Source organism: Myxocyprinus asiaticus, chromosome 24, assembly GCF_019703515.2.
Source record: "Myxocyprinus asiaticus isolate MX2 ecotype Aquarium Trade chromosome 24, UBuf_Myxa_2, whole genome shotgun sequence".
NCBI classification, from domain to species: domain Eukaryota; kingdom Metazoa; phylum Chordata; class Actinopteri; order Cypriniformes; family Catostomidae; genus Myxocyprinus; species Myxocyprinus asiaticus.
The window spans coordinates 5,996,846-6,110,917 of NC_059367.1; the positions used below are offsets into that span (position 1 = coordinate 5,996,846).

At 37.8% G+C, this 114,072-nt stretch overlaps 5 protein-coding genes across 10 annotated transcripts; all 5 read right to left on the bottom strand.

The window, feature by feature from the left end:
* Positions 1-6,112: 6,112 nt before the first annotated feature.
* On the bottom strand, positions 6,113-17,597 carry gata1b (GATA binding protein 1b). Its single transcript, XM_051653526.1, is given in 7 exon segments — positions 6,113-6,845; positions 6,848-7,099; positions 7,653-7,778; positions 7,918-8,063; positions 11,115-11,603; positions 13,621-13,840; positions 15,250-17,597. Coding segments are annotated over 6 exon segments (1,329 nt in total). The 5' UTR covers positions 13,829-13,840; positions 15,250-17,597; the 3' UTR covers positions 6,113-6,737.
* On the bottom strand, positions 17,595-32,063 carry cdk20 (cyclin-dependent kinase 20). Of its 2 annotated transcripts, none has more exons than XM_051653532.1 (8): positions 31,778-32,063; positions 31,389-31,502; positions 24,745-24,933; positions 24,540-24,661; positions 24,370-24,432; positions 20,786-20,909; positions 20,279-20,434; positions 17,595-19,414 (listed from the first exon to the last, which is right to left on the bottom strand). In XM_051653532.1, exons 1-8 carry the CDS (start codon positions 31,850-31,852, stop codon positions 19,223-19,225), a joined length of 1,035 nt encoding a protein of 344 aa, XP_051509492.1. In that variant the 5' UTR covers positions 31,853-32,063; the 3' UTR covers positions 17,595-19,222. The 2 variants fall into 2 exon arrangements, with proteins under 2 accessions (XP_051509492.1, XP_051509491.1); XM_051653531.1 differs by having other exon boundaries at positions 20,279-20,464.
* Positions 32,064-35,550: 3,487 nt separating this feature from the next.
* Positions 35,551-64,691, bottom strand: LOC127415006 (host cell factor 1-like). Of its 5 annotated transcripts, none has more exons than XM_051653444.1 (29): positions 64,553-64,691; positions 62,399-62,589; positions 61,152-61,300; positions 60,910-61,070; positions 55,958-56,166; positions 55,757-55,841; positions 55,540-55,646; positions 55,275-55,454; positions 54,123-54,446; positions 53,733-53,884; positions 53,210-53,392; positions 50,608-50,832; positions 49,948-50,049; positions 49,626-49,839; positions 49,367-49,503; positions 49,082-49,220; positions 48,713-48,909; positions 47,037-47,474; positions 45,826-46,858; positions 43,457-43,599; positions 42,802-43,053; positions 42,017-42,266; positions 40,785-41,075; positions 39,861-39,979; positions 39,614-39,751; positions 38,800-38,985; positions 38,410-38,707; positions 37,289-37,352; positions 35,551-37,174 (listed from the first exon to the last, which is right to left on the bottom strand). In XM_051653444.1, the coding sequence occupies exons 2-29, from the start codon at positions 62,577-62,579 to the stop codon at positions 37,135-37,137; spliced, it is 5,997 nt and encodes a 1,998-aa protein (XP_051509404.1). In that variant the 5' UTR covers positions 62,580-62,589; positions 64,553-64,691; the 3' UTR covers positions 35,551-37,134. The 5 variants fall into 5 exon arrangements, with proteins under 5 accessions (XP_051509404.1, XP_051509405.1, XP_051509408.1 ...); XM_051653445.1 differs by having other exon boundaries at positions 62,399-62,618; positions 64,553-64,671; XM_051653448.1 differs by lacking the exon at positions 62,399-62,589 and having other exon boundaries at positions 64,553-64,671.
* A 2,822-nt stretch (positions 64,692-67,513) lies between these two features.
* Positions 67,514-87,687, bottom strand: LOC127415026 (interleukin-1 receptor-associated kinase 1-like). The gene is made up of 14 exons (XM_051653489.1): positions 87,020-87,687; positions 85,016-85,183; positions 81,068-81,181; positions 80,866-80,948; positions 77,961-78,146; positions 75,353-75,417; positions 74,835-74,949; positions 74,133-74,245; positions 70,967-71,174; positions 70,266-70,334; positions 69,946-70,170; positions 69,397-69,841; positions 69,156-69,272; positions 67,514-68,526 (listed from the first exon to the last, which is right to left on the bottom strand). The coding sequence occupies exons 1-14, from the start codon at positions 87,129-87,131 to the stop codon at positions 68,429-68,431; spliced, it is 2,118 nt and encodes a 705-aa protein (XP_051509449.1). The 5' UTR covers positions 87,132-87,687; the 3' UTR covers positions 67,514-68,428.
* A 294-nt stretch (positions 87,688-87,981) lies between these two features.
* Positions 87,982-108,566, bottom strand: LOC127415037 (methyl-CpG-binding protein 2-like). The gene is made up of 3 exons (XM_051653515.1): positions 108,425-108,566; positions 98,729-99,097; positions 87,982-94,724 (listed from the first exon to the last, which is right to left on the bottom strand). The coding sequence occupies exons 1-3, from the start codon at positions 108,454-108,456 to the stop codon at positions 93,512-93,514; spliced, it is 1,614 nt and encodes a 537-aa protein (XP_051509475.1). The 5' UTR covers positions 108,457-108,566; the 3' UTR covers positions 87,982-93,511.
* Positions 108,567-114,072: the final 5,506 nt, after the last annotated feature.

Consider the following 114,072-nt stretch of genomic DNA (forward strand, 5'->3'; position numbering starts at 1 on the left):
ACCTGTTGCCAGCCTCATTACAATTAGCCTATATTTCATTTTTATGCATAGTCCATCGCATTTACAGCGCAAAATAAACACTGAAATGAGATGACCGGATTTCTTCCAATTTGTCTGGCAAACTTTATCATTATTTTTCTGCTTGAAATAAGAGAGGGGGACATCTACAGGGAGAGACTGTAGCAGGTAGTTGAATTTTGGAATACAATTCATTTTAATAACATTAACCTTCCCATTCATCAGTAAATGTAATGAAGCCCACTTGTCCACATCATTCGAAAACCTTTTATTAAGGGATCAAAATTAACTCTGACTAAATCAGACACATTTTCTGGGAAAAAATTTCCAAATACTTAATTCCCTGTTTGGGCCACTGGAAGGCACCCGGCTGGAAGGCCGTTACTGGACAGTACTCTGTCAAAGCCAAAGCTTCGGATTTAGACCAATTGACTTTGTATACTGAGAAACTGGAAAAGGAGTTAATAATTCTGTGGAGGCAAGGCATAGATCTATTAGGGTCAGAGACGAATAATAAAATATAATCTGCATAAAGCAGAAGCTTATGCGCCACACCTCCCGCAGTCACCCCTGGAAAATCATCCTCCTTTCTTACTGCGGCTGCTAATGGTTCCAGGGCAAGACAGAACAATAATGGGGAAAGAGGGCAACCCTGCCGGGTGCCCCTATCCAGAGTAAAATAATCTAAAATTAATCCGTTTGTTTGTACCACTGCTACAGGGTGTCTATAAAGAAACTTAATCCAACCAATAAATGTACTCCCAAACCCATACATTTCCAAAATCTTAAAAAGGTAATCCCATTCTACCATATCAAACGCCTTTTCGGCGTCAATTGAGATGGCAGCGACCAGTGATTGATCATTCACTACTGACCACATGATATTGATGAGACGCCTAATATTATCAGAAGAGCTATGGCCCTGAATAAACCCCACCTGATCTATATGTATAAGAGATGTCATAACTTTACTTAATCGATTAGCCAGAATTTTTGACAAAATTTTGACATCTAACTGGATCAGGGAAATTGGGCGGTAACTTTTACACTCGCTTGGATCTTTGTCCTTTTTTTGGAATCAGACTGATCCGGGCTTGTGTCATGGTTGAAGGAAGCTTTCCATTCTTTAATGATTCCGTATAAACTTCTAACAAAAGTGGAGCCAGTTCTGTAGCATAAGATTTGAAAAACCGTCAGGCCCCGGAGACTTGCCTGTAGGCAAGGCCTTAATTAACTCATCAAGCTCATCCAAGGTTATCTCAGAATCAATTTTTTTGCTCAGTCGTCAGTTTAGGAAGATCTAATGGTTCCACAAAGTTCCTAATATCTTCATCAGTGGATGAAGACGTGGAACTATAGAGATCAAAGTAGAATTCTTTAAAAGCATTATTAATATCAGTGGCTGAGGTAAATATTTCACCACCAGCAGATTTCACAGAGGGAATGGTAGAAAAAGACTCTCTCTGCTTTATATATCTAGCCAAAAGTTTTCCTGCTTTGTCACCCGACTCAAAGTATGACTGTCTTGTCCTGAATAACCAAAACTCCACTTTCCACGACAAAACAGTATTATATCTGTATTTCAATCGGGTCAATTCTCTGAGTCCATCAGATGACATACGGCGCTTCAGCTCTGCCTCGGCACTTTTAATATTTCCTTCCAACTCCACAAGTTCTTGTGCTTTGGATTCTTTGGTGAATGAGGCATACTGTATGATCCGACCCATAAGAACCGCCTTAAGTGCCTCCCAAGCCACGCCCACAGAGAATACTGAGGACCAGTTGGTCTCCATGTAAACATTGATTTCAGTCTTTAACATTTGTTGGAAATCAGGATTTTGCAAAAGGGACACATTAAGGCACCAACTATATGATTTCTTTTTCTTTGTATATGGCAGCACCTCTAAACTCACCAGGGCGTGATCTGATACTAAGATATTTCCAATTGAGCAATCAACAACAGATGAAATGAGGGATTTGGATAAATAAAAAAAATCTATTCTAGAATAAATCTTATGGACTGATGAAAAAATGTATAGTCCCTACCAGATGGGTTCAAAAGTCTCCAAATATCTGTAAGACCAAGATTTTTACACATCCTGTGAAGCATCAGTGTTGCTCTAGGGGGTTTACACACTTTTGCTTCACTATGATCAAGGACTGAGTCCATCAAAAGATTAAAGTCTCCTCCCAATATTATATCATGAGGGGTGCCAGTGGCTTGCAACATCCCTTCAAGATCTATAAAAAAGCCCTGATCATCAGTATTAGGTGCGTAAATATGAGCAAAATCAACCTTTGCCCTTGAATTTCAGCTAAAACAATAATGACTCTCCCTAATTTATCATTAGTCTGTTTGAGACATTTGAATTGTAGATGTTTATTAATCAATATAATGACTCCCTTGCTCTTACTTGAGCCAGCACTAAAGAAAACATGTCCACCCCATATCTTCCCAATGTTTTCAGCTTCCTGCGGGGAAAGATGTGTTTCTTGAAGAAACACTATATCTTATTTCTTACGTTGAAGAAAAGAAAAAACCTTCCTTCTTTTTATGGGGTGCCCCAACCCATTCACATTCCATGTGGAGAGAGATAGTACACTCATATTAACATCTGATATTTTGATATAATAGAAAAATAAATTGTGTGTCAAAAACAAAATTATACAGACCACATTCCCCATTAGTGAAACAATCAAACCCCGAACATCTCCCCGAACAAAACAAACAGAAAAAAGAAAAACGTGCGCATTAACCCCACGCACGAAAGCGCCAACCGGCGTCAATCCCTCTAAACTCAAAAGGTCCATGAACACCCACGAGCCCCAACAATAACTTTGCCATCAGATTGCTCAATTTTGCCTCACAAATTTGTCCACAGCTGCTCCACAGCTGTTCCAAAGGAGTGTTATTCAATTGAACAAGCTCCAGCCGCTAGGCGGAACCAATACAAAAAGAAACAAAACTGGCATCCCGGTTCCCTGGATGGTCAAGTCAATTCACGTGGAGGCCGCATAAAAGTATATACGATGACTTACACAATCCGTCAACTTTATAAAAGACATCCTTTGTGTGAGCATGTAGATATTTTGCAGTCATCTGTAGTGTCCACTCTCAAACTGGCCGGGAACTTCAATGCAAAAGTAATCTTTCATCAATGCAAAAGTTTCTTTAAGGAAAAGTGTTATTCACAAAACAAACTTCAGCCGCTCGGCGGAGCCAACGCAAAAAGAAAAAAGAAACCAAAATGACGCCCAGCTTCCTCAAAAGCCAGAGTAAGTACAGCAAGTCGACCCACTCACATGAGAAACACCCAATGGTTTACTCACCCATTGATTCTATAAGAGACATTGCCTGATTGGGACATGTAAATACTTTGCGACCGTCCTTCGTTTCTATTCTCAGTTTGGCTGGAAACATCAGAGCAAAAGTGATCTTTCGCTGATGTAAGAGTTTCGTACATTCCTTGAACTGATCACGTTTCCCTCTTGTCGAACTCGCAAAGTCTGGGAAAAAGAAAATATTATGGTTCTTCCAAGAAAGCTTCCCTTTGCTCCTCACCTGGCGCAACACAAGATCTTTATAGGATGATCTCAGAAATTTGGCTAGGATTGATCGGGGCCTTTCTCCCTCAACAAATCTGTGAGCTGGGTCTCTGTGAGCTCACTAGATTTCCAGTTTATGGCCTGTTATGTCGAGCAGACTCTGGAAAAGCTCGTCGAGGAATTTCACCATATCTCTGCCCTCCTCATGCTCAGGAATTCCAACAATTTGAACGTTATTCCTACGGCTTCTATTCTCAAGATCTTCAAGCTTTTCAAGGAGATGTTCCAAATCAACTTTGGTCATGGGCGGATTAGCGGTTAATTCCCTCTCCGAAGACTCCAGACAATCGATTCCTCTCAGAGAATTTTATTTCCATCACCGTAATCGATCGACGTATTACAGCGAGATCCTCCAAGTCAGCAAGAACCTTCATCAACATCACCGACATGTTGGACAACTGACGATGGATCACCTCTCCCGCCACGCCATCCAAATCGAGTCCCTGGTCTGTAGGCCTGTTGGGGCTTTCATCCTGAACACGTAAGTGTCTTTTAATGTCTCCAGAGCCCGAGGATTTTGACTTCTTTGCCATGTTTTGCCTCAAAGAGCAAACTGGGTGTATCAAATTTCACCAGATTATAACATGAAAATAATAAAACATTTAGCAAAGTGCGCAGTGCTCGTCGCTCACACGTCTGCTTCTTGCATGGCGTCACTTGATCTAATCGAGAATCTGTAGTGTACTTTTAATTTAGATATATTTTTGGTTTAATTTTTTCATTATTTAATAAAGTTATTTTTCAAAATCAAAATCGACCGGTAGAAGTTAAGTGCGTTCTGATACAATCACAGTTAACACTAGCCATGATTTGTGTGTCAGCAGATGAAAATTATTGATAATACTTACATTCTCTATAGTTTAACGGAGCGTAAATCCAAATTCTGATTACATTTTCCATGAGCATAAAAGGAACGTGTCACTGTCATACAAATATGCCTGACATTCAGCAGGGACACAGTTAATGCACAAAAAAAATGTAAGTCCATATTTCTATTCTTCTAATTCATTGCATACAGTCCATTTACACAACCAACTTCTTATGAATGTGCTGTCTTTGTTAATATCCCTAGTGCTTGACAAAGAATGGACTATTTAAGAGGACAAAGATGTGACAGAGAAGAACCTCAGAATCAAATTGCACTTGACCCAGCCCATTAGCGCTTTGCTCGTGCAATTTCGCCAAACCCACTTGTGCCTAAATTTAGCGCATGCTTGGGGGGCTCCAGGAGTGACTCCAGTCATACTTCCTAAGCAACCAAGTGGCCCGGTTGCTAGGGTGGGTAGAGTCATGTTGGGTTAACCTCCTCGTCGTCGCTATAATGTGGTTCTCGCTCTTGGTGGGGGCGTGGTGAGATGTGCGTGGATGCCGCAGAGAATAGCGTGAGCCTCCACATGAGCTAGGTCTCTGCGGTAACACGGAATGTGCGGATTGACGGTCTCAGAAGTGGAGGCAACTGAGATTCGTCCTCCGCCACCCGGACTGAGGTGAGTTACTATGCCACCACGAGGACTTAGAGCGCATTGGGAATTGGGCATGCCAAAATTGGGGAGAAAAGGGGAAAAAATCCACACAAAAAAAAAGAAAAAAAGTTAGCTCATGCTTGCACAAAACACCAAAACTTCATGGCCATGCCCTCTGACTTTGAGTGTATGACTTATGGCATAGCGCTGTGCTTAGCGCTAGTACTCTTAAAATATGGCCCTACGTGTCTGTACAAGATGAATATAAAGGGGGAGATTTGTTAGTGTTTCATGTTTTATGTCGAGATTTAGAAGAATTTCTGTTATGAATGAATGAATGAATGAATGTTATATATATGTAACATTAAATATATATATGACACTACACTCAAAGTGCAATACATACTGAACTGGGGACTCTCCTCACCCACCACCAGTGTGCAGCATCCACCTGGATGATGCGACGGCAGCCATAGTGCACCAGTACGCTCACCACACACCAGCTGTTGGTGGGGAGGAAAGAGTACAATTATATAAACAATTCAGGGATGGGGATTATTAGGAGGCCATGACTGATAAAAGCCAATGGGGGGAATTTGTCCAGGACACCGGGTTACACCCCTACTCTTTGCGAGAAGTGCCCTTGTATTTTTAGTGACCACAGAGAGTCTGGACCTGGGTTTAATGTTATGTTGTAATTTTGGGGGTTACCATTATGGTGAAGAGTGGAACTTGAGCCTAGTTTGAGGGCCGATACATTTCAAGTATTCAAAATAATACTTTGTGCATTGAGCAATTACTGTTCTAACCATAGCATTGTGAACAAATTGCACTCAGCAGTGCCTTCCACCAGCATGTGTTTAGCATGCTAACATTTCCAGTTACTAGCTAGCATATCACTAAAAGAGTTAATTTAATTTAAGTTAATGGCATGTTACATTTTGTTGGGTTTATTTGATTCAGTTAGGATCCTTCTACTTAAAGTATTTAAGTTAAAATTACAGGGTATTTTTAATTTAAGAAAACTCATTTCAAATATGTGGAACCACTATACATGATTAAATCAATTTCATCCCAAACATTTTTTTTTTTTTTGAGTGTACAAACCATTTTAATATTTATTGTGTGAAAATTAAATATTTTAAAATTTATGACTGTTCCAACTTTGTTGAATCATTTCCACTGCACAAAATTTTGCCCCTAATATAGTTTTTCAAAAGTTAGTTTACTTGTTAACCAAGTCGACAAAAATGTCAGGGTAGAGCATGCTTGAAATGAAATATGAGACAAAGAAAAATCTAGGTACATATCACATGTGTGCAGTATAATGTTATTGGCCGTCATTTCCAATCAAACTGTAATTGTGTGAATTCAGAATACATAAAATGTTAGATATGAAATTAGCTAACGTAAAAATGTAAAAATGCTATTTCCATCATGGTCATTTTCACCACTGAGTTCTATTAAACACAATACAGAATTTGAGATGAGCTCAAAACAACACTGTGGTGTGAATTTCCATGAATTCTAGAAAATATGACAAAAATAAAAATAAAAAATTACATAGAGTAAAGTTTACATATATGTTTACACTGAGTGTTTTCACTGATGACTAGGTTAATGTGAGTCTATTGTTTCTGCATAACAAAATCATGCAGAAGTTTGGTCAAAGTTTTTCCAGCTTTCCATACACTCCTTACAGCCTTCTGTCCAGTTTCTCACACCATGCTGGGTAAGATAGCAGCCGGTGGATGGTATGGATAGGGCATGGAGCCATGGCCGTGGTAGGCAGTACTGAGGGGTAGTGAATGGGAAGAGTGGCTGTAGACCCCCAGATGTCCCGGGCTCAGAGAATATGACTCGAAATGTTGATCAGAGACATGGCACTTAGAAAAATCACAATACAGATTCTCCTCTGCAGCATTAAGTTTCTTTCCTTTCCTGTTTTTGCATGACACTTTACGGTTGCGCGTCTGTATACCCTCTTTCTTCATAGACAGCGGCCTGTTCACCTAATGAGGACGAGTGAAAATATTAGCCCCAGTTTTTCAAGTATATTACATGTTTTTGCTAAGAGAAAAACAGAGGTAAAGTTAAAGGGTTAGTTCATCCAGAAAGGAAAATTCTGTCAACATTTACACATCTTCATGTCGTTCTAAACCCTTCTAACTTCCCTTCTGCCATGCAGTGCAAAAGAAAAGATTTTAATAAAGGTTTATGCTGATTTTGATCTTTGAAAAGTTCACTATATGATCAATCAAGCTTTAAAAAGAAAATAAAAGTAGATAAAAGTAATAAAAGTAGCACAATAAAAGTAGACCATATGACTCATCCGCTATATTCCAAGTCTTCTGAAGTCATACGATAGCTTTGTGTGAGGAACAGACAGAAATTCATTCAATAAAAACCTTTCCCAATGTATCCTGAAGAAAGAAAGTCTTATGGGTTTGGAATGTTATGGTTCTGGGTAAATGATGACAGATTGTCTTTAACTGAATAAGTTTGACATATTAACTCTCAAAAAGTGTTACTGAATCTTTAAGCACACACACAGAAGTCACTCACATTGTGCAGTTTGAAATAGAGACCGCAGGCGTTACACACGGGCTCTCCGCTGGCGTTGCGTCTCCACAGCGTGGTGGTGCTAGTCTGGCAGTTTGCGCACTGTGTTCCTGTTCGCTTACTGACAACCTATAGAAAGAGAGATGGATGCCAGAGTGACTCTACATGTCATATACTTGAGGTGAGAGCCGACAAACTCTAAAACAGCACTTTCAGAAACATTATTTGGCTTCAAGGTGGATGTTAATTCAGTGCCTGTGAGGCGTACCAGTCTTTTCTTGGGTCTGATAAGAGGCCTGTTCTGTCCATTCATCTTGTGGTACAGTCCACAGGCATTACAGAGGTAGTGGCCTGTTCCATCGCGCCGCCACAGAGGGGTGGCAGTGGCTCCACAGTTCACACACTCTCGTGCCTCTGTCAGCAAAAAATATCAGAATATTAGTTCAAATTGCACGTCATTATCCAACCTTATCAGAAATTACTTGCTATGTCTTATATTTGATGAATAAAGCTTAAAAACAGTAGTTTAAAGCATAATGCATAAGAACCAAAAATACTTAAGCAACACCTGCAATGTATGAATGTCACAACTGCATTGGATAAAATATCAAACCAAGTGAAAATATCAAGAAAAATATTTCACAAAAAGATTTTTGTTGGATTTTAAATGATACACCAATATATGAAGTTGTGTGGAAAAGTAAAGTCTTGATAAAAAAAATGTTTTGCACCCGCGCAAGTTTATTTAATTTATCTACTAACAATGTGCAACAGTGTATCGCAGGAGATTTTTTTCTGAAAGTCATGAAAATTCCCACTACAGTCTCTTTTCCAGCACATTCTCTGTCCACATTTGGCAAAATTACAGCTTGATTGGAAATGACGCCCAATAAAAATATTCTGCTCACAAGTGATATTTATCTTGAATTTTCTTTGTTTTCTTCAAACATCACTTGTCTCATATTTCATCTCAAGCATGCTCTTCACTGACACTTTTGTCACCTTGGATAAATAGTACACTCACTTTTGAATGTTTTAATACTAAATAAATTTTCAATGGATATATTTGTAGACAAAGGTCTCAGCTAACAACCATGTAAGGGAACAGGTTTAAATAAAAATGCTTTTTTCTAACAATTGACATTTATTCACTTTATAACTCACATCTTACTGTAATATTTGTTACAGACACACTAAAAAGCACGCTGTTTTAATTTGATCCATCCAACAAGAGTGTAAAGTCTTTAATTATCTAATAATGGTGTTCAGTAAAGGAGTTAAGTGATAAAATACATTCTATACATTTGTATTTTCTGTTTTCACACTATTCTGAAAATTCTTACGGAGTTGACAAAACTGAATATTTTTCCAACTTAACCATGTGTTGTACACTTCAGACATATTGTTTTTTCCTCAGTTGAAGCTGCCTCTATAACCTAAACTAAAATGCCAAAATTATTCTACAAGTCTTAACAGAAATCATCACAATGAGATGACGAAGTTGACATGTTGAGACTTAAACATTGTTTGTATAAAATTTCAAAAAATATAAAAATTACCAGACCACGTGTCCTACTGTTGCATCCACCATAAGCAGGAGGTGGGAAAGGGGTACCCAGAGTTATAACTTACCATGACATTGTCTGATTTATTCAGGATTATATATAAAAAAATTTAAAAAACCTGACGAAGTTGACGCAAAATGAGGACATAACTTTGATAGAATGTTTTTTATGGAAAATATCATTTAACATTTTCTTTATGTTTTGTTTGATATCTTACAGATCCCTAACTTTCATTTGATATTTATATTTAGGAATTTGTTGCATTTTTAAACACTGTTTGGTAGTTTAACATTGTGACCTCTTACTTATGACAGGTTAATTTACATGTATAGAGCATGCATTTAAAAAAACTTCTTATTAAGTAATAAATGCCCTGAGGATACACATTTCCTTTAGATTTACCGTTTTCAGTACTTTTATTGTTATGAATTTCTTGATTTTTAAAATAAAGATGACTTTTGTATGTAAGACATGTTTGTACCTTATCTCAAGAATAAGTGAGTGGCAAAATTGTTTGGTGTGGTGGAAATGACGTCACAACTGTGGAAAAGTCGTCATAATTTTTTTTTTTTAAATGATAGAAATCCTTTTCACACAATAAATATTGAAATGGTTTACGTTTATTTCACTCTTTAATTTGATTATCATTGTTTTAAACGTATTTTTATAATGGATTTTCATATTTTAATATTGAAAGTCTGGGTCTGGGACAAGGCTTAAACAATTAAATCTTTAAATAAATGGCATTTGAAAAGGTTCAAAAATGAACAATGAAGGCCTGGAAAAAGTTTCAAATTCAGTTTTAATGTGACCTTCACATAACAAAAACAAAATGTTGAAATTTGCTCGTTAAAAAAAATAAAAAAACCCTGATACACGAAAGTACCTGAATTTGAAGAAACACCCTATACTGTTTAAAAATAAAGAATTATCCTGGATTCAATACAAATGATGGTAAATCAACAGCATTTGTGGCATAATGTTGATTACCACAAATAAATATTTAGACTCGTCACTCCTCGTCACTTTTTTTTTAAAAAGAGCAAAACTCTGGGTTCCAGTGAGGTACTTACAATGGAAGTGAATGGGGCCAATCTGTAAACGGTTTCTAAACTGTTGACAGTTTCAAAAGTATAGTTACAAGACATAAACAATATGTGTTTTAACATGATTTTAGTGTGATAAAATCGCTTATTAACCTTTGTGTGTAAAGTTATATCCAATTTATAACTTTGTTGCTATGATGACTTTACACCATAAAACCCTGTAATCCCAGTAAATGATGATTTAAACAACTTTACATCTCAAATAATACACAAGTTTTACCAGAAAAATTATTGTAAATGCTTTTATAAAATTATAAGCTTCACATTTCTGCCTTTAAACCCTCTAAAAATATTCCCCATTTACTTCCATTGTAAGTGACTCACTGTAACTTTAATTTTTGCTTTTTTTAATTAAAAGGCGGCTTGAGTCTGAATCATTTTTTGTGGTAATCAACATTATGCCACAAATGCGGTCAATTAAGTTTAACTTGTATTGAACCTGGAATATTCCTTTAAGACAAAAAGTATTTGGCTCATGTTAATGTGCTGAAATACACCTGTGGTAAGGTCACCTGTGTGAACTTGATGGGAATTGATTTCACACACCCACTAAAAATCACTTCTGACACCTGTTGGTTAAAAGTCAAAAATGGCTCACAACAGTGAAGTTAGTTTTGAAAAAAGCTCTAGCAGCATTTGTTTGAGATTTAATATTTTGTTATCAAATGCAATGACATTTGTATACTTTTAAGTGTGACTTAAGTGTCCAAATACTTTTTGGGGCCACTCTAGATCACCCCATTCGTGGTTTGAACCAAACCTAAACTACCTGTCTATTAACAATACTTTCTCACCTGTAGGGGAGTATCTCATCTTGCTGCGTAATGTTGGAGAGAAGGACGTGGGTGTGTAGAAAACTGCACTGTTGTAATCCTGCGTCAAGCTCCCATATGGACCGCAGTGGCTCATTGACTGTGAATGTGGCAGTGTGTGTGCTTTTGAAGAGTGTGTATGAACATACACATCGCTTACTGAAGGGTTAAGCGGATACACTCCACCGAATGCCTCCCCACCTCCGGAAGGGCTCAACCTCTCTCCTTTCATGCTCTCTTGGAGACTGAGAATCTCTTTGTGGTCCAGGATAGGAGAGGGAAGAGCAGAATGAGGCGGTTTGGTGGAGGAGAGGGGAGCGGAGGAGTGGAAAAATGAGGAGGACGTCTTTGAAAAGGCGCTACTGTGCCAGGATGATGGAGAGGATGGGAAGAGGCAGGGTAGAGAGGAACCGCTTGAACCTTCGAACCAGGACAAGTTGCCGAGGAATGGAGAGGAGTAAACGGGATATACTGAGGGAGAGAAAGAGAGTAATGCTCAAAGACTGAACTGAAGTCAGTGGATTGAGTCTAACTGATTTGAATCAGGGGTGAAATGTACTTGAAGAATCATACTTAATTCCTGTTTTCCCCCCATACTTTATTTATTATTTTTCTTCAAATGAACAGATCCTGTCATATATTTACAGATATCGTTAACTGATGTCACTGAAAATATATGGTTGGGTGTTTCTTTAACTTCTTCGACTTCTGGAAAGTAAAGTCTAGTTCACACTCTCACAGTTTTTTTATTGTTAACAATGTCCAACAATGTATGTACATGCATCACCAAATATTTCAATTATTTTTCCCGAAAGTCTGAAAATTTCCACATAATGTCATTTCCAGCACACCTCAAATTCTGTATTGTGTTTAATAGAATTTTGTGGTTAAAATGACGCTGATGGAAATGACATTTTTTATGTTTTGAAATAAACCGTCCGACTCCTTTGTCTTGCTAAGGCTAATGTTATAGCTTACATCTTATTTATCCCAAACACAAACAATTAAATAATATTTTCACACTTTTTGCATAATTTGACAAAATTACAGCTTGATTGGCAGTGGTTTTCGCCTCGCCACTCTTCCACGGATGCCATTTTTGGCCAGTGTCTTTCTGAGAGTGCAGTCATGAACAGTGACCTTTATTGATGCAAGAGAGGCTCGTGACTTCCTGGATGAGTCGTCGCTGTGCTCTTGGAGGAATTTTGGAAGTCGACCACTTCTGGGAAGGTTCACTACTGTGCCAAGTTTTCTCCATTTGGAGATAATGGCTCTCACTGTGGTTCTTTGGAGTCCCAGAGCCTTTGAAATAGCTTTGTAACCCTTCCCAGACTGATGTATTTCAATCACCTTTTTCCTCGTCATTTCTGGAATTTCTTTCGACCTTGGCATAGTGTGCCACTGGGTGAGACCTTTTAGCCAGCTTCATGCTGCTGAAAAAGTTCCATTTAGGTGTTGATTTGATTGAACATGGCTGTCAGTAATCAGGCCTGAGTGTGTCTAGTCCAGCTGAACCCCATTAGGAATGCAGTTTCATAGATTTGGGTATCTAGTAACTAAGGGGGCAAATACTTTTTCATACATGCCCAGTTGGTATTGGATATCATTTTTGCTTCTGTAAATAACATCATTTAAAAACTGTATTTTGTGTTTACTCAGATTGTCTTTGTTTTATGTTAGATTTTGTTTTAATTTTTGAAACAATTTAATATGAGATATACACAAAAACAGGATGGGGGCAAATACTTTTTCAAAGTACTGTAATTCTTATGAACAATTATTATGTCTTATTTGTTTGGAGAGGCTTTTGGACACATGGAGACACTTGGAGATGTTTTTGGATGTTAGGATAAATAATTTTTGTAATGCTATAACTTATGATTTCTCTGTCATATCAACACAAAAATGTACACAGTTACAGGTGACATGATTGAGAACTACCTTATTTACACCCTGAGATATATAATGTCAAAAACTGAGACATTGAGAACATTTCTGTACGCAGGTTGTTTAGCAAAGTTTGTGCATCAAAGTTTATTATTTAAAGAAATATTAAAGAAAAACATATTACCTATTAAATACTGAAGTACAATTAAATGATGACCTTCCTTGTTTTTAGACAGATGCTTTTAACTGAGTAATATTTTGACAAAGTATACATACTTTAACTTAAGTATATTTTCTTTGTACTTTTCACACCCCTGATTAAAGGTTAAACTTTATTATTTCAGGACAGTATTTTGAACATGTAATACCATTGTATTTTTTGAAGTATATTGGAGTACCATGTAAATACCATGGAATATTAATATAGTAATCATACCATGGTATATACATCAAAGTACATTGGTTTTACTATGTGATACTGTCACCGTACCATGATAGCACCACAGTACATTTTTGTAAGGGTAGTAAGACACTAAAACCAATAATATCTGGGCTCAAGCTGTTATGCAAATTTGCTGTGCCATGTATATGTGACACTGACCTTGGTTATGTTGAAACGCTCCAGAGCTGCAGCTGTGGACAGAGCTGTTGAACACAGATGAGAAACTGCTGTGATCAGTCTCAGGGCAGGGGAACGATGAGCCCTCCTCGGTGTGAACCAGATAACTGGAGTCAGACGGGTAGGTGGGCATCACCTCTGATGACATCGAGGATGATACCCTCTGAGACTGCTCCATGGAGGTCTCCATGTCTGAGGAACCCTTTGAGTCGAATGAAATAGAAATTAGAGTTGTTAAAATGCATAAAAGGATTGCATTGTGATGCATCAATCTTCTCCTTTCGGGTGCACCGGTTAGGGATTGGCACAGTGGACCATCCGTGATCCATATAATTGACTTGGCGCAGGTTTTATGCTGGATGCCCTTCCTGACGCAACCCCTAGTGGCTGGGGGACTCTCACTCACACCTACGGGGCAATTTAGAGTCTCCAATTCACTTAACCTGCATGTTTTTGGACTTGTGGGGGAAACCGGAGCACCCAGAGGAAACCCACACGAACACGGGGAGAACATGCAAATTCCACACAGGACACTCTTGCTGTGAGGCGACAGTGCTAACCACTGAGACACTTTTTTTTTTTTGTTTCATTGAATGGAAATTCAATGCAATTGTTAAGGGATTTAATAATTGAATATAATTACTATAATAATACCCAATGTATTTTATGTTGATTTGCAAAGACAAATACAATTCTTGACCTATTTTTAGTTATAAAATTGTCATAATAACAGAATTTAATAAAGAAATGACTGTAATACTTTACAAAACGCTTCTATTTTTTAGGATTAATGCAGCAGGTATCATGAACTAAGGATGAACCAGGTTTTTTACAGCAATTATTAATCATGGTTTATTATTATTATTTTATCAGAACTGTTGTTAGTTCATGTTAGTTCATAATGCATTTAATAATGTTAATATATACAACTTTTAATGTTAAACATGAATTAGTATATGTAGAAATTAACACAATAACCAAGATTAACAAATACTGTTGAAATATCGTTTATTGTTAGTTCATGTTAACAAATGTAGTTAACTAATGTTAACAAATACAACCTTATCGTAAAGTGTAACCATAATGACTAACTTTAAGATTTAATTGGGCATCGCATTATTTAGCAAAGAATTGTAATCTATTCGAATCTTTGTCAGAGCATGTATTTACACCCCTAAAAAAAGATGAAGCAAAAGTGAGTTAAATCCACATACAAAAGAGAAAGTAAAACAATTAGACTTTTTACAGTATATTATATTCACATTTGAAATGGATTGTTAAAATGTTTCACTCTCTGGAACATTTGCATTATACCTTAATATGTATTTTAAGCAAGTAAAATGTATTTGGGAATCAAATTACAATCACAATAAAATGTATTTTAAGCACTTCATGCAAGAACTTATACTTCCAAATACCAAACACACCTATTGGATCTTTAATTTAAAAAAAGTCTGAAATAATTGAAACTGCTTTGAAGTTCACCATAAATACAATATACAAGAGAAATGAGATTCTCACTAACACTTAGCACAATATAGGACTACATTTATAGATGCAAATTACTGATATATCTGTTCGATTGTAAGCAGAAAAATTAATGTGGCATACCTGAGATTATCTGTTGATTGTGAGCACGAAAGGTGTGTGTGATGTAGGGGAGTGTAAGGTGCAGCGCTGCTGATGGGTCAGAACTTTGAAGGTTTCTGTGCTCTTGTATTGAGGGTGATTGAGGTTACACATGTGGGGTGGTGGGTGGAGCCAGAAACAGGTCAGCTTTATGAAATATGGTGCCTCGTATGTAAAAATTACACTGGAAATAAACCACATTTGAAAATCTAACAAAAGTCTGCATTTCAGATATAATATGCAAAGCCAACAAAGAGCATTTTAAAGGTCTTACCTCTCCTAAAACACCCACACACAACATCTGGTAATCACAATGTAGGCAAAACCTGACCCACACAGTTTCTATGATTATGGAAGTGCATTTTAAAGGCATAGTTCAGCCAAAAATGCAAATCCAGTCATCATTCACTCACCCTCATGCTGTTCCAAACTCATATGACTTTCTGTTTTCGGTGGAACACAAAAGGAGATTTTAAGCAGAATGTTTAGGACTGACAGGCTCAGTCACCATTCACTTTCATTGTATGGGAAAAAGATGCAATGAAAGTGAATGGTGACTGAGACCACACATTCTGACTGTCCCCTTTTCCCATGGAAAAGAAAGTCATACGGGGTGGGAACAACATGAGTGTGAGTACATTTTTCATTTTTGGGTAAACTATGCCTTTAAAGGCATATTTCAGGTTTAATGCAAGTTAAGCTCAATCCACAGCATTTGTGGCATAATGTTGATTACCACGAAAAATAATTTAGACCGTCCTTCCTTTTCTTAACAAAGAAATAAAATAAAAAGAAAAATCAAGATTACAGTGAGGCACTTACAATGGAAGTGAATGGGGCCAAATTTTGGAGTGTTTAAAGTCAGAATTGTAAATCCTTTAATTTTATAAAAGTACTTACATTAATTCTTCTGTTAAAACTCATGTATTATTGGAGCTGTAACATTGTTTTAGGGTTTACTGACATTACATCGTCATGGCAATGAAGTTGTAAAACTGGCTATAACTTTACACAGAAAAGGTTAGTTAGCGATTTTATCACACTAAAATCATGTTACCACACATATAGTTTATGTCTTGCGGCTATACTTGAAACAGTGACTATTTTAACGTTTAAGGATTGGCCCCATTCACTTCCATTGTAAGTGCCTCACTGGAACCCAGAATACAGGGGGGCAAGTCAAAATACATTTTTGTGGTAATCAAAATTATGCCACAAATGCTGTCGATGGAGCTTAACTTTTATTTAACACAGGATATTCCTTTATATTCACTTAAATAGTCCTGCGGTGTAACAAATGTACAAATATTCCATGTAGTCTCTTAATTAATATCATGTCATAAATACTGCATGTATTAAGTAAACAATAATTAGAAATATGCTAAAACGTTTTAGATTAAAGCACAGTGCAGGACACTTTACAGTCCATGCTTGAAATGTCATGTCAGCTACCAATATACCAGATTAGTTGGTGAATATTTAAAAAAAAAATTAAATAAAGAGCGCATTTACATGCACAATTTTACACCGGTTATGCTTAATAAGTCGGCAATGTCTAAGGTCATGTAAACACCACAAATGGTTTTCCTTTTTTATCTGGGGACATTTTTTTATTATTATTTTTTTATTTTTTTGCATTGCCGGATTTTCTTATAACCGGATTTTTGGTAGTTATCAGCATATTGGTGTGCATGTAAATACACTCATTATTTCTATATTCCATAAATGGATGTTCTTTGATCAGTGAAATCTGTAAAGAGAGAACCAACGTGATTTATATGCACTAAAATAAAGTGGAAAGAAATAAACTTAACTAAACTTACTTTTGAGACATGCTGAAAAAAAAAAGAAATCTTGATAAAAGCCAAACCACAGATGGAACAAAAGGGAAAGTGCAGCCAATAAAATATGCAAAGCATTGCTTAATATGTAACACAAGAGGACAGTTGAGCTGATTGCAATAATGCAAATAAAGTCAAACGCTGCAATCATTACAAAGATGCATGGCCTGACCGCATCCAGACAGAGCAAGGGCTGTGGAGGTCATTTGTTAATCAAAGTGTACCGTTCTTTTTTCTTTTGTTCGTTCAGTTAAAGTGATGAAGAATCAAGCGGTGTGTTAGAGAGAGTCTCTGTCATTCAGATCACTAAATGTACAGTATAATAACCACAACTAAGAACAAAAATATGACCCAAAAATGAATATTCCATCATTTACTCACCCTCATGTTATGCCAAACCCACATTATTTGAATAGAATTTTAGCATCAGTCACATTTATCACTGCTCCCCCCCCCCACCCCATACAATGAAAGTGAATGGTGACTGAGGCTAACATTCTCCCTAACATCTCTTGTGTGTTCCACGGAAAAAAGTAAGTCAAATGTGCTTGGAACAACATGAGGGTGAGTAAATGATGACAAACGATTCATTTTTGGGTGAACTTTCTCTTTATAAAAAGAGCTGTTTACACTTGTCATCCAACTATAGCCTAGAGAAAGGTTGTGTGGTGCTGCAAAGGTATTAGTGGTTAAAGTAATCACAGGTAAAATCAGGAGTGATTAAAATAATGATAAGACTCCTTATAGCGCTATTAATAGAAACTGAGGCAGGTGTTTGCATGTTCACCGATAAGACTGATTTCCTTCACAGCTTTTCAACAATATAATAATCATTTTAGAGGGATTTCTCTGCATTAAAGGGATTGTTCACCTAAAAATTAAAATTAGGTCATCATTTGATCTCCCTCTTGTTGTTCCAAACACATACGACTTTCTTTCTCCAATGAAACACAAAACATTTTGGGAGAATGACTCGGTCACCTTTCACTTTCATAGTAACTTTTTTCCATACAATAAAAGTGAATGGTGACTGAGGCTATAACATTCTGACGAACATCTGTTTTTGTGTTCCACGTAAGAAAGAAAGTCATACAGATTTGGAACAACATGAGGATGAGTAAATGATGACAGATTTGTACTTTTTTTTTGGGGTGAACTATGCCTTTAAATAAACGTTGACAAAGACTGGCCGAGATGAGAACATGGTAGCAGATATTAAGTAAGGAATATTTAGTTGGGCTTTTAACACAGCTACTTACCAAATAAAGAATTAAATTAATTTATTTTATTATGTGAGAAGAAAGAGACCATAGAGTCTCTTTCTACTAGCATAGCTATGCTGGAAATCGGTTGCTTGAGACAATAGTCAACTATACAGTTTAGCAGTTATGATACAAAAATATTTGACTGCAGTATGCCTTCACTGTCCAATCAGACTGTTTTTGAGAAATGTTATCCAAAACAACGTTATCTATATTCAATGGTAACAGAATCCAGCGCTCAATGCTTGTATAACAGGAAGGAATCTTTTGTCTATTCCCATTTTGCACTTCCACTGAAGTAGTAAAAGTACAACAGCTTCAGATGTGATCAAGTCAAATAAGCAATTACTCCAAAAACTAGGGTTAAATGGAATATCCCGTGTTCAATACAAGTTAAGCTCAATCGACAGCATTTGTGGCATAATATTAGTTACCACAAAAATTCCTTTTGACTTTCTCCTCCTTTTCTTTAAAAAAGGCTCAAATCTGTGTTCCAATGAGGCACTTACAATGGAAGTGAATGGGGCCAATCTTTAAACATTAAAATACTCACTGTTACAAAAGTAAAGCAACAAGACATAATATGTGTGTTAACATGATTTAGTGTGATTTTAGTAACACTTTATGAACTAACAATATGCTTATAAATCAACATTTACCAAGATTAATTAATGCAGTTCATTGTTAATTCACGATATCTAACACATTCACTGTTGTAACATACAAAACCTTATTGTAATGGTGTCATTTAAACTTTATAATTCTTTTTTCATAGTCTGTAGAATAAAACAAACATGAACTGAGTTCTGGAGCATTTATCATCCTGAAACAAAACTTTTGCATATATCAATTTTATAGACAACCCCACGCATGCCTTTGGATCAATCCAGGGTCCACCAAGCTCTCATGTAAGGGTCGATCCACTGTGAATTCATAGGGGGGTTGCATGCGCTGTCTGGAGTGCTTTCCCCCGTGCTGTGGGATAGGCAGCTCAGAGTGATGTGCGGGGAGAGGATCCGTAAAGAAGTATGGGTGGAGTAATGCCTGACGTAAGAGATGTGGAGAACTGTGAGTGTCATTGGAGTTGAATGGCTGAATCTCTTTGCACAGAAACACACATACAGTACTAGTCAAAAGTGTGGATACTGTAGGCGTATGCATTCACTATTACTGCTATTAAAGAAATATTCCGGGTTCAATACAAGTTAAGCTCAATCAGCAGCATTTGTGACATAATGTTGATTACCCAAAAAGAATTTCGACTCGAGCCACCTTTTCTTAAAAAAAAAACAAAAAAAAAAACACTTACTATGGAAGTGAATGGGGCCAATTTTTGGAAGATTTAAAGGCAGAAATGTGATGCTGATAATTTTATAAAAGCACTTACATTCACTTTTCTGTGAAAACATTTTCTGTATTATTTGAGCTGTAAAGTTGTTTAAATTGCCATTTTTAGGGTCCTTTTAGAGTTTATGGCGTTACATCATCATGGCAAAAAAGTTGTAAAATTGGCTATAACTTTACACAGAAAAGGTTAGTCAGCTATTTTATCACACTAAAATCATATAAACATGCATATTGTTTATGTCTTGTGGCTATACTTTTGAAATAGTATGTTAACATTTACAGATTGGCCCCATTCACTTCCATTGTAAGTGCCTCACTGGTACCCAAAAGTCCAAATAAGTTTTTGTGGTTATCAATATTATTCTTGTATTGAACCCTGAATATTCCTTTAATTAAAGTCATCAAAAGTGTAAAAACCACTCATTCTCTCCTAATTAAAGTTTTAGTTTTGTAAAGAAAATCATCCATAGGCACAATTCATATTTGTCAACAAAACTCTTTTTGAGCATGTCCAAAAGTTTGACTGGTAGTGAAAGAATACTGTAATTGAAATGCATGGACCTGTCTAGCAGTGATTCTTTGTTTGGACGGGTAGACGAGAAACTTCTTCAGCAGGTCCACAGCCTGAGGTGAAGTATCAGGCACAATCTCCTCCAGAGGAATGGGTGGGTTTTCTTTAAATGTGATTTTATTGTAGTCCGGTAGCTCCGTTATTTCCTCAAATGTATAGATAAACATGGCATTAACCTAACAAGATATATCAGTGTTCAATAAAAAGGAAAACCTTTAATGGCTTGTGTGACAAAACGGATGCAATCAAGTTTTGATTCGTACTTTCAACAGCTTTAACAGGCATTGAGGATATTTTAGTGTATAGGAAATATTATCTGTGCAATTCCATTTGGTGCTGCTAGTGAAATTACAAACTTCACCTTTAAACATTTACAAGGTTATAGGTTTGAATTCAAGTCATAATAAACATAACATACATCAAAAGAACCTTTTCGTGCAAATCAATAATAATACCATGTAATGGACAGATATACTGAATGTAAAGTGAGAGCTCACTGGCCAAACTTTCTGGTTTGGAGTTCCCAGAACTCGCAGCACACAGCACAGCTGCTCAATGTCATTCTCTCCAGGGAAAAGAGGAGAGTTATTCAACAACTCCCCAAAAATGCAGCCCACTGCCCTGAAACGAGAGAGCGACAACATACGTTACATATGCACTACTGCCATCTAGTGAACAACTGAGAGTAGACAGAATGTATACAACTCAAATTTACTTCTTAGTAGGGGTCTAAATCTTTGCTCTGAACACAAATTTGATTGCGTTTCTTTACTAAGTGATGCAATGCATTGAAATATGAAATATGGTTACAATTTGGTTTTGATTTGATTAAATAATTTTGGTTCAATTTGTTATTATTTTCAAAAATATACTAAAGAAAAATGTAACTGGAGCCACAATGGAATATGGACAAAAACAATACACCATGTTTTTTATTCAGAGGCTCAGGAATATATAACTATAATTATTCATTTATCTCTGTAATTGATGCACATTTTCATTGTCGTATCAATTTATAGCAATGCAACGATGCCTTTCTACATCCCTACTTATTAATAACAATTAATTGACACAATAATTATGTTGGCTTGACAAAGCCAACATACTGTTATTCTACAGAATTTATTTAGGGTTTTTTCAAAATCCATATACCAAAAAACTAATTTATCAATTGAAACTCCTACAGCTTTCAAGCTACATTTACCAAACTCGGCACAGACCTTCAGACTGTTCTGACTTGCATTGCTATGACATTTCTAACTGATAGGAGTTACGCTTTTTCACACAGCGGATGATTAAAAATCAGAGAAACCCCATAGATGACATTTCTGACATCACACTGCAGGCAACCGGGCTTTCCGGGTTCTTTCAAGCAGCAGATTTCAGTGGTGGATATGGGCAGCACTGCAGTTTTATTAATCTTTTAAGCATTATATAATGTAATAATGTTGATGTTAATAAAAGCTATTATAAAGGGATATCTATGGTTTACAGTGAAGAAATTATGAAGGTTCATCTGATTTATCAGGAAAAACAAGTTTCACCCTCATGCCATCCCAGATGTGTATGATCTTCTTCCTTCTGCAGAACACCAATGAAGATTTTTAGAAGAATATTTCAGCTCTGTAGGTCCATACAATGTAAGTGAATGGGGTCCAAAACTTTGAAGCTCCAAAATGCACATAAAGGCACCATAAAAGTAATCTATAAGACTCCAGTGGTTTAATCAATGTCTTCAGAAGCAATCTTATCGGTTTGGGTGAGAACAGACCAAAATGTAACTGCTTTTCACCGTACATCTTGCCACTGCAGTCTCTAGACAGGATCGTGATTTCAAGCTCGATTACACTTCTTAGTTCCTGATGCATGCGAAAAGCGCTAGATGGCGCTACAGGAAGTGTAATCGAGCTTGAAATCATGATCGCCAAGGAGACCGTTGATGTCAAGATTTATAGTGTAAAATTAGTTACATTTTGGTCTGTTTTCACCAAAAACCTGTTCCAAAGCTTGCCTACATAGGCAGCTGTCTTCTATGGCAGCATCCTTACTGAAATGATGCCTCATAAGAGAGCGATTTGGAACACTCTACATAGGCGGCAGCTCCACGTGTCATTCAAATAGTGCTTGTCATGCGCAACGCACACGAGACCCGACTTGCAACTGATTTCAATAGAGGTGACGTGATAGGAACAACGCGATACTCTAATGAGCATAAATAAGCATAGTACACACAAATTTTGGTTAAACAGTCAGTTTTCTATAATAGTAAACCATTTTTTTATCTATACTTTTCAGTATTGAATGTATTAGAAATATATTTATGATCAAAATTTCTCTCGCTATGTCCACCATTTGGATTCATTTTTCCACTGAGTTTATCACGGTGCATTCTGGGATCGTCTATCCAGGAATGGATACATACGGTGCTACCTTAAAATTGGTCCAAAACGAGGTATCTTATGAGGCAGCATAATTAAGATACCTACGTTTTGGAACAGCCTTCGCGCCTGGAGCACCTATGATGTCTTAAAATGCTGCCTCCGGAGGAAGCTCACTAGGTTTTGGAACAGACCCAGGGATTAAACCTCTGGAGTTTTATGGATTAATTTTATGCTGCCTTTTTTGCTTTTTTGAGCTTCAAAGTTTTGGTCAACATTCACTTACATTGTATGGACCTACAGAGCAGAAATATTCTTCTAAAAATCTTCATTTGTGTTCTGCAGAAAAAAGAAAGTCATACAAATCTGGGATGGCATGAGGGTGAGATCATATTTGGCCTCATATCTGTCACAGCTGTTGCACTTTGGGATTAAAAACAGCGATTTAAACAATTTCTTCGTGAAAAGTTAAAATCCACCAACAGCAGCTGCGGGTCAGCTGGATTTGACGGTGACCCATGAAATATCATGAATTATAATGTCAAATCCTGAGTTTTTCCTGATCTAATGATCCAATGGGTATTTTCAGCTCAATTTGTGCGAAGCAGCAATTGAGCACAGCTCTTTTCTGGGCTGCCAAAAAAACCCTGAAATGGCGGTTCAGTGCGTTTGTTTGTAAACAGTAACTTCATCTATCCACAGTTTTCCTGAGCAACCACTGGGTGGCACTATGATGATTCTAATTGCCTGTTTTCTGTTTCTGGTCTCGAGACGCAATGTAAAACTAACTGAAACGAGCGATCCAGATGGATAACAAGAACCATTTAAGTGTTATTTGAGGAGAAAATGTATTTCACGCTCAGCTTGTGCAGATGTTGGCTGTCATATCAACTCAAAGTAGTTAATGATATCAACAAGGGTGACCATATGTCCTCTTTCCCGGACATGTCCTCTTTTTCGGACCTTAAAAAAGCGCTGTTGTGTTCAGCATCAAACAGTTGCTTGACAGTAGCAGCAAATGACAGCTGAGTGGAAACAATGCCCAAACAAAAGTGCAAATTTACAGAAGATTTGCACAGAAAATTCCCATGCTTTCGTCCAGGTCGACAGCCGTGGGAAGCAGATTGTATGACATGTAAAGCTGGCACTTATGTGTCAGTTGCTAATAAAGGTGCAAGTGATTTAGAAGCACACATTAGCTCTGTGAAGCATAAAGGGTCAGCAAAAGGTGAAAGTTCATCAGGTAAATTAACGGATTACTTTTTGCGACCAGGTAAAATTGTTAGCACATTTCATCATTTTCCATGGCCATTCAAAATAATATTAATAGTAAATGAAGGTACACTCATGGCATCAAATATTTTATTTTAGTACTTGGACATTCAAAAGAATGTTGGAAATGTTTATTTATTTATATATATTTATGTTATGCTAATCGAGTGTCTTTTTCACTGTATTAAAGTTTGCATTCATAGTAACACTGTTTTCAACCCTATTACCTGGAAGACTGGAAATTGAAAACAGGTGATCTATCTATCTATCTATCTATCTGTCTGTCTGTCTATCTATCTTTGTAAAACTTTTAGAGAAAGCCAACATTACAGTTTTTCTAGACAAAATTCTACCCATCTAGTTCTTTTTCAAATACAGAACAATTTTATCTTATGAAAAGACTGAAAAAAATTGATTCTGAAATTTCTTACCAGAGATCAACCCCTTCATCATATTTTCGGGCACCATACAAAAGTTCTGGTGCTCTGTACCATCTGAAATACAATAATAGCCAACATTTTCCATCATATCATCTTAGTTTTGGGTGAAACGTCCTGATAAATCAATGTTTGCTATCCAGATGTTTTCAATAAACTTTTACCTGGTGGCCACTTGGTGACTGTACAGTCGGTCTCCTTCATTGGAAAACAACCTGGCCAGTCCAAAATCAGCAATCTTCAGGTGACCCGTTGAGCTGATTAGAAGGTTTGCTGGCTTCAGGTCCTACATACAAACATGTAATGCACAGATATAAGTAGATTATAAAAGGTTAGATAGATCTTATGTCATCAGGAACGCAGTCTTACCCTGTGCATGATGGAATTCTCATGGCAAAAAGCCACTCCTTTCAACAGCATCATCATGTAACCTTTGACCTGAGACGCAGTTAGAGGCCGCTGAGAGTTCCGAATGACTTCTGACAGATCGGACAACATGTACTCAAACACCAGCACAAACCCTGTGCCGTGAGGGAAAACATCCTTCAGCTTTACCACCTGTTCAAATGAAATGATGAAAAGATACATACTGTAAAAGGATGTCTGTGAAAGCTGTGTTTCACAGTTAATTTAGCTTTAAGCAACAGAGAAAGGTTCAGCTGATTACATTTAATTCTACTAGGCAAAAGGCGATAAACATGTCTTATAAATACACTTTCTGTGGATGTATATGAATTTGATATACACTGTAAAAAAAAATAAAAATACGGTAAAGAAATTTACCATCAAAAATACGGTGACCATGTTACAGGCTTTACGGGATATCATTTTTATACCTGTATATTTTACGGTTCACTAGCGTTTATATTATTAAATGATATAAACTTGATATAGTAACCTTTTGGAACTATAAAAGTCTTTAAAATGTATTGTTTATCATCGAAGTAACTAAAAAAGGCCACATGATGACTTTTCTTTTGACAATTTTCTTTCCTTTTGATTTTCTCCCCAATTTGGCATGCCCAATTCCCAATGCACTCTAGCTCCTCATGGTGGCGTAGTGACTCGCCTCATGCCGAGTGGCGGTGCACAAATCTCAGTTGCCTCCGCGTCTGAGACCGTCAATCCACACATCTTATTACTTGTTGAGCACATTACCGTGGAGACATAGCGCCTGTGGAGGCTTCACGCTATTCTCCATGGCAAGCAAGAGCGAGATCCACACATTATAGCGACCACAAATCAAATCAAATAAAATCAAAATAAAATCACTTTATTGTCACACAGCCATATACACAAGTGCAATGGTGTGTGAAATTCTTGGGTGCAGTTCCGATCAACATAGCAGTCGTGACAGTGATGAGGACAGTACCAATTTACAATAACATCAAATTAACACAGCACAATTTAAACATCTGATATACACATAATTACACACAACAATATACAAATAATAACATACACTGTACAGTATACAATACGCACTATACAGATACACATTATTCAATAAAAATAAAAATAAAATATATAAAAAAGTATATATAGTAGTATATATAGAATGTACAGTATTGTACTGTATTGACATTCAGGCTGTCGGTTGATAGTCAGTTGTTAAGACAGAATATAATATAATAATAATATAATTTATGACAGCCCGGTGTGAGATATAAGAGTAAGGGTAATAAAGTGCAGTGCTGATGTATTTTGATCGTGGGAGATCAAGAGTTCAGAAGTCTGATTGCTTGGGGGAAGAAGCTATCATGGAGTCGGCTGGTGCGGGTCCTGATGCTGCGATATCGCCTGCCTGATGGTAGCAGTGAGAACAGGCCATGGCTCGGGTGGCTGGAGTCTCTGATGATCCTCCGAGCTTTTTTCACACACCGCCTTGTATATATTTCCTGGAGGGAGGGAAGCTCACCTCCGATGATGTGTCTGGAAGTTCACACCACACTTTGCAGTGCTTTGCGGTTGTGGGCTGTGCTATTGCCGTACCAGGCGGAGATGCAGCCAGTCAGGATGCTCTCTACAGTGCAGGTGTAGAACCGTGTGAGGATGTGGCGGTTCATTCCAAACTTCCTCAGCTGTCTCAGGAAGAAGAGGCGCTGATGAGCCTTCTTCACAACGGCCTCAGTGTGGATGGACCATGTGAGTTCCTCAGTGATGTGGACACCCAGGAACTTGAAGCTGCTGACTCTCTCCACTGGTGCTCCATTGATGGTGATGGGACTGTGTTCTCTGTCTTTTCTTCTGAAGTCCACCACAAGCTCCTTTGTCTTACTGATGTTGAGGGAGAGGTTGTGTTCCTGACACCAGTGTGTCAGAGTGTGCACCTCCTCTCTGTAGGATGTTTCATCATTGTCAGTGATCATACCTACCACTGTCATATCATCAGCAAACTTAATGATGGCATTGGAGCTATGTGTTGCCACACAGTCATGTGTGTACAGGGAATACAGGAGTGGGCTGAGAACACAGCCCTGTGGGGCTCCAGTGTTGAGGGTTAGTGATGAGGAGATGTTGCTGCCTATTCAAACCACCTGGCGTCTGCTTGACAGGAAGTCCAGGATCCAGCTGCACAGCGAGCTGTTTAAGCCCAGAGCCCGGAGTTTCTCATCTAGCTTGGAGGGCACTATGGTGTTGAATGCTGAGCTGTAGTCTACAAACAGCATTCTCACATAAGTGTTCCTTTTTTCCAGGTGGGAGAGAGCAGTGTGTATTGTAGATGCAATGGCATCATCAGTGGAGTGGTTGTTGCGGTAAGCAAACTGCAATGGGTCAAGATTGAGTGGCAAGACAGAGCAGATGTAATCTCTGATTAGTCTCTCAAAGCATTTGCTGATGATGGGGGTCAGAGCAACAGGACGCCAGTCATTTAAGCAATTTATTTTTGATTGCTTTGGAACAGGCACAATGGTGGATGTTTTAAAGCATGTGGGGACTACAGACAAAGAGAGGGAAAGGTTGAAAATGTCCAAACACCAGCCAGCTGGTTCGCGCACGCTCTGATGATGCGGCCCGGAATGCCGTCTGGGCCCACGGCTTTGCTGATATTCACCCGTCGGAAGGATCGGGTTACATCCGCTACAGATGGAGAGTGAACTAACCTCTGTAGCTTCGGCCGCAAGAGCTCTCTCCATGAGGGCGGTGTTATTTTCCTCAAAACGAGCATAAAAAGTATTTAGCTCATCTGGGAGAGAGGCAGCGGTGTTCATGGCGGAGTTTTTATTCCCTTTAAAGTCTGTGATGATGTTAATTCCCTGCCACATGCTTCTAGAGTTGGTGGTGTTAAACTGTCCTTCAATCTTGCTCCTGTACTGGCGTTTTGCGGTTCTGATCAGTTCTGGCATAACTGGCTTGTTTATGCTCCTCCACGTTCCCAGAATTAAAAGCGGAGGTCCACACATTAAGTGCCGTGCGAACATCATTATTTATCCATGGTTTCTGATTCGGATAGATCCGTATTGTTCTGGTTGGAACCACGTCCTCCACGCACTTTTTGATGAAACACATTACGCTATCAGCGTAAAGCTCAACGTTGTCATCACAAGGAGGTTATCCCATGTGACTCTACCCTCCCTAGCAACCGGGCCAACTTGGTTGCTTAGGAGACCTGGCTGGAGTCACTCAGCACGCCCTGGATTTGAACTTGCAACTCCAGGGGTGATAGTCAGTGTCAGTACTTGCTGAGCTACCCAGGCCCCCTATTAAAGTATAATTAAATGTGATGGGTCATGCAGGGACTTCTGGGAACGGCCGATTATTGTTTTTCAACACAATTTAAACAATAGTTTACCGAAAAATTACATGCATTCTCTTCTGAAACATAATATAAATTTTTACCATTAATTATATGATAAAAATCATACTTTTAACATCTTAAAAACAATCTTAGCTTAAAGTTATGTATGGTCTTGTTAAACATATCATTTTTACTGTATATTTTAAGGAAACTACCCATTAACTAATAAACGTTTTTTACTGTAGCATTTTTAGATTTCTTTTATCGTTAAAATTATGGAAATTTTTTACAGTGTATAAATATCTAAATATATTTTGGCAAATTAATTAAGGGAAGACAGGAGTTTTCTATGTGATAAGGCAAATGTGATGAGTTATATATACAAAAAGTAATTTATGCCTCACCAAATAGAAAACATCTGTCCTTTCCTGATTTTCTTTTATATTATACATTTTAGATATTTTAGAACATACACTGCCGGTCAAAGTTTAGGGTCACTTATTCATTCTTTATTAGAATCAGATCAGAGTCAGAATGAGCTTTATTGCCAAGTATGCTTACACATACAAGGAATTTGTCTTGGTGACAGAAGCTTCCAGTGCACAAACAATACAACAACAAGACAGAGATAAGAAAAAAACAGAATAAAAATAAAAAGCAAATAGAAAACATAAGTATATAGAAATACACAATAAGACAATATATATATTTATCACCCACAACATTAAAACCACCTGCCTAATATCGTGTAGGTCCCCCTCATGCCACCAAAACAGCTCTGACCCATCAAGGCATGGACTCCACAACTCCACGACTCCACACTGAGGGTATCCTGTGGTATCTGGCACCACGACATTAGCAGCAGATCCTTTAAATCCTGTAGGTTGCGAGGTGGGGCCTCAATGGTTCGGACTTGTTGGTCCAGCACATCCCACAGATGCTCAATCTGGGTAATTTGGAGGCCAAGTCAACACCTTGACAACTCTTTGTCATGTTTCTCAAACCATTCCTGAACAATTTTTGCTGTGTGGCAGGTCACAGTATCCTGCTGAAAGAGGCCACTGCCATCAGGGAATACCATTGCTATGAAGGGGTGTACGTGGTCTGCAACAATCTTTAGGTAGGTGGTACGTGTCAAAGTAACATCCACATGAATGCCAGGACCCAAGTTATCCCAGCAGAACATTGCCCAGAGCATCACACTGCCTCCGCTGGCCTGCCTTCTTACCACAGTGCATCCTGCTGTCATCTGCTCCCCAGGTAAACGATGCACACGCACCCGGCCGTCCACATGATCTTAAAGAAAATGTGATTCATCAGACCATTGCTTCATGGTCCAGTTCTGACGCTCACATGCCCATTGTAGGCGCTTTCGGTGGTGGACGGGTCAGCATGGGCACTCTGACCGGTCTGCGGCTACGCAGCCCCTTACGCAGCAAGCTGCGATGCACTGTGTGTACTGACTCCTTTCCATCATGGCCAGCATTAAGTTTTTCAGCAATTTGTGCTACAGTAGCTCTTCTGTGGGATTGGACCAGACGGGCTAGCCTTCGCTACCCACACGCATCAATGAGCCTTGGGCGTCCATGACCCTGTCGCCGGTTCACCGGTTGTCCTTCCTTGGACCACTTTTGGTAGGTACTAACCACTGCATACCAGGAACACCCCACAAGACCTGCTGTTTTGGAGATACTCTGACCCAGTCATCTAGCCATCACAATTTGGCCCTTGTCAAAGTCACTCAGATCCTTACGCTTGCCCATTTTTCCTGCTTCCAACACATAAAATTCAAGAACTGACTGTTCACTTACTGTCTAATATATCCCACCCCTTGACAGGTACCATTGTAACAAGACAATAAATGTTATTCACTTCACCTGTCAGTGGTTTTAATGTTGTGGCTGATCAGTATATCATATATATATATACAGTGGCGGCCAAAAGTTTGGAATGTTGTACATATTTTGCTGTTTCAGAAGGAAATTGGAACTTTAATTCAACAAAGTGGCATTCAACTGATCACAAAGTATAGTCAGGACATTACTGATGTAAAAAACAGCACCATCATTATTTGAAAAAAGTCATTTTTGATCAAATCTAGACAGGCCCCATTTCCACCAGGCATCACTCCAACACCTTATCCTTGAGTAGTCTTGCTAAATTGCTCATTTGGTACAAGAACATCACTTGCCATTATATCAAACACTGCTGAAAGCTATTTGGTTCATTAAATTAAGCTTAACATTGTCTTTGTGTTTGTTTTTAAGTTGCCACAGTATGCAATAGACTGGTATGTCTTAAGGTCAATATTAGTTTACAAATGGCAAAAAAGAAACAGCTTTCTCGAGAAACTCATCAGTCAATCATTGTTTTGAGGAATGAAGGCTATAGAATGCTTGAAATTGCCAAAAAACTGAAGATTTCATACAAAGGTGTACACTACAGTCTTCAAAGACAATGGACAACTGGCTCTAACAAGGACAGAAAGAGATGTGGAAGTCTAGATGTACAACTAAACAAGAGGATAAGTACATCAGAGTCTCTAGTTTGAGAAATAGACACCTCACATGTCCTCAGCTGACAGCTTCATTGAATTCTACCCGCTCAACACCAGTTTCATGTACAACAGTAAAGAGAAGACTCAGGGGTGCAGGCCTTATGGGAAGAATTGCACAGAAAAAGCCACTTTTGAAACAGAAAAACAAAAAGAAAAGGTTAGAGTGGGCAAAGAATCACAGACACTGGACAACAGATAATTGGAAAAGAGTGTTATGGATCTCAACCCCATTGAGATGTTGTGGGATCAGCTAGACTGTAAGATGCGTGAGAAGTGCCCGATAAGACAGTCACATCTATGGCAAGTGCTACAGGAAGTGTGGGGTGAAATGTCACCTGAGTATCTGGACAAACTGACCGCTAGAATGTCAAGGATCTGCAAAGCTGTCATTGCTGCACATGGAGGATTTTTTTGATGAGAACTCTTTGAAGTAGTTTAAGAAGTTCTGACATTTTGTTCAAATTGTAATAGTAATTTTTCACATTATTAATGTCCTGACTATACATTGTGATCAGTTGAATGACACTTTGGTGAATAAAAGTACTAATTTCTTTCCATAAGAGCAAAATCTGTACATTATTCCGAACTTTTGGCCGCCAGTGTATATAGTTATTTCCCAGTAGTAACAATAAATAGAGTAAATATGCAATTTTGACAGAAACTATGGTTACCAACCATAGTACAGTTCTGTACACAGATGGACAGAATATGTCTTACATATTGGTTGTCTTCAATCTCTTGCAGGGCTTTAATTTCTCTCAGGGCCTGATTAGGAATTCCATCCTCGAGTCTTCTCAGGGCAACTTTTTTCAAAGCCACAGTCTCTCCTGTCTGAAAGTATAAACGGGTGAAGATACACCATTAAATCAACCAAAAATGAAGCTTCTGTCTTCGTTTATACTTTGACTAGGAAGATAGTAAGTCATTGAGGATTGGAACAACATGACTGTAAGTAAATGATGACAATTTTCCTTTTTGGGGTGAACTGTGTTTGCAAGAAACACACTGTTGTTGTTGTGAGTTGTTTTAGGAAAAAGTTTAATGTTATTCATGCAGGATAAATGCAGCTTTGTAGAACACAGCCTAGTGAAATAATATGATTTTACTTCGATGTGTTTGGCTTTGAAAACAATTCCGTGAGCTCCTTCTCCAATCCTGCCCAGAATACTGTACTGATCCATTCCATCAGAGAACTAGACGGCTAGCACAGCAGAAATATCTTCGTCTTCCATTCACACACTGACAGCTATTCTATACTAACTGTGCGAAATTAAATAACGAAATAAAAGAAGAAGTGAATGAAAACAAACGCGAGCTTGATGTTTTTTTCGAAGAGAGCGTCTGAAGACAAAGATGCTGCGCTGCAGTGGTTAGCAGTTGCCACGGAGATCGTTCCTGTACGGCAACTGAGAGGTGCCAAATGTTTTCCTGCCCTAGACGAAGCAGTTGTATTTAAAGGGGCACTCTTTAAAAAAAAAAGTTTAACTCCTAAAGACATGAATTGTAATTTTCCAATATATGTAGGAAATCATGAGCACTCACATTAAAATGAAGACTCCAGTCATATCAGTAACCTTATAAAAGCTGTTTTATTCTACATGGAGAGGGTCCACACATGGGGGCTGCCATGTTAGAATCACATGACCAACCGAATACTACTAGCTTAATCTCAGTAACTGTCCTGTTATTTGACACTTTCACTCACTGATTAAAGTAATCATGGCTGACTGTGAGTACTACATTTCTACAATGGCATCTGAAACTGAAAACTATTGATTTTAAATGATGCTGTATCCAAGCCGCTAGGTGTCAGTGTAAGTCCAAGATGACACGAGGACTTTAAAGGCTTTAAAGGTGCACTCAGTAATTTTTTTAAGTATGTCGGAGTGGCTTACATTTGCTTACACTGACACCTAGTGGCCTGGGGCTGGTTGCACCAGCTATACGTAAGTTAAATCTCAGCCTAGTTGTGGCGTAAATGGGCACTAAGTCACAATTTACGCACTGTTAAATATTTGAGCATTGCACCATTAAACTTAGGTAGGACGTAACCCTACGTATAAACTAAATATTTACGGAAGCCTCCAACCAGGAGTAATGGATGGAATAAAAAAGCAGACTAATTTAATGACATCAATGAGCTCATGTTTTGTGTGACAGGCTTCAGTCCCTTTGACATATATGACGATGTTGGCAATTACACTCGTTTACATTTACGGGAGAAAACATTATGTAAAAACTTTCTTCTTCAGCATGATTAAAATGAATGCCTATTTTTCAAGCCTGTTGTATAAGTAATTGTTTATTTATTGCCCCTTATTCATTTTTAAATATAGTTATTGAATATTGTTATTTACATAGGCTAAATATACCATCTTGTTTTATTACGTATCATATTTCAATGGGGATATAATTTATTACAGCTGACAGTTACGTGAGCAAACAAGGTTTGAACAAGATCAAACTGAAATTCACGGCTGTTCAACACTTCTGTGTACAAATTTCAAGGCTGCTTATTGGATAAATACAGGTAAACGTCATATTATGCAACTACGCATTACTTTACGGACAGCTTACGACCTACTTAGTTAAGTCTTGCCTTAAGAACAGGTGGTGCAACCAATTTAAGCACTGATGTAGATACAAACTAACTAGTAGTTACTAAGCCCTTAGTGTGAACTTAACATCCCAACTTAAGTGAGACCTTACGCACAGCTGGTGCAACCCTAGACTGGATGCTGCATCATTCAGACAGTAGTTTTCATTTACCAGTACCATTGTCGAAATTCACTATGCGCAGTAAACCATGATTAATTTAATCGATGAATTAAAGTGTCCACTAACAGGGCAGTTACTGAGATTAAGTGAGAGGTATTCAGATGGTCATGTGATGCTAACATGGCGGCCCCCATGAGGCGCCCCTGCTCCATGTAGAGTAAAAGAGCTTTTATAAGGTTACTGATATGACTGAACTCTTTATCTCACAAGTGGTCATGATTTTATACATATGTTTCAAAGTTACCATTCCTTTCTTTAGAAGCAAATCTTTTTAAATGAGGAAAAAAATTACTGAGTGAACATTTAAATGAATGGCAGAAATTGGCAGATGTATTAGCCTTAGTAGGAAGTACCGCCTTACAGGTAAAAAATCCAATCACCTTTTAGATAGAGAGATCATCTGTCAGTCAACTCGAGAACATGCATGCGCATTAGCTGGACCAGCTTGAAAAAAGTTTTTCAGTTTTTATTCAGTTTTTTTACCGTGATCTGAGCTTTAAAAAAAAAAAGCACAATTTATGACACCAGTGTCGTTAGATTTTAATGCGGATTTGAAATATGCTCTTTGATCGTAATCTTGACCAATCGTTTCTGAGATCTCGGACTTTCCCAATTCATGTAGACAGGAGATGTTTTTAATGCAGTTTTTTTTTGCCGCTGAGTGGACTGACTTAACTTGAAAGATACTTTGGCCAGATTTAATTTTTTACTGGAATGAAAACAAGGCTGTGAAAGATAGACTTACAGTCTCTTCAATGGCATGCACTCACTGTATAAAGCTATTTAAAGGACCTAGATCAAATCTTATTTTCACAACTCTCTCATCATTGAGTTTGTCTACTGAATTATTCATTTAATTTTTATTTTTTTTGAAAGATGCTCTTTTCAATGTTTTGTCATAAGAACTATGAAAAACAGTTTAAACAACATTACAACCCATTGAAGAGACTTTGTCCATTCCTAAGAATCCCATTTTCATTCCAGTAAAAATTAAATATAGCACTACTCTGAATAAGGTCCACACAAAACTAACTGAACCATTCTGGAGGTAAAGAACCCTCAACATCCATAATGTTAAAGAGATAACTAATCCAAAAATGAAAATGTACTCACTATCATGTTGTACCAAACCAGTATGACTAAGTAAAACAAAAAAAGATGCTACACAGAATGTTAGCCTCAGTCACCATTCGCTTTCATTGTATGACCTAAAAAAAAAAAAAGATGCAATGAAAGTGAATGGGTCTGTCATTCTGCCTAAAATCACCTTGCATGTTCTACAGAAGAAATTAATTCCAGTTTGGAACATTATGAGGGAGAGTACAAGGGCGTAGAAGCCCCCCCCATCCCCATATTTATACCATGATCAAGGAGACATCCCCCCAAATCTACGTCATTGTGTGAGTACATGACAATTTTTTATTTTGGGGTGAATGTTCCCATCTTTACATTTAGAACTGCCAAGTTGTCTCTTTTTGTTGTAACCTCCCCTTAGGTTCCAGTTTAGAATAACTGATTGAAACTTAAAAACCAAAACGTCCTCGTCATCAGCTTCCAAAATGCATTCTGTACACACTACAAGACAAATAAACGACGACTTAAAGGTGCTATACATGATTTTTTTTATGGAATGGTATGCAGAAAATGTTCCTTTTTCCTCAAAGATGTCCTGAGATATCTCACTGATCTCATTGAAGGGCGGTGTTTTGGAAAGAGTGGGCGAGTCTAATTCAACGGCTCTGTCTCGTGGAAGTTCTAGAATGGCTACAATACAGATATAGAATACATTCGGGCTAAAATCACTTACAACACCAAACGCTTTAGAAGTGTTGTTCTGCCATTTACATTGGAAAAAATCTGCCAATTAAAAACAATTCTATTCAGTTGCAGACATTTTTTTTGAAGAGTAATATTGATAATATTGATGTCCCAAAGCCATTTCTTTCCTTTGTCCAGATACAAATAATCTTTAATCTCTTGCTGGTCATCTGTACTTCTTGTACATAACATATCTCAAAGGCAAGACCATTGGACACAATCAGCGACACAATGACAACGCAATAAAATAAACAGCAGGCATCACCACAAATGAACAAACAGACAGAATTCAATTACTTTTATAAGTCAAGACACAAGCAATCAATAGATGACAACATGTAAAAACATTTTGTTACAGATAATTATATAAAAAAAGGCAAAGAGTTTTTCATTTTACTATGAGAAAGAACTAATTTACAACAGAGTTCAAACTCTGGCTAAGCCAACAATCCATCTTAAATGCTTTCTAACCGCTGGAAACAGGAACAAACTGTTTCCAAGTTCCATTCAAAAAAAGACATACCCGTCAAACCTTATCTTAAATTCCACCATTTTAGCATTTACACAGGCCTACATCCCTAAACAAGTCCATAGCAGTCCGCAGATCATGAAAATGGTTCCAACTTTCGCTGCACATTTTAAGAATCCCATTTCATATCTACCAACTCACAAAACCAAGCATATAAAAAGAAGCTTCAGAAAGTCAATTTACAGAAACTACAGACTAGTGAAAGGATAAGAGGGGAAAAAATGAAAATAAAAGCATTTATTTTTCTGCAGCAGGCTCTAATAAATGGCAAACAAAAATGTATGCAAAAAAAAAAAAAGGGGAGGTTAACGTGGGTCATTTTCGGAAACAAATACTTAGGTTTTACACTACAATTCCCAAAATAAAATGTAAATCATTTATGAACCTAGGATGGGAAACAGTAAATCATAAGTATGGAGACTAAAGGAACGAGCGGTTAACATGTTAAGGATAGGTTAAAAAAGGAAAGACCTTTATCTTGGAGAGAAATTAAAAAAAAAAGGCAGTATTACAAAAATAAACCACACACACAATTAACTCCTGTATCACCATTTACTATTTTTGGAATTTCTCTCTTTATACAAGATCTAGTTGACGCAATGCAAAAGTAGTATGCCGTTTATCACATTGATTTAAGTCTTTTGTCTTCAGCATTACGGTCCTTGTTTCTGTCCATCAACGCAAATATATGAACACAGTGATGCAAGACAGGCTGCTGACTCGCAGTAAATGAATAATTACACATTTTTCAAATGAGCAGAGTTTTTTCCTTCAAAAGCATCACCAAGTGCTATTTGTTTTCTTTATTTTATATTTTGCTGCATCTCCCGGTGACGTTGCATTGTCCGCATTCCTTTGTGTCTCTTCCATCATCTTTTAAATATACAGACTTGCCCAAATAATGAAAACATTAAAGTTATTTTTTTCGTTATCATCTATTGCTTGTATTGAAATAAGCTTAAAAATAAATGAATATTGAAGGAGGAAAAACAATGAGTATCTGATAATACAGTTAACTAGACTGAACGCTGCTGCTGGAATCTTTTTACACAATAAGTCATCAGGAAAAGCAAACGTATGTGCTTTAAACTTCGAGGGAGGAACATGTGAATGGTTTTATAAAAAATACAGTTTGAAATAAGGCGTCCATGGCACCGAAATGGCCGCTGATGGGTGCTGTCTTTTCAAAAATGGATTCTCTGCTCCTTTTTTAAACGTTCTCCTATTTTTGGCTGCCATTTCCTGTTGTTGAAGTTGGAATGGGGTGAGAAGTGGAAGCAGGAAGGTCATTCACCAGGAAGTGAATTTCAGTCACGCTTCAGGGGTCATGATGAGCTCTCACTGGTCAGATCTAGCCTTCTTTGGACCAGTGCCTTTCCTACAAAGGGGATTCAGGAGTAGAAAACCTTTTTATCCCATGCATCATACCTTTTATTTTTAGGAAAGATGAAATAAGCATGCATTATTTATTGGTGGTGAAAAAGAAACTCACATATCAGGTGATGAGACCGGTCTCTTTGCTACTGGTTTGGCTGCAGAGCCGTCTTTACTGGTTTCTGCAAATGACACCAATAAAGAGTATTTAAAAAAAGGTCTCATTCATTGCATTCAAACATATTACAAGGTTCCCACACATTTTGAACAATGCATTTCCATGATCTTTTTCAGTCGTTTGTGATTTCTGCATAAGTGTTAATAAAATTGGATTTGATTCAGGCTAATTTGCCAACTGATTTGACCAATTAAATCACTCTCAAACTTGAGATCACTATGGTTTGCGAGCAAAGTTTTATTCTATACCAGAGCAATATTTAGCCATTTTAGAGTAGATCATCACTAGAAAAATGTGTATTCAGTATAGAAATTTCCATGACCTGTATAGGAGTCATGACATGCCTTTTTTTCTTCTTTTTTTTTTTTTTTACATGTTCCTTGAGGTTTACTTTGCTAATATTTTTGCACAAAAACAGTCATATATTTGTAGAAAATGATGATTTTCAACCCTCATTTTGACCCTCAGAGCAGAGCTGCTTCTCCTTTAAGACTTGACAGTAAACGCCCACTGGTTGGCTCTCTAATCTTAACAAACCTACAGTACTCTCTCCTTGCCATCTCACTGCTCACCACTACTGGGCGGACTACAGAAGTGATTAAAGGTAAAGTAGACGTTGATGTGTTGTTGTGAAGATGGTCAGATGCAAATGTCTACTACAATGTGACATCACAATGTGGAGCGAGTAGAGAACGAGTTGTTTTAGCAGCTCGGTTTCAACAAATGTTTTGAGTTCTGAAACATACAGTATGTTTTTATACTACAATGACCTCTTACCACCTCAAAAGATTAAGGACATTTTTATTCCTCATGTCATGACCCCTTTAAGATTTTATTTTAATAACTATATCAAATTTTTTTTTTTAAACGTTAAGCTTTTTTTAAATTTTTTTAATTCCCTATTAATTTCCAGGATTGGAAGACAATTAAAAAAATTCCCTGATATTTCCACATTTTCCATTATCATGGGATCCCTAATGATAACTATCACAGTCTATGATGCGTTGCAACATTTCTGTTTCTTAAAAACAATAGTATAAAAATTCCACCGAGTTACGCACCTTGTAGCCACCTGACTTGTGTGGCAGGGCCGTAGCCCTTCTCATTGCGAGCGGCGATGCGGAAGATGATGGCAGGTTTAGTGGTGTAGTCGATGTGGGCGTTGGAGAGACTAGATGACTGCACCAGGCAGGACGGGCTGGGCCCACAGTACACCCGCATGAAGGCGAGCTGAGCCGGAGCAGATGCTTTCGCCTCGACTGTCTGTGAGCTTTGGATGGCCAGATACACAGAGTACTCGATGATCTTCCCTGACGTCACTGAAGGAGGCTCCCAGGTCAGGTGGGCACCATCAAGACTCTGAAATCAAAGATTACAGATAAGAATTTTATTTTGGCCACCAAGAAAATCTCAAATGTAGTGTTGAATGCAAGCTGTGTGCAGTGACCAACCTTGCTTATTTTAATGGCACACGGTGCTCCAGGGAAGCCAGGTAAGCAGGTCTTAAATGCAGAGACCTCAGAGAACGTTCCACGGCCACACGCATTGATACCAGAAACACGGAATTTGTACGCAGTGCCAGGAGATAGCTCTATTTTCTTCATCTGACTGTAGTCTGGTATGGTGCCAGAATCATCCTGCAACATCACGGACAGAAGAAGAGTTCAATTCATCCTCATGAACAACGATAAAGGAAATGCCCTAAAAAAAATGTGTTTTATACTGTTTAAATGGCACCATATTGATTCTCCATGAAAAAAATTGCCTGTGTCTTCGCTTGGCCTTAAAAACCAGCCAAATAAATAAATATCGAAGACTAATAGCTGGCAATGTGAAAACTATAATAACATTAAGTCAAATTTTATCCAATTTACTTAATACACATTTCTGGTCTTACTATGCATGCTATTCCAAAAAAATAAATAAATAAATAAATAAATAAAAAAGATACGTTTTTGTAATCTTTCATAAAAATGTAATAACATGCTCCACCTCTAAAAATGACTACTTTTTAGTTGGCATCAATCCCTTTTATTTTCAACCTGTCACTTCCAATTACATGTCATAGAGATCACTTATCACAATCCAATCAATTCCCATAGGATACAATCCCAGAAAGTCCAAGATTACTTTTTTCCTGTTTCATCCCGTTTCACTTTGAAATAAGTCACACTGTAGAAGTCAAATAGATTGCGAACGCTGTTTTATGTTAACTTTAATGACTGTTTGATACATGACTGTTGGAGCAACTTACTCATTACTTACATCAGTAACGGGTGAATCATCTGCTGGCACGTAATAGTGAGTGACAACCATGTTTGTCACCTTGACGATTCCAACATCGAACCACTGATTCTCTTTCTTCACTGGAGGCTTCACAACAGCTGGAGGTGCTTCTTGCTTCTAAAACAAAGACAACTTGGTTGAACAATATTCTGAATACAACATCTGAAATAATGATACCAATCACAGATATCTGTGGATAATTATTAAGTGCCAATGGAGAACTCACCCCAGCTGCAGACTCAATCCCATTGGCCACCTCTGCGAGAGCGGTGGCCGCTTGCATCTTGGCAGGGCTGGCGACCACCATCGGTTGAGATGGAGCAAAAGTACTTGATGGGGCCAAACCTATAACAACAAAAGGCATTTTTCAACAAGCACCAAAAAAGAAGACCACTCTCACATCGTCTAATATCTTTTCAGACAACAAACATTCTTAGTAGTAGAGTAAGTGGATAATTTCAAACTAGGTTCGAGAATGAGAGTAAACCATGTTAATCTTTCCTTTATTTTAGCATAAAACAAAGATGGAAGAACTGACTGTAACGGATATGATTTCTTGATCAAACATGACATGTACATAACTGTTTGTTGTTTTGTCCATGTTTTCTTTTACAAGGGCTGTCAATCCATTAAAGTTTGAGTAATATATGCTGATTAATCTAAATAAATCGCAATTAAATCGCATACATAAATGTTTGCAGAGTAAGGATCCCAAATAACAATAATTCAATATATAATGATTAATTATAAATTATATTGAAATATAATATATATTAAATATAATTCAGCCAATTAAAATGCATTACATAATTGTGACAGATGAGTAAAGCATTGACAAGACAAAACAAGAAGTGGCTGTAGAATGCAATATTTTTAATTTCCATATTACTGAACAGAAGCCTATCAATGACCTACAGTCCACAATCCAATCTGCGATTGAATTTGTCAATCTGTCCGAGATAGATTTAACATGAGGGCTTTTCTAAGGACGCGTCTCACTTTTGTTGCGTTGTGTCAAAAACCGTGTTTTTAGGTTGCTGTGTCAAGTTAACGTAGTATGAGATCCCTGCATTCGGAACTGCACACCATCCAGCTGTGTTTGAGCACAAGAACGCATTCTCATCTAAAAGGGTCGTTTAAAAAAACTCACTCTCAGCAGAAGTGCGAGGAAGTAGACGTGCCACAGTTGCCGTAACAGCAGTTGCCATCTCATGGCCATTGCTCTCTGATGCTGGATCGTTGAGGCTGTCTGCTGGTGCCAAGCCCTCGGTGGGCAGTGCAGCTGCGGCTGCGGCTGCTTCAACGCTCAACTGCTGGGCTGCAGCTGCCTGCGCCTCCTGCAGCTGTTGCTGCTGCTGAACTAAAGCAGCGAGCTCCTGCTGGGTCAAAACTATTGGGATGGTGGTGGACTGCTGTCCAGCCTGACCTGTGTCCCCTTCACCTGGGACAGAAAAAGGAAATCAGCATCAACAGGAAATACATTAAGCTGACAAGTTACATAATTATGGCAACTATATTGTAACACCAAGAAACCATTTGTGTCTTGTCAACTGGGCAATATCAGGAGTTCTCATCAGTCTCAAGTAGGGATGTCCCGATAGCAATACTGGAATTGGGTCCAATACAGCGCTCATGTACTTTTACTCATGCTTGTAAAAATGCTCAGTGTGGCAGCGGGGGCGTGGTCAAGCGCCTCTCCAGAGAGAGAGAAAGCGGTAAGGGCGCTTGCACCTGAGCTAGATTATGTCTAACACCTGTCTCTAATTACAGTGAGCACGGGGAAAGAGGCATAAAAGAGCCACACCGCCAGCAGACGAGAGAGAGAGCCTGGGTCCCCAGAGTTATTATTGTGAAGTTGAAGAGATTATTGTTGTGACACGGAAGAATTTATTATTGTGAAGCTGAGATCAGTGTGGTCATTAAAAAGCCTTATCTGTGAGTAGAGCAACCTGCCTCCCGCCGCCTCCTTTCCACCAAACCCTTACACTGGTGCCGACACCCGGGACAATTTTTGGTTGAAGATAGACGGAAGTCGCCCTGTAGAGTCCTCCCAGTTGGTTGAGATCCTCCAAGCCCTCACTAGCTTACATCGGAACCACCAGTGTATTGGTACTCATTCTCAAAATGGTATTGGGACATCCCTAGTCTAAATGTCTGCAAAGAACATTATTAGATCTACAGATCTGTTATGGTAGGTTGCATTTTGCATCCAAGCAACTGAATGACCGAATTCAAACTTCTCTTAAAGTCTGGCAAAAAGTTTTGTTGCACTCAACAGTGTCAATAATTTTGGTGCAAAAGACTCTCTGCTACATGCGTCACCCTTGGTGAGTCTACAACCTTTACTGTGCTCTTAATACAGTATGTCAGTTATTCACTTACTGAGTACAGCCTGCTGAGCTGCTTGTAGCACAGCCTGAATGGCGAGGGCCTGAGCCTCTTCTGTAGCCGCAGCTTGTGCAGCAGCCTCAGCTGCTGCAGTCACTGCCAGCTCCTCTGGAGTCAGTCCAGTCACCATGAGAGTTGTATGCTGTCCTTCTGCAGACATGAGCTCCTGAGGCAGGGCGAGAGCCTCCGAGTCCTGAGCGGCAAGACTCATTGCCTCTGCTGCCTCAACGCCAGCCTCCATCTGCTGTACACACAGAACAAGGAAGCAATATTCTATCAAGTCAACCAATACAAAGGTGATTCACACAGAAAATCATGGTATGCCATTTAAAGGGGACATATGATGAAAAACAAGACTTTCATGTAGACAATGTTTGCATCCCAAAGCTCCTTCCTCAGTCGACCCAGACCATTTATAGAAAAACAAAGTAATTAAATTTAAAAATAACTATTCTATATTTAGTAACTTGAACCACTAATGAACGAAAGAGTGAACTACACTGATATACAGAGGTTAGTGAATCGCAACAGAGGTCATTTACATATATAGAAGAGTTAAAGGTACAGTAGTAAAAAAAAAAAAACTTTAATTTCAAGGGTCTGAAAGAGGGTGGAAAATTGTCACGAAATGTTACACAGCATTTCAATGTCTCTATATATATTAACACTCACAGCACATTTTTATAACATATCAATACACATCAAATCTAATCATACAAGTAAAGATTCAAATCAACCCGATTCAAAATCACGATTACAAAATGTTTTTTGGCCCCTACCTCGGCCTGATCTCCTTGGCTGGGTTGCGCTTCCATGGCAACATGAACCTGTAGCACGGTGCTCTCATCACCTGCTGTACCTTGATCTATGGCAACCACCCTAACAGCTCCCTCTTCACCCAGTTCTCCCTGACACTCTGTCTGCATGGGCTCTTCTGCAGCTGCTACAGCCTCAGCGCTGGACTGCTCCATGGCTTCCGCCTCTCCCGGTACTTCTCCCACCACTGCAGAGCCAGCCATGGACGAGATCTCCTACAGAAAGAGGACATAATACTTTGAGCATCTTTATACACGAGAACCAAATTCATGCATTTGTCAAATTAATGATCAAGACAATCAGCATAAGATCTGGTCCACATTACAGCTTCTCATTTGACCAATATGAGAAGTGACCAACCGAAGTTGCTTTTAATTTTATGTAATATTTATTAATGGTTAAGTGGAATATATACGTGTTCTCAAAGGATGTTTTGTTCACTTGCTATTATGTGTCCCAAACAAAACAAATATTTTATGCCATGCAATTACTTCAACTATAACTTTCCCTAGTGCTCATTGTAGCTCCTTGGAGACTTTGCATTCCATCAGACTGATATAAACCGGTGCACCCTGTAGCCCCCGAAAACAAGCAATCCCGTTAGACAGTGGATCATACCGGTACTGATGGTCCCGGAGTGGGCGTGGCCTGTGTCACCGTGGTGATGGCTCTGCTTTGTGCTGTGGGATTGGCTGGTTCTGTTGAGGATGTGGGTTCTGAGCTGGTGCCACTTTCATCCTGTCCATCAGCACCCTGCTGAGCTAAAGAACAAACACAGATTGGCTTATTAACAAGGGATGCAAAAAGAACAATTCTGTCTGAAACCAATAGCCGACAATTACTGTTACTGTTTTGTATTTTTAAGTGTTAACACTAGAATAATGTGTTATACACATCAAATATCAGAAAGATGCAGATTTAAAAAAATTTATTAAATACACCAACACACATGAACACTGCCTGATACCAATGTGGACACAATATAGAATTTTTTATAGAAGCATAAACCCTGTACAATAGAGTGCAACAGTACATTACGAAAATATTAATCTTATACAAGTTCATCAAATTTTGGGTTTTTAAAAATAATCAAATCCATGTATTCAATCAATAAACAGGATATTATATTTCATATATTATTTTTTGTTACATGTTCATTGTTTAATTGCATTAGTTGTACTATTTACAAGTATTTACATTGATTTGTTGTACAGGTGCTAAAACCGGTACGGTCTCTAAAAGAACCAGCATTTATGTAAAGAACGCACAAAAATGAGCACGTGTTAATGAGAGAGGACTCGAACGGCCTTAATCTCATTTGTGCCATACATGATTAGAATTAAAGGTTTATATTTTATTTGTTTTTGATCAACAACTGACTGTAGAGAACAGAACGGATATCAAGAGACATTATTCAATGACAAATGGGTCACGTTGATCATGGGCGCCTGCAGGAGTTCATCTCAGGGTACGCACAGAAATCTGACTAAAGTATAGCTAGCCTTATTTGTTGGGGTAGTCCAAGGAAATGCACCCCAGGATATTTTTTGTTTTGCAAAAACAACACCAAAGCGTACAATTCTGGTGACTTTGAGAGAAGAATTTCTTAATTTTCTCGAGTACGTGTAGCGCTGGCCAAAGCTTAAGACAGTAACCGTTCAGAACTAATGCATCCTCGCGCTACAAAAGCACGACGCAGCGCAACGACAAGAGCAGAACGCAGGTGTCTCGAGTTGCGTTTTTAACAGTTGAAGTGCTTTTCAACTTGATGCGGCATCTAAACATTCTGTGAAAGATGCTAAAATCATAGCAATAGTGACGTAGTGGTCAAAATCATCCATATAGCAAATTTTTATGGAAAATTATTGAAAAAAAGAACAAGCGGATGCAAAAACATGTTCGGTGTGAACAGCCCCTTATTCTCATGACACAGCACTAGCTTAAGTTTCTCAAAATTACCTCTCAAAAAGGCAGCATTTTATTTTCAGTTGATTGTAGGTAAATATCCACTTTATCCAGCGCTGTTTGTTCTGTGTTCATAAATATGCTGATGCTGAGAAACCGCTCCAAATGGTTCAGTGAGAGAGCAGGCCGAACAAATTGTACTGAATCACAAATCAATTCAGATTGCTTTAAAAGCCCATTTCACTGAAAAGAACCGGCTCAAAAGAATGATTCATTTGCGAATCGTGCATTGCTAGTTCTTTTAAACAGTCAACAAAATGTGAGACATACTTCATGACTGCTGAAATATTCTCAGATAAATGTTTGTCAGGTTAGTCGGAGTGCTCATGGTATGCACAGAGCGAATGGCCGTAGAGCTGCAGGCACCACTGGTGTGGATCTCGTCTTTGGACAAGCATTACAAGGAACAACTTTTACTCGCAAGACGCAGTGAAAGGATCTCGCTGCTGAATAATCCACGACTATACTACACAATTACTGGTGAAATGTAAACATTAACCAGCCTGTTGTCAAATATATACATTTTAGTCACATAGCATAAAATTTGGTTATAAATGTGTTATTTCCTCTCATTGTAGTGGAGGGTTCCGCATAGAGTAAAAGACCGATCTTGGCATTTAAGAATTAATACAGAGATTGTGATACAACGGAAAATCAATATTTTTACCCACCCCTACTTGATGTATTTAATAAGGGAATGAACTACAATCCCAGGAAGAATTGTGAATGATGTAAAGAAATGAACATTTTCAGATATAAGCGAATATGTACGTTATTTGAGAGTGTAGTGAGACCAACTTGATTGCGTCATTAACAGTGCTTCATGGGAGTGGGCAGTTGCTGCAGAGCTCTTTTGCCGCACTTTGTTTGCAGCGATTCTCTGATTGGTGGATCTTTCTCTTCAGAATTCATGGGGTAGTGATGTTTTTCACAAATTCTGATACTGATCGCAGTTGATGCGGAAATAATGCACTCTTTAAACGTTTATAATTTAACATCCAAAAATAGCGGGAGACACATACCTGTTCCTTCTCCAGTCTCCAGGCTGCTAGTCGCAGTTGTAGCTGTATTGGTAGTGCCCGTTTCATGAGTTTCACAGGGCGGATTGGAGCACACCCTCTGCACAGTGCCATTCTGTCCTGTACCAATAGTTGACGACGCCTGTGTTGGCGTGTTGGTAGTGCCCGTTTCGTGTGTTTCACAGGGCGGGTTTGAACACACCCTTTGTACACTATCATTCTGACCCGCTCCAATAGTAGACGATGCCTGAGTTGGCGTATTGGTAGTGCCCGTTTCGTGGGTTTCACAGGGCGGGTTTGAACACACCTTTTGTATACTGCTATTCTGTTCAGCTCCAATAGTAGATGACGCCTGTGTTGGCGTGTTGGTAGTGTCCGTTTCATGGGTTTCACAGGGCGGGTCTGAACACACCCTTTGTACACTGCTATTCTGTTCCGCTCCAACAGTAGATGACGCCTGTGTTGGCGTGTTGGTAGTGCCCATTTCGTGGGTTTCACAGGGTGGGTTTGAACTCTCCTTCTGCACAACATTGCTCTGCCCACTTGCCAAACTGGAGGTCGATTGTGTAGCAGTATTGGTCGTGTCCGTTTCATGTGTCTCACACGGTGGTTTTGAGCAGACCTGTTGGACGTCTTCTACACCAGACACAGTGGACATTTCTGTGGTACCCGTCTCGTCCGTCTCACAGGAAGAGTTGGTGCAAACCGGCGTCATTGTGGAGGAGATTGCAGCTTGGCTTTTGCTAGAGCTCTGCACGGTTCCTGTCTGATCAGAGCCCATGTTGGAGCGGGCTGTGGTGGAGGTGTTGGTGGTACCCGTACGGGGATTCTCCGGCCGCATGGAACCAGAAGCGCCACTGCTTTCTGCGCCAGGCGTGGCTGGTTCTGACCCAGAAGCCGACGATGTAGACGTAGATGACTCTGTCTTGCTGTTCACAGTCTTGCCCATCTCTTTAGAGCCCATGTTGCAGCTGGCAGTGGTGGCGGTGTTGGTGGTGCCTGTGTCATGGGTTTCTGAAGGTGGGTTGGTGCACACCTGTTAAGTCAAATTAATTTGTCATTTGAACAGTTCACACATGTACAGTGGGCATTGAAATGCTTATGACGAAGCTCAGAACTTGTGTATAGATAATAGTAATTAATGGTAGTAAGTGACTGGAAAGTAAAATGGTACTGAAGTGTCTTAGTGCAGTGTGATAGTTCAGAATTGTCACCTGTTGTACCCTGCCCATATTGGCAGAGGCGGTCGTAGAGGTGTTGGTGGTGCCTGTTACGTGTGTCTCACATGGAGGGTTGGAGCAGATCTGTCCGTTGCCCAGATGAGCAGCAGCTGTTGTAGCTGTATTGGTCGTTCCAGTCTCATGAGTTTCACATGGAGGGTTGGAACAGATCTGTTCAGTGCCCATTTTAGCAGAAGCTGTTGTAGCCGTGTTGGTCGTTCCAGTCTCATGAGTTTCACATGGAGGGTTGGAGCAGACCAACGTCACAGTACCAGCACTGTTGCCTGCACTATCTCCAGCATCAGCACCAGTTGTAGAGGGCTGCTCGGACGTGGGAGATGCCAGGATGGAAACAGGCAAGTCCTGTGCAGGCTGGGCCTCAGCACCGCTGGGAGTGGTGATCAGAGTCACTTGAGTAGGCTGTGCTGCCGACTAAAAGACAAAAATTATTAACAAAAAAAGACAAATATGGATTGCCAAACTAAAACAATACTTTTGAGATTAGTTGTCCTTCCTTCAAAAGAACTGAATGTGTTAAAACTGAAAACACTACATTTTTTAAGGTTAAAAAAAGTTAAACATTTACATATTTACTGCAATAATTTTAAACTATTGACAATAAGGATATCAAATTAAAATTCTAATTTTGATTATTAGCTGAATTTAAAATAAAAATGCACATTTGAATGCTAAAATTGTAGGGGGGGGTTTGGTGCGGGCAGTTATACCATCAACGTGCGATACCCTGACGATTTCGCTGTTGCGCACTGTCTCAGAGTTTATATCCGCATCTCCTGCTGAATGCGTTTAAATGCGCTCTACAATATGTAAACAGACTTTCTGTGGGCCCCCCCCCCCCCAAGCCTAGGACAAAAGCTCCAGTTTTCCCCCCCTTATCTGCGGCCCTGGGTGCAGTGCAACGAATAAAACAGAATGTGGGTGTCTCAAGACGCGTTTTAAAAGTCGAACTTCCTTTAAATTGACACGGTGTCTAAAAAACACATTACTACTACTCAAGCCACGACAGCGGTCAAAGATGCCCGTCTAGTGCATACTTGCATAGAAAAAGGCGGATTAGTTCGGAATGAACGGCCCCTTAGGTGGAGGTCTTTGGAGGTTGTGTCTTGACTACGTCTTGCTCTTTTAAAAGCGTTTCGCTGCATAAGCATTAGGCACATACATACAACTGTATTTAATTAAAAACACTGGTGTCGCCAGTATTTTGAAGCTTGAGTCCGTGGTAGTAATATGGCACCAGTACAGGCTACTGTGCAACACTAATTTAACAGAGCCTTCTATTGAAGAGTTTCTTGTTTTACTTTATATTTGAGCATACGAACTGGCTAAATCATTTGACTATAATTTTATGCGCATTTGTTAACAAACAGATATGTTCTTTGTAATAAACAATCACTATAACATTGGTGCTGATTGGTTTGTTAATTTGTTGCATCAATTTTGGACGTAGGAGACAACGTTGATTTAAAAGTCAGATGTCTTGTAGATTTTTCCCACTACCTGAAATAATGTGTTTAAAATTTGAATGTAATTCGAATTTCATTTCTCAGCCTTGTTGACAGCCCTAATTACCAGAGTTCTTCAACATGTAACATATCAAGACCACTGTCTTTTTAATGAATACATGTCTTGATTGATCAGAGATGCCTCACCTGTATTGTGGCGGTGGCAAGGCTGGTCTGGGCAGCAGATACAGTGATGGCTGATGGATTAATCACCTGACTGGCCAACGTCGCAATGGTGGCAAGATTGGTGACAGGTGTTGCCAGGCTGGCGTTAGCGCTTGCCACATTGCCCCCTGCCACACTGCTGGTTACAGTACCAGTTACTGTGCCCAGAGTTGTGACTCCTAAATGCAAAGGAATGTACATTTAGAACAGATTTTTTTTTTTCCCCAAGAAAATCAATTGTACAAATAAAGTACTCTAGATTTGTCAAAGGTGAACAAATTTTGCAGATACTCAAGCTTCGGAAAACCTGTGCCAAGATTACAGTGAAAGTTTCGGCCTGAATATTTATACCTGTGGTGCCCTTGACGACCAATGTGGTAACAGTTGGTTTGCCAGCTGACACAGTGCCAGGGGAAACTAGACGCACTCCACCCATAGGAACAGTACGCAGGATGGTGCCAGGCTGACCTGGTGCCCCCTTCAGGACCACCTAAGAGCAATGATTTTTTTTTTTTTAATGACTTAAGTCACGAACCACTAATACCATAATACAGACTATTTTTAAGATTCGATAAACAGAACCGTGGCTGATAAAACTAAAATAAATGTGACCTCCATTTCCATGGAGACTCTCACCTGTGTGACCCCCTGTTGTCCTGCCCCTGTAGCAAGTTTAGGCATGGCTGTTAAGATTTTGCCTGGCGTGCCAGGAGTAACCATTTTGGTGGTAATAATTGTGATGGGGGACTTGATGCCAGAAGTGCTGGTCACACCTAGTGATTAGAAAAGAAATAACAAGAAATTATGAGTATAATATAGCTACCAAATCATACCATATGCGTATAAAGTGGCTTAACTCAAGAGTAATAATAACAGAGTCTAACATGAAACTGACCAGTAGCTCCTTGTTGAATGGCAGACATGGGAATGGTTTTAATAATGGTGGTGCCTGGTTTATTGGTGGTGTTTGGAGAGACACTGCTGATGCCCAGGATAGTGGGCTTGGTGCCAGTCCCTCCTGCCTGGGAAGTTGTAATGATAGTGGTGGGCTTGCCATCTGCAGATGTGACCAGCTTCAAGATGGTACCAGCAGGCAGAGGAGTCTTTGTCTAAGAGAAAAAAGAAAATGTAAAAATCACAAGCTATGGATAATTCATTTAATATTGCAATGATACAGAATCAGGTAAAGAAATATCTTGATAGGCTAGATTGCTGACCTGTATTAAAGTGACAGGACTGCTTCCAGCCTGTCCAGTCACTGCAGACGTTTGGACTGGTTTGGTCTGAACAACAGACATCATTTTCCCAAGACTGGAGATCTGTGAATAGTAAAGGGTTATTACTTGGGGGTTGGCCACAACTGAAGTCACAGTCAAAACAAAGGGGAAAGTTGTCAATAAGTACTTATATTAAAGGATTGTTAACCCAAACAAAAATTGTCATGTGAAAACCATACATTTTTCTCCTCCATGGAATAAAGCAGAAGATACATGGCAAAATGTCCAGGCTATAACTTGAATTTCAGGCTGTTACTCAAACAAAGCTATCATATTCCTTCAGAAAACTTGGAATATAATGCATGAGTCATTTGGACCTTGTCTTTTGCCTTTTAGAGCTTGGCAGTATAAATCACCATCCATTTTATGGGAAAGAGCAGTAAGAACATTCCGCTAAATATCTATTTTTTTAGTTCACTAGCGTGAACTATCCCTTTACGTGACATCTCAGGTCAGGACTTTCCAATAACGGGTGCACAAACCCCAAGCAGTTCATGATGGAACAGCAATGGGTTTGTAAGAGTAATTTTTTTACTTTGAAACCCTGTCACTGCACACTACATTTGAGTCCAGAAAATAAACAATGGTTGTTCATCTTACCAGAGCGCTGCTGCCACCCATCGTGATGGGGCTCTTGACAAGCGTTATAGTTTTGGTGACTCCTCCAACCATGGTGGTGACGACCTGGGCCTGCTGGGCTACGGTCACCGTGCCTGATTTGTGCACAGTGATGATGGGGCGAGTCGGGGTGTTGGGAGTAGAGATGGCTGAAGTGCCGACCTGTGCTGCAGCCGTTTTTAGCATTCGGGTAGCAGGGTTAGTAACCTGGAACAGGAGGAGGAACCCAGACACATCAGTCACAGACAAGATATGGGTGGAGGAACTAGGACTGGGTATCACCAGCCACCTCACGATACACGTCACAATTCGATATATCGCGATACATCACGATATCATGATTCGATTTTGATTTTAATTTCAATTAATTTGGGTATATTTCAGTTTTAATGTCCATTTTGTTTTTTTCTCATTATACAGGGGACCTTCTAACTTTTTAAAATACGGACATACAGTATCAATTTTACAAATTTTATTTTATCCATTTTTCCATCATTGTGCTGATATTTTAGCTTTTTTTTTTTTAAATATAGTCCATGTATTACATCAATAAACATGATGTATTGTAATTGCATATATTATATTGCATATTGCAATACAATATATTGTTAGTTGTTTACATGCCTGATATGTACTATTAACAAGCCTTTACAAGTGCTAAAATGGTACTGTCTCTTTAAGACCTGTGGCAGGAACTTTGACAGTAGTGTTTGTTTGGTTGTATGGTTCTTTACAGCATCCACGCTGTGTGTGATTAGAATTAAATGTTTCTTTTGAAATAAGTAAAATAAAAAATGACCAGCCAATGGATAATCACAGACATTTTTTGTAGCATATGGGAAGTATTTACACACATATGATTGTTGGGGATTGCAGATAGAAAGAGCGATCTTGGCATTTTAAGAATCGACATGGAGTTTATACAATTGAAGCTTAAGTTGAAAATCGATATTTTTGCCCGGCCCTAGATCCAAACGTGTGAGAGAGGTCCAGCATCGTCAGCGAGAGAAACCGTGAATCCTGCAGGATCAGTTTCAGTCTCTTTTATGCCTCATAGAAGCGTCTCAGACTGCACTGAAAATATCACAATATATCAAGATACATATCTAATTATCGATACAATATCGTGAGAAAAAGTATCGCGATATATCGATTTTTGATTGTATCGACACCGCCCTAGGAGGAACTGGATATTTAGATTCCTTTATGTACAAACGGACAACAAAAAGGGAAGTTCACTGACCTACAGTTGGATGTCGAATGAGTAAATGAAAAGTACCAATTCCTAAACATTTATTCATTCAGGGCTTGAGCATTTTTTTTTGTTGTTGAGCCCTGTTCATGTTTATTCAATTCCAGGGCTCAACCTTAAGGATTTTTTCTGCTGGCATGATCAGCTTTTATGCTACATCCATATTAATCTGGATAAATTTGAAAAAGAAATTGCTGTTGAAATGCTCTCCATCCACACTGCCATTTTCAAACATTTTTCAAAAGTTGCTCATCTACACTAAATAGTCTGAAAACGCTTAAAACCTCTTCCTGCGCGTGCCAAAATTATTTTAAGAAGAGTGGCCCTGCGTCATTTCCATGTACAGACCGAAACGCAATTATCCTTGTGTTCTGCTGCCGGACAGCAATTCCAAGTAAACTTCCCGTCACCTTTGAAGGAATGCAATGTGAAGGTTGTACAAAGTAACATTTATCTGTAACAATGCTATCAAAGTGGATAGCAAGCACAACAACGCCTCTATAAAATGGGCCGCCATCTTGATTGTTTTGGGTTGAATGGATCACAAGACTGAATCACATGATCACAAATATGCCATTGTTTTGGACTATCTCCATTTTCCCTTTCCACACTACAACGCGAAGACTGCATTTTCAGATTTATCCACTTGGGAGAGCATTTTCGAAAAGCTGTTTTTGCTGGACAATAATGGCATCTCAGTGTGGATGGAAGGCTAAAACATCGCAAAATTAATGCACTTTCAAACTGAAATGTATTAGTGTGCCAACATTTTTCACCATGAATAAACAAATAAATGTTATTTTTAGCAATCGATACTTAAATGTTGCAGGAATAACATTTACATTTTTCATTTCATGTTATGTTTTCGTCACAATAAACTAGCTTTGCTGGAAAACTATGGCATATGATGTAAAACATTACTGATTGATTATTAATTTTCAACTCACTCATTCTTACAGGTGCCTCAAAGACTATGACAAATAATTCTCACAATTTCAACAAAACCCATCTGTGTTAGCCAGCATGGTAATGTTTCCTTGGTGATAAGTTTATATAAGCAGAATTCACAGCAATGTTCAAAACATCACAGAAATCCAAATGTTTAAGTTCGCAAGGCATAAAAACGAAAGTAAAACTTAGTGACAGGTCCATCAACTGGCCCAAAATGTCATCACACTGGCCCTGGGCAAGTGGGCCATCCTTATTATTGAGCCCTGAATTCGTGCATTTTAATTTTTGAATTCATTAGGCAGATGTTTTTATCCTAAGCATTGTTTGCTTGTATATGGTACGGCACCCAAATTCACTACTGATCTCATTATCTGCACTTACCATCACCGGTGAAGCTACTTTGACAGTAGAGGATCCTGGAGTCATAGTGACAGTCTTTACCAGGGTGGCTCCTGCTGGAACATTTAGCATTGTGGTCGTGGAAGAGGGAGGGATCTTCTGTGTGGCAGCTGCAGCTGCAGCTAAAGCAGCCATGCCACTCATCTGAGGGCTACTGCCGATTGGCTGGATACCAAAACAAAGACAAAGATTTTAAAGGTGCACTTGGTTTGTTCACTGAGAGCTAGTGGCATAAATGCAGCTTCATGCACAGTTAGTGGTCATTGTAAAACTGCGCTATTCGCAGACAGCCATGATACATTTATTCAGTAAGTGAAAGTGTCTAATTACAGGGGATTATTGAGATAAAGTAATACTGAGCTGGTTATGTGAACTCAACATGGCAGCGTTCATGAACCTGCAAATCTGCCAGTACTATATATAGAAAATTTTCTCTGAGTTTTAAACATCTGTAAGAAGTACTAGGAAAACAATGAGTACACCCATAATGCTGATGTATACATACCGTGCCATGGGTGCTCTGTGCAGGGACAACCATGCGGACCCCTGCCGGAAGTGATGTAACAGTGACCGGGGATTTAGCCCCTGGGGTGGCCTGACGTACAGTAACAACAGACGTCCCAGGTGTGGAATGAGGCACCGCCACTTTAAGAATAGCTAGAAATGAAGAGCATAAATGTTAACATCACATGTATGACCTTATGCTTATATTGTACAAGTATAATAACAGAAACGTAGGGTTGTTTATAGTTCACCCCAAAATTCAAATTTGTCATTTACTCACCCTCATGTTTTCATTTTTGGGTGAACTGCCCCATTAAGGTAATCGTGTAGCAGGAATATAAAAGACATGTGAAAGAAAAAAAGGCAAAACCCAGTTAAGCCGTGTCTGTACCTGGCCCACGAGGTGAGGCTGCTAGTGGGCTGCCTGGCATGGCAGTGGTGGGTGAAGAAACTTGTGGCACCAGTGTGACCCCAGAAAGGGGCATGCTCTGAGCTGCAGGAGCAGCAGCGGCAGGCGCTGGACTCTTGGGCAAGTTGACAGGTATGGACGGGGTGGGGTTGACGGTCGGTGACGTGGCAGCTGTCGCAGCAGGGATGTCATATTTCTGTAGCTGTAGCAGGTATGTGTCTGCAGTGGGCACTGCCCCCCAGCTCACCTCCAGAGAGTTGGTGTTGGCACGGACCAGTTGCACACGTGATGGAGGCAAAGGACGATCTGACAGAGAAAGATGACGATACAATTAGTGAGTTTAATAGTGGTCAACCAATATGGGTTTTTCGATGGCTGATACCGATACGATATATAGAGAGCAGGATGGCTGATAAAAAAGCTGGCATGTAATTTAACAACAAATCAGATGTACACAATTTCTTAAGTAAAAAGAACAGTAATTTTATACAATATTTACTCAAATATTGAGTACATATATATATATATATATATATATATATATATATATATATATATATATATATATATTTTTTTTTTTTTTTGAACTACTAAGAATAAAATAAAATAAGAATAAAAAGATATTAAGAATTTAAAACTGAGTCAGATAGTAAACAGAAATTTAATTTCCATTGACAAATCTGTTGGTAGATTACATCAAGTGACTGACACAAGTGAAAGTTAACGCTTCTGTTAACCGGCCAATGTCGATAATCGCAAAATGGCCAAATATCGACCGATTAATCGGCCTGGCTGACATGTCGGTCTATCACTAAATGAGATATATGACAGCAAGGAAAGTGTTAACATTTAAGGTAAGCTAAGGTTTTAGTTCCAAGTAAATGAAATGCTACATCAAGAAAACAAGGCAGAACACAATTAAAAACAGACATGAATTCATATGCAAATATCACAATGACATAAATGGCAGATAGATTCAGAATGGCAAACATTCTAACAATGAAAGATTTCCAAAGATGCAAAATACTGTAGATCATTTAAGCTTTTGACTAAAGTGGTATAGGCTGAATTAACTGCAAAATTTGAAACTAAGGGTTAGAGGTTGAGAACATATCAGGAAACTCAATAGCCCACCTGTCTCCAGGTACCACAGGTCTTTGCAGCAAACTTGGTTGTTCCAGGCTTTGCGGTAACCATCTCTGCCACTCCAGACATACAGCCTATTGTTAATAGCCACAGAGCAGTGTCCAGCTCTGGCCCTTGGGATATTATCCTCTAGAGAGTCCATCAAGATAGTTTCCCACGACATTGTGTCTAAAAGTTACAGAAAAAAAAAAGCCTGTCTTTGAATGACTATCACATGGCTACTAGGGTGCTAGAGGTTATTTGTCAAACCTACCTAGATTTAAACAGGCCAATGTGTTAGTGCACTTCCATTCCTTCTCATGTGTAGCTACTTTGACATCATCCATAACCAGAGGGACCCATCCACCAAACACAAACATCCTATGAAAAGAGACCAGAGTTAGTCAATACCACACCAACTTGACCATCAAAAATAAATTTCTAATTTATACCACGTATCATTTGAACTTGCTTAAAAGGTTGTGACTCACTTGTTGGTTATAGTGGTGGCAGAGTGTAGACTGCGAGGCAGAGGCCCCGCGCCACTTATGGCTGGTTTGTTCCAGGTCAAGGTATCTACAGACCAGAGCAAATTGCACACAAAGCTAAGCATTATTTGTGTATTAAATGATTTAACAGGATTGACAAAAACATTTTTTTTTTTTTTTTTGCAAACTAGTACTTTCTCTCACCGATATCTAAAGTCCAGAGGTCTCCAAGACGGCAGCCACTCATGCCACCGTAGATGACGAGACGAGACTTTTTGGATGTTTTCTCTGTGTAGACGACAGCAGTGTGGCTCTCTCGAGGAGGGGGCAGCACGCCGTATGTAATGGGGATGTCCCAGCCTGCTACATTACAGCCCGGGCGTAGCTCGAGTGTGTAGAGGTCATTCAGGTATCTGGTGTGTGAACAGAGAAAGAAATAAGAAATCTCAGTGTTTCCCATTAATTATCTAGACTGTGGCACACAAACACTGAAATTATCTAACGTTAACGTTATTACCAGCGGCTCTGACAACGTAAATATTTTCAGCATCTGAGCACCAAGTTCAACACAGGTAACCACTTTTAGAAAGTGTATATTCTTATTCTGCTGTTGAAAGTAATCATTTTATAATTCACTAGTGATCTAGTAACTGTTTGATTGACAGTCGGCGTATGTGTGTGTGCTGAACACGCGTTTTCCGAGAATGCTCGCACTAATGAGCACCTGAACAGTCGAATACATTTCAAAATTCCGCCAAAATGCCCGTCTTGGTGAGGTATTCATGTAAACACAGAGAGTGATGTCTAAAGTGAACGTAAACAGCGGAGAAAAAAGCAGATTTGTATTAAAATGTCAGACTTGTAAGTATAAATGTAAGCTAATAGACCTGCTGCTCTCTAGTGTGACATTATAATAATCAAACAACAACAAGAAAACCAGAAAACACTCACTGCTCTTGACTGAATACCTTTAGTAGCTTTAAAAAGTATGAATGTATTATAATCATACAGTGAAGACCAGTAGTAGTTTTATGTTGCGTTTCATTCTGAATGTTTCCTTGAATACTTGAAACTGCTGTTAAAAACAGCACAGAATTTTTCTTAATTTGTATTTTTTGTTCTATTATATTTAATCTATTTCTATTCATTGCTGTTTTTTAATGTTATTTTATTATTGACTGTTTACTAGTCTTGAATAATTACTTAAGAACCTGAAATCATTCTTCCATAATTAACATTATTTAGTGTTATTATTTGTTGTGGTTTTAAAGCTGGTATTGAGAATCATCAAATTTCACTACAGACTACTGAAATTTTGGTATTGTGTTAATGTAAAACCTTTATTGTACATGGTTGATCTTGCTGCAATAACATGATGAAAAAGCAGATCTCATTCCATAGAAGTGTGAGCACCCCTGCTGTAAATGATGGTGATGGAGGCTTTTCTTTATTTGACTATCATACATAACATAAATTAATTATCATATGACAATATCCTCCTCCCCTACCCAGTGCAGTTTACATTTCTGTCGCAGAGAATTGAGTTGATTGCATAGGTACACTACTAAGTTGGGCATCGGTCATAATTTTAGAAAAATATTCAACATAAACTTTGACATGTTACTTGAGAATTTAACATAAATGTCCTTTTTTTCCTCCGGACAAGTAACTTTTTTACTCTGACAAGTGAATGACCAATTTACTTGTCTGGAGTACAAGCACATGACAATGCTTAATGTCGAGCCCTGGCTCAAATGTACGCTCTAGTTGATTTTGTGTTTTGACCATTTGTGAACTGCGTTAAACTCAGTCTCGTTTATGCTTTGTGGGTGTGACTATTTTGCCGTGTCATCACCATTCATATCTATACAACCAATATGTTTATGATTAAATTACTACTAGAGCACAAAATTGTTTACAAGAGCACAAAGTTCTTCACTGATCTAGCCTCTTCATTTTGCTCTCAAATTGCACCAGATTGATGCATTTAACATTAAACTGTACAAAATTCTCTTATGGGGGGACCATGCCCCCATGCCCCCCTAGAGGGTCCGAGGTCCACCCAAAACAGTCTCACAAAATGCTGTGGGAAACACTGAATCTAGATCTGCTACTCTGGATTATGGCAGTCAACTGGGCTGAGAAAATGAATTCAAATTTTTACCTTAAATATTACCAACATTTTTAAGTCACCAAATTGTTATATTGACACTGTTTCCTTAGTCCACAAGAGGGCACAACAAATACATATTATCGGTACACATATGACATTATGCCAGGGCTCTTCAATTAATTTCTTGCAGGGGCCAGATTATCCAAATGAAAAGTTGATGGGGGCCAAACATTTAAGTCTGGCTGGCCATAAGTTCTTTCTTAAGATCTGGCAGAACAACAAATGTGACTTAATAACTTGACCTCATAATCTAACAAATAGATTTTGATCAACCTCGAAAATAACAACAATGATCATTTTAACATATCAGGGCTATTGTTTACGAACTATGAAAATTACAAGGAACATTTCGATCTGCAAATGCCCATATCTTTGACAATATCAACCCACATAAGAATACAATGGCCATTTAACATGGAACATTTTACAAAGGTACACATTTAAAGCTGAAAATGTTTTCTATTTTATCTCTTTCTCCATTATCCTCACATTCAATGAGGGGAAAATTACCCTTTTCTTGTCTTGTAAATATTGTGCATTTGCACACTGAAGCCAGTGCAGGAGACAGATATTTGTGTAGATAATAATTAAACGGAGAACAAACTGATCTGATGATCTTGGGTTTGAGAACGCTGACACACATCTGTATATTGAGCCAAATACAATTAGGATATATGCCTATGCAGGTTTAACGGCACTTCACGTTAGTCCTTTTTACGAGCCTTACAGACCATGAACAGATAAGACTAGGGCTGCAACTAACAAATATTTTGATAATCAATTAATCTTTGATTATTAATCGATTATCAAAATAATTGATATTTAATCTGATAAATTTAGCCGATTAATCGGATAATGCAATTTTATTTCCTGTATTTTATTCAAATGTGATTTTTTTCTTTCTTTCAAAAAAATAGAAATGATTAAAGGCGTAAGTATTTGGTTTGATTTACTATACTGAATTCATGATTCTACACTCTCACAAAACTATGAACAAAGCCTGAATCATGAATGGTTAAGTTTGAATTTCTAAGTACTATTATTACTTTCATGATGCAAAACAGCTCCTTTGCTTCACATGTAAAACTTAAGAAGTACTGTTCATTAAAGAGTAAAATGATTCATCAGGGATGGAGTGGGTCCACATTAAACAGTTTGCTTTTTCAAAGTGTTTATAAAGCGCTCTAGTGCGCTGGACATCTTGGGTCACGTTTTTTCCACTTCAAATTCTCTCCGTAATTTTTCAAACGAGTTTCATCATGCAATGCATTTTTCACTTGGCTGTAAAGTGACGTCTATGATGGAGCTTCTCTGTGCTCGGCACAAATATCCAACTAAACGATGATTCAATTCGTTGTTGATGATTTTCATTATCGATAATTATCAATTTTATCGATAAGCTGTTGCACCCTAGACAAGACACACCCATTTAACACGTGAATAAAACACCACTTGTAACAACTGCTGTGATAATATATTTTTACGTCTAAAGATTTGACCGCACGCTGCACCACGGCTAAGCAGTTTGCATGAATGCATTTGATTGAATAAGATGCAATCAAATATGCTCACCTGTGCTGGCCCATGTTTTGGAAAGCAGTGTCACTGTTTTGGAATTTCCGCATTGGCGGAAAATTCACACAGGGGAACCGTTAACGGAACCAAAGTCACGAAGATCATCCGATTCCAGTATTTTGTAAAGAACTGAACCAGTTTGGGGGCCTGGGTAGCTCAGCGGGTAAAGACGCTGACTACAACCCCTAGAGTCGCAAGTTCGAATCCAGGGCAACCAAATCGGCCCGTTGCTAGGGAGGGTAGTGTCACATGGGGTAACCTCCTCATGGTCGCTACAATGTGGTTTGCTCTTGGCAGGGCACGTGGCGAGTTGTGCGTGGATGCCGCAGAGAATAGCGTGAAGCCTCCACACGCCCTATGTCTCCGCGGTAACACACTCAACAAGCCACGTGATAAGATGCGCGGATTGACAGTCTCAGACGCGGAGACAACTGAGATTTGTCCTCCGCCACCAGGATCAAGGTGAGTCACTACGCCACCACAAGGACCTAGAGCACATTGAGAATTGGGTATTCCAAATTGGAAAAATGAACCAGTTCTGAACAAGAACCGGTTCTCGGATCCCAACCCTAACGTTCATGCATTCGCTTTTTTTAATTTGAAGATCGTATTCTTATTTCCCTTTAAATCTGCACGTAACCAGCAAAACATTTTTCGTTACTACTGCCTTTAGCGTCATCCTGTTTCAAATGATTGCCCAAAATGCATTGCAAAATTAATATAACGAAATTCACAAACTCATGCAGTTATTCTTGATATTCTTGATTCTTTGATCATCAAACATGAAAGGGCTTGCGCATGTTTTATGCGTATTTGCACTAATTTGACAAGGAACAAATTATAAAACAGCTGAAAATAATAAAGATGGCAGGTAGGGAGATGTGGTTGAAGTTTTATTTTATTTTCAAATAATTTTGTCTCCTGCTACCTAAACCTTGCTCTCCTCTTTCCACAAAAATGAAAGAACGGCTCACGCCCGTTTTTACGCATATTTGCAAAAGGAAACATTTAAGAAAACAGCTGAAAATAATAAAGATAGTGGGTAGGGAGATGTGGTTGAAGTTTTATTTTGTAATTATTTTTTGTCTTCTGCTTCCTAATACCTTGCCCTCCTCTTGCACTCTCTCTATATTTAATTGGCTGTGGCTCATTGTCATCGATCACTCGTCATGACAGTGCGCACACCTGACAACAAGACATCTAGATATCAAGCTGTTTTGAAAACTGTCGTAGTATCTAGGACTAGTCTCGGCATGTCGCAGGAGTGCGCACGCAAGACCGTTTGTCGTGAGATCCGAGACTTCTCGTTCCAGACCAGTTGCCGACTCAAAACATCAAAGGAGAGGAGCTTGAGTCGTAAAGTGTACACAAGGCTTAAGTATGAGCTGTACAAGGCTTTGTTGTTTACCTCGGAATATTGTTTTTGGGATCCTCACTGTCATTCGCCAGTCCACCAAACAAGTAGCATTTGTTTCCAACTAGAGAAAAGCTGTGGCCCAAGCGAGGACAAGGTGGTGGTCCATTCTTAGGGGCTTTGGGCTTCAACCGTTTCCATTCCCATCTGCTGGCCTGTTTAAAATTTACATGAAAATTAAGCACTCTTTTAAGCTCAACCTTTGAAAACTTAAAAGACGATGGCGATGAGCTTACCTGTAGCTCATAGAGATCGTTGCTGTACTTTCCGTATTCAACCATGCCCCCGAATACAAGCAGACGGGTGCCATCACAAACAAATCCATACGCAGCGCAGCCAGGAGGAATGTCACCCCGGACAGCAGGAATAAACCACTGATTGGTGGCTGTTGAGAAATGTGTAATTGCGTCATTGTGGTTCGTATTAATACAGTACACTCAGTAGTGAGTTGCAATGCATCATATTCTTTCATTCGGTTCAGCTGATGCAATGTAGCACAAAAAATAGAAAACAACACGACTACAGTACACAAACTTTAACTGGTTAGCTTAATGTTTATTTTGTACTTTATGGTATGGTTTCAACAAGAGAATTAATGTGAACAATATGTACAAATAAAGAAAAAACATCCCAGCCAGCAACATGTACAAATCAGACAACTCAATATCTTAGATGGTTAGGAACATTACATTTCTATCTACGAGTTCTCGGACCCTCAAACAATAACATATGCAACACAACTCCACATTCAACAAAATCATCCACACAGTCTCTATCCCACTCATTTGACACTAGGAGTATTTACATGGCAATGCGGGTAATCGAGTGGGCGGGGCCTGTGTGTTGTGATGACGTAGCAGGCGTTCTATTAACCCGCCATTTCTCTTGGTATTTTCCCTGGCGTGCCAGCCAGTTCTCCGCCGCTTGGCTAGCTGAAGACGGCTAGTGCTGTAGCGATAGCTGGCTAGCTGACACTTCAACACAAACACTTAGCACAGTTGGTTATACACAACATCGCTACACAACACAGTGCAGACAAATACAACTATTTATTCAGCAGTCGATGCAATGAAATCGCAAAGTACTGAGATAAACTCTGAAAACACGAGACTCAAATCGACCATATGCATAATTTAATTTAGTGCTTGTTAGCTAAACACTAAACACAAAGATTGTCTATACCAGGGTACCTAGCCGCTAACTGTTTGGCAAGCTAATGCAACCGAGCTAACTGAGGATCTATACGCAAATGGTCCGAAATCAATGCAAACCCCAGACTAAAAGGTGCTCTGACTATTTGCTGAAAAACAGTCAAACTGATTTAATAATAAGACCAGTTCGAAATTAATAAAACCGATCCGAGGCGGCAGAGAGAGAGACATAGAGAGATAAAGAATCTGGCGAGCTACAGGCTACACAAAGTAATTAATTCATCCAGAAATATCAAAACAATAACCTCTTTACAACGTATAAACGTCCTCACCTGTGTTATAGACATGCAGCTCATCCACAATGCCTTCATTCCCTCCGCCGAACACCACCATCAGCTCTTTAATAGCCACAGCTCGGTGTCCGTGTCTCGGGCGAGGAACCGGACCGGACCAGCCAACAACCCTCTTCCAGCGCGGCTGCAGAACAGAGCCCGCGGTGCCTGAAGAAGCCATGTCCACTTCTCTAGCGAGACACAAATCCCATGCACAGTCCTGATTTTAGTTTGGATGCAAACAGCATTCGTGTGTCAATGCTCTGTGCTATTGTGTTTAGCGCGCTAGTGCTGTGTAGCTTCGCGCGAGCTAAATAGGTCACCTGAAAATGTTTGAATACCACACGGCTTCTGCACCAACCGCTACGTTATATTATTGTAAAGTGTATTCAAATCAATTTGGACTTTATATGTGCTTGAAAAGTTCAGTGTGTAACACGAAAAGGCGAGTAAAACGATGTTAGCCGGTTAGCTTAAATATGCGCGAGCCGCCATTTCAGCGGCGAAAGACGCTTTTCATCACGAGTGAATGAGGCGAACGCCGGCGGCTCAACAAACGCCAATTCACGTAGAAAGGGACGAAAATAACTCCAAAGCCGTAGCGTTACATGCAGCTGGAGTCCCGGGCATTTTTTTCATTAACCTCCATATGCATAAAAAGTGCGGCGGGTGGGTTAAATGCCTTTCAGAGTTGAAGCGGAGCTCAGTGAAGATGTACAGGCAGCCATCTTGTAGCTCGCTTGCAGCTAAAGCGCCTCGTTAGCTGCTGAGCGGCTAGGCTAAAACACACATACATGCTAACGAATAAAAATGGGCGGTGAACCAAGCAAAATATCAGCTTTCACTGAAGTTGATAACGTGATATATCATAACATGCACCGGTCAAAATCGCACGGTTAACTGAAACTATGCATTAACCATTGTGCGACCGTGGGGACATTTTTGTCTTTTCTATCATTTTGGCTGTGTTAATGCCATCGGCATAAATTTAGCCAAAGGTGTGTATTTTGGGGGGAATTTTGATATTGCAACCTCAGTTCCTAAAATACATCTATAATACACCGTGTACACAAAATAGTTACACTCAGGACCTGCAGGACAAAAATGTCCCCACTGAAACACATTAAAACTGCAATATTTGATCCCAGTGCCATTAAAGCATAAAATCATTAATTCTATCATATTATGCTTTCATTCCGGAGCCCTGGCTTAAAAAATGTAAACATTTTCCACCAGATGTCGCCATTTTTCTCATGTTTAGCCTATGGAGCAAATACAAGCTTTTTCCCTATTTTCTGATTGCTGCATTATAGAGCACTGCAGGCCAATTGAATAAATGATGCGGCTAAAATTGTGTGGGTGTGTTTTGAGAAATGTGTGTTTAAAAAACAACAGTGGCATTATGTAAACAAACTGGCATTTAAAGGGTTAAAATTCTGAACATGAATGAATATTTGGTAGTTATTATCAGGACTGATGTTGATTAAAAAAATCTAAGTCAGTGAAAGTGGAAAATAATATTAATAAATAATAATTTAACGGCAGTTTTTTGACGCGGACATTGTTGTCCTCTAAGGACCTCTGAGTAACTTTTTTAAATTGACGCACAAGGGTTAATACAAAGCAAATATAGGTTTGTGTGTTAAGAATTGATATGTGGATTTGTCATGCCTCTTGTCTGGGTGCCGCCATTTTCATAAACAAACCAAACAATCCACCCCTTTTTTCCTTTTGAAATGAATGGACCATTTAAACAAGAGACACAGGGTCACTTACCACTTACTTGAATATTACACTTTGATCTCAAAATAAGACCGAAAGCAGGTTACATTGTCTGCTGCTATTAGCCGCATTAGCACGCTAGCTGAAATGTTCAATGAGATCTAAGAGGCATCCAGTTAGCTTCAATGCTAAATAGCTAATTTGAACGCTGCAAATCCTACATACTCATTCGGCATTACATGTTTCATTTTTACTGTTTTTATTTCCTGTAAGAATTCCATAATGGCATTTTTATTCGAGTTGCACAGTTCAGCTTGAGTATTTGTGCTATCCGCTTAGCTTCCCTCAAGAAAAATGGCGGATGTATCGTTAGCCGATACAGAAAGCTGCAAAATACTCGGATTCTCTCATTCCGAAAAACAAAATACTTACTCGTTCCGATTTGTTAATTTAATTTATAGAACCACGAATGAGGATTCAGAGAACAGATTCAACCCTGCGTGCGCCTTTCACTGTAGATAATGCTAAGTCTACATCTTTTCACGCCGCCAAGGAAGCCGCCATCTTCTTGACAAGCGGTTGCGTTCACTATCGCAACTCTACCATGATAACGTCTCTGTCATTATTACTGCACGCACTCACTACAACTATACAATTATGCTTTACCATATCTAACATAATGATGGAAACTAGTTTCCCGCCTGTATACCATAGGCACAACAGTTATTTTTACTACTGTAAAATTATAATAAAAATGGAACATTACGGGTTCAATACAAGTTCAGCTCAGTCGACAGCATTTGTGGGATAATGTTGATTACCACAAATTAATTTGGAATTGTCCCTCTTCTTTAAAAAAAATAAATAAAAAGCAAAAATCTGGGTTCCATTGAGGCACTTACAATGGAAGTGAATGGGGGCCAATCTGTAAACGGTAAAATACTCACTGTTTCTGAAGTATAGCCATAAGACATAAACAATATGCGTGTTAATATGATTTTAGTGTAATAAAATCGCTTACTAAACTTTTCTGTGTAAAGTTATAGCCAATTTTACAATTCCATTGCCATGACGAACAAACCCTAAAACCACTGTAAAAATGACGATTTTAACATTACAGCTCAAATAAAGTTTTAACAGAAGAATAAATGTAAGTGCTTTTATAAAATGATAAGCTTCATATTTCTGCCTTTAAACCCTCCAAAAATTGTCCCCATTCACTTCCATTGTAAGTGCCTCACTGTAACCTTGATTTTTGCTTTTCTTTTTAAAGAAAAGGAGGGGCGAGTTATGCCACAAATGCACTGACTGAGCTTAATTTGTACTGAACCTGGAATATTCCTTTAAAACAATGCGAGAAGCTTTTCATTTTATTTTTTGATGGTGGCTAGGGCTAATATGACTCCAATTTAAATTCCAGTTTAATTTCACTGACAACTGTATAATGTTTTCTTTTTCTCTGTCGTCCCTAAACAATGAGATCATATTGTCAAATTGAAATTCCATAGGATTAATAAAACATACATGCCTATAAAACAACTCTTGCCAATAAACATACTGTAAGTTATTTTAAATTCACAAAAATAAGTTCCTACTTTTGAACTTGATTTTTGCGCATTTCTTTATCATGCCAATGTAAAGCACTTTTAATTTCCACTGTGTGTGAAAAATGCTATGTAAATAAACTTGCCTTGCCTAAATTAAATAATTTCTTGCTTCTGAAAACCATGTTATAAGTTATTACATTTTACAGGTCCTTGTATTCACAGGTCCCTGTACAATAAACAACAGTGTAACTGGCAGAATCTAAAACCAAAAATCTTTTCTTTTCTTTAGTAAACTATGCACATTATCTTATAAAGGGTGAGCCAGAAATAATATCATCACAAACATGTTTCAAAAACTTTGACCAAAAACCAGAGGTGTAGGAACAATTTAAAAATTATTGGGACAAAAGTAGAAATGTAATTTCTAAAATTGGGAAATTTCTATGCCTCTGATGAGAACATAAACTTAAACAACAAAGCAGTTTAGTTATTGCTGTAGTTTAATACAACCAAAAATTTTGTAAACAAAATATCAATCATTTCATATTCTCAAATGACATATTTCTGAAAATGTGCATGACAAAGGTTAAATATCTATTTTAATTTATATAAATATACCAGAGGTAGACCGATATATCGGTTTTACCGATTAATCAGTGCCGATAGTTGCTTTTTGAAACTATCGGTTATCAGCAAAAATCTATGCCGATAGTTGCCGATGTTTTTTTTTTTTTTATACACTGTGGCCAGCGCTGGAGGATTTTACAGTTCTTATAACAGCAGCAATGGTGAAATAAAACAATCACTGTCAACTTGTGGAGATTTACTGTATCTAAATCTTTAATCACTGAGAATATTCATCTATATTTTTATCCTCACTTTAATGCATATTTTGTTATTTTGATAAAGTGTTCTAAATTGGTGCGAGGTCATGCAAAGTAAAATGTGAGTATTCGGTGTTCTTCGGCTTGCAAGCCTCAACCTTTTACCTCCAAACATAACAATGGTGATTATGGCCAAACAGTTCAATTTTTGTTTCATCAGACCAGAGGACATTTCTCCAAAAAGTAAGATCTTTGTCCCCATGCGCATTTGCAAACTGTAGTCTGTCTTTTTTATGGCGGTTTTGGAGCAGTGGCTTCTTCCTTGCTGAGCAGCCTTTCAGGTTATGTTGATATAGGACTCGTTTTACTGTGGATATAGATACTTGTCTACCTGTTTCCTCCAGCATCTTCACAAGGTCCTTTGCTGTTGCTCTGGGATTAACTTGCACTTTTCACACCAAACTACATTCATCTCTAGGAGACAGAATGCGTCTCCTTCCTGAGCGGTATGATGGCTGCATGTTCCCATGGTGTTTATACTCGTGTACTACTGTTTGTACAGATAAACATGGTACCTTCCGGCATTTGGAAATTGCTCCCAAGGATGAACCAGACTTGTTGAGGTCCACAATTTTTTTTCTGAGGTCTTTGTTGATTTCTTTTGATTTTCCCATGATGTCAAGCAAAGAGGCACTGAGTTTGAAGGTAGGCAGCTAATTGAAGCTAATTGGCTAATTGTCTAAAGGCTTGACATCATTTTCAGGAATTTTCCAAGCTGCATAAAGGCACAGTTAACTTAGTGTAACTTCTGACCCAATGGAATTGTGATATAGTCAATTAAAAGTGAAACAATCTCTGTAAATTGTTGGAAAAATTACTCGTGTCATGCACAAAGTATATGTCCTAAACTACTGCCAAAACTATAGTTTGCTAACATGAAATTTGTGGAGTGGTTAAAATAAATTAGTTTTAATTACATCAACCTAAGTGTTTTTAAACTTCTGACTTCAACTGTGTGTGTGTGTGTATATATATATATATATATATATATATATATATATATATATATATATATACACACACACACACACACACACACACACACACACACACACACACACACACACACACACACACACACACACACACACACAAAATCCTTCATCTGGTGAATATATGGGCTAAAAAAAAAAAAAAATGTATCATTTCAAAATAAGAGTCCCTGATGTGTTTAGGCTTGATTATAGTTAAAAGTCCCACGTCCCATGCACCAAATCGTCATTGTTTTCTGGTTATTATTGGAATTTTAGTTGAACAATAAATTTAGTTGAAATAAAAAAATGTGTAGCCTCTGTGTCTGTGCCTGTCATAGTAATGAAAGACTAAGAAGTTTTCATTAACATTCTATAAACTGATTTAAAAAAAACTATCGACTGATTAATCGGTTATCTGCCTTTTACATCAACTCAGCTATCGTTATCGGCAAAATCCTATATCGGTCAACCTCTAAAGTGTACCACCGGTTAGTTATTAATGTTAAATAGTAGTCTCATACATGTAGGTGTTTTTGCCATAATCCATAAACATGACATTTTCACCAAGTCTCTTGAGAACAAAGTCCAAAAAACCGCCAGACATCAGATCGCCAAAATAACAGGCGTATAATAATAAATGATTCACTACCTCTGTCTCTGACCTGTCAGTAAAAATTTACAGTTACACAGCTTGCACTTGCTTGCTATTACCATACCACTTTTACCAGTTTCTATTAAAAAATAAAAAGTAGCATAATTCTGCAGCATTGGCAGATCTGAGGTATTTATCAAAGTCTTTTTCTCTACCATTGCCGTAAACAAGTGTACCACAAAGAAATTCCAAGAATTTGTAAATATTTAGTAAAAATACATTTGTGTGTGCTTTCTTCCAAAGTTCTGGTCTTATACCGCAGTAGGTGACTGTACATGAGTTTCAGAGGTCTCACTTGCAAACTCATCACTCTCTTCTGGCTCCCTTGTTTGAGTGTTTATCCCTCTATCTACAAAACAATGAAAAATGACAAGTGTATTAATTAAAAAGAAAAAAAGAAATAACTTCCACAAGTAAAACAGCAATTATGTTAATACATTTTGGTATTATCATCTGCTAGATGTCGACCGATATATCGGTTTTACAGATTAATCGGTGCCGATAGTAGTTTTTAGGAACTTTACAATTTGGCAAAAAATCAACAGCGATAGTTTTTTTCATCATGTCTCCAACTTCATATTTTGTGAATGATAAAAAAAAACAAAAAAAAAACATATCTGTTGAAATTATATATATATATATATATATATATATATATATATATATATAGGGATTTTGGTTGCACCATAAACCCCATTTGGGATTTTATTAATTTTGTACTCTTGTAGCCTCTATGTCTGTGCCTGTTATAGTATGGAAAGACTAAGAAAATTTGTTAACATGCTATAAATGATTTTAAAAACTATCAGCCGATTACTCAGTTATCAGCCTTTTCCACGACCTTTGTTATCGGTATCGGCAAAATTCAAACAACCGGTCGACCTCTATCATCTGCCACCTTCTCAACTCTGCGTTTATATCAATTCAATTGCATTTGTTTTATTTAGATTCTTAACTAGAGTTGATTCGGACACTTACATGAGTCACCTGAAGATAGCAGATCAGAAGTCAGAATTCTGCCCTCTTCATAAAGCTCCATCTTCTGGACAAGTCGCTGTCTCACAGGACTAATAACAACTTCCTGATCAGAGAACTCTGTAAATAACCAGACAGAGAATGAGAGAGGGACAACAGAAGGAAGCATACAGGGTTGTAATACCCTTTATAGATTTCTGATTTTCCTAATCAATCAGAATTTGTTTGCTAGGAATCTCATTACCTTTATTCGGATTGGACTGTGAGGGGTCATCAACTAAAGAACCAGTTGATTTAGTGCCCGGATTTTCACAGGCCCTACAAGATGACGGCTGAGATCTGCTACCATGACTTGTTAAGTACTGAGAGAAGCCTTCACTCTCATCCGATTCACATGGCATTCCACAGGACTGTGAACCCCATGATTCAGCATTCCACTCTGACTCTGAAAGGTCAGTCTGGGTCACTACAGAGGTCAAAGTAGGAAAGACAGGCTTGTGAATGCAGGGGTAAGTGTTCTCTTGAGGGCGGAGTTTAGAAAATTGATTGGCAAGAGAGTCCAGGGTGCAACTGTTGGAGCGCAGTGGCTCAAGGGTGGATGGATGAAATGATACAGGAGACATTCTGACCATAGTTGATCTGCAAGAGGTCTTCAACACTGAATGCACCTCTTGAAGTTCTTTGAACACCTGTGACACGCAAAAAAATCAATGATGTAAAGCAATTTAAATGAACACTTTGGCCCATTTATAATATTATAATATAATACGCCAATAACTTTAGATTCTCCTACTTCAGTCATTCGAGGTCTCTTTTTTCTACGTCGGTCTAAACATTGACATGCATGTTGAGTGATTTTCATTGAACCGTAAAGGGCAGATGTGTCTTTAGTCATCAGTCGAGGATCCAGATGTTTCCTGCAGATGTTCTCTGCTGCTTGAGAAGAGGACATCTCCCGCGAGTGCTTCCCTCTGCTGAAACTTCTTCCATCATCCTCCACCACTGTTACCAGATCTTTCTGTGAGAAATAAGAGGTTTACAATCACCAGCCATTAGCACTTACACTTTATAATGTGAGACTATGTGATTTGACATGATTCCAGATCTCCTCACCAAGTAAATAGTTTTGGATTGGACATCGTCCTCAAGAGCCCTTCGGCCAGTAAGTATCTCTAACAAAACCTGTAGTACAGGAACAAAGAATCTGTTTACAAACATGAACAATTAAAAGAGTTTATCAAAAATATAACATAAAAGAAAATATAACCATCACACTATTTATGCATCTTGTAGCTTGAAGGTTTATAATGCATAATAATACATTGTATTTGTATAGCACCTTTCATACAATCAAATGCAGCTCAAGGTGTTGCACATACCAGAAAATAAAAACATTAAGAAAGTGATTGCAATAAAAAAAAAAACAACAACAAAAATAAAAAAAAAAATACAAGTGTTAATTAATAAAAAAGGAAATGGAAAGTAGAACAAATGCTAAATAAATACATATGAAAAAAATGTATATGCATGCAGACATGTATTCTTCAATTGCTAATTTAAACAAATATGGCTTTAGATGTTTTTAAAAATGTCAATCCTTGGAGCCTGTCTAATTTCAATCGGTAAAAAAAGCTCCAGATCTTTGGGGCATAATGGCAAAAAGAGGCTTCTACAAAGCTTTTATGGTTTACAGCACAGTATAAATTAGAAGACCTCAAACAGTGATTTGCACCATATTTTAGGCTACTCTGTTACTCCATTTTTAATTTTTAACGTTAAATCCCATTAATGTATACATTTCAGATTTCTCTTACCACTCCAAAGCTATAAACATCAATCTCCATGCCCAGCTGTCCATCCTTCAAGTACTCTTCTGGGAGGTATGCGAGTGTTCCTCGTACCGTTGAAGTGTGAGCTACACTGGACGTCTTGCCTGGAGTTCTGTTGGGGTTCTGACATAAACGTGCCAATCCAAAGTCCCCCAGTTTGGGCTCCAGGTGATCCCCTAAAAGGATGTTAGAACTGCAAAGGAAGAAACATGACTGGTGGTAGCCTAATAGTTAATAATCTGAGTTTCTAACAAAGGTTTGAAAATACAGTCCTAAGAGAGTATAATCTGTTACCTTTGAAAAGCGTGCACCATTTAAAAAAACTTTATAATAGGGCTGGGTGATGCAAGCAAAATATATATATATATATATATATATATATATATATATATATATATATATATATATATATATATATATATTATGCTTGCATCACCCAGCCCTATTATAAAGTTTTTTTATAAAAAAATATTAAAACGATATACACATTTTTATGGAAAAGTGATTAAAAAAATCACTGATCTAATAATAAAAGGTCCTTTTGACAGAGGACAATTCTTTTTTTAATTTTTTTTATAACAGACAAAAGTACAGGTAAGCATGTCACATTTGAATCTATTTTTTTATTGCACACTGCAATAAACCAAATATATCATAAATAAAGAAATTCCTAAAAAATACTATTTTATCTGTCTGGCATAGTTTTTTTAAATCCAAATAAAAAATTAAAGGTGCTATAAGCGATTTTTTTCATGGAAAGGTATGCAAAAATTGTTCCTACTCCCTGAAAGATATTGATGAAATAAGAGTCCTGAGATATCTTACCGCTCTCAGTGACAGCTGTAGACGCTGTAAACAGCAAATAAAAATGTGTCTGCGGAAAATTACGCTTTCTGCCAGTCAATACTTTTGTGCGTTTTCATAGTATTATAGTTGCAGCGTATTATTGAGGCATAATGCATTTTTATCCCATGTTGTTCATAACAGCTGTCAGTTGAGGGCACTATTTTGCAGTTGTTGTTTTTAACAACCATTTCTGCTCTCAATAAGGCTAATTCTGGTATCTTTGGTGTTCAGGGTTTTGTAAAGACGGGGCGTGTCTAATCCAACGGCTCAGTCTCGTGGAAGCAGAACGGCTGAAATCGCTTACAGCACCTTTCAGCCACACATGAATCTCCTCCACAGTACACACCGATCAGCCACAATATTAAAACCACCTGCCTAATATTGTGTAGGTCCCCCTCGTGCCGCCAAAACAGCGCCAACCCGCATCTCAGAATAACATTCTGAGATGATATTCTTCTCACCCCAATTGTACAGAGCGGTTATCTGAGTTACTGTAGACTTTGTCAGTTCGAACCATTCTGGCCATTTTCTGTTGTTAATAATTAATGAATAAATAAAAAATGTCAAAAGGGCAAATCAAAACACACCATTTTTTTTAAGATGAAATAGAAATGTGTAAATCCTAAAAAATAGGCTAACATATTTTTGTTTGAGTGTAAGAAAAAATAATTGGTTTACTTTTTATAGATGTTATAGTTAACCTTACTGTTGTTGATATGAGTAAATCTGTATCCAACTCAAAATCAATGCTGTAGTGTAGAATGAGCATTTCAGTGGGACAAAATATGCAATATTATTGGTCTTTTCACTTATTTTTGAAACATATGAACAATATCACTTTTATTATTAGTTTCTGTCTTTGCATTTTCATTTTATAAGCCCCAGATATAGCCCTCCATCTGTTCGAATTCAAGAAACGCAAGGTTTGGTCTCACATTCATGACGCGCAAGCCTACTGAATTTGTTAACAAAACGTTAAATTATGCAATGCATCGAAGTTGCATCGAGCAAATTAGGCAAATAACACAAATATTGAGTTTTGTGTTTTTTGGTACAACAAAGTCTCGGAAGTCTCAAAGCTACTAAGAGAAGCTTCCGCTCTGTGAACGCGAAGTGTGTGGTAAAGGCCTTTACTCAAGAATTAATCTAGCTTGACAAATTGTAACAGCTGCAGACTTTCAACCATGAATACTCGCTCACTCTTTCTGGTGCTGGTGTTTAAGTGATGCCAGTGGCAAATTAGTAAATTACACCGAAAGCTTAAAAAAATTGATTTTTCACTTAAAGGGATAGTTCACCCAAAAATGAAAGGTAGCAAAGAAGTAACCCACATGACTCTAGTGGTTAAATCTATGTCTTCTGAAGCGATCTGATCGGTTCTGATCGATCTAATGCGCTAGGAAGTGTAATTGAGCTTGAAATCATGATCGGCAAAATATACAGTGAAAAATAAGTTATATTTTGGTCTGTTCTCACCCAAAACTGGTTCGTTCACTTCAGAAGCCATAGATTTAACCACTAATGCGGGTTACTTCTACACAACCTTTATGTGCTTTTTAGAGCTTCAAAATTTTGGACCCCATTCATTTGCATTGTATGGACCCACAGAGCTGAGATATTCTTCTAAAAATTTTCATTTGTGTTCAGCAGTAGAACGAAAGTCATACACATCTGGGATGAAATGAGGGTGAGTAAATGATGAGAGAATTTTCATTTTTGAGTTAACTATTCCTTTGAAAGGTGCACTAAGTAATTTCTTTAATGTGTCATCTTAGACTTACACTGACACCTAGGGACGTGGATTTAAGCGCAAATGTTTTTAGTGACCGATGCTACTGTGAAGGGAACCTTCTGTATGTAGACTGAAACCACTTTTATAAGGTTGCTGATATGACTTCATCACATGTGAGTGCTCATGCTTTTACACGTTTCAAAATTAATTTTTTTATAAGTAAAACTATTCAAACGAGGAAAAAAATTACTGAGTGCAACTTTAATTAATCCCATCACAATCAAAAGGCACTTTGCAGTGACTGCTAGTTTTACAGATGTAATGGCTGTAATCAGCTGTACATGTAGGTAACATGTTTCCTACATTTCATGTAACAGCAGTGTAGATTCAAGCTTTTTGTTAGTATATAACCAAATACTTCTGCAAATAAAATGTTGTGATTAGTTTGGTTCAACTGTTCTAAGTTGTAAGTTGCTGCCACACACAGAAAACTTGTGATTCAGAGAGCATAAAGGTAAACTTAAAGAGACCAAATTTACATGAATAATGTTGGCATGTTCAACGTAAACTCACCTCTTGATATCTCCATGAATAAGTGCAGGTGAACAAGAATGCAGGTACTGGATAGCTCTGGCAGTGCCCAGTAAGATATTTACACGCTGTGGCCAAGAGAGGGCATTGCTGTCCTGAAAGACACAAGCATTGTGAATTACAGAGGCCCAGTGCATGAAATGAATAGTTCACCCAAAAATGAACATTTTGTCATAAGTAACTCACTCTCACGTCAAACCTGTTTGACTGTCCTGACTGAAAGATAAAAGAAATTGAAACTTTTTTGATAAATGACAAAAAAAAGCACCATAAAAAGTGCCATAGTTGTCTGCGTTTTCAAATGTCATGGGCTGTCACATTGACGTTAAACCAGGCGAAAAAAGTGTTTACACCACATTTCGAATGTATGGGAATGCAAATGAGATTAGAAAGCTATTGCAAATGGGGCGATTTTCAGCGTTTTGTATAGATTCAGAAAACTTGGAATATACCACATAAGTTATATTTTATGGTGCTTTTTGTAAATTTTGGAGCTCGATAGGCCCTGTGCTCAATCACTTTCACTGTATGCAAAAAGAACACCCAGGAAATTATTTTGTGTTCCACAGATGAAAGAAAATCAATTGAGTTTAAAACCATGCAAGTAAACGATGACACCATTTATTTATTTTTGTGAACTAATTCTTAAAAAGGTCATATTGTTTTCCAAGAGTGGTAACTTACCTCACAGTGAAGCCGGTCTTCTAAAGAGCCATTTGGCATGTAAACATATATGATACAATAAGTTTGTCCTTCTATACTGTAGCCAACAAGGTCCATTATGTTGGGATGTCTGTATCTATGGGGTAAAAAAGTGCAAAAGAAACCTTGGTACTTTAGATTAAACTACATTTAACGAGAATATAACAGAGAAGGTAAAGAAGTAAGGCTTGAAACCGTTGGCTGAAGTGTCAGAGAATATGACCTAATTAGGAGACAAAAGGATGACAACTAACCACAAAAAAGTTTTGTAGGGTGGGCTGGAGACTTTCAGTTTTTTTTGGGTCATGATGTATAAAGAGCAATCAAAATTTCAAGTGGGCAAGTCCCTTTTGTGCCTCTGTAGAACAAACATAAATGAATCACAGCCAGACTAAAAGAAGTCGATTAAGAAATACAGGAAATGCAGATTTAAAGCACAAGGTGCAAGAGAAAGAAGCAAAAGCCACAAAATGAGAAGCTGGATGAAGAAAGTTTCTTACTGTGAGAGTTTCTCCACTTCTGTGCTGAAACTTTCCTTCAAGACATTCCAGGCCAAATGGGAGTCCTGATCAAAAGGAAACAGAGATAGACAGCAATTGAAATCTATTTGTTTTAGAAACAGAGGAAATTCACTAAGAATTGCACCTGCAGGTAGGATTATTTACTTGCATGTGCTGTCTGCAATTCACCAGAGAAATTTTGCCAAATCAGGTAATGGTGCAAATTCGGCCAGAATTAGGGCTGATCGCAATTTGCACAGCACATTTCTGTAGCTTGCGGGTCAGTTCTGAATGCTAGGTTGTGAAAGATGCAGCGGACTAATGCGATTTGGTATGTGTTATTGGGACTTCACCATTATGATCCAGGCACCCGAATAGGCTCTTTAAAATGCTGAAATAGCACTTGACTATATTGTGCCTGGAAATGCAGCCGGTTTTAACATTCTTCTCCATCATTTGAAGATTTACTGCTGCTGTCAATCAGTTGAAAAAGTACATAAAATGAATGACAATGGCACAATGGCACAACACTATACCAGTGCATCTAACACCAGGATAAAGGAATTTATTTCAGTTCAATGAACCCTTTTCACATATCCAGGTTTGGAATGCGGAAGTAAACGATAGCAGGGTAAACTTGTATAGCGGTGAATGGGAGACCACAGTTTTTTACTTACACGATTGCTCCAACAGTAAAAGAAAAAAATCCACAACTACACTTATGTTTAAATTCAATAGACTGCATTTGTAACAATGTTGATTACCCCAAAAATGATTTCGAAAAAGCTAAAATCTTGGTTACGATAAGGCACTTAAAATGGAAGATGAATGGGTCCAGTCCATAAACATTAAAATACACACTTTTCCGACAGTTTAGCTACAAGGCGTAAACATTATTCGTGTTAACATGATTTTAGTTGGATAAAATTGCTTACAGGTATTACATGGTTATCCAGCGTCAAGTCATTTTTATTTGTAGCGCAATGTTCACAATACACGGAAAATCATGTTGTTATGTCTTAAAGTCTCCATTGAGCAATATTACTAAAAAAAGTCATTAAAAGTTATGGCTTAAAATTTGTAGTCTTAGGCCCCCAGTGAGCAAGTCAAAGGTGACTTTGTCAAGGAACGAAAAACTTCATATGATGTAAATTTGTTCGAGAGACAGACTCCATAAGATGCAAGTTTGTGGAGAAAAAAAACCTAGGGAGAAACTAGACTCAGCTGGGGAACCCAGTTCCCCCTTTTTTTTCTTATAAATAAGGCACGAGTCCAAATTATTTTCTGTGGTTATCAACATTGTGCCACATATGCAGCCAATTGAATTTTAAAACTTTTGTAAATGTCAACAAACCCTAAAATGACTGTAAAATTGACAATTTAAACAACTTTACAGCTCAAATAAATACATTAAAGTGCTTTTATAAAATTATAAGCTAACATTTCTGCCTTTAAACCCTCTAAAAATTGGCCTCATTCACTTCCCTTATATGTGTCTCACTCTAACCTTGATTTTTGCATATTTTTAAAGAAAACGAGCGACGATTCAAAACTAATTTTTGTGGTAATCAACCGTATGCCAAAAATGCTGTCGATTGAGCTTCACTTGTATTGAACCTGGAATATTCCTTTATGTCTGACTACAAGTGGTTTAAGTGGAGCGACTATTTGGTGAATTCGCCACAAAACTTTACTTGATGAGACTTTTCATTGATTAAAAATAACTAGGGCTGGGAAATATAATACGTTAATTTCTGTGATTAATAGTTGACTGTTTTAACACTTCAAAAAACAAATACGCAATTAATGCAGTATTCATTTTTATTTTTTTACTTCCTGAAACATCACAAATGTTTTTCCCCACTTCCTGTGGCTTAAATTGGCATATATATATATACATTTCCAGGAGGTACATGCTCGATTCAACTGCACATCCTAGCACAAAAACTGATTGTGTGGAGCGGTGCAAGCTTATTCATTTTGTGTGACGCGTGTCCCAGGCAAAATAAACACAGGAGCGAATTTACTGTATGGAGAATAGAGACTTCACCCATAAGTGGTGAGCCAGGTGTGGGAGAGATACGGGGAAGCTGCCGTATCTCTTTGCATCGCCCTAAAACACTCACTCACTGTCATCTGAACAGGTGTCAAAAGCGAAACCACACGAGAGAGACCCAGCATGTGCACTATAAAGACTGAAGGGCAGCCAGAGAAAACGTTGTTTTAAGATTTTAAACTTCAGCATTCAGTTTGTTTTATATCTGTGTATATAGTGTCTTATTATGCTATGGCAGTGTACACAAGTTTATCTTATCAATAAAGCTTAATATGAACTGAATCTTTCCATTTATTAATTTATTTATTATTAAAAAAGTAAACTGAAAAAACACCAGAAGATTGTCCGCATGGAAACATATACCTGTATCAAAGATTTATGCCTGTAAAAATGTTTCTAAATAACTCTTATCGTCAAAAAACTGAACATTTAACATGTACATATTTAAATTATTAAAAGAAATTATGACTAACCAATTTCTTGCAAGTTCTTTGAGAAAACAGATAAAGTAAATATCTTTATGATTATATATTAATGTTTGTTTTAAAGTACCTCTTTCAGCTTCTTCACGGCAAATTCAGTGTTTCTCATTGTAGCTCTGTACACATGTCCAAAACCTCCCTCTCCAATCTGCTTGCAGTTGGAAAAGTTGCATGTACCTCTCTGTATTTCCTCAAACGGCCAGTTCATCGCATTAAAGGAAAGAGGCAGGGGGTCCTTACGGTTCTCGCATGGGCACTATAAACGAACATGAATGTGTCAGTGGATAAAGAAACTGAAAGAAAGAGAAACATGATGACACAAGCAATAAATTGCTGACTAATGCCTCTAGCACAACAAAAACACTGTAAATGCTCATACAATTAGAAATGGCTGTGTATTAGGGGTGTAACGGTTCTCGGTAAAAAACCGAACCATACGGTTCACCAACCACAGTTCGGTAAGCATTTGCTCCGCGGTTCATCTCTAGTTTAATAACGCATCTGGATCATACAGTTTGGCGAATAAAGCGCCAAATAGACATGCGCAGTTGTAACCTCGCTAATGCACCTGTATGGCTCTGTAGATGGATACGCTCTGCCTGTGTTTCATGCGGGTCAACTTTTATTTTACAGAGAGAAGCTGTCTTATTAACTGTTAGTATGTTAAATCAGTTGATGACATCACAGTTCTGCACGCGTTAGTTGGCAAAATGGCAAGCAGAGAAAACAAGCTGCAAGAGAGAAGCCCCTGCATCATTTAAGTCTCCTGTCTGGGAAATTTTAACTTTATGCAGTCAATTGCAACAGCGATGGCGAAAAAACGTTTACAAAAAAGGCACTGTTTGCAGACATTGCTCGACATAAGTGCCGTATACTGGTAATACATCGATATTTCATTAGCTATTTACGCTGACATCACCCGAAGATATATAGCGCGCGGTGCGTACAAAGCTGCAGGTTAGTCCGAAACTGCACACTTAGCCCTTTTCCACCCACATGGTTCGGGTTCCTGGGCTGGTGCGAATTCTTGAACTGTTCCACACATTTCAACCATAGAAAAGGCCATTCCGGGGCCGAAAATCTGGTTCCGCGCCGGACCCAAAAGCTTGCCGTCAGGGGACTATGGGCGGGATAAGGTTTCGCCACCATGGCAAAGTTTTCCCAAACAACAACAGTAGCTACCGCCTGCAGCAAGGAGTACTACTTCGCACTATAACAAAAATAAAAAAATTAAAAAAACATTATCAGACATCAAAAGCGTTCAGGTAACACGACGAAACAAGTGCTCTACTTGCGATATGGTATTTACGAAAATCCGTGATAACCTAGAGACCCAGATAACCTTTGCGATCGCAAAGGAAAAAATACTCTATGAGAATGAAGATACAGCACGAAATGATGCACGCCACCTTCAGTTTGAGGTAGTCACGTGAAACTACCACATAGACAGTAACCCGTTACGTCACCATTCGGCTCTCAGGTCAGTGGAAAAGCTAGGCCGGTTTACAATAGGCTCCAGATTGCCCCGGCCATGAACCAGCGGAGCACAGGCTCGGCACGAGAACCATCACAATTTCGGTGGAAAAGGGCTAACAGACACACTCCCTTCCGTCATTAAGCAGGCACTCGGTGCTAGTTCGGACAGAAATGAAACAAGAACTAAAGCACTTGGGGTGTTCATAGCCTAAGTTATGTTGCCCTTACTCCGTTGATGAAGATGTGGGATTTCTGCGTATGATTAAAATACTCGAGTCGCATTATGACATCCATTCTCATATTCACTTTAATAGCAAGTTTATTTCTTCTATAGTGATGCACAGATTCTGAATGTTGAATATACGTTGAGTTGAGTTTGAAATGCACTTTATGTTGATGCCTGTCACGTAATAATGCATGTATTAAGTTAAAATTTTGAGTTATTAATTAGAGAGGTTTGTTTTAGATAAGGACCCCAACAAAAATTAACCATGGTTTTACTATAGTAATATTGTAGTAACCATGACTGTAATAGCAAGGACTGTTGTCACCATGGTTTTCTTAGCAGAAATCATAGTTTTGATAGAATTAACCATTGTTTTATAACAGTAATACTGTAGTTTCCATATAAACTCAGCAAAAAAAGAAATGCCTCTTTTTCAGGACACTGTATTTTAAAGATAATTTTGTAAAAATCCAAATAACTTTACAGATCTTTATTGTAAAGGGTTTAAACAATGTTTTCCATGCTTGTTCAATGAACCATAAACAATTAATGAACATGCACCTGTGGAACGGTCGTTAAGACACTAACAGCTTACAGACGGTAGGCAATTAAGGTCACAATTATAAAAACTTAGGACACTAAAGAGACCTTTCTACTGACTCTGAAAAACACCAACAGAAAGATGCCCAGGGTTCCTGCTCATCTGCGTGAACGTGCCTTAGGCATGCTGCATGGAGGCAATAAATTGCAATGTCCGTACTGTGAGACGCCTAAGACAGCGCTACAGGGAGACAGGAAGGACAGCTGATCATCCTTGCAGCGGCAGACCACGTGTAACAACACCTGCACAGGATCGGTACATCCGAATATCACACCTGCAGGACAGGTACAGGATGGCAACAACAACTGCCCGAGTTACATCAGGAATGCACAATCCCTCCATCAGTGCTCAGACTGTCCGCAACAGGCTGAGAGAGGCTGGACTGAGGGCTTGTAGGCCTGTTGTAAGGCAGGTCCTCACCAGACATCACCGGCAACAACGTCGCCTTTGGGCACAATCAGTGTTCTGCCATGGCCAGCGAAGAGCCTGGATCGGAATATTATTCTTTTTTCCCCTGAACATAACAAATACCGAACCATACCGAAACCATGACCCTAAAACTGTGATACAAACCGAACCGTGAGACATTTGAACCGTTACATCCCTACTGTGTATTGACAGATGTAAAAATGTTTATTAAAAGTTCCGTCTTTTAAAAATGAAATAAATCACCTCCTCTTCCGTATTAAGGACTCTTGAATATATGGAATCCATATCAGGGGGTGGAGGGCCAGGCTTGGGTAGTGGTCTGATTTCTTAAAAAAAAAAAAAAAATTTGTATTTTAAAAGATTTAAAGGTCTAAAAGATATGACAGTCTGACTGGAAGTGGTGAAGCCAGTTTGACAGGTACAAACACTGTTTAAAACATGTTACCAGGCACAGGGAGAAGCTTTTCGACATAGATGTCAGTACTTGGTTGAAATACAGTAGATTGTTGTACTGTTGAAGAGGACTGTTGCACCAAGCGAGTCTGCTGAATACATATCCCTGTTGAAATGCACACAAAAGTATATTAGCAGATTTATTAAGTTCTTTACCAATAGTGTCTGCACAAAACAAAATCAGATGGAACATACAATCTCTATATGTGTATTACACTTCTCTTAAACAATACTTAGTATGAAAGCGTTAGTTATCCCTAGTATTAGTTCTAAAATGTACCAACAACCCAAAAAATGGATAATACACAATTTGTTTTTCAACACATTTGAATTTCAAGTAATTTAAAATTAATTTAATTTAGTGCATATGCATACACAGGGCCTGAAATTCATTTCTGAAAATCGGTTTGGTTCATATGGGGGGGGATTTACAGTACGTACTTGGGGGGACACAATATTATACTAAAACATCAGAAATTTTCTCAATTCTTACCTCGTTTTATTCAGATGGAAAAAATTTTAAAGTATGTAGCCCTATTATGACCCTTCTCTTTAGTCACTTTCCCAGCAAGACATGATGCAGTCACGTGCTGAATTACATTTATATTTTTGTTCTTGGCAGATACCTTCAACAAATGAACTACTTTAACAGATGGGCAGTTCACCAAATACATTTCTGTTATCATTAATCACCCTCAAGCCCAGAGGTGCAAAAATCATATATGCAATGTATGCAACGCATAGGGGAGCCAAAAACGTGGAGACCATAAGGGGTGTGCCAATGTAGATAACGCATACATCCTCGAAAATGGGTAGTTCCATGGAAGAAACAAAGTCATTAAGGTTTGTAACAACATGAGGGCGAGTAATGATGACAGAATTTTCGTTTTTGGGTGAACTATTCCTTTAAGTCCGTTCTCACCAGTTACATTAAAAATGGCCGTTTGAGGCCGTCGTCTTCCACGAGACTGAGCCGTTGAATTAGCCACGCCCCCTCTTTCCAAAACCCTGCACTCCAAAGATAGCAAATTAGCTTTAATGAGACCGACATCATGCATAAACGGTTGTTAAAAACAACAGCAGCAAAATAGTGCTCTCAACAGACTTAAAAATGGCAGTAAGCCACAATAATTCACTGCAACTACAATACTATGAGAATGTGCAAAATGATTGACAGGTCGAAAGCGTCATTGTCCACGAACACATTTTTATTTGCTGTTGACAGAGTCTAGTGCCGTCACAGAGACAGGTGAGATATCTTACTATACGTATTTCAGTGATATCTTTTTGGGAAGGGGAACATTTTTTGCATACCTTTCAATGAAGTCAAAAATTCTTACTTTTCTAATTTGACATTATATATATCTCTGGGTGTAAATGAGGTGGCTCCGAAAAACTGCTTTTATTTAGTTCCCGATCACTTCAACTGTAAAATTGTGCTGATACGACAAAGCAATCAAAAGTTATAGTAGGGGTGGGCAATATGACCAAATTCCCATATCACGATAAAGATATATATCACAAAAAAGTTACATTTTTCTGAAAAATCTATAAATTGTTTTATATATTAAGCTATGTCGCAATGTGTAATTCTGAGTAATCCAGTCAGTGAATTAAATACTTTATAAATGAAAACTTCATCTTATATAAGTTTCTCTTTATTTTGAACTTGACAAACATAGTCAAAGTAAAAAAATATAAAATAAATGCCACATTTCAGTCTGATGATGTGCAGCAATTTTCTTCTTTATCTTTTATTATTATTATTATTGTTGTTGTTGTTGCTGTTGTTATTATTATTATGATGATTACTGATATCCTCAAGAAACTTAACATCTTCTCAAAGCAATGCAAAAAGTAATTGTGTTTTTAGTCAATTCTATAAAGAAAATATAAAATATGTGAAGGAAAATATGGCTGGTTTGTTTCCTGATATCAAACATCATTCGAACAGAATTTTAGAAAGGGGATTTGATGTGTATTTCAAAAACCCACATGACATTGAGAGAAACCAGAATGAGTAACGGTGCGATCTGCGCTTTTTCTGTTACAGGAGCACAAATGAAGGGACTGGGATGACTTCAATACTCGCACGCACTTGCGTGTTTCATACTGCGCGCGCAACACGTGCACAAAACACAGCTGCGCGTGTTTGGATGGGAGGCATGTTTGGAGCGTGGGATGAATGTCACTGAATTTGCTTTGATGGTGGCTCAAGTGAAATTTCATGCCGCAGAAGCGTTCTAGACAAACTTTTCATCTAATGACACGTGCAGCTGAAAACTGTTTCATTATTTCTATCAGTCTCACGTGAAGCCCTGACTACTGATATATACACCACGGAGGACGCACTTTTTCCTTCATAATCTCCTCTCATCTTCTCATTCAAATTAATTTGAGGAATGAGCAGTCCCTCTGCCTTCCTCCATTTATCCGACAGAGTGTGTAATGTGTGTATTAAGTGCTGTACACATTTCTCGTGTGGCAATTTTACGTTACCGTGATAGAGACGATAATCCAAAATATATACCGGTTGGCAAATTTCTACCAGTTTATTATGTCTACCAGTATATCGCCCTCCCTTAAGTTATAGCATTACAAAAATAATTTATCATAGTGTCCAGAAACGTCTCCAAGTGTCCAAAAACCTCTCAATACAAATATAACATGATAATTGTACATAATAACTACTTACACATGCAAACACAACAATGACTAAAGGTTTGTATAGCAAGGAGACATGATTTTAGTAATGAGATTTCACAGAATGAGTTTCATTCTGTGCCATTTGAGTCATGATTGAATCTGTGTCATTTACTTGGCCACATCTCCTGGTTGCCATATGTAACATTGTGCTTTATGTGGATTATGTAATGATCTATGCATCCGATTACCTTGTGTTTGGGCTCATTTGAAAGATAATCAGTGGCTCCAAATATTGGTATGTGATATTTTATGTTCTTTTTTTTTTTTTTTTGTGAAGTTATAAGCAAAAATGCATCATATAAGCAACACCAACATAAATGTCAAAGACATATACTTAACTATTACTCGTTATATAGTTGTCTGTGAGCAAAACAAATGAGCTGGTTGTATTCTACTCTTTGAGAGCTTTCCTTCAACATATGACACATGGATGTTTGATGTTTTTACTGATTACAATAATATGTAAAGTGCAGAATGTTTCATAAATTTCATTAAATTCATAAAACACTTCTGATTTGTATGCAAATTTCAACTTGTTTAGTTTAGGTCATAATGTCTACATGCATTGTAAAGTACAGCTTCTAAGCTTTCAAACGATACCTATTATGTGTTGGTCAAGACTGTAGTTCTCAATATTTTGACAATAGTTTTTTTCTCGTGTGCCCATCGAGCTTAAAGGGTTCAACTTTATTAGCCTATATCACACGTATGCAGTACATCAACCATCCCATTCTCTAGTTATCTGTATGAGCCATTAAAAAACACTTATCTGTTGACCATTTATTATTACCAACTTCATTCTGTTTCAGAGGCGGAGCAAGATATTGTATTAAATTGAAAGATTACAAAAACAAATATTTTAACTTGCACTTGTGAATCATACACAATAAGACCAGGAATATGTATTAAAGTGAATGGTGTCCATTTTTACTTCAAGATCTAGTAAAATTAGTTGTTTTTCTTTAAAGATATCAGTGGAGAATGTCATTTGTAGTAGCTGTGCCCTGACGACAAGAGATATGCGAGACCTGACAAGATCATGCTTGTTTTCTCAATTCAGTTTTGAAACCATGGGAGAGACTTGTCTATACAGTACCGGAGTTAAGACCTCAATTAAAGTTATCAAGTGGGTTTTGTGGCTGGCACAAAACCCACACGATAAGCTATCTGGTTAAGGTAGATGTGGTGAAGAAAATGTAGACAAGAAGTTACAATGAAAAAAAAACTGACATACATTCAAGGATGATATCACGGGGTCTAAACCACTGCAGGTCCTCAAGAATCTTCAGAAGTTCTCCAACTGTCCCATTGCGACAGCCCCATTTGTGCATAAGTTCATCTGTACGTCTGCTGCTTTGCTCCAAAAGGCGCAGCTCAGTCTGATCAGATATTATCCGTGAAGCTGGATTAGAAATAAAAGCAGTTTAAGCACCCCTTACTAAGCTTTACCACTGTATTCACATTGTCCACCAAAATAAAAATGTACTACAATAAAATCATAATAAATTACCTTTTACTTTTGCAAAATTACAATTAACATTCTAAAAGTTTCAGAAGCTTTCTGGCATTTTTAATCTCTTTTATTTATTTTTGAATTACAATGTAGTTATTTATTTATTTAACGACAGTATTGGCTAACAACGAGTTGTTACTGTAGTAACAATTTTGCATGTTGGGTGAAAATTATGGTTACCATAGTACATTTTTGTAAAAGACTTAAAATAAGTTTCTCAAACATGCCAAAACTTAAATCAACAACAAAAATCAAAGTTTTATCTGGCATTCTCCAGTGTTTTGAATAAATGGACAGCATTCACGGACATACTTCAAATAAAAAGCTAATAACTTTTCAAATAAATCTCAGTCCTCTTAACTGAGGAAAGGTACAAACCTGTGATTTAACCATAACTATGTAAAAGACCAAATCTCATCATCTAAAACGTAATTATTTACTCTCATGTCATCGGGCCAGGTCAACATTCCTAAAACATCCCTTGTGCAACCTTGGGGACATTATTATCTTTTTCATTTTTGTTTTTTCGATCAATTTGGCTGTGTTAATGCCAATGGCATAAATTTTGCCAAAGGTGTGTGTTTTCTGGGGAATGTTGATATTTCAACCTCAATTCCTACAATACATCTATAATACACTGTGTACACAACATAGTTACACTCAGGACCTTCAGGACAAAAAGTCCCCACTGAAACACATTAAAACTGCAATATTTGATCCCAGTGCCATTAAAGCATAAAATCCTGAATTCTATGATATTATGCTTTCATTCCGGAACCCTGGCTTCCAAATGTACATTTTTTATATTTTCCACCAGATGGCGCCATTTTTCTCATGTTTAGCTTATGGAGCAAATACATGCTTTTTTCCTATTTTCTGTTTGCTGTATTATAGATTACTGCATTACTGCCTGAAAATATGATGCAGCTAAAATTGTGTGGGTGTGTTGGTATGGATATCAGAGTGTGTTTTGTATATGTGTATTGAGAAATGTGTGTGTGTGTGTGTGTGTGTGTAAAAAAAAAACAACAGTGGCATTATATCCCAAGTGTGATTTTTTTTTTATTATTGTTTTTTTTTTTTTAATCTGACACGGCACAAAAAAAATAATGCATCAAAATCAATGTTGTTGCTAATCATTGACATATCACAGACTGTGATAATCCCACCCAAAAAAAAATTCCCCTTAGCATTTAGTATATGGAAAATAATTCATTTTTTGTGTTTTTTCCATAAAAAAACTACAGTGGCATTATATACACAAACTGGCATTTAAAGGGTTAAAATACTGAAACTGAATGAATATTTCGTAGTTATGATCAGAACTGATGTTGGTTAAAAAAATTAACTCATTGAAAGTGGGAAATAATATTAATATATAACATTACTATGGCAGTTTTGACGCGGACACTTTTGTCCTCGAAGGACCTCTGAGTAACTTCTTTAAATTGACGCACAAGAGTTAATCAAATCAGATCCATAACCAAACAACTACCATTACAAAGACTGAGTAACTGTATTCACTCCTAAAATAAGTAAATAAACCATCGCTGTAACAAATGAACATTTAATAAAGTATTTTCACACAAACTGAACTTTTAACCTCACATTCATTCAGACGGCTAAGCGAGTTAGCGGATGAGCTAATCAACACGTCCTCGCGCTAAGACGAATTAAATTGATATAAAACATGATAACACCTACGAATAAATATAATAATCTTACCGAATAATATCCAGTCCGAGTGTGAAAACGAGTCCACAAGCCGTGTAAAGTCACTCATGACAGATGCGGGTAAATTGTACAGAAACTCTCTGTCAAACTCCTCTCGAGACATTTTCAAAGAACTTGCGTGTTTTAAATTATTTTATTCTCCCTTTTTTCCCCTTCTTTGCAGTGTACTTTTGGTTTTTAAATCAGCCCTGTTATTGTTTTAAGTGGCTCTTGAAAGAGGGACTTTCCTGCATGTGGCTGTCACTTGTGTCAGTGATCTTTTTCGTTTCTTTAGCTTTGAGTCACCACCACCATAACAGTTTGCGAAATTACGAATCGTACTATGGCGAAGGTTTTGCTCATGAATATTAAATAGGTCGCGAGTAATCTCATTTAATATTCACGAGCCAACGCCATACACACGCCAGCTTACTGAAACGCCCACTTTCCAAACGTCTGCCTTTCAGTCAATAAGGAAGGCGTGCTGGGCAAACGTCACGTTACGTAATTAATATTCATAAGCTGAAACCTTCACCATGGTAGAGTTCGTAAATTCCTTCGCCGTTACGTCAAGCAACATACTCACATCTTCCACTTCCTTTTTCCACGATTATATAGTAACAGGGTAAATTTCACTGCTCTTATAGCCTACTCAATGTGCTGTTTTTACATGTAATGACTTTTTGTTTAAATTTCAAGTGATGCAACATCACAAGAACACCCGTTACACAAACCCTATTATAATAATGCCTATGTACACACTTTTTGTCTGAGAAAGACATTTATATTAAATACATTTGTAAAAAAAATAATAATAATAATAATAATAAATAGTCGGTTAAATGTTATCACCAAGGTTGAACGCGATGAAAAATATACTAATCAACATTTATGTTTTAAATTAGGTCAAAACTGCAAAAATTACACAGAGACAAAGCAAACCTGAAACGTGACAATAAACTTTACTGTTGATTTCCAAATGAAAAGCCATCAGTTTACTTTTCCTGGTTTTGTTTACATTTTTATTCTCACTTTCGAATCATGAACTGAATTTTCCATTTTAACAATGGACTTTTGGAGGAGTGACTCCAGAAATAGAGGCGTTACTAAATTATAGATAATAAAACAGTAATGATTATACAAATTTGTGATTTAATATTATTCATTCTGCATTCCTCTTAATATAGTACTACATCATTAAATTACATTATTATAGGCCTATATATATATATATATATAAATATAAGTCAAAATTTTTGTTTGTAATGAGAGTGAAATAAACAGGTTAGACAGAGAGCGGGTAAATGTTGTTTACTATTGTGTATCTGTTACATACGGCAAACAAATGATACAGTAACACAGTACTATAAAAGTAGACACAAACTATACTTTTCACTGTCAGGAAGGCAAGGACTTAGCTTGGCAGATGGCGAATAACCACTGACACCTAGTCTGTAGGATTGTTTGGTTAAAATAACATATTTTAAGATACATACTACCCATCCCTTTTATTTAAAACTAAATTAAAAAATAATATGAAAACAAAAAACAGCTTTGGACAAAGGTAAAAAATACATACAAAAAGTTAATGGGTGTCCTGCCGGGAAACATACTTTATAAAGTGCAGATCTTTAGACTTGGTTGTCCATCCGGTCAAGGTTGAAATATTTTTGTCACAAAATGTAATTTGATTGGAAGATTATGTTTGAGGCCAGGTTATTTTATGGTCATGTTAAAATGGAGAATATTTCCCAACAAACACATCACTCAATAATCCGAGACACATTCGACATACCAGGGATGAGAAACACATCAAGATCCTAGAGCTTTTTTACATAATCAATATTGCCCAAGTATATCTCCCAAATATAATCCAATGCATTTTTTTTTTTTTTCAATTAAGAAAATAAAGCAAGGCAAACATACTGTTGTTCTCTAGAAATCCTTAATACATCCAAAGCACTGAATACCAACAAGAGGCAAACACAGGACTCTGAATAAAAATACAACTACGGTATAAAGATAAATTCTATTATTCAAACTTCAAGGCACAAGACTATGTTAAATAGACCATGAACTCTCTACCACGGTGGAACTGGAAACTAGTTCTTATAGTTAAACTTGTTTCATTAGACTTTAAATTGTCCTCCTTGCATGGTTTGAAGTGCTGTAGTTCAGTTATACGGGTAAAACTTAAGTATTCCTTTTGCTAAATTACAGACATGCTAAAGGTGAAAACTCATTAGATCTGCTGGGTATACTATTATACTATTGCTATGAAGTTAAAACAGCCTATTCCCAATGTTAGATTTATTAATAATAATAATAATAATAAAAAGAAATACTAATAAAAATAAATCTAACACGTAAATCTATTCTAGCCACTACAATTGCTGACAAAAGTAGTGGCATTTGAAGCCAAAACTCAGCTACCGTCAGTTAAAAAATACTTCAATGAAATAAAATCTGTTCATATTAAAACAGACCAAAGTACACAGCTAGCCTTCATTGACCGGAGCACATTCAGTATTTTTATACCTCATCAAAACCTTCAGATTCAGTTGGCATGGTTGGCCTCAGCTCTTGGAGCGCTGTTTAAAAACATCTTATATATAATAGCAAAGGGCAAGCAATGTCATATCTTCTAATGGCAATCATGCATACCGATACATGTTCACATACATAGCATGTATTTTTGGGTACAGGGACACAAGGACATTCCATAGCATGTTTCACTGCCAGAGGCACAAAAAATCCAAACAAACAAACATATAAATGATAAAAAGAAATTTTCTTATTCTTTACCCATTTATGGGGCTCCATTTTTGTTAGTGGGCTTTGAGCGCTATAAAAAGCAAGAAGTTCAATAAGCAGAGGGTTTTGAAGGACACACCAATCCTAGGTGGACGAAAACGTCCAGCTGATGGCAAAAAAGATATATGAATAACAATAACTAGTTACAAAACACCAGTGCATGTCTTACCTATTCAACTTCCATTTTGCTTCATTGGGATAAAGGTTTTTCTTCTCAATTAAAGGTCACTTCTACCACCTTAGAAAATCTCCCAAAATAAAGGCACTACCCTTTCTGTTGCAGCCAAACTGTTCAATGCAGCGTTTATGGTCATTTAGAGTCAAAATTTCAAATTAAGAGTTGTCATAACTTCAATTCATGTCCGGAGTTTATTTTTCCTTCATTACATATTATTTTCTTCTTAACTGGATTTCCCCCTGTAATTCTGAGAATGTCTACAAGCATTTCATGTACCTCTTTTGCCTTGCTTGCTCAGTTAAAGTTGAAGGAATCCATTCTGCAACCTTCATTCTCCCACCTAAGTTCAGTCAGACCAGGGAGACGTTCACCGCGGACAGGTCACAACGTCAGCCGCTGGTAAAGTGAGCGCTCAGACTCTGACAAGAACACAGAATGAGCCAATGGTATTTGATGACGCTTAAAGTCTCCTGTTCAACCTCAAGCAATTAACCGAGTTTGCCTTTACAGAGCTGAATGGATTCCGCTTTCTTCAAACCAAAAACTCTGACTTCAAAACCCACTACTTTTCGACTACTAAAAATGATTACATAGCTCTTGTTCTGAGCGTAAATGCTCTATTATTCCCTATGCCTCTTCCCAGTGGTGAGGGTCGAGGGAACGGGGGGGTTGGAGGAGAATGGAAATGTACAACTAGTTTTCAACCTTTAAAAAATTATAGCGAGGAGTTGAGAACGAAAAAATTTAAGATGTAATGTCCCGTGTGATTGTCGATTCTAGTTTAATCTACACATTTAGCAACACAAAAATAATACATTTTTAAGACTACCCTAAAGCACACTTCAGAAAAATGACTGGAAAGTTCTCCCTCACATGCAATTTAACCCCTAAATGACAGAAAATATCAAAAACAACATCCTACTCTAGTAGAACTGACAGACAAAAATATTTAACGAGTACTAAGTGTTATTTTATACCTCACTCTCCTGATTTAGGTTTAGTAGTAATAATTTTTTTTACATTTATGTCAGTGAAAATGCAAATCCATCAGGTGTATGGTGTCTTTCATGTGATTGGAGCACATTAAAAGTCTCCTTTTTCCTTCTGTAATGTTTCTAGATTTACTAGAATTTTTATGGTAACAGTCAAACGTCATTAAATGACTTAAGTGCCTTTATTACCTCATTACTGGCCATAAATATGTGATATAAGATACTGTAGGTGAACTGTAGGCCTGACATGAGAATTTTAAATCACATGCAGATGCGTGTACCACATATTATTTGATATATCTGGGGTATTTTAACAGAGAAAGCAAAATGAAAACAAAAAAATGCTCTTTATAATTACTTTAAACATGCATTCTATCCAAACTTCTCAAGAAAGTTAATACCTCCCGACATGAAACCGAAGTGTGTGCAAGGCTAAACAGAAAAATATCTGCAAAAACGTGGGTGGGCCTCTCGCAATTTCACGTGATTTAATTTTCACTTGTGATTTATTTAAATGTTTTTAAAGTAAGGTGCATTTCATCTAGAAAATAGAAATAAAACAGAAAAAAAGTGCTGTAAAGTTCCTGCAAAATCCTAAACAATGTTTTACACAATCAACAAAGAAGAACTTCCTCAGTTTGGTTCACAATTTTCTTAGGATTATGTTTCATCCCAAATGTACAATCAAATATACTGTATATCTTCGAAATGTAATTACTAAGACATCCATTGTCCAATCTATAACGACTCTTCACAAATGTTCTTTTTTATTTCTGCTGAATAGTTTATCAGCCTTAAGAAAGAAAACCAGTAAGCATTCGATTAAAAAAATAAATATTTTGAAATAAACACGATGGCAAGGTGGTCTAAAACGTAAAGCGTGTAGATTAACGTTATTTTTCTTCCTTTTTGCCAAGCCAACCAAGTCATTATAAATGTTTGTTCGTTATTTTTACATTTGTAAAAACGCTTCACCCCCATTGGTTAGCCATAAGTGCTGTACCTGGCTGTATAAACTTTTATGTACAGGAAAGACAAAGTTAGAGTACTGAAGTAAACAGCTACTGTGTGTAGACCTAAAACACGCAAACATAAGCAACCCATGCATTAGACACTGCTACAGCCTGACAAGACGTTATATAAATATAGCCATCTATTAACTTTCCCGTCTGAATCATTTTTAGAACAGCAGCTCTATGGGATTAATCTATAACCACACACAACAAAAAGAAAAGCTACATTTGAAACTGTAAGCTTTTTTGTTAGGGATTTGTGTTGCTATAACACAAGGCCACTATTTAAATTGTACTTCATGGACAAAAGCAGGTAAACAATAAATTCAATCCACTTTTCTTATTCACTTAAGTGAGTTAACATCTACTCCTGACTCTACATTGGACTGTGCTTTCAATATTCCTTAAATACATTTGTGCTTTAGCATTCCCAAAAGAAAAATTTAAAAATAAATCTTCACTCTCTGGTTGCATTTTCTCGGGCACTACTAAAACAGGCGATCATGTTAATTGAACTACTAATAAATAAAGGCAAAAGTATACTTTCAGTTTTCTCGCACACAATGCGTGTGACTCAAATTTAGTCATGAGCACAGCATGCGTGAACTGTACGCGCACAGCCTAGTTTTTCTAGACAAGCAGACAGTACACATCATTGAGTGTCGTCGGCGAATGCGCCTACCATTGACTGTGGTAGAAGTCTATCACAGAGCAGTTGTAGCACGCATGCGTTGAAAGCGTCCGTGCAAGACGGAACGGCAAGCAGAAAAACAAAGTATACCCTAGCCTTAAGCAATTTCGCTCTACATCTGTGCACTAAAAATTGCGACAATAAAGGAAATAGCATTCAATAATTTCAATAACTCTTCACAGGTCAACACGAACCCACAACTAGGAAGTTCTTTTCTGTCGGAGTTAAGCTAGATTCTTTTATTTAAAAAGGTTAACGTGGGGATGCAGCAACAGCTGTGTCCGACTCAAATGGAAAGGTCTCGATGACAAAAAAGGAAAACACTAATATGACATATTTTTTTCCTAGCGCTGAGATGACATGACCATTAGGTACTTTTATTTAGTACTTTTGAGAGGATTTCAATTGGAGAAATTTTGCTTTACGACAACTATGGTGTGTGACTTATGCATCCATTACCACTCGAATGCGTTTCTATTTCCTACAAGCTTTGACAAAGGAATAACGGGGTTTAGGTGAGTTCTAAGATATACTAATACAAAGATATAGTGGGGGAAAAAAAGTATAAAGGAAAAGGTTAGCAGAGAATTCATCCGGAAGCAATACGGCAGAGATAATTAACCGCCCCACGTCCAACCCACAGAGAGAACGAGACACAACAGCTGCCTTTTGTTTAAGTACGTTTACATTTTTGTATATTTTTTGTTTCCTTTTTCTTTTACTTCCATCAGTAAAAAAAAAAAAAAAATCACTCTCGCTAGGACAGCCTTGACTTCCTTTGCACACAAAGCGGTTGCTGATTGGTCAGTTAGTCAGTCAGCTCACGGGTTCGCTCACTGGTGTCCGCGACTCAACCGTTTCCTCTCGGCTCGGCCTCGGAACAGCGGAGGGCGGGACAATGTCTCTCAGCTCCTTGCCGTCCCCTCTCAGGTCAGTGGAAGCCATCTTGCCAGCATTCTGAGCGTCCCTGCTTGAGGAGCTGTCAGTTCTGGCCTCTTCCCTGCAGGCCATGTACTCCGGTTTGGGCCTAGAGGTGCTCAAGTCCTGGGGTTCGTTTTCTGTAGAGACAGGTGGCCCTCCTTGCATGGAGTGACCCAGGGAGAGCTGGTGAGCCTGCGGAGTGTAGGTTGAGGGCGGCATCGCCTGCAGATGGTGTTGGTGGTGGTGATGAAGATGGTGATGGTGGTGTTTAAAGTGCTGCCCGCGTTGATCTTTCTTTTTGTGACCCTTCGGTCCACCACCGCTGGTACCGCTGCTGCTACTGCCATTCCCTGGATCCACAGATGCCTCTTTGTGTTTCCGACCCAGATGCTTGTGAAGCCTCTGTTTCTCCATTTCTACCTCCTCCCCTGCAGGGGTCACAGTTGATGCCGTCAGTCGTTTTGCTATGCCAGTCCCACTACTTAATGCAGACATCTCAGTTGTAGAGGTGGTAGATCCCTCCAACTCCTCCATAGTCTCTCGTGTTTTGCGCTTCTTGATTGGAAGCGCCCTCTCCTGGACAGGCTTTGCGGAAGACTCCTTCTGAGCTTTTTTCTTGGCCTCTGCACTGAGAATGGCGGCAGCAGCATAAGCTGCACTAGAGCCTGTCCCCGCTGCCGACTGAGATGCAGCTGCTGGCTTACGGCCTCGCTTTTTGGGAGTACTCAGTGGCTCCTGTTCCGATTTTCTCTTGCGCCCTCTGCGCATTTTGGCAACTGCCGCTTGCCCCAAGGGAGCCCCTGCTTCAGTTTTAGGGGTCACAAAAGGCATCTTCACAAGGAGTTTCCCAGGACTCTTTTCTACAACACGCTTTACCGCCACCCCTTCCGTGGTCGGCCGTATCTTGCCGCTGCCTTTTGGCCGTCCCCTCCCGCGACCGGTGGGTTTTGCCACTTTAGGCTTCTTTGGCGGTCTCTTTTCTCTGCGAGAGGGACTCCCTCGGCCCGTGACCGTAAAGTCAAAGTCATTGGGGTCTGTGGTGGTATCGCCCACCTTTTGGAAGTATGCCATGAGCTCAACTTTGGAACGGAAGGCTTTCCCTTCTGGGCTAGAAAACAAATACAAATGTTTTATTATAATTATGTGACTTCAAATAAAATTTAACACAGTGGCTATTGGACACTTTCTGGTTTTCAAAAATTGAACAGTGGAACATAGTTAATATAGTTAATGTGATGAACTACACATGTGGTTACTCTGCTAGGACAAAACCTGTGTTAACTTGAGGGGAAATGACTTCATACATTTACTAAATATTCTCTTACAACCAGTTGATTAAAAGTCATCAGATGGCTCAGAAAAGTCAATATACAAGCATGAACATCATTTATTTGCAGATGCCTCATTGGTTTTATATTTGATTATCGAATGCAGTGACATTCAGAGATTAACTAGTGTGGGTTAAGTGTCTAAATATTTTTTGAGGCCACTGTATTTGAACTTGAGAAAGTATATTTGTACCAAATTTGATTCAGCGTAATCAAATACATCATAATCAGATGTTGTCCTAACATGAACATCTTATTTGATGCTACCTTTATTTAACTGAAAGTAGTACTGATAAAATGATGTGGGAACCGGGACACATCGGTCAGCGTTAAACAAATTTGTCAGCAATACAATACACTTCACAATATTGAATTATTTAGCCTCACAACAAGTCTTGTAAATCAATCCCCATACAGCTCTAAAATATATATCTCAGAGACCCTGATAGTTTAATGCAAAGTGCTATGGATATCGCTCTCTACACTTGCAATTCAGGTGTAGAGAGTTGTTAAATAGAGTTTTTTTTTACTGCTGGGATCTGTCACACAAGTTCAACACTGGAAGTGACTGATGTCACATCACGCCGCAACACCTTGAGGCTGTCTACACTTGAAGCATTGAAGCTGTAAAGGCCAAAAACATACTCTACGTAAGTATGTGAACGCAGGCGCTTCTACCTTCGCAAGCTTTATCTCGTGCATAGTAGCACTCTAAAATTTGTCAGAATGCAATTCATCACACAACACAAGTATGCGTTGCATTCTCAAAGTTGCCACAAGTGGCACTACAGCGAGATTAGTGTGAACTGTCTGCTTCTATGCTGCGTTTTCTCTTTCAAGTCAACTACTGTCATGGCAGAATAATAACACATATATTTCAATGGCACAGACTTTTGAAGGTAACTCTATCGCCACTTTGAGCAATGAAGTTTGTTCCTGCCACGGTAATGCAAAAACTCATGTTAAGCATGTTCAACCGCACCGTGAGTTGGCAATCCGGTGGCTAAGTGCTCGCATCTAAGTTCACGTACTTGCGAAGAGTATGTTCGGCCTTAAGTCACCTCAGAATGTTCACTAACCATGGACTCAAGGCTCGACTTTAGCCACAGTAAAATTGAATAAATTTTTTTCCTACTTTATTTTCAACAGAAATACATTCATATGTATTGGTATTAAAAAACTGGACTGGCTATTTCAGAAAAGCGAATTCTTTTTAAAGCATTAAGCTTCAACCATGGTAAAATCACTGTAAAATCACAGATGGCAATTGCTTATTGCTTTTATAAAACAGTGGCAACAGCAATATGGTTAAAGATGTTCAATAAACAGTTATCATTAATAATAATATAAAAATTGGAATAAGCAATTCTTCCACCAAGTAATATTGTTCATTTTAGTTCCTAACTGTAAGTATGCCAAACGTGACACTTCCAATCAGAATTAAGAGTCAGAACGATACGTTTTATAAAGATAATGTTACAAATGTGTAAATAAATGTTTATTTTAAAATAAATAACAAAAAAAAAAATAATTATAGCAATGAATTAATGACTTCTGTAAATATGATAATTTTATTTTAGTAGACGAGGAAAATGGAAAGTCCGCCAAATGAAGCCGCAACAGGCACTTCCCGTGTGAGGAGCTCCATGTTATTTATTTAATTATAATGGGAAAGTTCTATTTCTGTCATATCATGACATGCAGCATGCGTCCAGTGTAAACAGTGTTTCAATTAGTGTGCAAAGAGTCCCCAGACACGGCAATGTAACTTTAACTAGATTTGCATTTCCTGAAAGAAATGCCAGTGCTCACATGGCAGCAAAAGAATAGGGTTAAAGTTGTTTTCTGTTGGCTCTGTTTGAAAATCAACATGCAATACTACAGTGCTGTGAAAAAGTATTTGCCTGATTTCTTCTGTTTTTGTTTATATCTCATACTAAATTGTTTCAAAAATTGAAAATAAAAAAATAAAATCTAACATTAAACAAAGGCAATCTGAGTAAACACAAAATACAGTTTTTAAATGATGTTATTTATTGAAGCAAAAAAGTTATCCAATACCAACAGGGTCTGTGTGAAAAAGTATTTGCCCCCTTAGTTACTAGATACCCAAATCTATGAAACTGCATTCCTAATGGGGTTCAGCTGGACTAGACACACTCAGGCCTGATTACTGACAGCCATGTTCAATCAAATCAACACATAAATAGAATGTTTTCAGCAGCATGAAGCTGGCTAAAAGGTCTCACCCAGTAGCACACTATGCCAAGGTCGAAAGAAATTCCAGAAATCATGAGGAAAAAGGTGATTTAAATACATCAGTCTGGGAAGGGTTACAAAGCTATTTCAAAGGCACTGGGACTCCAAAGAACCACAGTGAAAGCCATTATCTCCAAATGGAGAAAACTTGGCACAGTAGTGAACCTTCCCAGAAGTTGCCGACCTTCCAAAATTAAGAAATAAAGGTCACTGTTAATGACTCCACTATCACAAAGACACTGGGCAAAAATGCCATCCATGGAAACATTTTGGGAGAATGTTCTATGGACTGAGTCGAAAGTGGAACTATTTGAAAGATTAATGTTTAGTTACATTAATTAAACACAGAATTCCACAAAAAGATCATCATACCTATGGTCAAGCATGGTGGTGGTAGTGTGATGGTGTGGGGATGCTTTGCTGCTTCAGAGCCAAGGCGAATAATAATAATTGAGGGAAGCATGAATTCTGCTCTCTACCAAAAAATCCTAAAGGAGAACGTCCGGTCATCAGTCCGTGAGTTGAAGCTCAAGCGCAACTGGATTATGCAGCAAGACAATGATCCAAAGCATAGGAGTAAGTCCACCTCTGAATGGCTCAAAAGAAGCAAAATTAAAGTTTTGGAGTGGCCTAGTAAAAGTCCTGACTTGAACCCGATTGAGATGCTGTGGCAGGACCTTAAACTGGCAGATCATGCTTGAAAACCCTCCAATGTGGCTGAACTAAAGCAGTTCTGCAAAGAAGAGTGGGCCAAAATTCCACCACAGCATTGTGAAAGACTGATCTCCAGTTACCGGAAGCGTTTGGTTGCAGTTGTTGCTACTAAAGGTGGCACAACCAGCTATTAAATTAAGGGGGCAGTTAGTTTTTCAAATGGGTAATATAGGTGTTGGATCACTTTTCTGCTTCAAAAAATATAGACATATTTGAAAATTGTATTTTGTGTTTACTCAGGTTGTCTTTGTTTTATGTTACATCTCGTTTGAAGATCTTAAACAATTTAGTATGAAAAATACACAAAAATAGATGAAATCAGGAGCACGTATATTTGCAGTAAAAGGCGGCTATAGATGGTTAAATAGAGAAATTAAAGAAAAAACAACCACAATTCAGAATGGAAGTACATGCAAGATCGAAGACCAATCAAAATGCTGAATGCCGTTATAACGGCATCACTCAAAGTGCAATTATAATGTCAACGCTGTAGGTTAGATTTTGAATGGTGAACATTTCTAATGCATGTAATGTAATGTATGTCAGTGGGACATTTTTACAGTTTATTTTACATTCAAAATTATCTACAAAACAAACATTTGAATGGAATCTATATGTTAAGTGGTTCAGGCGGAATTAATTGCTGAAATATGTGGAGAAGGGAGAAGAAAAAGAAGAAAAAAAAGTCAAGAGGAATTTCAATACAGTGCTTGTCTTGAAAGCACAAGAATAATGTCATTTGGATATATTAGTATAATATTAACAGACACAGCTGTATTTGAAAAATGCACTTGTTCTATTTTATACTAACTTGATAAGGTAGACATCAAATTTGCCGGCAGATCGGCCAGACTTGCGCTGTTTCAGCTTGCGCTTCCAACCTAGAGGCAGTGAAGGGTCATCATACAGCGGGCCTCGGTCCCGAATGATGGAACGCCGCTGCTTGGCTGATGCAGAAGATTCCGGAGCGCTGAGAGCAGCTCCAACTTCAGGGTCAGTGGGTTCGGATTTTCCTGCCTCTGTCTGTTGTCCGTCATCCACCGCTGTGGAGGGGGCCGCGGGTGGAGGAACAGACACAGTGGCCTCCAGTTTCTCCACATTCTGAAGTTCTTTCTTGTTTTTCTTCTGTTTCTGTGTCTTGTCTTTTGAGGCCTCCTGGTCTTCATTCTTGTCCTCACCTCTGCTGACAACATAGTGACACTTTTAGACAGCATGAAAGTCTTACAGGTCCTAATTCCTTTCAACTGCTTGTCAAAATGCCTATGAAAACTTTTTTAAACAAAAGTGCTGTGCTTTCATGTTTGTTATCATCAATTCAATATTTTGGCTGAAAGCATGCTCATTTTCAGATCACACAAGCTCTATTAAATACCACCAAGGAACATGTAAGATGTGGCCAGAATTGAAGGTATAAGCATAAAACTTGGCTTTACTTTTAATCAAATAAATTGATGCAATTTGCAGCTTGAAGGTTATGTCATTTTTCGATATTAAAATACATTCTCTGCTTAATAAACTGACATAACTTCAAGAAAGCCATTCATAGGTTGATATCCCTTAAAATTGTAAACAACACTGTCGCACTATCAAAACATTTGAGTGAGCATTTCAACCAGCCCAACACAGCAACACTGCCTCAACCAATGGTGGGAGTTTGGGGCAGAACTATCTGTTTGTCCACCCAATGGAAAACTTTTTGAAAACAATCATTTTTGCAATTTTGTTTGGTGACGTTAATGCTGCAGAAATTACAACCTAATTTCTTAAAATTGCGTAACTGTTGCCACATTTTTGCAAAATGACATTACGTGGATCCTTGCAAGTATTGCGGTAGTTCCGAGGTGAAAGATCCACCGTGTGGCGCAAAAAGCGAGTTATATGTTCTCCCAAGCAGTTATGTGTTTTGAGGTTGATGCTTTATTGAGTTTTAAATCAACAAAATCTACCTACCTCCCTACCCTAAACCTTAAACCTAAGCACTAGTGTAATAAAAGCAAATGTGACATGAAAAACGCAACCATGTAATTTTGTGTTACTTTTATGACAATTTTGGCTCATGTGTCGAATCGCGTGCTCTCTTTAGGACTCTGTCCTTATCAGCTGAGCTACCGTGCAACTTGACTGCACTCAAATTAGTGATGTGCACTAGTAATCGACTAATCGAGTACTTGTTCTGCACCAGCTAGTTGACTTTTAAAAATACTGTTAGATTATCACTAATTGATTTTTCTTTTTCTTTTTTCTCTCCCCCTTTTTCTCCCAATTTGAATGCCCAATTCCAAATGTGCTTTTAAGTCCTCGTGGTCGCATAGTGATTCGCCTCAGTCCAGGTGGCGGAGGACAAATCCCAGTTGCCTCCGCATCTGAGACTGTCAACCCGCGCATCTTACCACGTGGCTTGTTGAGCGCGTTGCACGGAGACATAGCGCGTGTGGAGGCTTCACGCCATCCACCGAAGCAACCACGCTTAACTCACTACGTGCCCCACCGAGGACGAACCACATTATAGCGATCACGAAAAGGTTATCCCATGTGACTCTACCCTCCCTAGCAACCGGGCCAATTTGGTTGCTTAGGAGACCTGGCTGTAGTCACTCAGCATACCCTGGAATTCGAACTAGCGAACTTCAGGGGTGGTAGCCAGCGTCTTTTACCACTGATCTACCCAGGCCCCCGCAAATGGCTTTTTCTTTGCGCATTTGACTGCCATGAGCTGCGCTGAATACTGTACTTTCCCACTGAACCTTTCACCAAATCTCACAGTTACAATCAAGTCCACAGGGGGGGCGCTGTGGATATGTGTCATCGAAGTGTTGGATGAGAGAAGATTTGATGGCGTCTGTGCTTTTAACAGGCAAAGCCTACTGCAGTACTAGCAATACTTGTAATATTTAGAGCCTTATTGAATTCTACTCTATTGATATTCGGTTCTTGTTGGAGTCGTGCAAAAAAACTTCACCACATGTTTTTCTGAAAAATAATGTGGAGTGATAAAAATGTGATGGCCTTTAGGCCTATGTAGACTAAGAGTTTATATGTGCATTACCCTAATTCCGTCAGAATTGGTTTCTGTTTCTAAGCTCAGAGTGAGTGCAAAAAAAGTTTTTTACTTTTAAATCTTTTTTTTTCTTCTTTCTTTTTAATGCATATTGTTCATTTTAGCATAGTTTAAGTTACCTCATTTTGAAACCGTTCTTGGTAACATTTGTGAATAAAACGAAATATAAATTGCACGTCTGTAAAATGTTTAATTTACAAGTACCGGTAATCAATCAAAACTTAGACAATTGTTCTTTAAAATGCCCATCCCAAGCTTGAATAAATCTGTAGACCTAAATGTAGTTGGTAATGTAATGCAAATGTTTAAATGTATCATAAATGTAAGTCATACGCTGCCAAAACTGCTGAGATACGTACAACGAACAATGTAAAAATAATTTAGCAAAAATGTAAGTATAGTAATATCATTCTATGACACCAAATAAACCAAAGTAAACCAAATAATTTGATGCAATTTGCAGCTTAAATTCTCTGCCAAAATGTGAAACCTGACTCTGGGATGCGTCTATTTCTTAATTTCAGGAAACACATATTTGATTTCTACCCTGCACACAAACACAGGGAAATCACCTTGAAGGTGTAAAGATTCCTGTCTGCAGTTGGTCCCTCAAAGGGACAACAAACGCTTTTGGTTTATGTGGGAAAAAAAAAATGGTTACTTAAAAACTTAATTTGACATGGAGTGTGCAGATTACTCTCATCCATATATGTTACTGTCATGACCATGTGGTGGCTTGGTGTCTCGGTAACGATGAACAATGAACAATACAATTTATCATGAACTTGTATAGCCTAATATGAGCAGGAAACTTACATAAAAACAAATTTAAATTTCCTCTAAAACATCTCTTTATCAGGGTGGAGACTGGGATCATTGTAACAGAACCCATATGTTCTACACTCAATGATGTTTCATTATTTAAAAATAAAATAGTATTCAGTCAAATGATGAACACATCAAATGGTGACTGGTTAATCCTCAAAAAGAGTAACTAAGTAAAAAAGTAGTAACATCAACTAGTCATGGCATTTAAGGCAGAAGTCACCATATAAAGTACAAATTAAATGTTGACATAAAAACTGACTTTGATAATTTAAGGTACCAGAGATCATTAATTTTTGTTGTAATCGAAATAGCATACCATCATACTACATTTCAAAGATTGGAACACATTTTATTTGCATTTAGTATAGAGCAGTGTTGGGTGTAATCCAATTACAAAGTAATTAGTTGCTGTAATCAAATTACTTTTTTAGTAAAAAAACAAAAAGTAGCATAATGCATTACATTTTAAATTCTTGTAATCATATTACAGTTACTTTTAAGTACATTATAGGGTGATTCTTTTTTAAAATATATTATTTATGTAGAATTATGGCCCTGTAGAAATACAGGAGAAATATGAGGTGCCGAGCATATGACTTGTGTGTAACAATGAACAAGAAAGAAATCTAGACATTATTTTGAATTTGAGCGGAAAAGTGTTTTAGATAGCCTAAATTAATTAAATTATCTAAATGAAAAGTAATTAGTAATTTGATTCCTTTTTCAATTAAGTAATTAGTAAAGTAATCTGATTACAATTTGAGAGAAATAGTTAGTCATTTATAGTGGATTATTATTTTTAAGTAACGTACCCAACACTGGTACATTATGCAAGCGATGCGTAGATGATATACTTTTACACACAGTCATCCTTCAAACTTGCCGTGATTTAAAACATAATTTATATAAAACACGGCAGCTTCAAAGTTCACGATAGAGATATGACTGTGCATTGTTTATGTTGTATAACAAAACGTCCAAGTGCTTCAAGTAATGTTTACCACAGACCTTATTTTACTCAAATCCAAAACTGCCATTTTAAGAACCCATAGGAAAATCCAGAGGGAACCCATGTCCCAAAAATGCTAACTCTCTTCGGGGTTTTTGGACAACAACCTGAACAGCTCTATAGACTTTTAACGATAATGTATAATAGTTTCAAGCCAGACCTACAATGAGCTCTGAAGTTGTTAAGTGATGGTATGCTTCTTTAGAAGTCACAAGTTATTTGCCAAGGATTTCAACTTAATAAAACAATTTTTTTTATTTAATTGCCAAATTCCTGATGAGGAACTACACTGTCCATATTCCTGAAGTGAATTCCACCAATCTGAGAAACTGCTGTTACCATCGAGGTGGATTATGGCCACATCCACACTAATACTTTTTTTGTTGTTGTTGTTGAACACATTGAGATTTTCATACACTTTTTTTTTGTTGTTGCTTCAAGTCAAAAAATTTAATTACGAACTGACAAACTCTACGGTAACTCAGATAACCGCTCTGTACAATTGTGGTGAGAAGAATATCATCTCAGAATGCTATTCTGAGATGCGGGTTGGTACTGTTTTGGCGGCACGAGGGGGACCTACACAATATTAGGCAGGTGATTTTAATAATGTGACTGATCAGTGTATACTGCATAGGATTGTCTATTTAGTGGATTTTCTGTAGAAACTTTGTGAACGTCTGTGCAGTGAAAACTTCGTTTACTGTAGTAAGTCAGTTAAGGCCAGTGCTCCCACAGACATGGAAAATCAGGAATTATTAGGCAATTTAAAATGTGTGATTTTGATTCTAAAGAATATTCCCCAGTCGTCATGGTAAGGTCCTTAAAATGCATGGGTCAAAAGATTTGTAAACTTTATACTGTTGCATCTGCCACTGAGCATGCCAATTGGAGAAGCAATTTGTGTGGAGGCAATACCCATAATTCCCTTGCGCTTAAATGTATTTGTGTGTCTTTGGTCAAAGCATGGCGACATATGAGTACATGTACCTTATTATTGTTTAGAATTAATACAGTAGATGCCTTCTCGTTTTTGGGTTTTAGTGTTTTAATGATGTCTTGCTGTAAAAAGTTGTTTTACTTGAAGTCACCATCAGGGTGATTAGTGCTCGCTTTAGTGAAGTTTCTTCAGTTTTCATATTGACTTCACTTTTACGAAAGTTTTAGTGGTGATTACCGACACTGCTATTTACGTCAGCCTAACTAAACAGTATGTTGGTGGGGTTGACACATGAAATTTAGTAGAAATGAAAAGCTGCTTAAAGTATTTCTTGCTCCAAACTTAAAAATGTAAGCTTGTTGAACTTGGGTGAACATGTAGAAATCACTGTTACATCTGAGAGTGTTGGACTTAATTTATTCAGTTAACTGAAAGCACAGACAAACTTAAATTGTTAAGTTGATACAACTAATTTGCCCTTGAGTTGAGAAAATTGAAAAAAGTCCTGAAGCTGGTTGCCTTAATTTTCTAAGCTTTCTCAACTTTTTATTTTTTACAGTATACATACAGTATAGTTAGGTAGTCTACTCTACAGTGATGCAGTATGCTAAAAACCAAACCTAATTTAATTACAAATGAAACGGCATAATGCTGATTGACCTGTGGGTCAGGAGAGGCAAACTCTACCAAGACATTAACAAGGGATGGGAAACTCAAAATTAAACTGAATATTATCTAAATGCTTTCTGACACATTAAGTGACATTTCACAACAAGAGATAAAGAATTACGAAACCTGACAGAATCAAGATGAAGATAAAAATTCTGAGTGGCAAGTAAAAGCATAAACTACTATCATGCAAAATGAATCACGGCCACTAATTAAACCCAAACTAACACTACAGACAGTGCTATCCCCTCAGCAAATGTTTTTAATTCACATTCAAATCTTTATTCTTGGTTTAGCCAATGTTTTGTTAATCACCGAGGAGCAGCTGCCATGATTGCACGTTTCCGCAAGTTGCTATGTTAATAAAACATCCAAGAAAATAAACTACAAATCGTTAAAAAAATGCAGTTTTTGATTCATCGATTTTGATTCCTTCAAGTCGTGTCAGAATCATCATATTCATAAGACGAACGCACATGAACACCAACGCAATGTCATATTTACCAGTGGAAAACTCTTTAAGCCATGGCTTTACGAGATGAGGATGTGTCAATTAAAGAAATAAGTTAACTGGTGTTGATCATAATTAATTTATAATGGTAAATCTTGACCGCTCGATTTAATTTGTATGAACTAAGCATCAAAACGCACCTAATGCATATCTTTTATTCTTAATTTTGTTGCACTAGCACTATAAAAAACTTCCTGTTTTGTCGGGATGTGAAAAAGAGAGAAAGAAATATTACATTTCCGAATGTGTTCATTTTATTTCAATAAAAAACACTTGGATGCACATCACATCGTAATTACAAACTCATAAGTAGGAACCTCTGATAAGGACTCTGGTAAGGTGTATTGGACCTCACCTGGACATCAATGAATTACTTTATTAAACAATTCTTTATGTTCTGAAAAATATGGCCAAACGTTTGTATGCATTTGAAAAGACATTGGAATAAGAGACATGAAGGTTGTTTGTTTCTTTATGCCATGCCAGCTTCTATGGCTATTTTCATGGCGAAAACCAGGTTAAAATAGTAGGGCGAGAAAACTACATTTGTATTAAAAACTCTCAAATTACATTTGGATTGACTTTGTTAAAAACATTTTCAAGGGTGTCAACGGGATACAACAATTTTCTCACAGGAGTAGAAATCAGGGACTAAAAACAAAATGTTTTTTATTTTGGTTCGTTCGGAGCAGAAACTGTAGCCTATTTTTTCATTTCGGTTCCAGCGTTCCGCTGCCTCCTTTCCAACTGGTGACTGTTAGAATGTAATTAAAGAACGAAATTAAATAACGTTCTTTTTATTAAATGACAGTACTCTGTTTTAAGGGTGAGTGATGTACCAGTTGCAGTTTTACAAAGAAAAAAAAGGGACCTGGTCTGAAAAAACACGCTAAAATAAGGGACTTTCCTCAACCAAAATAAGTGATAATACGCAACTAATGTGGTGCAATTCTAAAAATGTACTGTAATAAATAGGGGTAGGTAAAAATATTGATTTTCCGATGCAACGCGATCTTTATTTGAATGATATCAATTTTAAAAATCCCATGATCGATCTTTTACTCTATGCGCACCCTCCACTACAATGAGAGGAAATCACTCGCATTTGCAATAAAATTTTGTGCTATGCGACTAAAAATGTATATTGGCAACTGGCTGGTAAATGTTTACATTTCACTCACCAGTAATTGTGTAGTATAGTGGTGGAGTATTCAGCAGCGAGATCCTTTCACTCCATGTTGAGAGTAAAAGTTGTTCCACGCAACCAATTTGTCAATGAATAATATCTATTTTAATACCTTTTCTGTTCTTTACAGACAGTTGTTGATTAAAAACTACAAAAAATATACATTTAATTTGTATCAGGCATAGCACAGATAAGATAAAGCCCTTCGAGTCGCTCTCATTTACATGCGCTCATTTAAAGATGCTGTTTACAGAAATCCCGGGTTTCCTTAAAGACAGTACCGATTTTTAGCACGTGTTCAACAAATCAACGTAAATACCGTAAACGTAAATTATGCAATTAAACAAACATGTACCAAAATATAATATATGCAATGTAATATCATATTTATTGATGAAAGACATTGATTTGTTCATTTTTAAAAGCTAAAATGTGACCAAAATAATGAAAAACTAAAGAAATATCATTTGTAATCTTAATATTTTCATATTGTGCCTAGTTAGAAGGTCCCCTGTATAATTAACAGCATTAGCTGAGAGCAGAATCTATTTCATATCTAAGCAAAAGGGACTTTAAAACTGAAATATATCCACGTCAATCAATATCGAGTCGAAATCGAATCGAATCAGGAAATCTGTATCAATACCCAGCCCTAGTAATAAACCATTATGACTTTGGTTTCATGAAAAAAATTATGGGAACAAAATTAACCGGTAACGTTTTTACTCCGGAACAACTGAAAGGGACTTTGTTCCTGTTTTCGGTTACGTTCTGCAAAAAATAAAAATAAAAATTGTGTTCCTTTTTGGTTTTCGCTCCTTGGAACATTTTTAGTCCCTGGTAGAAATATTCCAATCCAATAAAATTTGTTTGGCAGACAGTGGGTTCTGACATGATGTGGCATGAAGGTTGTAATTGTGTGTATTTCACCATCACTGTGAGTTATAACAATGCCAATTCCATTTGCCCCATTTAGGAACTACACTGTAATTGATTAACATCACTAATTTTGTAAATGTTAATGACAATAATCTGATTTACTCATAATCAGGGCGCACGATGTTAAAACTTCCATTTCAATGCAATTACGAATACTCATCTGGAAATCACTCTAAAGCCAAATATACATGACAAATGAGTAAAATATTCTACATCAGGCAAACAGAACATCTCATTTTATACCAAAAGAACCAATGAATGTCCTAGCAACAAATGCATGGAGCATGCAACACAGGAATAAGTTGCAGAGGATGCAAGATTAACCTTCGAGACATGTCACTAGTGTGTTGTGCAGAAGACATGAACCAGTGTGTCTTGCATGTCACGCAGTTCGTGCAAACCCCTCTGCGGTCGACCACACACACATATTCTCACAAATATGATGCTGCTAGATCCGTTATCTGGCTACCGGAAGTCAGCAGCACAACAATATTACTCTGAAAATTACCAGCCTGCTCTCACATGGGAGTGCCTTGTGCATTGCCAAAGCATGCTCACCTTATATGACAATGATGTAATAGGAACACTGATATTAACAGTGTTTTGCACCTGAAGTTATATGGCTTGCATGCTGCAGGGACAAAATGAGCAGCAGCAGCAACAACAACTGACAGTGACATCAGGCAGAGAAATAGCACACTGGCCAACTTGCTTGCAAATGCAAACTTGGTACCTGAAGATGTTCAGCTACCTAGACAGGAAACCCAAGCATAGCACCATTGTGCAGGATCTTAATCACTTATACGCTTATTTCAAGCACTTTCTCGCCAAGACAGACGGATATATGTGGAGCAAATCTAATTTCAGTCCCCTGCCTTGTCCTGCAGCTGTGTACAGCGTCACAAGCAAGCTAACTTACTTCAGTCTGCTGTTTTTGACAACCACTGAACACTTGTAATTCTACTAAAACAAGAGCCGTAAATATCACCCAAACAAAACATATGGCATCAAATGTGTCCGTCTAAACCCCTTGGCAGGCTTTCGTTCTAAATCTCACAAGAGTTTTTGAAGTAACGTCAGAAATTGACACCGAACACACCTCCTCACACTAGCGCGAGCGCGGCTAACGCGAGCGGCTCTCGTGCCGCACAAAGTGTCCGCTGATCATCCATGATGTGGAAAAAGAGCGGGAGAAACACGAGTGACGTATTCTCAACGCCTTCGCCGTCTAGCGCGGCTGACATTTTCCCCCCTCAGCCCGAGAGCCTGTCTGACAAAACAATCAAAATCCTACGCCATCGCCGCGCCGCTCGCGACGCCTGACATTGGAATCCGTGACAATGGGAATAGATGCGGTTCACACTTACAGTCTCTCCTCTCCGCTCTCTGCGGCGGCCATTTTTATTCAAATAAATAAATGTCCAAAAAAATCACGCAACATCTTTGTGGGTACCCCTCACCCTCCTCTTCCCCACTCCCTCTCACACAACACCATCCTTCGGACGTGAGCTCTCGCGAGAGGTGGGGCGCAAGGGAAAGAGGGCGAAAAGTACGTTCTCGCGAGATTTGAAAAGTGTATAATCAGTCCAGGGCGAGGAAAACTGCATTGCACATCAGAATAATATGGCATAAGCTTATTAATTGTTTCCCATTCTGTGATAAAGTATAGTTAATTTAAAATACATTTATGTTATTTTTTTTAACTTCGTTCTGAGTCTTGTGGGTCAAAGTATAGATTTATAAACAGCCTTTTCAAATTTCAAAATGTACAGGCCTACACATATTAAAAAGACTAGCGGAACTTAAATAAGGGAGGAATTTATTATCATTTTAATCAGCTAAAACAAATATTTGCAACTAAGTAACTTTTCAAATTGAAAAAAAAAAAAAAAAGATACACTTAAAATAAAAAAATAAAAAACAATTTATTTAATTCAGGTTTAACAATGTGGCTTGTAACAATAAAAGCAAAATAACCACCTAATAAAAATAATACATGTATAATATATATATATATATAATACTTATAAAGTTTTACATTGCAAATGGCAATTGCTTTTCTTTATCCATTTATCCAAATCATTCACCTGAGCATGCAATATGAAGCTGGTAGTAACTGGAATCTATATGTTGTTTTTTATATACATTGGCAGCCAAAGTTTGGAATAATGTACAAATTTTGATCTTATGGAAAGAAATTGGTACTTTTATTCACCAAAGTGGCATTCAACTGATCACAATGTATAGTCAGGACATAATAACGTGAAAATGTACTATTACAATTTGAATTTTTGTTTCAGAACTTCTTAAACTACTTCAAAGAGTTCTCATCAAAAAATCCTCCACGTGCAGCAATGACAGCTTTGCAGTTCCTTGGCATTCCAGCGGTCAGTTTGTCCAGATACTCAGGTGACATTTCACCCCACACTTCCTGTAGCACTTGCCATAGATGTGGCTGTCTTATCGGGCACTTCTCATGTACCTTACAGTCTAGCTGATCCCACAAAAGCTCAATGGGGTTAAGATCCATAACACTCTTTTCCAGTTATCTGTTGTCCAATGTCTGTGTTTCTTTGCCCACTCTAACCTTTTCTTTTTTTCTCTCTTTCAAAAGTGACTTTCTCTTTGCAATTCTTCCCATAAGGCCTGCACCCCTGAGTCTTCTCTTTACTGTTGTACATGAAACTGGTGTTGAGCGGGTAGAATTCAATGAAGCTGTCAGCTGAGGACATGTGAGGTGTCTATTTCTCAAACTAGAGACTCTGATGTACTTATCCTCTTGTTTAGTTGTACATCTGGCCTTCCACATCTCTTTCTGTCCTTGTTAGAGCCAGTTGTCCTTTGTCTTTGAAGACTGTTGTGTACACCTTTGTATGAAATCTTCAGTTTTTTGGCAATTTCAAGCATTGTATAGCCTTCATTCCTCAAAACAATGATTGACTGATGAGTTTCTAGAGAAAGCTGTTTCTTTTTTGCCATTTTTGACCTAATATTGACCTTAAGACATGCCAGTCTATTGCATACTGTGGCAACTCAAAAACAAAGACAATGTTAAGCTTCATTTAACGAGCCAAATAGCTTCAGCTGTGTTTGATATAATGGCAAGTGATTTTCTAGTACCCAATTAGCAATTTAGCATGATTACTCAAGGATAAGGTGTTGGAGTGATGGCTGCTGGAAATTTTTTCAAATAGTGATGGTGCTGTTTTTTACACCAGTAATGTCCTGACTATACTTTGTGATCAGCTGAATGCCACTTTGGTGAATTCAAGTACCAATTTCCTTCCGAAACAGCAAAATCTGTACATTATTTCAAACTTTTGGGCGCCAGTGTATATATACACCGATCAGCCACAACATTAAAACCACCTGCCTAATATTGTGTAGGTCCCCTTCGTGCTGCCAAAACAGTGCCAATCTGCATCTCAAAATAGCAATCTGAGATATGAATATTCTCAGCACAATTGTACAGAGTGGTTATCTGAGTTACCATAGACTTTGTCAGTTCAAACCAGTCTGGCCATTCTCTGTTGACCTCTCTCATCAACAAGGTGTTTCCGTCCACAGAACTGCCCCTCACTGGATGTTTTTTTGTTTTTGGCACCATTCGGAGTAAATTCTAGAGACTGTTGTGTGTGAAAATCCCAGGAGATCAGCAGTTACAGAAATACTCAAACCAGCCCATCTGGCACCAGCAATCATCCATGCAATTATCTAATCAGCCAATTGTGTGGCAGCAGTGCATAAAATCATGCAGATACAGGTCAGGAGCTTCAGTTGATGTTCACATCAACCATCAGAATGGGGAAAAGATGTGATCTCAGTGATTTGGACCGTGGCATGATTGTTGGTGCCTGTACAATTGTGGTGAGAAGAATAGCATCTCGAAATACTCTTCTGAGATGTGGGTTGACACTGTTTTGGAAGCATAAGGGGGACTTCAGTGTATATCTTCAGTAGTAAATTCAGCTTAATATTGACATTTTGATCAGTCCAGCTGTGTGCAACCAACAGGTTGCAGGGGCCAAAATGAGTTATGTTTGTAAGGTTGAGGGTTGCAATTCATTTTGTTCCAACTTCCTCTTTTGGCACATAACTGTGACAATGAAGAAAGATAGAAATAACACAAGGAAATGAGAAAACTATTAGGGGACGTCCCACATCTTTTCTTATAGTCCTAAAGTTAAAAGAGTGGCATAATTCACCAAAAGCAGTTGGCCGAAAACAGAAAAGACAGTTTTATCAGTTATTTTAACTTCTTATGCCAACTTCTTATTTCTTTAAAACAAACAGCTTCTTTGAACTCCTCGCAGCCTTCTTTTGCTGTAATGGCTTCTTTGCAAAGCTGCATTGGAACAATGTGTAAACTGTAAAAAGTGTTATACAAATAAAACTGATTTGAACTGAATTACCTCAAGATAAAGATTGCAAAGTCATACATGTTGCATACCAAGTTTATTTTAACTTTTACTCTCAGATTTGGTTAATGATAACACTGGCCTGGAAAACACAAAAAGCATTTTGCAATGATCCTATATGTAAATGAAACAATGTATTTTTTATTCTATAGTTTTAAAAACATAAAATTTTTATCCAGGGCAATAACAGACAGAGGGAATGTTCAGTAGCTTTTATGGCCAAGACTTTACGATATGTCAACACAGAAACTGACATAAATAAAAAAAAAATTTAAAAACAAATGTATTTGAAAATTTAGCCTATATATATATATATATATATATATATATATATATATATATATATATATATATATATATATATATATATATGAAAAACGAACTACTTTTGGAAATAGTATTTTTTATTACAGATTAAACGCAGTAGTAGTTTTTTGAAATTGGATATCATGAAATGTTTTAAACAAGTTTTTGTTTTCATGGAGTATTACAAAATAATTATTGTTTTATTTAATTATTTATTGCTTTGTTTCATTAAGAGTATGTTGGGCCTCCATATCCAACTGCCCCTTTATACTATGTCATAAAATCACAAACTGTTAAATTTGATTCCTGTTAAAGAAACTTTTGCAAGTGAAAATGCTTAACATAATGCAAAACATATAGCATAATTTTAAATCTAATTTGATCACCTTTGTAAGGAATTTACCAATGCAACCACACCCCACATTCACTCTCTACCCTGAAGGCGGAAGCACAACCACCTATGGTTAATGAGACAAATGATTTCACTCATTAGAGTGGTGGTGAGTGTTTAGGGTGCTTTTGGGTCATACTACATTTAGTGAAAGTTTGCATTCCTTTAAAACACATCGGTGTAGTTTCCAGTCATATTGTGAGCTTCTTAAAACTCCTCGCGGCCTCCGTCAAATTATTTCGAGTGCGTGAACTGGCAGAACAGCCGCGTTATGGCACGTGCTGGTCTTGAGCGCTGGAGAAAATCCACTCAGGCTGCAGAGAGTTCAGTGATGATGTGCAGAGCAAGATCACGTTGTCCTTCACACATTGCCACCTGCAGAAGTCATCTGCATATTTTACTGGAATCAATTGAAAAACCCCACTGAGCCAGAGCCATGTTCCACTGTAGTTTAGAGCAGTGGTTGTCAACTTTTTTTTCTTCAGGAGGTAGATTTTACACAGGTAGTAGTGACCCTATACAGTGCAATTTTTTATCGTGCAAAGGTAAACAGAATATTCTTAAAATCAAACATTGCATTTTATTATTATTATTATTAATATTATCGTGAACTGCATAGGCAAAGCAACATGTTAAAATAGTAACATGACCATTTGTAAACAAACAGCAGTTCATTGTAGCCTGTTCAAATCAATGGGACACTCGTGAATGTCCCAGATAGCACACATACTTCTCCAAGATGTCTGTTTTAGATCTTTTCATCTGGAACACATCAAGACCTAGTTAACATCTTAAAAAGTTCAGATTAACATCTCAAAGACATCTGCTGAATGTCTTATTGACATCTGAGACATACTTATTGACGTACGTCTTCTAGACGTATTGCAGATGTGCAAACCCTGTAAAAAACAATACGTCTTTCAGATGTTAACACACACATCAAATAGACATCTGGGTGAATGTGTGCTATCAGGGAATAGACAACCGATATGCCTGGAAAGCATCACAGTCTAATTAACATCTGCTAAACATCGAAAAAGATCAGATTAACATCTCAAAGATATCTGCTGAATGTCTTCTTGACATCTGAGACATACTTTTATTGACTTATGTCTTATAGACGTATTGCAGATGCGCAAACAATGTAAAAAAAGAAGTCTTCCAGATGTAAAAACACATCAAATAGACATCTGTGTGATGTAGCCTATGTGTGCTATCAAGGGGGCTTCATTTTACTCAGTTTGTCAAAGTTTCATTTGCATTTTATTTTTGAAATTAATTGTATTTTACTATTTGCAATCATAGTCGTTTTTTTACCTGCTGTCTGAAACTCTATCTATCTAGTGCTCGACCAAATACCCCGATAGCACACGTACATCACCCAGATGTCTATTTGTTGTATGTATTTACATCTGGAAGACGTATTTTTTTACGTTGTTTGCTTATCTGCAACACGTCTATAAGATGTATGTCAATAATTTTGTCTCGGATGTCAATAAGATATTCAGCAGATGTCTTTGAGATGTTTATGATTTAGAATGTTAGTAAATCTGTTAGTAAAATTTTTAGGATATTTAGCAGATTTTAATTAGATGGTGATGCTTTCCAGACATCTCAGAGATGTACGTGTGCTCTCTGGGTATGGGTTTTTCAGTGTCTGATGCCGATATAATGCTGATACCGTGATAGCACGTACATCACCCAGACGTCTACTTGATGTATGTGTTTACATCTGGAAGACGTACTTTTTAGGTTGTTTGCACATCTGCAATACGTCTAGAAGACACACAGTATATAAGTACAAGTCAATAAGTATTCCTTGGATGTCAATAAGACATTCAGCAGATATCTTTGAGACGTTAATCTGATCTTTTTAAGATGTTTAGCAGATGTTAATTAG

Bases quoted from the DNA above. Each gene is read 5' to 3' on its own strand.
- LOC127415006 (XM_051653444.1), bottom strand. From the start codon at position 62,579: ATGGCTTCTTCAGGCACCGCGGGCTCTGTTCTGCAGCCGCGCTGGAAG. The intron at 55,455-55,539 runs GTAGGTTTGACA...TGTAACTTTTAG, and splicing joins ATTGGCCTGTTTAAATCTAG to ACACAATGTCGTGGGAAACT. The intron at 41,076-42,016 runs GTAAGTGAATAA...TTTCTGTCCCAG, and splicing joins AGCTCAGCAGGCTGTACTCA to GTGAAGGGGACACAGGTCAG.
- LOC127415026 (XM_051653489.1), bottom strand. From the start codon at position 87,131: ATGTCTCGAGAGGAGTTTGACAGAGAGTTTCTGTACAATTTACCCGCA. The intron at 71,175-74,132 runs GTGAGTTTACGT...CTTCCTTTGCAG, and splicing joins ATTCATGGAGATATCAAGAG to TTCTAACATCCTTTTAGGGG. The intron at 68,527-69,155 runs GTAAGTGTCCGA...ATTGTTTTGTAG, and splicing joins GCTATCTTCAGGTGACTCAT to ATAGAGGGATAAACACTCAA.
- cdk20 (XM_051653531.1), bottom strand. From the start codon at position 31,852: ATGGATCAGTACAGTATTCTGGGCAGGATTGGAGAAGGAGCTCACGGA. The intron at 31,503-31,777 runs GTAAAATCATAT...TTATACTTTCAG, and splicing joins TCAAAGCCAAACACATCGAA to ACAGGAGAGACTGTGGCTTT. The intron at 20,465-20,785 runs GTGAGCTCTCAC...ATATCTTGTTAG, and splicing joins CAAACCAGAAAGTTTGGCCA to GTTAATGCCATGTTTATCTA.
- LOC127415037 (XM_051653515.1), bottom strand. From the start codon at position 108,456: ATGGCCGCCGCAGAGAGCGGAGAGGAGAGACT. The intron at 99,098-108,424 runs GTAAGTGTGAAC...TGTTGTCAGCAG, and splicing joins GAGAGCGGAGAGGAGAGACT to AGGTGAGGACAAGAATGAAG. The intron at 94,725-98,728 runs GTTAGTATAAAA...TTTGTTTTCTAG, and splicing joins TTTGATGTCTACCTTATCAA to CCCAGAAGGGAAAGCCTTCC.